The 121,896-nt window shown below is 37.9% G+C and overlaps 1 protein-coding gene and 1 long non-coding RNA gene across 3 annotated transcripts; one reads left to right on the top strand and one right to left on the bottom strand.

Annotated features, from left to right (window-relative positions):
• Positions 1-366: 366 nt before the first annotated feature.
• Positions 367-4,428, bottom strand: LOC137484135 (uncharacterized). The gene is made up of 2 exons (XR_011004756.1): positions 3,673-4,428; positions 367-1,084 (listed from the first exon to the last, which is right to left on the bottom strand). It is a non-coding gene; the product is annotated as an uncharacterized lncRNA (long non-coding RNA).
• Positions 4,429-5,539: 1,111 nt separating this feature from the next.
• On the top strand, positions 5,540-105,330 carry PLCL2 (phospholipase C like 2). 2 transcript variants are annotated; one of them, XM_068207519.1, is made up of 7 exons: positions 5,540-5,933; positions 6,623-7,169; positions 60,097-62,583; positions 65,903-66,106; positions 81,337-81,412; positions 95,320-95,429; positions 104,064-105,330. In XM_068207519.1, exons 2-7 carry the CDS (start codon positions 6,852-6,854, stop codon positions 104,241-104,243), a joined length of 3,375 nt encoding a protein of 1,124 aa, XP_068063620.1. In that variant the 5' UTR covers positions 5,540-5,933; positions 6,623-6,851; the 3' UTR covers positions 104,244-105,330. The 2 variants fall into 2 exon arrangements, with proteins under 2 accessions (XP_068063620.1, XP_068063627.1); XM_068207526.1 differs by lacking the exons at positions 5,540-5,933; positions 6,623-7,169 and adding an exon at positions 55,984-56,089.
• Positions 105,331-121,896: the final 16,566 nt, after the last annotated feature.

Below are 121,896 nucleotides of genomic sequence, written 5' to 3'. Positions count from 1 at the left end.
CAGACCTTTTTAAACCTGCTTCAATTAATTTGTGTTGTGTGATTTTTCTCACAGGATGAAAAGAAGTGCATTTATGTCTTGGAGTATAACAAGTTTAATCAGCTCCTCCCTCCAGCCCTGTTGTAGGCATATACTAAGAATAAAATGTGATTTCTTTTAATTCGGAAAAGTTAGTAGGCTAAAGTAAATTATGTGGAATTTGACTGCCATTCAATAAAAGCACTTAATTCCTCTTCCGTATATATATATTCCTCTTTCTGTGGTATTGTGTTGCAAGATTTCTAACAAGACAAGCTGACGCCAGCAGACAGCTAATTGTTTATCAGCAAAAGTGTGTATGTGTTAACTCTCCCATTAAACCCTCAAAGGTGAAGACATAACACACTGAAACTCCTACTTAGCACATGCAGACCCAGTGTTTGCACTCATGGACATGATAAAATGAAGATAAATTATAGAAGGAGCTCAGGCTGTCAAAAAAATCCAACTGATATTATTTACCTACTCACCTATAATGGAAAAGATGCAGTTGTTCTCAAAGGAGTGAAAGTGTTTAATATTCTGCTATGATGAGAATTCACAAAGCATATAATGCTGAAATTACAAATTAATCGTTTTATGTCTTTTTCTTTGAGCAAATTTAATGAAAGCATTTGATCACTACTAACATTTTTGTTAGTTTAAGAAAGTCTGGGGTTGAAGCTCATTGTGGGCTATTTTATTGGCATGCTCCTGAAAAACAGTCAGATGCTTCAAATGACAAAAATAGATGACTTATGAAATGTCTTATGTTTCACAAGACAAATGCTTCTGTATATACCCAGTATTTACAAACAAATGTAAGGAGGGAAAAAATGAAATCCAATCCTTTGCAGATCCTGGCTCTCCTCTGTTTTTTGTAACTGTAACTTCTCCTTGGAGGGCAGAGTACAACACCAGGAGATGGGAAAGACTGTATGTTCTTTTTAATGATGCATCAGAAATACTTCAAGAACAGGTCTGTTGTCCTGGTCTCTCTGATAAAACACATGTGCCTCTGCTGAAATGGGCATGATGCAAGTATTTTCCAGGGTGCCTGCCTTTCCTAGTAGAAGAAAATGCAAATTTTGCTCCACTGAAACTTTATCCAAAAATACCTCAAACAGTATTGCTACAAAATAAGTTTTCCAAATGGTGATATTAAAGACAAACAAAGATTTGATTTTCAGCCTTTTCAAGAATGGCAAAATAACAACATGCTATTAGAAAAAAATAAGCTGTAATTTCCTGTTAAAATAACTCCAGGATTCCCAAAAGAGTTACTCAGATTTAGTGCCTAGGTCAAGACTTTTTAAAAAGACTTAATTTCTAGTTTGCAAACTGAGGCCTTAAGGGAGGCCTCTCTGATATCCTGCAAGTCCTTCCTGTCTGCTCTTTAACTTTCCCTTAAAGACTTCTCTTTTAATGGTCAGGAAGGGAATACTCTCTTTCAGTTTTTAAAAACCTTGACCTTTATAAAAACATATATACAAAGAGTCTCATTTTCATAGCAATGTGATTTAAAGCTATGTTGCAAACAACTAACCACCACAGTGTGATAGTCTTAAAAACAGACAGTTTAGAGAAGAACTGTTGAATTATCTTGATTTAGAAAAGCATTCCTTAAGGATTCAAGAGTCTGTAGAGGAAGAGTAGATTTACTGTTAAGCTCTTGTTAATTCTGAACCATTACATTGAGTAGGCTGGTAGCCAAACTAAAAGGCATTATAGGTAGGCTAGAGAGCAAACATTCCTTAAGCTGTATTTATTCGGCTAAAATGGTTGAGCTACTTGATTAAAAAAAATCCTCATACTTAGAGTTATAGAATCCTCAAACTTAGTTATAAAATCATAGCAAAATCCAACTCTCAGCTGACTCCTATAGTCACTGTTAGTATAATGAACTTTCCAAAATAGCAAAAAAAAAAAAATTCATGTACACAATGTTAATAAATGCTCTGCAGTAGACAAATCTGTCAATTTATGTTTTTCTACCTCTTTTTGCCACCTTTAGTGCACATTGTACCATCTGCACATTTTATGGGCATATAACACACCTGCACTTTACAGATGTTGTATACAATAATGCATTATTTATAGATAAACTTTGCTTTGGATTAATTATGAATCAGATTCTGACTGTAATGGGACTGCTTAAACATGTATACTTAATTATAAACAAGTATAACAAACAAGCATGTGCTAGACTGTGACCTGAACAATCAAGTCAAGCAATTTAAATTATCACTGGAACTATAGAGATACTTACAATAATGAAAAAACATATTTCAAGCAGAGGTGTCAAAAAAGCAACATTTAAACAAGATAATTGCTAATTAAAGTTTTTCATGTTTGGAATAAAAAGTATTTAGTGCATTAGCAATAATCTAGTATTTGGCTTCTTTAAACACTAGTCATTTAGTCACTGGTTAGGGGTTTTAACATATCCTGTTTCTTGGCATGTTTCTACTGCCACACTATTTGAGTTAGAAAAGTTCAATGGGTAATGTTAGCTTAGCTGTGGAACTCTGATATTTAATAGGATTTTATGAAAATAGCTAATATGTGCACATGGCAGCAAGTTCTCAGAGTTAAATATTGTCATAGAAGGGTCTTTTGATTCCATTATAATCCTTATTTCATTTAACAATTAAACAAATAGAGCCTGCTGAGGCTACTATTGAATAATGATAATGAAAAAGTTTCTTCATTCTTCACCCCTTGATCTTCAAAAAGTTCTGGCAATGAAAGTATGTAGTTCACATTAGTATCACATGAACTACTTTGGAAACCTGAGCTCACAGGGACAAACAAGGTCTCTGTGGAGTAGCTCAGTCTTGGCGACTATTTCTGGGATTTGTTTTATCAGAAATGCCTCCTTCTGTATATGGAAACATCTTCCAACTTTAAGCATTTAAAATGCATCTGAATAAACACTGTGCTAATTTAAAGAAGTCCTGTAAAACAGAATGGCTAAATAAGAAAAATCAGTGAATGGTCATCAGAAGAAATCTTAGATTTGGAGAATTTGCTACCTCATTTGCAGAATTCTCAGTGAATTCTCGGAGAATTCTCAGAGAATTCTCACTGAAAAATCAGTGAATGGTCATCAGAAGAAATCTTAGATTTGGAGAATTGCTACCTCATTTCTCATTTGGAGAATTTGCATCTCCATCTCCACAACCTTTCTAGTTTAGTGTTTGATAAATGTTTTTATCAGTAATTAAATTTCAATATTTAGAATAAGCATAATAACGATACTATTGTATTGATTTGTGCGCATGTATACTTAAGAATAGATTCAGAAGTCAGTTACTATTTCCTTTGTATTGAATCATCACCTTCACAGTCAAAAGTCTAGCAAAGTCTGCAGGTCTTGATATCATTCATTACAGAACTGCCAAGACTAAAGTTAATTTTTTTTTTCAGCATTGTTATCTTATTTCTATACAGGTTGGACAGATAAGCAGAGTTGAAAAGGGTTTTTTAAAATCCTTTTTTCTCTGAGACAGGACTGATCTAATTTTGCTAAAGGCCTTAAAACTAGTATTCTACTATATGCATCTTAAGCAGCAATTTGACAGAAAGCACACATCTTACTCACCAGTTTACTGGCAACGCTCTGTGACAAATGATTCTAATAATATTTCCTACCTGTTGCGTATAAATTTCATCCTTCAGAAGAAACAGTGATGCTCCTAATGACAAAGTGTCTCCTGTAGGGATGGCTTGTGACGTCCATATCTGTAGATACAATACTGGATAATATTTAATATTCAAGGCTGACTTTGCCTAAGTTAAATGGTGAGGCAAGATCTTCAGGCAAGAGATGTTCACATAAGGGCAAATGGTAAAATCACTGTATTACCAGCTAATGAAAACCACAAACTTTGGCTATTTCAGATCTTAAGTGTAATATTAATGTCCCTAGTGTTTACAGTCTAAATCCTGCAAATGTGCACGTTTTCATTTAACCTTAAGCTTTGTTAATAGTTTGATTAAATTGGAACCATATATGAGTCATGTAGCAGTGTCAGGTTATGAACTTCCTTGACCCACTAGAAATGATACTGAATAAGTAATATTCTCCAAAGAGCTTCATACTTTCCTCCAGTCTGCATCACATCTTATGGTTCCTTTTCTGCTGCAGTGACAAGCACCATTGTCCAGATTGCAGACAGAATATTGAAGAAAACACTCTCACCAGCACCAGTCTGTAAGTTGGTGGCTGTTTAATGACTGTGGGGACACAGATGTGAGTATCTTCATGAAGAGGAGATTGAAATGAGGGCTCTTGTGCTCCAAGTGATCTAAACAGTAAAAACAGACAGAAGACATCATCCCTGTGGCTCTGTGTTTTGGAGGAGTGAGCTGTCCCTTGGTGTTCTGAAGGAAAAAGGAGGTGCCTTCCTTTTGGAGACAGCTCAGGGCAGGTGGCCACAAAGGTACAGTGGCACTGCTCTGCAGTCCACGGTAAAGCCCTGGAGCTGGGACAGCACTGAAAATTTACCCTCCAATCCAGTGTTTTCACCACCAGTATGCTGAAGGGCGATATTTATGCTGCCTTATTCAAGCTATGTAGGATAGGTATCTGATCTCTGTGCCAGCAGTTCCAGGCACAGTCAGTCATCTCCTGAGGGCAACTGAGGGAACCTAAATTAAAAGTGTAGTGGTTTCATTCGACTATAATCTGAGTCAAGCTCCTGCATTAAGCACTTCAGCCAAATGCTGAAGGTCAGATGGTGTGGGCCATCTTAGGTGTCTCTTTGCTCAATGTGACTCTTTGCACTGTTATTTCTGCGATTTCCAATTTTGCTCATGTTCTCAATGTATTGTCTCCCCAACTGACTCAGTTTCTGAATTTCATGCAAAGGGCTAAGTGCCTCAACTATGGCATTTCATTTCCCTTTATTCAACTTAATCGTGAAATATCAAGCTCTTGCAACATGCAGCCGTGTTAAGAGGTAAAAATAAGTACGTGGCTTTCTGAATTACCGCTCTTCCACCAAGTCCCTCCAGTTTGTCTCATAGCAAACCTAAAGGAGTGTGCATAGGGTACGTGAGGGCACTCCGGCCGAGCATGCTGCGCTGTGGACACGCCTGAAGGTAACCATCAAGTTGCAGTTTCCGTTAAGCTTTTAATATTCCAGCACTCCATCACATTCGTTCCTTTAATAATTAACGGCTCTATTCGGACTGATTGGGCTCTTATTGGGCTGTCAGCGCCCGGTAGGGCGCGGGAACAGCCGGTCCACTGCCGCCCCCCGCCCTTCCTGCCCACCCGAGCGGCCGCAGCCCCCGGGTGGGCAGGGCGGGTGAGGGGCCGGGGCCCCGACGGGAGGGGCGGGAGGAGCCGGAGGAGCCGCCGTCCGGGGCGGAGGGGAGCGGAGGATGCAGCCGGGCGCGGGGGGCCGGGGAGCGGGCTCTTTTGTGTCGGCCCGGAGCGGGAGCGTGCGGAGGAATCCTCCGGTGAGCGCGGGGCGCGGAAAGGGGCGGGCGCGGGTCCTGCCCTCGGGCGGAGCGCCCCCGAGCTGCCGGAGGGGGGTGCTGGCGGCGGGGCCGCCAATCCGCGCGGGGCCGGCCCTGTGACTGGCGGCGGCGGGAGGGGGGCGAGCCCGGATCGCTCGCTCAGCCTTCCCCGGAGAGTTTCCTCGCGGGGGCGGCCGGGGCTGCCTCTCCCCTCGGCGCTGCCGGCGTTTCCCCCACTCGGGACTGCTGCCGAGCATTGGGCCAGGGAAGGCGGCGGCGGCGGCAGCAGCAGCAGCAGCAGCGGAGAGCGAGGGAAGCAGCCACATGAATCAGTTTCTCTCTGTATCCGGCTCCGGGCAGAGGCGGCGACCATAGCGAGGAGGAGGGGAGAAGGGGGAAAGCGGCTCCTGCAGCAGCGGCAGCCGGGGGCTCCGCTCGCCGCCGAGGTGGGTAGCGGGGCCACAGCGCACGGGCGAGGGGCGGCTGCGGGCGAGGCTGCCGCGGGGGCCGGGGGTGCCGCTGCCCGGCCGAGCTATCTGGGCTCTAGAGCGGCTGGATGTCGGCAGGCAGCGGGAAGGGAGAAAAGTTGCCGAGGGCGCACGGCGGCCGCCCCGCGGGGCGGCGACGGCGACCCAGCTCGTGTTCCGGCGCTTCTCGCCGCCGCTCGTGGCCGGAGAGGGGCTGCGGCGGATCGTCCCCGCCGTGCATGGGACGGGCTTTCCCCCGGGCCGGCGCCGGAGGCTTTGGGGCGTGTTGTTCTGCAAGTTCTCTTTTCGCTCCCGCTTCGTTGCTTCAGCGATTGTGGGTGTCGCTGTGTCAGGGTGAGAAAATACCGCCATCAACGCCTCTCGTTTTTCCCGGCTGAGCAGCCCCAAAAGCGCAGTTCCTTCGGTCCCCTCCAGCCTCCGCCGCCCCGTGGCGGCCAGGGCGGCCCGGTCCCTGTCCCAGCGGCGGGGCTGCGCTCTGCCCGCTCCGTGCCCCCGGCGGGTCGCGCCTGTGCGGGCGGGGACCTCGGGCAGCCCCTCTCCTCCCACGCGTGTCCGTGTGTGCGCGTAGGGCAGCCTGCCGCGATGCGACGCTCCCCCGCCTCGTGTGAGGACCGGTTGTCACGTTTCGTCTCCTTTTCCCTCCCCAGGTGCTGCGGGACTGCTGCTCGCCGAGCCGCCTCCGACACGTTTCGTCCGTCCTCCCTCCCCTCTCGGAGCTACGCGGCCTCGGCTGCCAAATGCACGGGGGAGAGAGACTTAGGCTCAAAATCCTCCGATCGTAAATAGAGAGAAAGCGGAAGGAGAGCCACCGCCGAGCGGCCGCGGGAGGAGGGGAGGGGGGCAGCGGTGGTGCTTCTGCCGTAGCCAGGGAGGCTGATGGCGGAGTTTGGCGGCGGTGGCGGCACCGGCGGCGGCGGTGGGGGGCTGCCCTCCTCCCCGGGGCCGGTCCAAGGCAAGGTGGCGTTCAAGGCAGGAGATGGGGAAGGAGGAGGAGGAGGCGGCGGCGGGAGATCCCGCTTTGACAGCGCGGGCAGCCGGGTCTCCAACGGGGACTGTGCCCAGCCGGGAGCCGGTGAGGAGCCGGGATCAGCTCCTCCTGCAAGCCCGGAGAGCAGCAGCAAAGAAAGAGGATTTTCCACCAGTCAACAACGAGAAGGCAAAGCCGGCATCCCCCGGAGGAGCAGCATAATTAAGGTAAGAGCTCTTGCTCCTCTCCATCGGGGTCTTTTTCTCTGTGACAGAGGCAGGGAGATACGGGCAATACACTGGGTTCACAGAGCCTTGGCTCTAGATGAAAGGACAAGCAGCTTTTTTCTTTCTCTTTTTTTCCTCCCCCCTGTGGCCAGGGGACTTGATTTTTCCTTTGTCAGAAGTGGACAACAGTGAGAGGATGTCTTTGTATACATCCACGCCTGGGGGTAGTAGGGCGTCATGATTTGAGGTTTATTAAAGTAGAAGGCTCTAACTCCTGTTAGGGAAGGTGAGAGGAACTAGCTGGCTTGTGACAAGACAACATGGGCACCAGCCTGGCAGAGAAAGACATGAATTGCACAGTATGCTTGTTATTTGGGATGCACCTGTGCAGAGCAATTTAGTGGCTCCATTGGCTTGTGTGTGTGACAGGCACACAGCAGGTGATGAGAGATTCAGGATCTCATTGGGCTGGGGGTGGGAGAAGGTTTAATAGGGGACATTCTTCTTGTTAAAAATGACAGCTCGTTTAGCAGTAGGCTGAGTTGTATTTCACCTATAGAAACATCTTTATACGTAGCTGCATATTCTGAACGCTTATGTTTCAGCTTGAAAAGTAGGGGGAGTATCAGTGGTAGAATGTAGCTTGGGCAAAAAGGAATGGGATTTTTTTAAAAAAATACAGTTATTTCTACAAATATGCTCATTTTGGTTTCTTAAATCCACAATTCCTGAGATATATGTTGGGTTAGCTTTCCCAACTCCAATGAAAATGTTGAGAGAACATAGAGAAATTGCTCCAATGGTATAACAGCTGTGAAATGAGGCACAACTTCAAGTACTTAGGATCTGAGTTTAATCAAGATCAGCTAGATCTAAATTAAGCTAGATGTGTTGTCTTCTTAGATATTTATATGCTTCCAAAATCAGCTATGGTAGGCTGACCTTGGCTGGATTCCAGATACCCACCAAAGCCACTCTATCACTCCCCTCCTCAACTGGACAGGGAAGAGGAGATAGAATGAAAGGCTGAAAGGCTCATGGGTTGAGATAAGGATAGGGAGAGATCTCTCAGAGATTATTGTCAAGGACAAAATGTGACAGTAATTTGTTAATTACAGTTAATTTGGGGAAATTAATTTATTACTAATCAAATCAACATAGGATAATAAATAAAACCAAATCTTAAAAGCACCTTCCCTCCATTCTGCCCCTCTGCTCTGATGCAGGGGGATGTGGAAAAGGGGTTGTGGTCAGTTCATCACATACTTCTGCTGTTCCTTCCTCCTCAGAGGAGGACTCCTCACGTTTTTACCCTACTCCAGCATTGGGTCTCCTCCCATGGGAGGGACAATGAACTTCTATAGCCTGTCTTACATGGTGTAGTTCTTCATGAATTGCTCCAGTGTGGCTCCCACATGGGGTCACAAATCCTTCCAGGAGCCCTCTCCAGTGTGGGTTTCCCACAGTGTTGCAGCCCTCTTCAGGCATCCACCTCCTCTGCTGTGGAGTTCTCCATGGGCTGCTAGGGGACACAGCCTGTCTCACCATGGTCTTCTCTGAGGGCTGCAGGGACATCTCAGCTCCAGCACCTGGAGCACCTCCTCCCACCCTTCACTGATCTTGGTGTCTGAAATGTTGTTTCACTTGTGTACTGTCCCCCCCCTTCTCTGTCTGCAATTGCTTCTGATCAGTTTTTTTTTCCCCTACCCTGTTAAGTCTGTTATCCCAGGGGCACTGTCACAGTCACTGTGGGGCCGGCTTGGCCATCTGGGACCTGGTTGGCATTGGTTATGTCGGTCATAGGTGAAGCTACTTGCAGCTTCTCACAAGAAGCCACCCTTGTAGCCCCCACTGCTGCCAAAATCTTGTCATGCAAAACCAGGAGACATTCCACCCCTTATCACCACATCCATCATACAATCTTCACAAATTTCAGTCACATCAACAAAAAAGAATTCCCCATGCCAAAATCAAAAACAATGCCATCACAACATCAAACAAAACACACACAAGTCACCACAATTAGAACATAAATTTCACACAATCAGTCTGTGTTGTACCCATTATCTCTGTTGTTCTGTTGCTTGGATGATAGAAGACTAGTAGTATATTGAATGTTGTGTTACTGTCTCCTGGGCCTTGCTGTAAAAACCAAGGGGAGAGCAAGGGCAGTGAGCAGTGGAACACATTTGACAGGCTGTACCCACCCTTCCTGTTTGAGCAGTGATGCTGGGCGTGTGTGTGTGTGCTAAAGAAATCATAACAATGGACAGGGGGCAGCTGTGCTTGGTATTGGAATAGCTTCATATTTGCTGGATTTGCCAGTGATATTTTTTTTCAGGTCTGATACTTCTTAAAAATTTCTTGATTCTTCTGTTGTAGCCCAAGAAAGACAGTAGTGTTGTTTGCAGTGTGTACCATGCTGTTCCACTACTTTGTAGTGTATGATTTAATTATGCTGCAACCTTCTGCCTCTCTGGGGACCAAGCAAGGTCACAGTACCTAGGGATTTGTGATATATTAAGATCAAGAAGCATGAGATAAGGAAATAGGTTTTGAATTACATTTCATGGATGCCAAGGCAAGGTTCTTAGTTTCTGCAGCAATGATAGCACTTTGGAATACAAAATTATTCAACTTTCTGCTATTATTGCTGCTGAATACCATTTTGCAGATGTGAACAGCGATCTGTGCAGCAGCCAAGAGCTGATTACTAAAACTTTCTGTTATTATTTGAATAATTATCTCGAGTGGAAAAAAGTGACAACATTGCATTTAAAGTTATGTGGTCCATATTTATTTTAGATATGACTGTTTTAATACTTCTGGGAAAAATCACTTGTCTATATACATTCTGAATATAATTCTGCCTTCTTAGTTCAGCAGTTCAGGTGGTTTGAATCCAGGTGCGTTGGTGCCTGGTTTTCACTATGAAGCCTTTTGGAACATCTGGCATGGGTAGTAAACCTGAAGATGTTTCTTTCCTGCTCCTGCAGAGCAGAAGTCTGTAAAGAGTGGAGAAAGTAAGATGTAATATGCTTTTGGAAAGTGTTCCTGGAGTCATAATAGCTTATAACTGCTCTTAAAGAAGATACAAAGTAACCTTAAGGAGCAGGTCTATTCCATGCAGATGTAGATTTCATATGATCATGCAAAACATGACTTTGTATTTGATCTGTAAAATGCACCTTTATGGAATATCTGATACTTAAATGTTGTGTCTGCCAATTACTGTGTAGATGCTTCGGTCACAAATGGAAAATTGGCATTTGAATAATAGTTCTAGTTCAGACTAAATTCTTTAGAACCACATGTTTGTGCATGAAAATCAGGAGCACAGATCCATGTTTTATTTTGGTTTCAGTCTGTGCTTCCATTGGCTGTCTATTTTCATAACTCTGAGAAGAGCAGTTGCTGCCTTTTTCCCTTTCCTTTCTTACTTGCAGTCTCTGTTCCCTTTTTCCAGTAGCTCCATATTTTTTCTGTCTTATTTACTTTGTGCACCTGCTAATTTTGACGTTTTCTTTCTCGTTTGGTATAAGATGATGTACTCTTCGAGGCTGAGATGTCACCTAGGATGATGACAGGTGGTACAGCTGCTATTACTGGAAAAAGTAACAGTCTTCATACATAGTAGTTTACTTGGCATTTCATTCTCATGTATCAGCTGTGTTTAGGCTGAAAGGATTAAAGATTGTACTCTTCATTTGCAGCAATTTTTATGGAATCACCTGTTGTATTGATTGCCTTTGTTGGACCAAATTTGAGGGCCAGGGACTACATATGTGTGTTTATAGAGACTTTCGCTTTCTATTTCTTATTCTCTGTATTTATGAGATTCTGATTTTTCAAGAGGCAATAGTGATGATACAGTGTGCACTCATGGGATTAAGGCTCTTGGATGCCCGACTTGTGAACTAATTTATATACCACTTGTTTGTATATAGTGGGTTTTGGGGTGACTGTTTTGTTTTTCCATAATATTTTCCTTGGTGCAGCTAGCTGTGATTTCCTATTATGTAATTTCCTACAACATTTCCTATAATATTCTGTGAAATTAATTTACATCTTGCAGTTCAAAGTGGGTTTAAGCATCCTGTGAACTTTTCTTAGCTGCTCTGACAGTTGGCAGTGAGCTTGCTTTATTTTTGTGTGAGGTTCCTCCACGCCTTTCTTAAAGAGACTTTGAGGTGGTAGGCGTTTGAGAATCTTTAAGGCAGCAAGTGACTTGTGGTGTATGGGTATGTTTCCTCAGAGCTGCCTGCTTCCAGGGGTGTCCAATAAATGCTTACAGAACCTCATGGTTTCCCAAAGCTATAGACCTAGACAGAAAGAGATCCATGGGGATAAATATGTCTTTATTAGGAGACAGGTTGCAGTAATAAAATGAGAAGAGATACACTTAGGAGAGACTGCAGTTGTTTAGGAAGGCAGCAGTGAGAAACACGTGGAGGAAGGTGGCTTTAGCATTCTGTGAGCAGTGTTTTTATCAACATGTCTGTGGAAGCAAAGTCCAGGGTGGTTTTTTTGCATATACCAATACTGATCTCAGTGTCAATAAATTTATTATGTGATAACTTATACAAATTTGCATATTTCTTCTTTTTTTACGTGTCTAAACTCAAGCTTTCATTCTGTAAATTCATGTACTTGCTGAGCATTGTAAACTCCTAACTTTCAAAGCCTGTATGAAAAGAGGAACCAGATTTAGCAGGTAGATACTGTAGGGTATAATTTTCAGCAGAGCTTTGCTTTGAAATGAAACATATCCGTGTATTTCTGTGACAGGGGATTTAGACAGCATGTACATCAAGATCTTCTTTCTTGTTAGAATGGCAGTAGATGTTGCTAATTTGTTCAGTCTTCTGTGATCTCTAGTTCATACTGTAAACCCATTTGTATCAGGTGTAAAAAATATGGAAAATGTTGGAAAGTGTTTTCTACAACTATGATTGTTTCAAAGGCTTTAATATAAACCCTTCTGCATTCATGGTAAACTCCAATGTAGCATTTTCAGTTGCCTTAGGTTTTCTGCAGTCCTAAATTATCTTAGCCACAATGTTTGCAAATCTTCATGGAAGCCCAGGAATGGGTCATACATATTTGACTTCCATCTGAAAGAATATCAAGGAATTAGGTTGCTGGACTCATTTAAAGTATATGAAATTCCTTGATTTTCAGTTATTTTTCATATTGCAAAGAAACTTGTGTAATGATGCAAGTAAACTTGAATGAGCAGTCTTTGGCCCAGAGATGCTAAGGTTCCTTAAGTTCAAAGAAAACAGCCATGAAGAGGAAAGAAGGAAAAAACATATTTGGTTTACTCATGCCCTTTCCATTGGAAACAAAATGCGACACTATCAGCGGAATTTCTTCTGGTTACAGAAGATTTTTTGGAAGAAGGATGTGGATGTCCCAGCAGTAAAAGATATTTTGCCTAGAGCACATGTGCTAATTGACACCAAAAATGACAGCACAAAAAAGGCATTTATTTAGGAAAGAAGGCTGTGATAGTTGAGCTCCCCCTACATCTTACCCTGGACAGCCATTCAACTACACAGCCAAAGTGTAGGTTTTTCTGAGAGGCAGTTTCTGGATTTGTTTTTGTTTCTTTTCTTAGTCTTTTTGTTTCAATGCAGATCTGTCTTATCTTTCTGGTTTGTCAGTATGAGAGACCTGAATAGCTACTTGCAGCTCCATGAGTCGTGGAGCTGTCTTTTAGAGGATGCTGTCTCTGTGATTTGTTGGACTCTCAGGTAGATTATAGAAGGTTACCAGCACCTATCCATATTTGTATTCCTTCTCCATCCTCTACTACTGATTGTGTACTGGCTTCCTATTTTTTTAAAAATAGAATATTTTAAAAAGAGTATTTAACACCATAAAGAGTTATCCTGTGTGATATAAAACCTGCAACCTTAAGTGTTTACATAGAGTATCATATATATACATTAGACCTATGTATCGGGCAGTTTCCTACTTGTTAACTGTGACACTGTATGCCACAGCCACTGAGTGGGTATATTGTGCAATCTATTTTTTTTTTTTTGCATGAGTAGTTTCTGTAGACCACAGTAATCAAAATTTTATTTGCAGATATGCAACACAAAAAAAAGTTTGTAGAAATGTATACGTGAGGATACTGCCTTTATGTGATTTAGTTAGCTTATGTACTGTACCCCACAAAAAGAAGTACTTTTTCCAAAAGCTGACTTGGAGCGGGAGCTTAATTGGGATGAATTTAGCTTCTCTGACTTCTCTTCTGGAAGAGCTTGTCTGTCTATTTCTCTTGACTGAGTAAAGAGCTTGGCTAGTGTGAATAATAGCAATTCCTTCACCCCCTCTGCCCACAAAACCTTAGACTATCCACAAAACATGTTCAGTCTATTCAGTGGTGAAAAATTAATTAATGGAATTAAAAATCATTATGAATACCTGATGAGATTTTTACTTATGCCTATTATCAGGCTTGATCAGTGACACTACTAGTTTAGCCTATTTTTAAACTAGGAATTAGAGCAGTAGTGTCCTGCCCATGGCTCACAAATAATGCACTGTGCTCCCATGATTTGATTGCATTCATGGAAGATTAAAATAATTTAAACAAAGACTGACAGGACAAGTTAATAGTGTAGTTTCCCAGCCTTTGCTGGTCCATGGGTGATACTACCATCAATCCTTGTATTACTTGCACTGACTCTATTAGGAAAAACCCTTATGTAAAATTCACCAATTGTCAATCTCTAAGGGCCAAATTAATTTGAAACACATATTAGTACATGGATTCAAAATTATTTATCTTTTCACACAAATGTGGGATTGTGTTCAAAATTTATAAGTGTAAATATAAACAGACTAGCAGGTCGATTTTGGGGATGGGAAAGGTATATAATAATTTATGTGTAATATACACGGAGAAGAAGAAATGATAAAATTGTGATAAAAATCAGCAATGTGTATGTATTGAAGGAGGTTTAAAAATAGGGCTGGAAGAGACCTCAAGAGGTCAGTGTACTCTGCTCCACTGCTCTGCTACAGGATCAACTGTTAATAAATTTCAGTATGATGCTTTTGTCTTTTAATCACCTTTTCATTATGATCCATCTATGCCGGCTGCTGCCTGATTGTTCCTCTTTGTAATGGGCAAAAGCAATCATCTGCAAAAAGCTTGTACTTGTCCTACTAACTGCATTCTAATTATTTCAGATTATACCTTCAATTTGCCAGGTTCTTTCTGGTTTTAACTTACCTTCTAACATGCATGCAGCTCTTCCACCTTCAGGTAGACATCCTGTTTTAACTATGCTCTCATTTTATCATACATGGTATGTGATATTTTTTGCTTGTTTTTGTTTTTTGTTTTGTAGTTGTTGTTAAGTGATTGTACATTTTGGTACAAGATCAAATTATATATTCCATGGTTAAAATAAAAACTTGTTATATGTATTCTTTGCCACCTTTGAGTAGAGCAAGACGATGTTGCAGAATCTAGTTCAAAAATACAATTTATGAGAAAATATTGTTCATTCTAAATATATTAAAATAATCGTTGGTAAGTACAAATTGATATTATTAGTAGTAGTAGTACTGGATTGCAGCACTGGCACAAAAAGGGCCCTTTGGAAAGGCTGGTTTATTTGTCTTTAAGGAGAGTAAGTAGCAAGTGGCCTCTTTCCGTGTTGTGCAGCTGTGTTTATGAAGAGTATTGTTACTGTTTTACAGTCAATCTTCACATCTGGCATGCCTTTTAAACAAGGGGCAGTGCCACACTGCACTTACTTTTCCCTGTTGTAGAAGACTGTTCATGAAGCAGTCCTTTGAAAGGATTGTTGCCCATCCTCTTGACTGCAGTACATCTCTTAATATCTACTTAAATGGCTTCTTTTCCAGAGCTGTCTGTATAGACTCGGGTGTCCCTTGTTTCTGAAGAGGAACATCCCTGAGTTCACTCACCAGTTCCCCCCTTGACCACAAAACATGAATGTTCAAAACAGTGAAGCGTGCACTATAGCAAGTGACTGGAAATTGGCAATACTGAGGCTCACAGTGTTACCTGGTGCAGCCTTGGGAAAGTTAAATAGCTGTGATTCATTGCTACCTCTCTTGGGATTCCTTTTAATGTCATTTGGTCTTTTGGAGTAAGCAATAAAATATCCCTGAGTACTTCAGATTGTATACCATGCTCAGGGATCTTTTCAGATACCAAATATTCACATTCTGGAAATAAGTGCAGGCAGACAGGAAGTGTTTCTAAACAAACAAACCAACTCATTTTCAGAATAGCAGCTGACAGTTTTATAAAATGAGCAATAAAAAATAGCAAGATATTAAGCTGGATTTCAAAATTAACTATAAAAATCTTTAACAAAAGAAACTTATTTAGGTGTTTTGTTTTGGTATAAGAAATGGGCACCGTACAAGTATATAGCAGATAATTAATATTATGCCTATTATTGTAATGACTGTCCTAATGCCTTTGCTAGAATTGATTAAAATGGTTTGATATTTTCTTTAAATTATGAGATAATCAGTACTGCAGAAGAAAAAGAACTGCTGTTTTTTTTTTTTTGTAAAAAACAAATCCACAGAAGTTTCAAGATCTTTTTATGGCTGAGTTTCTGTGATTATAAGTTTCCCCCCTTATTTTCTTATATTTGTTTTTTTTTTTTTTCTTACCAGCATTATTATTTTGCTTACACTAAAAAAAGGCAGAGCATTATACAGCTCTGTGTGTGCTTTGATGTTTTAGCATCTGTGAACATATCCCCATCCCTTACTGTCCTTTTTAGTGTAGGATAGGAGAGGAAGAATGACTGTGAAATTCTGCAGCAGCAGAATGGTTTTTGTTTTGTCAAGTACCTCTTATGATGGAAAATCCAGGATGCTTTATATATTTAATTACCTAGTTCCTTGTGATAAAAGAGTTTGGTGTTGTGAACTGTTTGTTCTAGCTACATTCCATAAAATAAAATGTAAATGACTTCTTATTTAGAAAAATATAATTTCATTGCTTTGTATTACGAAAGTATAGTTTGGACTGAAAGGACAGGAATTCAGCTTGTATTGAAGTTTTTGTTAAGAATAATTTATTTCCTGTTGTTGGGGGTTTTAGGATAGGCAGTTATTTATTGATTTTAAGTAACTCCTGTGAGCAGTACAAGAACACCAAAAAGACTGACTTTGGATACTCTACCATGCTTCTTTGTTTAGTAAATTTAAAGCAGAATTAATCTCTTTCATGTACATATTGTAGCAAATGTTAGTTTCAGAGTTGCTGAAATGATACTTACATCATTGCAATAGTCACATTTGCAATGTAAATACATACATTTTTGCTACATAAGGCAGGAAAAACTCAATAATAGTTGGAAATAAATCACTTCAGGAAATAGCTTGAATCAACTGAAATGTATTTTGTTGTTTACAGAGAATGGTTCCTAAATAATTTTTTTGAGAGATTTAGATGCCAGTTTGTTACAAAAAGTCAGTGTTAATTCTAGAGTTCAAGACTAATATTTATGTGGAATGAGAATGTATTTAGTCATGGCACATTACTACCACATAGTGGAGAAAGCTAGATCAGACATGAGTAGTTTGAGTCCCTGTAGTAATAGGTTTCCTTGGTTTTGAAGACCTTCTCAAGAACTTTACATGGCTTATTGCATGTACTACATTTGTTAAACCCAAGTGTCCTCTAATTTCTCATTGTTCTTCCCAGTTGTATTAGTTGTAGAGATGTATTTCACAAGCATTGTTTGAGGTTAGCACTTTTCAGCTTAAATAATGTCTTCCATGTTCCTCATGTGTGGTCCTTCTTCAGGGAGGGGCCAGCCCGGTATGGAATCTGCTCTGAGAGTGGTGTGTAGTGTGAAGGCACCAAATGCTTTCAGTTGGTATAAGAATTATCTCGTGGTATTTTGTAGATTTAGCAAGATGCTGTGGAATTGATAGTGTTGGTCTTTCACTACCCTGCTTGGCCTGGATCCAGTTCGTGTCTGTCACCTCATCTGTTGTGTCACCCTGCCTGCTTGTCCCTCCTTTTCTTGGCTCTCTCTGCATCCTTCATACAGCTTGGCCTTCCTGCTTCAGCAGTAACAGCCTGGCCACACTCCGCTTTTTGTCTGGAACAGCTGGTGGAGAACCTTTTATTCCCAGCAAAGGGCTGGAGCAGAGCAGAACTCTGTGTGCTCTGTGCAGTACTTGGCGTCTGCTTGTGAATCCCCCGGAGTGATGAAAAGAGAATGCAGATTCCAGTGCAGGGTGCTCAACCTTCTCAGTGGGTTGGAGTCCCACGGGCTTTGGGGCTTGAACCTGTCTGTGATGAAGGCTGACTGCACAGCTTGGGGTAAAGGCATCTGTTTCCCCCAGCCTTCAAAAGCTCCGAGCTCATGTGAATTTTAAGGATAGCTGCTGGGATCAGGCTGAAAGCCCATTTGGCTGATGGTGTTGCCTCCAACTGGAAGAATGGAAAAAGCCTCCTTTCCTGACATCTGCTTCCAGCCTTAAGTGATCTGGTGCTAAGGCACATTTAATCCTTACAGGTGGTTTCCCCCCCCCCATTGACTGTCAAAGGCCTGTTTGACTTTTGGAAGCTTTTAACATCCTATGGCAGTTTCTTAACTAAGTGTTGTGTGAAGAAATCCTCTTTTTCCCTCTTTTTTTTTTTTTTTTTTTCTTTGCATGGTTTTACTAGGCAGCCATGTACTTGTTAACCTGGTATCCCCTGGTTCTTATGTTAGAACAACACTTTCTCTTTTCCACAAAGGAGCTGAGAGGTGTTCCTCACATTTGCTTTATGTATTTTTTTTTTGAGCTACAAAATCTTGATGTTGTAGTTATTCCACCTATTGAAGCTTTTCTCCATTTTTAAAATTTATTCTGGTGCTCTTTTATATATATTTTTCCTTCCATTTTATTATTTTTTTGTAGTGCAGAACTAAAATGGTATTCCAAATGTCTGCCAGTCAAATGTGTAAATCCACTATAACATAATAAAGGTTTAGCAATATTGTGATACTAAATTGGACTTGAATTTATTTATTTTTAGTGTTGTTATCATCAAATATTTAAATGGTATCACTGCTGCTAATTGGCAGTGGGAGAGTGCTGTTAAATCCTTTTGCTAAATATTTAAAACCTTTTTAAAGCTCTGTGTAAGAAGGACAATGCTGCTGATGGTACTTGTGTTGGAAATGGCTGCCATTAACTTCTTTGCAGGAGACAGTTGTTCTGTTAGAAGTCTTATAATGTGTTACAAAGTCTTTTCATGGTGCTGGTGACACCATTGCTGTTTAGCACATCCAGCGTCGCTGTGGTTGACTTTCAAGGTTCTTGTCCAGCACTCATGTTAATGGAATTTTTTTTATTCAAGCTTTTATTTCTTTTGCTTTATAACATCTGAGGCTCTTCAGAATGCCTGTGTCAGAGTCCAGAAGAGTCAAGAAGGCATTTTTATTCTTTAGAAAACTCACACAAAGTATAACAATGAGATCTGATAGCTTCCTGGAAATAGAATATCTAAAGTTTCACTTCAGAGAATTATTCAACCAAAGATTAAAAAGATTATTAAACACAGTAAGCAACAAAGGACAAAGATAACTAGAAGTTTCTATGTCGCACAAGACTGATACAACAACATTATCTTGGAAGGAAATCCCAACACTGCTGCTTGTCTGTCTTTCTCCTTTGAGGAAGGAAACTGGTTTTTCTTTCCCTTCTTCTTTACTTTCTTACGACTGAGAAGGAAAGTAATCCCTGTTAGCCTGTTCCTTCTCAGTTGGGCTGCTGTTGACACTTACCTTGGTTATTGCTGAATTCCTGAGGATTTTTGAATTCTCATGCTTTTGTGTGACCATTTTGTGACAAGAGTCCAATGTCTGACTCATAATTTCTAAGCATCCCTGTCAGCAGCATTATCTTTATGCAATTAAGTCTCAAAGCTTCAGTTTATTCTCCTGCTTGCTCTAAAATGTCTAATTATGTGCTATTTTTCTTCTGAGTGTAAGTGACATACACTCAGTTGGCGTAGCAAGAATAGAATGTGACATGGATTTTCATTTTTTCACATGTGGAAATTAATATTTCTGTCCATTAATATTGAACTTAACCTCCAAAAATAGTAGTTTAGGAGCTCTTGCGTTGCTGGGAGAAAACTCACCATTTTTTGTCCTGATAATTGCTGATGAATTTTTATATTAGTTGGAAATCATAGCTCAAGTTTCAGTGGGTTCAGCTCAAGTTTCAGTGGGTTCAGCTGCAGAAAATATATTTTTTTCTTCTACATCTAATCCCAAATTCAACTCAGTCCTTATTGAATATATAAAATTCACTATAATCATTTGAATGCCTTGTGATTAAAGCTTTGGCCAATAATAATGATTTACAAGATTAACCACTTGCCATATATGTAAGAATCTTGAAGTAACTTAAAATTTTTTTTCCAATTTATAATAACAGTCTTGCAAGCCATTTCTTCATGTATTGGAAATATTCTGAAGTGAATTTATTGAATTACTGAATTAATTTCAGGTCTTTCTCTCTTTTTCTGGTGAATTTAGTAAAATTACATTAAGGGATGCCATCAACTAAATGCATCTTTTGCTGGGAAAAACCTGTCACCTGGTGATTGAACCTAGTGCCTGATTATCCACCATCACAGAGGCTTTATGTAAATCTGCTCAGCGTACTTTATCAAATGGTGCCTTTGGCTGAGGTGATGGAGAAAGAAGATTTTCCTGATCCTTTCTGATAAAATACAGCTTAGATGATAAATGTTTAAAACATTTCCGTGTGAAATAAATACAAATACATTTTTCTAGTATATAAGACAAATGCAGAGTACTATTATGTTTTTTTTCTGTTTGGTTCAGAGCCTTACTCCTAGCTGCCATGTCACTGCATTTTGCAGGAGTCAAAATGAATCATGGTAAAAGCTACTCCCTACTTTTTTTTCCCTTATAATTTAAAATATTTAGAACACAGTTCTGTATTCTAGAAATGTACACCTTATAATCCTTTCTTATTTTAAATGTCTCATCTGCACTGCTTACAGTAGTTAATGGGAATAAGTCATGGACTTCTGCTGAAAACTTCTCTTGGCTGCTTTTGTCATAAGCCAGGTGGGCTTTTGCGTTTGCTTCTTTATTCCAGGATTTTTTGAAAATACAATACAGACTGAACTCTAGGTCCAAGAAATCTTATGTAATTGTTAACAATGTAGTTGCATAAACCTTCCTCTTTTTACTTCTTAGGAGACTTTGGTAACAAACTTCTGAGAGTCCTTGCAGGACAATGTAAACTGTATTGGTCTTGCTCTGATCAGGTGCTGCTTACACAGTTAAAGATTCTTAAAACGCTGTTGTTGACAGATAAAACTTCAGTAAAAAAGAGCAAGGCCTCAATTCAAAGCTTTCAATTTATTATACTAGAAAGGATGAAAAAAAGTTCTGCATTATTTCAGGCTAACAACTTGGCAGGAATTTAAATCTGAGTCCAAGGTTCCTGAAATCAGAGGCATGAGAATGCAAGCAGGTTGCAGGGGAAATACAATGATTTCACAGACAGCTGAGCTATCAATCATAGTCGCAATGTTTAAAGGAGTTACTTGGAAAATGTAATATTCCATATGATAACAAACAGAAAGAGGTGTGTTAGGTGTGAAATATGTTCCTTGTTGCTAAGTAGGGCAGTTTTTGAAAGCTGGTGGAAAAAAGAATGGATTTTTGGTTGTAGGTTAGGATGAGTTTTATGCAAAGAATAACATGACTGAAGGAGGCAAAATATTTGTGAATCTTTTTCCTACAGCTTTGGTAGCTCACTTTTCACAGATTTCAGCATTGTACAGCATTGTGGAAAGCTTGCATTTACTAGTATTTTGCAGTGGTGTTCTTTTTCTTACTTTTATTTTTTTCTTTTTCTTTGTGGAATATCAGTTAATTTCTTGCTGGTAAATGTCTTGGGAGATCTTATTGTGAAAGGTACTGTTGAGCAGCAGCAAAATCCCTCTGTGGCTTGTCAAATCATCTTGCAACACTACATTGTATGAAACGAATGTGACATTTCTTAACCATCTTTCTCGAAATATGGTTCTTTTAATGATGGTTCTTAGTTTATAAGATTTCTTTTTTAATATAGACAGAATAAAATTTGTGTCTAATATTTTTGTTTTGTTACTACCCTGTTTTTAATAGACATTACGGTCATCTCAGGGAGCAGGCTTCTTCCAGTGGGAAAACAAAACAAGACTGCCATTCTTGCACCTGCTGTGTTGAGGAAAGGGAGAAAGGCAACATTTTAGAGAAAATAAAATAAGTTTGAACTTGTGTCTTGCATTATACTACTGCTAAGAAATGTTCTCATCCAGCTGTGTTCAGGTGATACAGGAGAACTCTCTTCACTATGTCTGTGGTCATTCTGTGCCTTACATTAGCTGCAGTTCTGTGAGGCAGAAACTGTGCTGCTTAAAACTTCATTTCCATCTCTGTTGTCTTTGTAGCTTGCCAAACTCATTACTTGTTTTAAATAAGCAATGAAAAGCCATTTCTTCTTGCCTTCAGGAAGTCTTTGTTTTAATGTAATTTGTTACTGTAAAACATGATAAGAAATGTACTAAAACTCTAGGAGACTTTGAACCAAACTGTTACTGAAAAATTTACTTATTTCACATGCCTTTTCTTTCAGTATTCACAATAGATGACTAGGAGAAGGTGACACCTGCTAGAATTTTATAGCACTGTTTTGCTTACATGTAAAAATTTAGAACCAGCCCCTCCCTCCTCCCCAAAACATAAATCCCACATTTTAAGCTATAACTTGAAAAATTTCAGAGGTTACGGGTACCTTTTCTCCAGTTCATTGTCCAAATTATTTTGGAATTCTTTACTGAAGATACTTGTTATACTTAGCTGTCATAACCTGTTTTCCTTCAGTTACTGCAGAGATTCTCAGGTCTGAGAAATTTGTTTTTCACTTGTATATGGTAGAGAAACAATCTCAAAAATCTATGTAAGAGGCAGAAGCGTCATTAAGAAAATCTTTCCCAAGAAATGCTTCAGAAAGAAATGTGGCAGTTTTCCAAATAGAGGAAATAAGCAAATGCTGCAGAAAACTGACTTTTAAGGTGGCATAATGTAAATCCTTCACTTTTAATTCTGTCCATGTTACCCTTCTGGTTTTTTGTGATCTTGGGGTTTTATGTTTTTGGGTTTTTTTGTGTGTATGAGACTGGGAGGTCTCTTGTTTGGCCCGAGTGTTATGTGAGTTCTAGCAGTTGACCTGTGTTGGTAGCGAAGAACAACAAAAAGAATAGAGTAATTTTATTTATCTCTACTATAACATTATTTTATTATATGTGGTTCTTGATTTTGTAGCATGTATATTCACTGTGTATCACCCCATGTTTTTGAAACATTTTCTTGAAAGGTAGTTGCATAAGGTGGTGTTATTTTCTTGGGTCAAACTTGTAAGCTTATTCTATTTAGTGTGATGTGCAGGATTAATTGAATAGACTAGTTTTAGTTTGGTGGATATATATTTATATATATATAAAGGGGAAGACGAATTTACTTGGAAGACAAAATGCTCAGTTTAGTATGAGTAAATCAGAATTGTAGTTTTCATTATATTTTTTCCTGATTCATAGGAATGTTCCTGCTTTGTAGGGCTCATTGGAAGAGCCAGATGTGGGAATAAAACAGAATTCGACTTGCATTTTAATTTGTCAATATAAGCTTAAAAGCAGAGATATTTAAACTATTCCTTATTTAATTTGATACTAATTAAAAATGGTTACTTTTGGGGTTTATTTCATGGCTTGGAGGTCATTAAATACACAGGAAGAGAATATTGAATTGCTGTGGTGTTCCTAATGGGCATCAGGTCCATTGTGGTCATTGTGGTACCAGTTTGCTGTTCCAATAAGTTTGTATTGTTAAAAAACCATGCAACAAAGCAGGTCACAGCCCTAAGGGAAAGTGTTTTTTAAAGGAAAGACAGAAAATTACAGAATACTGAAATTTCGCATCTTTTATGCTCAAGTTCTTTAACATTTCATTTTCCTTTACACTTTCAAACAGACAAGGATAAAGAAAATGGAAAATATCTCAAAGCTACCCTTGAGCTACAAGGTGGAATGGTTTTAAATGCAAAGAGAAGAGATGTAGACTAGATGCTGGGAAGAAATTCTTTATTCTGAGGGTGGTGAGGCACTGGAACGGGTTGCCCAGAGAAGTTGTGGATGCCCCGTTCCCAGAAGTGTTGAAGGCCAGTCTGGATGGGTCTTTGTGCAACCTGATCTAGTGAGTGGCATCCCTACCCATAATGGGGAAAGGGAGAATTGGAACTAGGTGGTCTTTAAGGCCCCTTCCATTGTCCCTCATTCTGTGATTATGTATTCTCTTGGGGCCATCCACAAAGGTGGTAGTAGGATTGTTACCGTGATTTGCTGCAAAGGCTCTCTATGCAAGTTCCTCAGTGAAATGCTTTTATCTAGCTTGTGTTACTGTTGGAAAACAAAAGGTGGATTTTGGAAGCTCCTAAACTGGTAGTCATGAGCTGCTGTTCATTGGTGTGCTGTAAAGCAGGCATGGTGGTGCAACAATCTCCATAGTCTGAAATGGATCAGAGACTTAAAAACTGGAATATAAATTAACGTCAAACACACAAATAAACAAATTCCTAAATACACATAATTTCATAAGCTGTGCGAAGTCTTCTGTTAAGAATGGCCTTTTTACATCTAGCCCATCATCCTATCTCCAGTGGGCCTGCAGAGGAGTGCGTGAATGCGGGCTCTGAGAAGCATGCAAAGAAGGCAAAGCTAAAGGTTGTTTAGGCAGAGGATAAGCAAGAAGACAGAATAAACTGATGTGTGTGCCCACTAAATAGATACTAGATGGGGAGACTCTGCTCAGAAGAGTACAGGGAATGCAGTTGCATGGTTTGGTAAAGGCTGAACTCTCAAGAACTGAGGTAATTCAGTGCTGAATGCCCAGGCTTCACTGTCCCCAGTCCACCAGCACTGGCTGGATTCTAGCCCTGGGAAGGACAAGGTAACAAAGTATCACATTTAAGCCGATATAGCAGCCCAGATGCTTCCCAGTGGGGTCACCCTGAGGATACGGTCAGGCTGGAGCCAGTGCAGCCATCCCTCACTGCTGCCTTTGCCTCCTGGAGCTGGTGGCTGCAGCCAAGGCTGCCAGCACAGGGATGCTGGGTGAGAGCTGCACCAGGCAGTCAAGCATCCAGCTGTGCAGCCTCATCCCCTGTGTGGAGAGTGAGAGGCCTCAGGGAGGTGCCCAGGTGCTGTAACAGCCTCTCAGGCTCAGCCATGTGTGGAAGCAAGGACAGCAGCCCCTGTTTCCTCGGAACCCTCAGTATGCACAAAGGAGGAGACAGGCAGTGAAGTGCTTTTACTTTTCATTACTAAAGTTTATTGCTTCCCCCTGCTCTGCTTTTTGCAGGGAGAAGTGCAAGCATGAACTAACCTGTATCATTATCCCTCAGTATTGACCTAGTAGTTTTCAGTGACTTACTGCTCAAGGGTTCTCGGAGTCAGCAGTGGTATTCTCATATTTAGTATCTACGTTTAAAGGATTGGTTTTACTCCCATTTTTTATCCCAGTTTCTTTTTCAACCCTGTACACTTTGGCATCTGTAGCACAACCTGTGGCTCAGAGTTTTGTGTCTTGGATGTGCTGGTGAGGAAAAGGTACCCACTCTTCTTTATTTTGAATCTGCCACCTGCTAATTTCATTTGATGTGTCTTTATTCTCTTTATAGGGCAAGATGGTGAGAAATCATTCCTTATTGTTCTTTGTTTTGCTTTGTATTCTGATGTCATGTTTGCTCTCCTATAAAGTAGTCAGGTATGATGTATAGTTTAAAAGATTTCTTAAGACTTTGGCATCTTATTTGAAACATAACAGCTGCCCTGTCTACTTAGAAAGCATTTAAATATTTTTATAAATAATGTCGTGCCTCCCTCAGCCTCTTTTTCCTCAATATGTGAAAGTAGATTGGTCACACTTGAAATTTCAATGCGTAGGGATCTTGTGATATGTTTTGATAGAGTTAGTTTATCTGATTTAACTATAAGGCACCTTTCATGGATAGCAGAACCCTCTACACTAACTTATTTTGACTTGAACTTTTGTGCTGGCAATAATTTCCTAGTGATAGTCTTTATTACCTGGAGTTTCTGAAACATCTGTCACATCAACATGCTCTTTTAAGGTTTGGCATTCCTGTTTCTCCATCTTGTTTGTCTGCATTATTTAAATGTCTCTGTTCTGTTTTGTCCTCTGTCTCTATTGAAGTGTAGTCACTTTCTATCCTCTCTCTTATTTGAGTATGTAGTGTTAGTGTGGTTAGTAAAGGATTCATAAACTGTGAGCTATTGAATCCTTCACAGCTTTTCTCAGATATTACATTTTAAAAGGTCACGGGAAAGTATTGAATTAATTCACTGTCACTGTTATTTTTTGGTTTAGAGGAATCCTTCTTTTAGCATGTGCTCACTCTGTTTTTTCCAATTTCAGCAAGTCTAACTTGGAATTATTCTTCCTGGAATTGGCCTCTCTCGGGAGATGGTATATTACTTATTTTCCTCCCTTTCCATTCACCTCTTTCACCCATATAAGAAAAAAGCCCTTAGCTCTGAAAATGATTGGAACAATTTGATGTCCTCTGCGGGTGGGAGAGATGAAAGTTATTTTCTTCATTCTTGTTGCCTTTTTCTCTTTTTGAGGAGTTCAAGCTGGCCTTTTGTTAGCAGAAATTGCTTGCTGCTTGAATCCATTAGCAAAGTTCTTGCACTGAACTTAAGATACCTGTGGCAATCTCATGGTGGGTACTGAAATTATTCCTTCACACTCAGCAGAAGTGGGAAATGTGTGTACAAGAGAGGAAAATGACCACAAAATCTTTGGTGGTTGTCCATAGTGTTTAGTAATATACTGATGGGAATTGATAAAATCCAGTTGATCTGAAGGGTCCTTAGCAGGTCAGTCTGAATTATTTGGATCTGAAGAATATTCTGCAGAGGTGACAGTTCTCAGTGTTCATCCCTAAAAACTGAGGCTGCAAGAGAAGTTTTCTTCCACAACTCTTGATAAGGATTCAGGCTTTAATGCTGCTGTGTATTTATTATTGATTGAACAAAAGAAGATATAATAACTATTTATAGTACTTTTGTGCTATTTTAAAACCAGTATTTTTATTTTTAATTGTAAATCTAAGTTAAAACACAGAATTAAACACAAATCTCAGAATTGTAAGGAAGATGACCTTGTAAATCTGGTTGCTTATAATGACAGTTTCTGCCTGCAGGATTCTTAGGAGTTAGAGTTTTGTTTTCAAGTGAGAATTTTTTTGTTACTTTTGAACCTAGTTGGATGCTTTGAACTCCAGTCTATGTCAAGAACTTTGGGAGAACTCTCCTTTCCTCCCAAGGGAAATACAGAGAATGGGTCGTTCGTCAGAAGATTGTTGGACATGTTTTCTGTCTAGAGTACTAGAAACCAGAGATAATTTGGAAGCAGGATCTAGAAAAAGCAATCTGGACTGTGACTGGTTAGATTAAACAAATGGTAGTTTCTGTGGTACTGAGAAAAAAAATGCAAATGCTTTGGCAACACAGCTTTGAACGACGTGGTAAAATGCCTCCTTCTAACTTAAGGATCTAAAATTATTTCCCTGACTTATAGAAATATATAAAGGTTTAGTATCAAAGTAATGAGAAGAAATTGAAGAAATTGAGCTGGTAAGTTTTCTTATTCAGATACTTACCTATTTTGTTATTTCTCTGCAGCATTTTTCTTGGCTGTTATTTCTCCATGTTTTTTTTTTTTCCTCTATATATTGGTATTTTAAATCCAAGAGGAGAGTGTTATTAATCCCAAAAAGATGCCACTGATGATCCTTTTAGCAGGAGACAGGGTTGGAAAGGATCTTAAACTTACCATGTGTGGTGGGTTGGTTGACCTTGGAGGGCAGCCAAACACCCACACAGTTGCTCACTTGCCTGCCTGTCCCATGGCTACAAAAGCAAAAAACCTTCTGGTTTAAGATAAAGACAGTGTAACAAGTGAAAAAAAGAGGAATGAAAAACAAGTGATGTAAAGGAAATTTCTACCTCCCACAAGCATCTTGGTGGCTCTCAGCAGTCAGACCCTTCCTTTCTGCTACCTGAGTTTTGTGGCTGAGCGTGAGGTTATATGGTGTGTAATATCCCTTTGACCGGCTGAGGTCATTTCTTCTGGCTCTTTTCCCTCCCAGTTTCTTGTCCACCCCTAGCCCATTTGCTGGAATGAGGCCAGAGTGAGGGGGGTGAAAAAGGAGCCCTAACACTGTGTAAGCACTATCCAGCAGCAGCCAAAGCATTGCTCTTATCCACACCCTTTTAAACACAGGTTTAAAACACAGCTCCGTACAGGCTGTGGAGAAAATCAACACTGTCAGCCAGACCATGAGTTTCCCATGTGCCAGGGTGGAATTATCAGAGTAAAACAAGTCCTTAAAATAAATACATGATTGTATGGTCTGGAGTTTTTCTCTGCATATTTCAATTTGGTACACTGATGTCTTTTAAATAAATCTCTTCTGGTGGTTTGATGTTGGTGAATGTAAGGAGTGTGATAGATCTGTGATCAGAAACCTTTGTATAGCTACTGTGGCTTTGAAAAATGATGGCATTTAAATGCTCAACAGCTCCTCAGAATACTTAATTTTTTAAGTATTACATTCATCAATTAAAAATTTTGACTCAATCTGTCATAGAGATTGAAAGCTGGTGCAGTGTGCAGGCCATCAAGCCTGGCTTTATAACTGCTCTGTCTTCAAACTTCCCTGGCTGCTGCCAATATCATTTTCTGTCTCTTCTACAGTCATAGATGCATCTTCCTGTCATTTTGCCAGTTCACAAGAGTGGCATTCATAAAAAAAATCTTGAGTCTATTGTATATTTCCAGCCTTAACAAGAAAAAAAAGACAGATGTTGGTCATTTGGAAAGGGGTAATTTCATTCTTTTCAGTGCCAGAGAACTAAAATCTTCATAGATTTTCAAAGTACTAATTTTATTAATAGTAGCAAGGGAAGACGCTGATCAGTTCTACATTTCATTTCACAATCTATCTAGTTCATCAAACTTCCTTATAACTTCAGAAATCGTATATCAGTTTTTAGGAATGTAGGACAATATGTATGATAAGATAATATTTTAATAACATTGTAAACAATTGCTTCTGAACTATAAAAATTTGTCGTGAATTCTAAGAGGAAGTGCTATGCTTTGTAATCTAAAGTACTTATATTTGGGAAAAGTAAGCTTAACTTTTACATAAAAACTGTTACACAGAAACTGTAGAGAAATGTTCATAGTTGTTCCGTTGTTCACGCTGATTTATATCCTCTGTTATTATTATACAACTTAGCAGGAGTTACAGAAATAGGTCCTGGATTCTGTATCTCCCATTTTTCTTTTTCTGTGTGTAGATATTTACAACAGAACCTTAAGTTGTCTGGTACTGAATGCCCTTGTGTATTTTAGTTTGCATAAAAGTTTGGTTTAGATGGCCAACTTAATATAACTCATAGTTAAAACTGAAAGTTACTATCTTTGTGTAAAAACAACTAATGATTTTTGATTCTCTTAGTTATTCTTCGGCCTATATGGGTTTTTATAAAAGTATTATACACTTAGAGAAAATGCAAAGCTTGACTTGAAGTCTTTTCCTGTAAGTTAACAACATCGGCACGAATAGGCGCAATTTTATACATGAATGGCTTTGAATTAAATGAGAGATACACCAAGTGCTAAATTAGCATTAATTGAATTGGCATACATCTATTGCTACTTTCTGTAGCCATCAGAATATTGCCAGCTAAAGTGCTCTTTGGTTGACATGTGAATGCATATTGTACACTCTCTGCCTAATGTTCCTTTGAATATTTTACAAAACAAGGCAGTGCTAATTTTACCTCTGTTTTGTTACAGAGCTCAGTGTGTGAGTGCCCTTAGCATCTCAGGCTCTTCTTGTGCTTTTGTGCAACACAAATGGAGGAATAGGAAAGCCCTTTTGCCTGATCTTGCACTTTGGTTTGCTGTGCAGTGCTCTGGCTTTGCTGAAGGGGCAAGCAGGCAGCTCATCGGGAGGCTTGAGAAGCAGACGGCTGGGAAGGCAGCTGGACACTGAGCTGTTACCGATGGAAATGTACATTCCTGAGCCTGGCACAGGCAAAAATATCGGTGAATGCTCTGTCTGAAACATTAGGGAGGAAAGGTTAAAAAGAAGCACAGTAGTAATACCAGAAGCAGGAGAAAGCAGTGCCAAGACAGTGTTGGATTTATCCTCTGGTCAGTTTTCTTTCTCTCTGCAGTAGTGGTAGAAGGATGGAGTGTGAGATGCAGACTGTGTTTCATTCACACCAAGCAAGCTGCAGAGACTGGAGTGCTGAGCTATCAAACAAGTTTTGATCAGCTGTTGATAAAATGACAGATAGTTGAGTTTTCTGTTTGTGCATTGTTAGGAAAAGTTCTTTACTCCTACTAAGGCATGTTGATTCTATTAAACTTGGTATCTTGAAAATGGAAAAGAGAAACTGCTCTTGTTTTAAGATTTGGGAACAGAGCAGTATTGTTAATGCTGGAACCAAGGACATTACACTTTAAAAAACAATACTTTGAAGTTGGTATTTTTATCATGTATTTCCTTGGTGTTCATAGACTCACTGCTTAGTTGCTGTAATTTAACATATAAAACTTGCCAAAGTTAAAGACTGGGAACAGCATGGTTCTTCATTAGCATCCATTAAGAAGTTAGGGAACAGCAGTGGGGGGAAAAAATCACTTTGCAGAAGCTAATATTTCTTCTGGATTCTAATACTTTTATGTGTTACTGTGTTCTTAGTCTTTGAAGTATAAGATAGTGTGGGGTTTTTTTTAGATGCCTGGAAGCTTACAAATAGAAAAAGATTACATTTAATAGATGAAGGTAGAAAGCATTTATGATATTTTGTTGCATGTTACACAGCCAGCTGCGGGGTTTTTTTTTTTGGTGGAGTGCTGTAATGAAGACAAACCTTACTTATATTGCACTTGGCACTCCCTAAAGCAAAAGTAAGTGGCTGTTATATGGCTCAGTGTTAAACATATTAGTGCAAAGGTCATACCAGTAAAAGCAAAAAAATAACTTTTGGTGCGGTGTACGAGAACTTTCGCTCCTGCTGTTCTGAAAACAAGATCTGACCTGAAAGGTAGTGTTTGCTAATTTTAAACAATGAGCTAATCATCACACCTTCTGCATTGACTCCAAAAGGTGTGACTGTGAGTAGCTGGCTCCCCACTACTTCATTAAGCTTACCCGTGGAAGGAACCTTTTCTCTAGATTCTGAGGTCAGCTGAACAGCACTGCTTTTTTGACTTGTAGTCAGAAACATTAAAAAAAATGCAGATAAGCTTCAGTACTTTGTTTAAAAAAAATTGCATGAGCAAAACCATTTCTCTGAGTTGCAGGAGTATGTAGTTTGAAGATACCTGAAATTAAAAAGATAACTTTTCCATTTCTTTTCAACTTCTGTCAGACTGCTTGTAGTACTTAGACACGGAGCAGTATGTAAAACACAGCAAAATAATAGCAAAATCATGCAAGCTTAAAAATAGTTGCTTCCTAGGTTGCTTGGATAGAATTAATAAAGACAAGATTGCAGAAATACACAAATGAAATGACCACTTTCAGAATCTTTTTGCATAAAGATTCGTACTCCTGTGGAGGCAGTAGCAGGCCACAGCAGCCTGATTTGGTCTGACTAATATTATCTGATCTTGGTCACAGTATAAATACACCTTTTGAAAGGAGTAAGAAAGGAATCTTTAGTTGGAGACTTACTCAGTTAAGATGCAGATGTTTAAAACTACTGATTATTAATGATAATGGTTTTTAATGCTATTAATAATAGTTAATATCCTTATTCCAAGGAGTAAGAATGAAAATAATTCTGTATTGTCATGTCTAAATGTGCCTGCACAGCACCGTTCTGAGGCTAGTGCATTTACCTTGCAAGGGACTTGTGTGCTGGGGAAGGAGTATTATCTCTGTCCTGAGGACATAGTTTCTTGGGATTGAGTTTCTTCCCACTAATGCAATGTTTTTCAGTGAAAAGTGGCCCAAAGGTGGTAGGTTAGTTACCACGTGAAATGTTGCTCACAAGTCACCACTTCCTTTCTTCCTTACCCTCTTTTCCTTGTGAGGCTTCTTCAGGCTGCCTTTGCCTTTTCCTTGAGTTCCATGATCTTGCAGGTCAAGCAGAACTTTCCAATCTTCATCAACTGGCACAAAATCCAGTCTAAATTTCTTAAAATCAATCAAACAAAAACCATACAGAAGTAATGTGACTTTTGCCTTCTTCACCAGTGCTGATTGTTTTCCTCTGGTTGCCCTCATTACGCTACTTTCTATAGCGATACAATACCTTGTTTTTTCCCCTTGCTTCTCTGTGCATCATTTTCCTTTTATTTGTCCTTTCCTTAGGTTCTACCTGGTTTTATCCTAGTTCCCGAGGTTTTATCCCAGTGGGGCACTCTCAAGGACTCTTACCTTGCTAATTGCAAATGCTGTTTTATTCCCTCTGTGCTGTTCATTCTGTGTGGCCTGTCAGCAGCGAAAGGCAGTATATCTGTGCATGATTTAATACTGTGGGATCTGGTAGCTCACTGTATGAAAAAAATCCCGATATTTTAATGACTCTTTCAGCCTTGTTGTTTAGCAGTTTATGGACTGCAGAGCAAAACCTATGGACTTTTGATTTATTTCTGTAAACTCTGAAACTGGCAGTGTCTAATAACTATATTCAGGTGCCTTTCCTAGCTGCGCCTCTGGGCATTATCACAACATACTGTAGTAATTTAACTGACATGGTTTTGCATCCACTTCTGTTCAAACTTTGGAGGTCATTGTAGAGGTTATGTCTCTTCCTACTGCTGGCCTTCAGGAGCTAGTGAAATGTGTGCAAACATTTGTAATCTCTCATCCAAGAGCAGAATAAATTTCCTGGGATAAGTCTGTAGTTAGTATGCTTGCAGTAGGTGTTAGTGTTTGCTTAGATTTTATTGCATGGCAGCTAGAAATGTGAGTATGTAACTAACAGAAATTAGTTAATTACAAAGCAGCAGCTTCTACCAGTTGTAAACAATGATAGGTGTAGAGTGCAGCACTGACATTAGCAGCCTGTTTTTGTGACATGTACACATAAGTACACCATCCAGATTTTATAATTTAGTAAAACTTAAAAATATTTATATTGGCCCTACTGACATCACTGTTTCCTGGTATTTATTTCAGTGTATATGTGGTTTAAACAGAAGTTCAAGTGAGATAATGGATAAGACAGTGTTTTGAAAGCTACTCCTGCTATTCATACAGAATGTCCTCTTTCACTGAGGACTTTGTGGGTAGAGAATACTAGCATTATAGATCACAGGGTAATTGTAATAAGAGCTTGAATTTGGCAAGGTTATACACAGTGTGATGACAGAAAAATGGGTAAGATATTGACTTTCAAGTTTCCAGGTACAATGGACAAATGCAAATAAATGTTGTCCTTTGTTATTAAGGACTGTGATAGTAAACTTCCAAATCAATACAGATATTTAAATAGATTAATTAGAAATCAGAACTTGAAAATTATTTTGTGACTGGTGTTGACATTTTAAGGTATACTGGGGTACACCTAACTATTTATATCATGTTGTGACATATACTTAGGAAATGCAGAGTTCAGGCACATTCCTCACTGCTTTATTGAGAAGCAGGAAGATTTTTTTTAGTGTGTTTGATTGTCAGTGGTCACAGGAAGTAACCCTCTCAACCAAAGCAATTCCACATTTGGCGTTGAAAGTTGCCTGAATTGCCCCAGTATCTGAAAGACTTGTTTGATACAGAATAATTTTTTGTTTATCAGATCATTATGATCTATATCATTAGAAGAACCATGTAATTGTTTTCATGCATTGATTGTGTCACTGTAAATAGGAGATGTAACACTGAAAGTGAAGTGTATGAAGTGCTGATTGCTTAATAAACATTATTACTTCAATTACTTATATTTATCTGGGTACTTGACTGTGCTGCTGATGCAGTCAGAACTTTCATAATATCTAAATCTGTTGACATTCTGTATAGACAAATATGTGTTGGGAGAAGAGGTCTCTGAGAAACATGATATAAATTAATTGCTAATGTAGATGTTATTAAAATTGCTATAAAATGCATGGAAGTTAAAGGTACAGTATTAGGATTCGCTGGGTTCTAAAGTCTTTCAGAAATATTCTGAAGTATTTCACATGATTGTCCTGGAAGGGATTGGATTCTGCTGCAACATTCAAAACTTGTTGGATTGGGTTGCCTGAGGAAATATTTTTGCAAATGTAAACATATACCTAAAGATGAGTCTGCAGTTTTTTTACATTTCAAGTAGTAAGGTTCCTGGCCAACAAGAAATCTTGATGCTGATGTGCTTCTGAATTGGTGAACTTTTGTAAACTCATGTAAGAGTACATGAAAATGAAGTTTCATTTTGACCATACAGCCAAGGAAAACCCAGAACTTGCAACTTGTTGCAAGAAGAGGTAAAACAGCTGTTGACTTTGCTAATTCAGGAAGTAATTGAAAATAACCATGTCCTCATTGGCAAATAATACTTAAAGGGAAGAAGTAAAATTACTTTTTGATTTTTGGAAAGTAAAGTTGAAAGAGCATTTCTAAGTGGTGTGATATAAGTTTTGGTTCAGGTTCTGTTTTTTAGAAGCACTGGATATGTATAAGATTTCTATACATTTACGTGTGCATGGGAAATGATAGAAATTAATAGAAAACATGTAAAAGCTGTAGTCAGTGTAATGACTTATGTTTGGAGTCAGCTTATACCCACCCCCTACTCCCCTGACTGAGATTAAAGTCAGGATTCTTTAAGGGACTCATGCTGAATTGTTCTTGAAGCTGTCTTGTTTTTAATATATCTCATTACCTACCAACAATGATCAAACCTCAGATGTAATGTTTTCTGCTTTGAATAAGTAGCACTAGCTTTGAAAAGCATAGAGCTAATTTATTCTGCAAACCAAATCAGGTCATCTGTTTTCATTATTTTTATTCTTAGCTGACTGCAATTCTGTAAAACTCAAAATGTGCCCATAATAGCAGTAGTAAGATGCTTTAAAAACTGCATTAGTAAATTGAAAAATTCTAGTTTAAAATTGCAACTGCATAAGCTACAGATGAATCAGACATTTTTCTATGTCTAATAGAATATGATGTAGAAATATGTCATACTCTATCAGACATAGAATATATATTAACTTTGTCATAAAAATACTTCACTCCAAAAATATAAGTTTTGTCAGCATTGTATCTTTCTGAGCATTCTGTAATCCAAAGAAACTTCCGATGATCTATAATCAGTTGTACAGCCCAGGAGAAAGGGGTTATATTATAGGATGATATACCATGCGGATATTCTGGGGCTGACGAGAGATTTCTGATTACCATCTGCTGCAGCTACTCAAGTTTCAGACTGGATTAACTGTGTATACCAAGACCTTAAGATCTTAAATCCAGCTGTAGGCTGTTTATCAGTAGTGGTAGACTATGTAAAATCTCCTTGAGTAGAGTGTCTGAGCTCTTGTCTACAGCAAAAGAAGCTTGGCTGTTGGAAGTCAGTGTTAATGAAGCAGTTTTTCAGTCAAAACTCAGATTTTTATTTCTTGAATGCCACTTATCCATTTTGGAGAGGATGAAACTGGAAATGTAATCACTTGGGTCTAAAGGTGAAACACTGGCCAGAATGACATTGTAGGAGTTTGCCAAATCAGCAGCTACAGTTCAGCTGTCTAAAGATGCTCAAGATGAGTATAGGATATGCCTTTGTTTGAAATTCTGAGTCTAAGACATCTGATTCAGTGCAGATCGTGAGATTCTTGAACACTTGTGCATCTTTCTGTTTGGGAACACAAGGTGTTTTACAGTTAATTGAAGAAATGAGGCTTTACAAAAATAATGGTTAAGTTTGATAGATATCTTCAGGAAATGGAGAACTTTGTGAACATAATGGCGAAGTTCTCATGTTAAGCCCCATTCTTGAAGAGGCAGCTGTATAGGTAGCTATAGATTGGCCATTTGGGTGATGGCTTTTCATGGGCATCTTAATTTTGCCCTCTTTTTATCCCTCTTTCTCACACCAACTTTTATGAAAACGACTGCAATAAAATAATGTTAGGATATCTTTTTCCTTATCCAGATTTCTTTAACATAGGCTAATACATTTAAAAGCTCTAGGTAGGGAGCTACAAGAGGAGGAGACAGACAGCTAGGTGAACATTTAAGGTATTTACTGATGATCTGTGTGTTCTTAGAGAAAGTCAGTTTAAAATATAGACTTACCTGTGTCTGAAGGAAGACACTTAATTGGACAAAAACTCCTTTCTTTGGAAGAATGCCAAGACCTTATGTGACTTTTCTTGTGCTTCAGTTGTCAGTCTGTCATAAACTTCCTGCCTGACATTCTTCTGTAGGAATTGGCTTTCTTTTTAGGGGAGCTTTTTGCTATTGTTATGTGATTGTAATATAACTCTGGTATTACTCATGGTATATAACTTTTTAATGTACTGTAGTTTGTAACTGTAGCCTGGCTGAAGAAGCTTCCTAGTTGAATACATTTTGCATTCCTTCCATCTGCTGCATCCTTTCTAACTCCTGATGCCAGGTTACTCTGTCATTTGAACCCTACAGCCTGGAAGAGGGGGGCAGGGGAGCTTCTTAATTATTCTTAAAACAGCTGCAGCAGCAAAGAGAATAAACTGTACTTAAACTCTTTTTGTGTACTTAAACTCTTTTTGGCCCAGTGCTTTACCAAGCTAATCTTAGTAAACATGTTTTGTAAAGCCTATAAAATTAAAATGCATGTTGCAAGAGGTTTTTTATTTTTGTTTGGCTTTTTTTTGTGTGTGTGTGGGTTGATTTTTTTTTCTTTTATTTTTTTATTGCAGTGGTTGATTAATTAATGTTTGTGGTACAGTCAGTGGCCTTATGAGCGGTAGTTAGAGGATCTTGTGGTTGGGGACTTGGCAAATAATTCTAAATGAAAAACACTTGCTAGTTTTTGAAAAATGAGTGGTAATCTTTCTGGCAATCTAAAGTAGCATTATCAGATGAAAAAACACATTTTTGCTGTTAACTAAAGAATTTGCTTTCTAACTTTATGTTTTCCCTGGATTAATACAAAATTGGTTTCACCCTTTCTTGTCTTTTTATCTGCCAAGGAACAATTGGTTTACAATACTGAAAAGTACAGAATTGAGGCATTTCACAAAACATACAGTACCATGTTTAGGAAATTATAAGTAATTTTGACTTTCTCTATCATGGTTATTGTTGTTGGAATGCATGCTATGAACATTTTTGTAGTGTCTGCAAGGGAAAAAAACCCACACATGAACTAAAACTTGTATATAGTAGAATAAATTTCCTACAAAGTCATGTAAGGAAGTCCATGGAGTCTGTGAACAATAGGATCACCAGTTATGTTCTAAAAATGTCTAGAACAAGCTAGTTCTAGTGTAATTTTAAGGCTGTTCAGTCAAATTCTGCTTAGTTGTACTGCATTGCAAAACCAAAGTACTTGGTTTTAACATTTGGTTTAAAAGCAGGTCGATAAGGGGAAATCTAGTTGCTATTCTGCAGGTAGTAGTTAGAGAGTTCTTGAGCTGAGAATGCTTCTCTTGGGGAAATTCGAGACAGTCATCAATTTTGGAAAAGAAAATTCATATTAAAATAGTATTACAATTTTTTTTCTCGTTTTCTAATTTCTATTTAATTTTTTTCAGTTTTTGCCTGAATTTTGTTATAACATTGTTTCCTGTGCTTTTCATTGACTCTTAGAAGACCTCAGGCATGTTTTAATTTTGCTAATTGGTAGCTCTTACTTATGAAATTCAGTTGAAGGCAAATAGTGATAGTATATTTGATTAGAAGTGCAACTTTGATTTTTTTGCTGTATAAGAGGTAATTTTTTTCACATATAGTCATAAATTGAAGTTTTTCTTACTCCACTGTGTTTTCTGCTAATTTGTGAATGTTGACTTCAGAGGTTTAGAATCAGTTGCAAGGATGGATTGCGGAGCAGACATGATCTTCATTCCCTGGCATTGTCTGCTTTGTCTGAACTGGATAAACTTATTTTTAGTCATCTCTAAGTTTCAAATTTTGCCTGTTTTTACACACAAAGTTTATTCAGGTTAAACTTACGGAGTCATGTAGACATGACTCCAAGCAGACATAAAGAATCCAAAAATTACCTGTATCACAGAAGTTTCAGATCAGTCCCTTATGTATGTGTTTGTGTATATGCTACGGCTTTCTAAATGCAGATGTGTCTAGAGGAGATTAGAAAACAATTGTGATTCAGAAGTACATGGATCAAAATATTATTCCCTCTTTCCAGTCAGAATATGTAACTAATGCCCTTCAAAAAGTTTGTTCTGAAAGTACAGGACATTCCTTTGGGAGTAATTCACTACTCACTTGATAGTAATTGAATTTGTCTTAAAATATTTGCATTGAAATGTAAAGGGCTAACACTCTCTGGGAGGAATATCAAGACTTAGAGAATGTTGAGAATGTCACTTTTTGCAACAGCAAAGGAGCTTCTGCTTCATTCTGCTATAGGGATGATCACTTGACTGTGTATTTAGAAGTAAGGAAATGCCTGGAAAAGTTTTCTGACTCTTATTCCTGAGAACAATATTACACATTTTCATTGTTATAAAATGTGGAGAATGTACTGTACAGATGTAAAGACATAGAGAGCATGTTTGGGTAATAGTTGGAGACCAATCTAAATAAACATTTATAATTCTGTTTTCATTTTCATTCCTTTTTGGTACATTTCACTGAGCTTTCAGAATGAATACCAGCTATTGTTTTCTCATTCCCACTTACATAGTACGTGCAATATTTTATGCATCATTTGGGCCTCAGATGTTGTGGGTGAACCTTGTAATTCAAATAACATTTTTCATTGGAAGGAAAGTACATTGTTTCTAGAAAATCTTGTAAACAGTTTTTTCCAATGCTTATCTATATAATTTATTGAATGCACTCCCCCATAATTTATAGATCTGGATAATTCTTACTAATTGTAAAGCACTGAAAAATCAGGTTGAAATGTGTTGTTTGATTAAGTTTTGAAAGCTTGTTGCTCTGAAATTGGGGCACTTCTGCATATGACAAATGGTATAGAAACATTCTGATTCAATTAAAGCACACAGGACAGAATGTATGTAATACAGGTAGCAACATTCGATGGAATGCAGGATGCAGGGCCTTGTGCTTCTTTTCAAAGTAGTAATTATATGAGACTGGAAGATGGCCATTTCCCCGTTCTGTTTGACTTTTAGTGTTTATATGTATTTATATCTACACACCCAGTATCCCCTACATTTCTCTCCCCTCCCAGGCAGAATCATTGCTTTTTCAGTACACTTGTACATTAATTTATTAGAGCACGTGATGAGCAATGCTTGGGAATCATGGCTTGGTTCCACTGAAAAAACAGGTCCTTTTTCAGTAATTCGAAACTTTACTGTGAAGTGTTTTTAACTCTAGAAAATAAGATACATATAAGACATTATTTTAATATTGAAAATAAAGTGTAGAAGAAAGCCAAAGTACAAGAAAGTCGTTTGTCCTCTTTTTTTTTTTTTTTTTGACTTCTAAAAAGCATATTACTTTTTCTTTTTGGAATGAAAGAAAAAATTCTGAGAACTTTCAAAATTTTTATATTTTTTTTAATATTTTTTTTACTTCTTAATTGTGGAGTGTTTTTGGTTTTTTGGGTTTTTTTGTGGGTTTTTTTGTTTTTGTTTTTTTTTTTAGCATCAGGTTTGGAGAGTGTGATGATCAGTTTTTCATCTGTTACCACTGTGCTGAAGAGGAATAGGGACAGCTATTTTCAAAGTGGTTCAGAGCTGTGCTTTATTCTGTCTGTCTGGAGTCCTGAGCTTGGAGGATGATGCCAAAACTCTTACTGATCATGTGAATGTATTTTGTGGAAAGAATCTATAGATATGGAAATCCACTGGCTTTTTTACTGACTGATGGCATCTTCTACAAATGAGCTTTTTTTTTTTAATACTACAGGCTGGCTTGTCTAGTCTCCTCCTAAAAACAGGACATAATAAAGAGTGGATACTCTTCTTTATTGCTGATTAAAAATTGTAGCAAAAGATTTATAAACTGAACTAAATAGAAAGCTGTCATTCTTTCAGAGAATAGTGCAAATTAATTTCAAATGTAAGAGTGGCTATAGTAAGTAAACGAGTTAGAAGGTTCTGTGTGGCAGCATGACTTACTGTATGTGAATGGAAAAGTTTTTGATAAATGAGAATACACCCAGGTTTTACTGTGTTTTCTCCAGGTCCGTAGTCTTTTCTCTTCTGTAAAAGATGTCTGGTTTTTATAAAGCCAGCAGGAGACAGATCTTTTGTATGTGCTTTCTGTCTGAAGTGCTCAGACAATATGTTTGCCATATAATGTGTTTTCCTTTTAATGATCCAGAGATTCAGACAGATCTCCTTACTTAGCTGGGGAGGGTGGGGGTGCGGGCGGAAAAAGCCAAAAGAGGCAATATTTTATTTTTCATGGCAGTAACTTGGGGAAAGTGCAGTCATTATCTGTTCTTTCAGCATTGATGTACTGAGCTAGTTCTGCATTGCCAGGCCTTCCAGCCCAGGTGTTGTTCCAAATGAGCTGCAACAGTCTCTTGGCTGTCCTGCAAACCATGCAAGCAAAGGAAAGCATCAGGATTTGCATGAGCTAGGTTAGGAGCATTGCTGGAGTTGGGAGGGGACCATACAAGATGGGAAGAGGTTAGTGGAGAGGAGTGAGCATGCTTGGGAAAATCAGGAATGTGGTCAAACTCGAGGCTTAGTGTGACGGGAGACCGTTGTGGAATCTGGCGATGTGAGAAGACATGGCTCAGGCAGTGGTCAGGTGTGTTGAGGCTGAGAATTACTGTTTTCCTCCCCATGTTTGCCTCTGTCACTTTTGTTGACAGGAATTCTCCCTGAAGCACCCTTTTGGACTTGGGCTGTCTGGTAGGGCTGCAGCAGCTGCATGGGTTCGATGCAGTGCAGTGGGTTGCAGTCATGCGTGGTATATGCAATTTTAACATAAATTGGAGTCTCTTGAAACTTCTGTAATTTACAGTAGCTTGTGTGACCTCAGCGGTTGCTCTGGTAACTGGTGTCCCAGGAGCCTCTGGAAATACACTTGAAAAATGTCTCAAAGTCTACATGCCAATGTAATATCTAAAAATATTGAGTAATTATGTTTATTTTTAAAACCGGCTATCAAGGTGTCTTTGGTAGCAGACGTCCCCAAATACAAAATAAGAAAGATTGCATGCACTTGGAAGTTATGTGGCTTAAAAAAATTCCTTAAAAGGCATCATGAGCACTCTTCTAAGTGATGAACCATTATTTGACGATGCCTTCTACTTTAATAACATAACTAAAAAATTGAATTCATGTAGTATTCATTAGAAGAATGAATTCTTCTGCCTTCATATGACATAAAAGGGAGTAATACTGTTGGTCTCTAAAAAAAGGAAGCCAAGAGGATACAATTTTTTAACTGGGAGACAAAAATAATTCTGCCTTAAGGGCTTGTTTTAGAAAAGCTTCAATAGAAAACAGTTATGCAATGGTGGAATGTTCAACCTCTCTTCATCTTACGGAATAATTCTCATAATTTTAAGCATTTCTTCCCTTTCTTTACCTCCCACTCTCTTAGTTGCAGACCTGGAGCATAAACTGACTTAGCCGTGTTGGCAGCTTGCATTTGTTTATGCAGTTCAGAGGAAGACTGAGCTGTGTTAGTACCAGCTTTTAGTTGGAAGGTGCACAGTGTTGCCGAAGTCATAGAATACCTGCTCTCTCATAGTAACCTTGCCTTCTAAAATACTTTTTCTTTTTTTCTTTTTTTTTTTTTTTTTGTGGTTTTTCATGACGAGCTATAAATAAAAATGGTTGAAAGAAGTCTAGTTTGTTCCATGTAAGAAAAAGTGGGACTTCTGAATCCTTACTTAAATCTTGACATGTGGTGAGGATTTAAATTTAGTTGCTGTACAGCTTGGTTTCAAAACATACCTCAATGGAATTTCCTTAGTAAAACAAGAATTTAGACTAGTTCTACTGTAATCTCAATAAAATAAGAAAACCAGAAAAGTATACACCGCTGACAATTATTGGATGGTGAATAAAAGAATTGAACAACAATGTTAAAATATCAAAGGGTGTAACAGTGTATGCAGCCGATATATTTTTGCATTTTGTAGTGAAGTGAGAGTGGTCCATTCCTGAAGGAAGTGCTGATTTATTTTTCAAAGGGAAATCAAAGTGATATTCCTTAAACAAGTTTGTGGTTACAGAAGTAATTTGTACTAAACACTGTCTTTAAATAAACAAAAAACTTACCAGGTGAATGTTATGACTGTATCAAACAGTCATCAATGTTACTCATTCTATAAATGCCGGCCTGCTGGGATAACATGGAAATAAACCAAAGAAAAACATATACAAAAGTACTATTCATCTCTGTTGCAGTATTTTAGGGAGATCACTGTGAGGTAAAGAATATATGATCAAACTCCTTGTCTTTCATGTTCCTGAATCTTTGTCTTATCTCTATATTTTTCATCATCTTCGTCATTCTTCATCTGATGACAGCAAGTCACCCTGTCCATTTTCCTCAGACTTTGACTACATTTGTAGCATTTAACGTTAGTTAAAACAAGTGAATCTTACACAGTGAGGCAGAGTTGCAGTCTGAATTTGGAACATTTTCCTGAAACTGGTTAAAGTCTTAGGATGAGAAGCATCCAAAAGATTTGCTGTTGTTTAGCCTTCGGGTTCAGCTGTTCAGTTTGTTTCTGGAAGCAGCCAGCGGATGTGTGTGCAGTCTCACCAGCAGCACTTGGTGCCTTCCAGTCACACATTTTTGAGTTTTCCACACACTGCCGGATCCAGAGCTGTGACGAGTCTGCCAGTTTTTCTTGAGGAGTCTTGCATTGCTAATGTGTATGTTGTTCAGTTATGTCCACGACAAAATGATATGTATGGCAGCCTTGCTATTCATAAAGTTATGTTTATACCTGGAGTGTGGTTTTGGATACAGTAATTTACTTCTAATCTCAGGCAGAATTGCAGCCCTATTACCATACAACATAGAATTTTAGGAAGGTTGCCTGTGTAAGCATTTCTTGTTAGTCACTAGTGTCTTATAAATCAGTGGATAATATACTTGCATACATCCATAAAATGTATCTATTTTCTCTGCATAACATTTTTTCAATCTAGCATATGGGAACAAAATTAAAATTATAATTCTGTAGCTGTGATACATTCACACAAAGTGCAGTGAATAGCTAAATGGAGGAGAAAATTTTTGGATATGTTTTCATGCATATTGAAATATAATACTGTTGGTATGATGTTACTTCACCAGCTATTACTTAGTTAGGAACTGTAAAAGGATTACAGTCCTGTAAGATTTGCTTGAAGTCAAACATGCATTAATGAGGAACTGATGATGATGTTGGACTGTTCACTTTGGGGTTCCTTAAAAGAGTGACTGATTATTGCCAGGGGTCAGGAAAATGGATCATTCAAAAAGCTTTGCTGGAAGAGCTGAAAGTTGAACTCCAAAAATAAATAGCTGTTCCAGAAAGTTAGGGTCTATGTAATAACAATAACATTTTGGAACTTTCTCATGGGTTTTTAAGTGTATTTTAGTCTTGTCTAGTTTATAGTCATCCTGAGTTACCTAGTAGAGTTATACTAAGGAAAGTTTCTAACGTCGTGCTTACTTTGTGTTTTCTGTATTGCTTAGAAATTAACCAGAAACTCTGGGAGAAGCATAGACTGTAAGTCATAAATCTTGAAGAGCATAGAAGATATTCTCTTGAAGTTTTCAGAATGTTTATAATCATCATTAACAAGCTAATCAGTAAACTGTGGTATGTATAATATAGCTTTTAAGGATTTTTCAACACTGTGTCTTTTGGTGTTTTCTCATTAACCAGCAGGAAGGCTGTGTGCTCAAATGGTATATTTTCTCTCTAATATACAGAATATGGACAAATATGTGAGTTAACTGGTCATTGGACAGGTCTGAAGGGTGGTAATGAATGGAATTATATCTGTCTGGTGGCTGGTCTCAAGTGGCATTGCCCAGGGCTGAGTATTGGGGCAGCTCTGTTTAATAACTTTATCCATGATCTAGATGGGGGATGGAGTGCACCCTCAGTAAATTTGCAGGTGATGCCAAGTTGAACAGGAGTGTTGATCTTCTGGAAGGTGGGGAGGCCCTGCAGAGGGATCTGGACAGGCTGGATCAATGGATTGAGGCCATTCATGAGAGGTTCAACAAGGCCAAGTGGCGGGTCCTGCACTTGGGTCACATCATCCCCAGGCAGTGCTACAGGCTGGGGCAGAGTGGCTGGAAAGCTGCCCAGCAGAAAAGGACCTGGGAGTGCTGGTCAACAGCAGCTGAACATGAGCCAGGAGCAATCCCAGGTAGCCAAATAGGCCAATGGCAGCCTGGCCTGTATCAGCAGCTGTGTGGCCCTCAGGACCAGGGCAATTATTGTCCCCCTGCACTGGTGAGGCTAATAATGATTAGTGAAACAAGTTATTAAATAATAAGCAAAGAGGTTCCTAACTGGATAAAGAAGCTGTGGCCAGCATTGGCACTTTGTTGAGAACACAAGCAACTGCTAAATTATACTGAAATTATAATAGGTTGCAGCCAATAAGAACCCTCTGCATAATGGATTTTCATTCATTTTATGTCACTGAGCACACTATCTTTAGGACCTAACCTCCTAAAATGGACTGTGTTTAAAACAAACAAATTACACAGAAATGGTTCTAAGTTGTGATAAAAATGATCAATAGTACATATATCACTAGCGTGTTAACTTTTCTTTTCTATATTGACAGTCCTTTAGCTATTTTTAAGACCTATCAATGAAAATTGTTCATACTTTGCTGAAGAGGACCTTAGGGCCCTGGTGGATGAGAATCTGACACTTGGTCAGCAATTCACCCTTGCAGCAAAGAGGGTCAGTAGGTATCCTGTATGTGTTGGGTAGAGTGCTCTCAGCAGGTCAAGGGAGATGTCAGCTTAATTTATTGATTACTAAGTGTTCTTGGTATATTTGAGGCAAAAATTATGCAGGACTATCTATCCACATGTAAAAAGCTCTCCAGTTACTGTTATCCTTTGAACAGATACGTACTGAATTGGCTAAACAATCAGTCATCAGTAGATGTGATTCTGAGTATCCTGAGGTTACTCACCTGTGTGTGGGAGGCTGAAAGCCCACTGCCCCAGAGGAGCAATGTCTGCAGAAGACCTCACCAGTCACCCTCGTAGGGAGCTCTGATCTCCCTGAAGAAAATAAGTCATTTGAGATAAGGGTAATCTGAGGAGAAGTAATTTCTGAAATCTTGCAGTTTAATTCAGGTGTTCCAACACAGATGAAAGTGTTTTCATACAAGGAGGTTTCATGACTTTCTTGTGTGTATCTGTCACCTGTCAGTATCTGCTAAGGGCACTGGGATGGTTGGTTTTGGTCAGATGCAGTTTGCAGCTATCTTGGTAGAAAAAGAAGGTGAAGAGTACAGTGTTGGTTGTAAGCACTTCAGGCAGTACATGAATTTCCTACATTGAAAAAAACGCTGTTTACTACAGTGGGGATTTTGACACAGGTTAAGATCTCTTCTGAAACCTTTCCTGTTTTCTTTCAAAATTGCTGAGAATTTCTGTGGGAAGACAGGAGGTCAGGCTCTGATGAGATAAGCTTCTCTGGTGTCTTGCCTAGAAGAGATAAGGAATCGTAGTCTGTGTAGTAGCAGAGAAGGTTGTCTTTAAAGAGGCAGGTACTCTACACCTGCACTTCTTGGAGCAGGGTTTGATTGATAATGTTAAACAGCAAGCTTTTGTTTTTCTTATCCAGCCCTCGGGAGTTCTGGGCTGTGCCGTAATGTCTGCTGAGGAAATCTCAGTGAGAGGCAATACAGACTTCAGATGTTTAGATCTCGACATCATATATCTGTTCCATTTAAGTGAAGCCGGAATGAAAAAAAATGAAGGGAAAAAACTTTTCTTTGGGCTAAAATTTTACATCGTGGAAAGTATCAGGTGACACCAGCTCCAGTGGGATTGTGTCTCGTGGGTTGACTTGGGGATTGAAAGAGGCATAAACTTTCGATCTATGCTTTTTTTAATAATCTGAATTTTACTGATTCATTTTTTATTCCCAACTGCCTGGTTTTGGCAAGTCTATGGATCATCTTTAGATCTCCTCTTTTATCAGATTTTTTAAAAATAAAGAAATATGTTTTAAAGTTAGGAGAATGTGTGTCTCTTATGCATTCTTAGATGATGTGATCCCTAGGATTATTTTCCTAGGAAACCATCTAAAACATAATATATGGTTCATTGGTAGCCCTGGAAACAGCCTGCTTCTGTCTCAATCACTTTCATCATCATGAAGCTTACTCTGCTACGATTTCCTTCCTTTTCATAAATCTTTTAAGAAATAGTTTTTATTGTAACTAAATGCCATTGTGAGAAGTGTGCAAGTACTGTGGTAGGGAAATGATTCTGTATAAACTGGGACATTTCTGCTGTATTTGAGAGCAGATCATTTAACGGAGATACCTGAAGGTTCAGTTCCTTACCATTCTGGAAATAATATTGTGCTGGATGAGACTGGCAGAAGATGATGGGTATTTAAAAGAAGGGTATTTATAATAAATTACTGAGGCAAAAATTTATTCTATATTTTGTGATGTGCGCAACTAGAGCTGTTCTTAAAAAATGTTAAAGTAAATAATCTAGTGCAACAAGCTGGGACCAAATTGTTGTTGATTTTCCAAATTTGTAAAATTTGTGTCGTATTTCTGCAGTTTTATATAGCTAATTTACACTTGGTTGAAAGATTGAGATAGAGTTGCAGCATAAAACAAGGTGCTGAAATAAGCATTCAACATATACTGAATGAGGAGTTATCAAATGTCAGTGTGAAAGAGTTATACCACTTATTGTTTGTTCTTTTCTACTGCACTGTACTGGCAGTTAAAATCTAGTGATAAGGAAAAATTGGCCAGCAACAAGTTGCTGCAAACATGAATAGACAGTACTGTTGATATTGCCAGAATATTTTTGCTGTGTTCAGTTCACTTAGTGTCTCGGAGAATTGGTTGATTTATAGCATTTTCAATGATAATGTGACTATTTTTAGTTCAGGATTCAAAGTGAGAAAAAGATACTGAGTTATATATTCACGTGTGTATATGTATACAGAATGCAGTATTCAAATAATTAATATTTTGGTTAACTTTTCAATTAGCTATTGCATCAAGTTAGTTCAGTAAATGATTTTCCTTTGGATGTATTTTTTCTGTTCTTAGTACAGAAATCTAAATCTTCCAAAGCAGCATTCCTTTAATGGCACATCTGCTTCCTCTCACTTCTTATGCTTCCCTTTTGCCCCTCTGTGATTTTAAACTTCAGTTCTGTTGAATCCAACGGGGCAAGTCATGTTGCAGTATGAATTTACAGAAACATGTGGAAATCTGGGTAAAGCTGGTTGAAGATGTGCTTCTAAAGTGTTTTACATATAATCTATTTCTAAAGAAAAAAGTTAAACCCCAAAAGTTTTAAATTTTAATGTCAGTGCTTTTTGTTGCATTTTTTAAAATTTAATAATCTCTCTGTTTTTGTTAGAAGTTAAGGATTTACTATTTTAGTCTTTGTATCAGTTAAACTATTCTGCGGGTTCTTAAGTATATAAAATCTTGTTCCTTCAGATTTCATTATGGCATTTGAATGTTTGCCTTTATTTTCAGGGTTCAAGAGTAAGTATTAATACCAAAGGCTTGTCTGCTTTTGACTAGATTTATTGGTGTAGGTGACACGAGGGCTGGCTCCATTTTTAGGGACCACACAAATTCTAACAGCAGGCTTTTTTTCTTGGCATAATTCAGCTACTGGGAGGAGTAAGGCAGGTAACCAAAAGACACATTTGCAGATATAGCTGTGTCCATTCTAGTACTTTTCCTGGTACACTGGTGACATTTACAGCTGGGATTTTCTTTACAGCTGGGATTTTCTTTACATTACTGTCCACTGTACAGACAAACTTTCAAGTACAATCTAAATATACTCTCCACCACATCTGCATTAAACTATCAGCGTGCTTTAGGTACACAAGTGGCTCCTGTGACATATTTTCAGTTCTGACTAACAGTTTTAGGAAACTAAAGCATTTTTTTCACAAAGGTTTCCATGTTGAAGATGAATGTTTAAAACAAGAAAATATGAACTATTAAAATAATATGTTTGGAAGGTGTTGTATAACCAGTAGTTATAACAAAAGAGAAGTTGGAAGTAGGAAACTGGGAGAGTGAGGGTGTTGACTGTAAGAGAACAGTTCTAGTTTCTGGCTCTCGGTTGCATCAAACCGGAATAAAACTTCTCTCCATGTAATCATTTAATCACTGTGAGTTTTCATGGTGGACGGCTATAATGTTGAGATAAGGAAGATTAATATAGTTTCTAAGGATTATCTAAACTTTCCTTCTTCAACCTTTTCTTGCCCACCCCACGCATGCACATTTTTTCCTGTTGATTTAGGCAGGGGAACCTTCATGGTGGGACCCTGAGCTGATTTCAGAGGACAGGGATAGCTGTGAACAGAATCAGTGGAGACCTTTGGTTTCAGAGTGAGCAGAAAGTAATTCAGTTTGAAGAAAACAGATGAGAACATTGTTTTGCTTCTGTGGTTGGTTTTAGTTTTGGATATCATGGGAATTATTTTTTATGCTCTACACTGTGACTTTTTGAGTATTTGTTATGTGTAAGAAATTTAGAAAGCTGCATACAGGGTACTGAGATGTGGTATGTGAACACAGTAATGAAAGATTAATGATATTTCCCTTGTATGACTTAGGGGCTTAAAAAAAGGAATCTTGTTTTCCTAGTAATTTTTTTTCCTCCACAGAAGACAATTATGGTATTAACATATTTTCATTATTGCCTGTACCAAGTATTAAATACAGTGAGTTCTGAAAACTAAAAATTGGAATTTTTTTGCCTGCCATATTATACTGAAGTTTGAGTGCACACTGTATCCTTAGCCTTCCTCCACAACTGGAAGGGTTATAAACCGTATTTGATAATATTTTTAAGTTTTCTTACTTTTTTACCACCTCAAGTGCTGTAATTCTAATTTATATTGAGAATTTCTCAGCAGCTACCTGCTAAAATGCTGCTATTGTAGATGAGAATTTAAAAATTGTCTTCAGTGTATTTGCTCTTGACTCTTGCATCCTTTAATATCTTGGAACTGTAATGTCCTGTAGTGATACTTCTTCAGCATTCTTCACAAGGAAACTTGTAGCAAACAATCAAAATAGATCCCTTTAAAATACTAAAAGTCTGAAGAAAACTGGTATACCTGCTGGTTTTTATTTGTTTAGTTGTAATTATTTGGTAAAAGAACATGCTGATGAATTATTAGGTTTGATTTGTCAAAGCTATGAACATTTATATAAATATAAAGATCGCCTGCCTTGCTTTTTATTTTGCTTAGGATAAACAAATACATTATTTGATTTTCGTAGTCTCTCTCATGTCTTTCTGTTACAGGCATCTTGTATTAAATATTTATAGTTCACTGTTCTTTCCTAAGTGCCTGTAACTGTTATGAATAATTAAAGTTCTCCCCCCCGACTTAAGGGGGTGAGAAGGGCATTGATGTAGCATTCAGCATGAGAATTTCCTGTAATTTTTTGACAACTCTAAATTCCATACACCTGAAAATCAACAAGGAAAACAAGTCAGAAACAGCCTTATGTGGTTAGGAAAGGTACTTGAGTACTCATGTCTTTTCTGCCCGTGCGATAACCTAGTAAGTATTTTGTGTCTATATCATAAAAATTGTCCTTAAAAATCAACAACTATTTATCACTGTTTAATTATCATTTCCACCTAAGTAATAAGACTGAAGTAGCAACTCAACAATTTGCAAGACAATATTTGTTTAGCAAGCTGTAAGTTTATAAAAGTTCCTACTTTTGTATTTAATTTAATACTGAATTATTTGCATGAACTCTTCGTAGCATTGAAGAGTTAATATTGGTAATAGTCACTCTCCTAATTGACAAAAAGGAACTTATCTCAAACCACACAAGGAGAACAAGTCAGTCTGTGAAGTTCCATTTCTTTCTTTAATGTTATTGTGTGATATTTGCTAGTCCAATTAAAATTAGTCCAGAAGCAAATCTGAAGACACCATTCATCAGTCATTAGAGTGAAGAAAATCAGATGATGAATTGAAAGCTGCAGGGCAGTGGTAATGATAGTTTTTAGAATGAAAAAAAATTTACATTTTATTACTCTGTAGCCTGAATGTCTGACTTGGAATAAATAACCTATATAGGATAGTTTTACTTCATGTTGTTCCCTGGAAAACACTCAGCAACAGGAAAGGGCACAAAAACACGAGGAGCTTTCCAAGAGAACAGATGACATTTGGATTGAAATTTGGACAAAATATACAAATTGACAGCACAGGTGGAAGTGAACATTTTGCCACATCAGGGAAAGTAAAAATGCATGATTTAGTCATAATATTGACCTGTAAGGATGAGTGAAAAAGCCATTCCTGTAAATCAGATAGCACATTTGTGGTCAATCTGCTGTATATTTTTTGTCAGCAAGAGATGCTGACAGTTAAGGGAATATCATGTAGACTTCCCCTTACAGTAAAGGAGAGAGACAAGGTACTTTTCTGCTTTCTGACTAAATTTGTCAATCATAACAAACACAATTATTTTCATTTGTTGACTGTATATGCAGTATTGAAAATAAGAATCTTGTCTGCATGGAGTAAGGCATTGTTTGCCATATTATTGGATTTTTTTTAGTATTTAAATTTATGTAATTTCATGAAGTACATACCTGTAGTGGCATCCTAAAGTGCACACTCTAGAAGCTTGTTTTTGTCAGGTGGTTTGTCCTGGTTTGTTTTGAATCAGGTAGGATAGAGTCTCGGCCTGCTGTGCAGGAAAGTTGGTAAAAAAACAAGTAAACCAAAGCCAACACTTTATTTCTGTGGGAAGATCTGGAAAAGCTGCTGAGAAGGCTTTCCCAAGAGTGGAAAAGGGTTGGGAGTCTTGAGCCAGTGCTCAGTCTCACCTCTTGCTGGTGATGCTGTTGGCTTCTCTTCCTCTAGAACTCTGAAGGGCAGCAGCAGAGGGAGAGGTAAAGCAGCTTTCCACAGAGCCTGCATCTGAAATTACAGAAATCTTAAACAAAGTTACTCTGTTATATTTCAGTGTCACCCACATGCTGAACTTTTGCTTTAAAGGCTGACAGCTGTGCTATGTATTTTGCCAATTCGGTCAAATTGCTGTTTATTACTGAAACAAGAAATGGAAAAATGCCATGCTTTCTACCAGTGGAACTAACATGCAGCTAGGAATTCTTGAAGGGAATCTGATACTCAACTTCAGAGTGCTGCATATTAAATCTTGTAGATATGTCTTGATGTGAATGCCCCTGAATGTATCTTAGCTATAATGTTTGGGTACATAAAACATTATTGAAGACCTGAAAATGAAAATGCTTAGTGTTTAAATAGGTGTGCATGTGTGCAGAAAGAGCATTTTGCTGGTGTTAAGGATAACTGGGAAAACTCAGAGCCTTCTTCCCTCCTGAGCTCTGCTGAAACCTGTTGAACCTTTAGTACCTTTGCATGCAGCATCAGCTTTGACATCTTCAGTTATTACTCAAGCTAAAAGCATCTGTACCTTCTATTACTTCTTCTGATAATTGATGGCAGAAAAAATAAATGGTTATAATAAATGTTTCTCTGTAGTAGTTAAAATGACCTGTTTGTCATAGTTTAGATATTATTTCTTAGTATGTGAGAAATTAGAAATCTAAAAAACTCTCTACTTACTTATCTAGGGTTAAAACTCTTCATGCCATCAAGCAGTTTTTAACAGTTTTCTGTCTGTGCAGTTTCCTCAGTTTAAGACTAAGGACTTAGTAACGGCAGTTTTTCATAAATAATTATTGCAATTTATATGGATTTTGTTAAGATGTTGGTTATTTGGATCTGAAAAATGCATGTTTTGCTTTTATCGAGTTTGTGAAGATGGGATGCCTCTTTTGCTCCCCAGAAATGCTCCCCAGAAGGCTGAACTGTAACCGACTCAGTAACTGAGGCACTCATGCCAAGCATAACTCAGGCCTTGGCTCTCTCAGTGCTCACAGCAGTCTGGGCAGTTTCCTTAAATGCTTCTTATTTATTTTCTTTTCAGATCAGACTTTTTTCCCCCCTTTCCCCTGCTAATCTGTATTGGAAATTAACCTCGGAAACCAAATTACCCTTCATTTTAATTTCATAAATATGCAGACGAACTCATACAAGAAAGAATGTCTCAATAGTGTTAAAATTTTGTTTTCTGTGTTTTAATGTTCAGTTATAGTATTGTGTATACAGTATATTAATGTATTATAGAATTATGCCATATGTAGTATAATATAATTAAATTATAAAATTATGTTATAAAATGACAGAATCGTAGAATGGTATATCCTAGTAATTGCTGCTAGAATGCAAACATAAATGGCATAATGGAACTGCAGAATGTGGAAGTCTTAGTTGCCACAGACTTTTTAAAATTTAGGTCAAAGTCAAACATAGTAAAAGTAGATCCAAGTCCTTTATTTTCAGCAGAGTAGGCAATATCAGATTGTTTACTTTCTCTTCAAAAGAATATGGAGTGGATTTATGTTAGAGCCGAGTGAGAAGGGAGCAACAGCATCATGCCCATGGATGTCTTTGGCATATTTGTGGAAGAAGTGTCTGTCTTGGTCTTGATGATCCTTGTGGGTCCCTTCCAACTCAGAATATTCTGTGAATCTGTATCTGTGCTGTGGAGCACAGGGAAAGCTCCCCTGTGACATCCTGTGAGAGCACTTGAATAATGAAAAACCTGAGGATACTTGACATAGCAACATAGAAAACGTATTAAAAGATGGTTTCTTTACTCTTGGTAAGCTGATCAAATGACTAAATAAGCTCTTCTGTAGGAAGTTTTTCAAAGAAAGCCTTTAGTCTAGACTGTATTTGCAAAACCATATCCTGTTATGTCCTTGCTCATCGCAGTCTTTTGAGTTAAATTGCTGCTATAGCAGCAACACGGCCAACACGGGCTACTGTTTTTCTCTGCTCTTTCTAATAGTGGTGTGAAAGTGATCTCTCTCATGTCATTGAATCATAAACTTTCTGGTGTCCTATTTTCTTGAAATGAGGCAGAACAAAATGAGCCCAAGAGCCTGAGAACCTCAATTCTGTCATTTTATGATGTTGGCAGGTCTTTCTTATAGCTTGCCTTTATGTTTTATGTATTTGAAATTGTTGGTGTACTCTGTGAGGTGGACCAAGATGAGAGATTTTGTTTCCCCTAATAGAATTATGTTGGAAAAGACCTTCAAGATTATTGAGTCTGCCACAGAACCTAATAACAATAAAACTCTACTGTCAGTTTACACAGGATTGGATTTCAACAGAAGAGTTTCAAGTACATTGATTTTAATTGAATTAATTTCTTGATAAAAGTGAGTGATTCTGTTCTTTCCTCCCATTTTTAATTGGTTCCTTGCTTCTAGTGGTTAATTTGAACCAGCTCTGATACTTAGCTGGTCACATGGAAAATTGTTTCAGCTCACTAAAATTGCAGAAAACTAATTTGGAAGAAAATAGATTTTTTGTTTCCTGAGGTAGTGAAGTAAATTAACTTACTGTGTGTTAGACAGCTGCTAATGAGGGCCTGAGGAGCTGAACTGGGGAGAAGGGAGATGCAACTGGGGCAGGAGGAGGAAGAGACAGGACAGAAAATTAATATTATGAAGAGGGGCTGAAGAGAGAGTTGGTTTAACTGAATTATGAACCATACAGTTTGCTCATCTGAAATATTATAGATAATTTTTGTTTGAATATTGAGTACCTGTGTCCATATTCCTTTAATCACATAATTCCTTCACTAAAAAAACCACAAACAGAAACCAAAACAAAACAAAAAACCAAAAAAAAAAAACCAACCCAACCAAACAATACAACAACAACAAAATCAACCTGATATTGGTACTTATTCAACTAATCATAGTTTTGTTCCTCCTCGTTGTTATTTATAACATGGTGTAACTGCGTCTGGCTGGGGTCAACCCGCCACCCATTAGAAAAATATGTTCTTCTTCAAAGATTTCTGCAAACAACAGATATGTCATGAGTACCAGTTTTTGGGGAAATACTGAAATGCTGAGCACAAATATAGTGATTCACAACAAGTGGGAGGACTTGTGTTTTCCAAATAGCTGATGTTTTGTCCATCCTCAGATAGCTGTTGTTTCAGTGGAGGACTCTGCTTTGTTTTACACGCAACTGCTCGGAGCTGTGTGCAGTTTAACAGTGGCTGCTCAGTCTGTTGGACACAGTCTGATTTAACACGTGCTATTTCTGAAGTGTTTGGGATCCTGTCAGCTGAGCTGCTGATTACTTGGAGAGTTTTGTCGTGTTCTGGTTTCCGCACGCTCTGGAAGCTTTGGGCAGCTGTGGCACAGCATTAAAAAGGACGTGCCTTTTCCTGAATGCAGGTCACTGGGTTAGTAAGAATCTCCTGGTAATGGCAAATGGAAAGGTGCTGACTAGGAAGAGAGGGTGCTTGGCTGGAGGAGAGGGGCTGAGTGGTGGCTGTCAGCAGATTCTTCTGCTGAGTTGTTGATTCCAGGAGAATTAGGCTGAGAGAGGGTGCATCGAGGACAAGGATGTAGAGCTCCATGAGGACAAGGATGTAGAGCTCCACGCTCCTGCCTTCGAGGACGTGGCTCCTGATGGTGAAGTGCCTTTTCTGCACTACCACCTCTCTCCTTCCTCCTCCCAGCTCTTTTCTCCCTTTTTCCCTGCACTCTTCCAAGGAAGATTCTCACTCTGCCTTTAACTGCATGTCACTTCTGAAATCAGTGCTAAATTTAGTTACCGGATATTTTCCTTCCTTTTTTTCCTACTGCCTCTTTTACACAAAAACTTGCTTAGCTTCTTCTATAATGCTGCATTCTATGATGTAGAATGAGTTGGCAGCTGTGCATCGGTAAACTATACATAATACGATTTTTTTTTGGTACATGTTGGTAAAAACAAGTGGTCCTGTTCATCATTGCTGTTTCAGTTACAGGTGTTTTTTCAAAGAAAACCCTAAATATTTTTGTGCTAAAAATATTTATAAAGATGATATGAAATTGACATTGATTTTGTAGCTCATTTGCTCATGTACACCAGCATTTATGTCTCTAAAATCACAGGTGGAACCTTGGAAAAGAATAAGTTACTGATATTATAATACTTTTAACAAAATGCATTAACAAAATTAACATTTTAAAGTACTAACTTAAAGATGTGCTTTTTTCCCTTTGAGTATTGATTATGTATAGATATGTATAGATTATGTATAGATATGCTTCCTTATGTATCAGGAAAATCTATAAATTTCAAGGTTTTTGTTTTGAGGAAAAATGCTAAAGAATCTTAATTAAATAAACAAAGCATCAATTGTATAATTTTTAACTTACCACTTCCTGAAAAAGACTTGTTATGCATCATGTCTTCAAGCTAGGTGATTTTGCAATTACTGCTGAATTGCATTTGATGGAAACAGGCAGGTCTTGTACTCAAATTGGCTACATGAGTATCACATCTACTATTAAAAAAAATCATCAATGAGTTGCATAGTGTCAGAAGAGTAGTGCACTCTCTGTTCATTATGTAGATCATCAGGCTGCCTGTTCTCATCATAAAGTATTGAATTTTACTGAAACTGTTTACTACAGATGTACATTAAATTGCATCTAAAAAGCTTTCACGTGGTATTTATATGAAATAATGGTGTAATTTGATAAAAATTAAAATTACCAGACTTAGGTCTGGCCTTTCTCCTTACCTGCTCACCTGTAATTGCTCAGAGTATTGGCACACCACTGACCTTCAGCTTCACAAGTATGCCACTCAATTCAGAATTTATATGTAAAAATAAAAAATTCAAAACTCTTGAGATGCTGTACATGATTGCAGTCTTATTGTTACATCTCTGTGCAGACCTTTCTAGGCTGAATGGTTCACATTTATCTTGTTTCTAAGCCTGTTTGGTATGAACTAAGTAGGCATTCTTGAGACTGTAGCTCCTACAGACTGTGTACCATCACTGCCTCAAGGTGTGTGAGTTTTATCAGAGGTTGTTTGAGCTCAGCCCTTGGCAATCAAAAATCCTGCAGTGAGGCACTGCACTTCAGGGGGTGTGTTTTGTGTTCTTGTTTCTTGTGTAATCACTTGGCTGGCAAAACACTCAGCTACTCGTGGAGTGGCTGGGCTCTGTCCCCTCTGCCTGGGCATCTTGGAGTGCTCAGCCACATGCTCTCAAGATGAGCATGGGCTTTCCATGCTTTGGTGAACTTCTGGTATATAAAAATGCGTGGAAATTCTTTATGGTTAGAGAATAACCAAGTAGCAGCAGGACCTGTCACCTGGGGAGGTGTGTATTGAGAGGAAAAAATTCAGTGTTCAGGACCTTGCTACGTGGACTAAATTTTGCATTCAGGGTCACCAAGTGAAATGTTTATGTCTTGTGACATCAGGGACTTTCACTTCCCAGACAAGTGCTCTAAAATCTTTCATTGTGTCACTTCCTCTTGTTACCATTGTCTTTTCTGTTTGAAGTCTTCTGTTCTGAAAAGAGCAGGTGTCTTTAGTCATGGGGAGAAGCAGGATCACAGGCACCCATCCCCAAAGTTTGCATGGGCCATTGTGAGGAGCATTCTGTATTGGCAGGTGGAAGGAGTGTCCTGCACTGTGCTCCGGCTGCAGCCCCACACTTGCCACTTTGAGGGGGTTGGCATGCCCCTGCCTTGCGTTGGGCTCTGAATTTCACTGGACCAAGTGGTACCTAAACATCTTGGCAACTTGGTGTTTAAATATTTTTTTATGTACTGCTTCTGGGGCATGATTTATTTGGACATTTACAGATCATAAAGTTCTTTCTCTGCTTCCTTTCCTCTGGGAGATATTTACAAACCATACTCATAATTTCCTCTATCATCCTGATCTGTTACATTATCAAATCTCTGAACCCTGCCCCCATCAATATCAGTGCTTATTGCCTTTTAGTAATTTTATCATAAAGTTGCATAAATTAAAAGCATTGCACTTCAGGAATGATGTGCATCTCTCTCAATGTCTGCTTCAAGATTCTCTGCTGTCTCCAGTATTCTATTTTGTAGGAAGTACTGTCTTAGTCACACAGCTATTTCTTTGTTGGTACCTTGAGAGGAATAAAAAAATGTTATCATGGAAATATTCTTCCCTCCTTGTGCTTTTGATCCATTTTCTCCAGCTGTCTCTGTCTCTTAAGTGCCACAGGTGACAGCTGGGATTATTTCTGTTTTTTAAATTGCTAGATGCTTTACTTTCTGTCGCTAGGAACTCCTGGGTAAACTAAACTCTTTGTGTAGTTGCTTCTAGTGGTTATGAGCAATGTTTCAAAACAGTTTATCTGTGGTCTTGTCTATTCCTCAAAACGTCTTGCAGGTGACCTTGTCTGGGGCACGAATAGTATCAGGAAATGTGTTGGTGAAGTGGTTCTGGTTTCAGTGATTAAGTCTTATGAAGCACAGACAAGTCTTAGGGGGAAATCCTGTAATGATGACAGGGCATGCTATAAACTGTAGATAGACATGGTTCTTCATTGTGTGAGAGATGCTAGAATGACTGAAAGTTGTTTCAGCACAAAAGGTGTAGCTGCTGCCTTGGACTGAATTATGCATCTGCACTGTAGATTCAGTGTCACTTTGAGCATGTTGAACAGCAAGTAAGTCTTATGAATGCCAAGAAATCACTCCTGGGTTTGTTCAGATACATGCAGTTTTCTGATGTGCCATTCTTTTTGATTGGAGGCAGACCTAAGGCCATGAGAGACTTGACCCAGTTCATGAATGCCACCTCACTTTTGGGGTGAAATTCTCCACATCTTAGAGCAGAATAAATCTGTCTCCTCCATGCCAGACTAAGTTGCCAAGGCTCACAAATGCTTTTCAGGCAGTTTGTGCATGCTCTATGCAATTGCATTCTCAGCTTGTGGAGTGAGAGTTTCTTTTCTGTTTTTTTAGACAGGTGGGTAATTCAGACAGGTGACTTCTTCTCAACAGTATCTTTGATAAAATATCCTTGAAGTTACTCTGATCACACAGAGATTGATCATGACTTCCATGTCTCAGTCAGGGTGGGGACTTGCACAGGCAATCTGGTAGTTCAGGATTATTCATCTCTGGAGAATCAAAAACTTCAAAAAGGGTGTTCAGAATGTTTTCACAGTAATTCACACTGTGGTGCTGGCTTTATATAAATAATCTGAGTGGCTAGACTCCTTTACCCTGCAAAAATGAAGAGTACTGCTGAACTGGCTGTGAATTCGTCTGGCAGGCAGACAAAATAATTTTGCAAGTGATATATTGAATTCCTCCTCTGATCCACATGCATGAACTCCAAATCAAGCTTTCAGTAACCAGAGCTGGCAATGGAACTGCCTTGAGATGGGCTTGTTTACATCAGATGGCATCAAGAAAAAGAAGATATTTCTTTTCCTTCATGGTTCAGTGACTTGGATTGGATATGGTCCTGATCACAGAGAAAGGTATAGACCTTTCTTCTGATCATGGTCAGGTAAAGTAATACTTGCCAGGCCTTGATGGTTCTGGTGTCAGGAGGTTGTCTATCAGCGATCTCTCCATCAACAGTATTCCTCCCCCAGGTTGGTAACTGAGAAATCTGGAGCATTAAGGAGTTTCAAAATGCTTAATTCCAAGCCCTGAATTATCAAGCAGGAATGTCATTGCTCATTTATGTGGGACTGTCCTTTGCCCCTTTTTCAGGTTAGGAGATATAAATAGGTAAACAAAAAAGCTAGGCTTAAAATAGAACAAAAACTTCTGTAAACAAAAATCACATTTGATTTTTTTTTAAGTTTAGGAAATTTGCTGTTGTTTGAAAACAATCCTTATGCCTAAACTACATGTAATGAGATTCTGAGAGTCAACCCTGTGCAGTATACATTGCAGGTGTTTGATCTGCAGTTGGAAATAAAACAGTCCTTTGCAGGGTTATTCACTTTTACTGGTCTCCTGAGAACTTGAACAAAGCAAATTCTGCTGTCATTAAAGGTGCAAGAATAGTATGGTTGATTAATTTTCTCAAACACAGAACATCAAATATTAAGGCTGCTCACTTTATTAATCATTGTTTTCAGTGAAAGACTTTTCAGATGCTTATGAATTAAATTACAAAACCAGGACTCTGCATTTTTAATTTAATAAAATTAAACATACAGCACGTGTTTACTGAGCTGGAAATGCGTTTTGTAATGGATGGTTTTTATTTGAACATCTGTTCAGCATAGCAATGGTTAAAAGTTTTCTTTCACTTTCCTTTCTGCCATTTAAGCAATGCTGATTTGCACTGGAACATACTTCAAATGAAAAACTGTTTCAGAGAATATAAATTTTTTTTAATAAAGCTGGAAAACTAATTTTTTGTGCTGTGCTGGTTTATAAGAAGAACACTTCTAATTAAGATATCTAATATAAAAATATTTTAATGCAGGTATTATTTCAGACAAAAAGTTAGCTCCTCGAGACACATTGATTTCAGAAGAAAAATCCTAGCATTTTTCAGTCTCAGAAAATGCAGATAATGAAAGCACACAAGTTACTTAAATTCAATTCTTAGGAAATTGATTGTACTTAAGTCATGTGTTGCTGATTTATTTGCATTTGTTTTAATTACTTTAAATAGGTACAATAAAGGTAGCTGAATTACCTTTCCCCCCTTTTTAATGCTTATATATCCTTATATACCCAAGCTTTCTCTAGGAAAGTTAGACCTGTGGGTTATCTCATTGCTTTAAGAGCAATGGTGAATCACTTTTGCTTCCCTTCCTGACCAGGTCTTCTATTCAAGTTGTTTCTAATGACATGAAGGTTCTTCGGAAACACTTAAACTGTCTCAGAAGTTCCCTTCTGAGTCACTGCTGGATTTTCTGAAGCTCAGAACATGCAGAGCTACATCTACTCCAGTCTAGTTCCTTGTGTTTCAGTGCAGCTTCTTTAGATTGTCATGGGTATTTTCTTGCTCAGGGGAAGGATGTGTGAGTACTGTGGGCAGTCTGCATGCTTAGATTAGGGTTATGTCCTATGGATTTTATGTAGTTAATTGTGTATTAATGTTTCTCTGGTGTTCACAAGGGCCCTGTCAGCATGGTATTAAAGCATTGTATTCTGTACTGACAAGTTTGGCAAGTGTCTGTAGGACTATATAAGGACTTGAAGAATTTCTTGCTTGACTTTAGAAACTGTTTTCTCTCTAAGTAGAGTACAACACATAAAATGCACATACATGTATGCAATAATACAACATTATTATTTTTCTTAGCATTCAAAACTCATTTTTTTAAATTTTGTGTACATCAAATGTACTAAAAATAAACTCTGGAAGATTACTTATGGAAGCAAGAGCAAATATTAAGTCATTATTAGTATTTTCACTGTGATGATGCCAGTAAGAATATCCATCTTACTGGTCATCACACAGACTTTATTGAACTGCTTGAAGAACTTTCAGCTTTAAGTTGAAACCTATTTCAATGTTGAGCAAAATCAGACTGATACATTATTTCCCCCCCTCCCCCTTGTTTACCAGGATGGTACGAAACAGAAACGAGAAAGGAAGAAGACTGTGTCGTTCAGCAGCATGCCCACAGAGAAGAAGATAAGCAGTGCAAGCGACTGTATCAACGCCATGGTGGAAGGCTCTGAGCTCAAAAAGGTGCGATCCAACTCCAGGGTGTATCACCGATACTTCCTTTTGGATGCTGATATGCAGTCTCTACGTTGGGAGCCTTCGAAAAAGGATTCTGAGAAAGCAAAGATTGATATCAAGTCAATCAAAGAAGTAAGAACAGGAAAAAATACGGATATCTTCCGCAGCAATGGAATATATGACCAGATATCAGAAGATTGTGCTTTTTCAATTATATATGGAGAAAATTATGAGTCACTAGATCTTGTTGCTAACTCAGCAGACGTTGCAAATATTTGGGTTACTGGCTTGAGATACCTGATTTCTTATGGCAAACATACTCTAGATATGTTAGGAACTACTCAAGATAACATGCGGACTTCGTGGCTTTCGCAAATGTTCAGTGAATCAGATGTAGATAATTTGGGACATATACCCCTGTGTAATGCTGTACAATTTATAAAAGACTTAAACCCTGGTTTAAAAACTAATAAAATTGAATTAAAATTCAAGGAGTTACATAGATCCAGGGAAAAAGCTGGTACTGAAGTAACAAAAGAAGAATTTATTGAAGTTTTTCATGAGCTTTGTACCAGGCCTGAAATCTATTTCCTGTTGGTTCAGTTTTCAAGCAATAAAGAATTTCTAGATACCAAGGACCTCATGATGTTTTTGGAAGCAGAGCAGGGTATGGCACAGGTCACAGAAGAAATAAGCCTTGATATTATTCAGAAATACGAGCCAGCCAAAGAGGGCCTGGAAAAGGGTTGTCTTTCTATAGACGGGTTTACAAATTACCTTACTTCACCAGACTGCCACATATTTGATCCAGAGCATAAAAAAGTTTGTCAAGATATGAAACAGCCTTTATCTCATTATTTTATAAATTCATCTCATAATACATACTTGATAGAGGATCAGTTTCGAGGGCCTTCTGACATCACGGGTTACATTCGTGCTCTGAAAATGGGTTGTCGAAGTGTTGAGCTGGATGTATGGGATGGTCCAGATAATGAGCCCGTGATTTACACAGGGCATACAATGACATCACAAATTGTCTTCCGTAGTGTGATTGACATTATTAACAAGTATGCCTTTTTTGCTTCAGAATACCCTCTTATTTTGTGTTTAGAAAATCATTGTTCTATTAAGCAGCAGAAGGTGATGGTACAGCACATGAAGAAAATTTTAGGGGACAAACTGCATACGCAGTCTCCAAACATTGAAGAGTCTTATCTACCATCACCGGAATCACTTAAAGGGAAGATACTAATTAAAGCAAAGAAGCTTTCTGCCAATTGTTCTGGACTAGAGGGAGACGTTACAGATGAAGACGAAGGAGCAGAAATGTCACAGAGAGTGACGAAAGAGGGGGTAGAACAGCAAAACTCAATGACAGGGAAACGATTCCAGCTCTGCAAAGATCTCTCTGAGCTGGTAAGCATATGTAAATCAGTTCAGTTCAAAGAGTTTCAAGTTTCATTTCAGCTCCAGAAGTACTGGGAAGTGTGCTCTTTTAACGAAGTGCTTGCTAGCAAATATGCCAACGAAAACCCAGGAGACTTTGTAAATTATAACAAACGTTTTCTCGCGAGAGTTTTTCCCAGTCCTATGAGGATTGACTCTAGTAATATGAATCCCCAGGACTTCTGGAAATGTGGTTGTCAGATAGTAGCAATGAACTTTCAAACACCTGGCTTAATGATGGACCTTAACATTGGTTGGTTTCGACAAAATGGAAACTGTGGCTACGTCCTTCGTCCTGCTATCATGAGAGAAGAAGTTTCCTTCTTTAGCGCGAATACAAAAGACACCGTGCCTGGAGTTTCACCTCAGCTGCTTCATATTAAAATCATTAGTGGTCAAAACTTCCCTAAACCCAAAGGATCAGGTGCCAAAGGTGATGTTGTGGATCCTTATGTCTATGTTGAAATACATGGAATCCCTGCTGACTGTGCTGAGCAAAGGACAAAAACTATGCATCAGAACGGGGATAATCCAATTTTTGATGAAAGCTTTGAATTTCAAATAAATTTACCAGAGCTAGCTATGGTGCGTTTTGTAGTACTGGATGATGATTACATTGGGGACGAGTTTATTGGGCAGTACACTATTCCCTTTGAGTGTCTCCAGACTGGTTATCGGCACGTTCCTCTGCAGTCGTTGACTGGTGAAAGTTTAGCTCACGCTTCCTTGTTTGTGCATGTGGCCATTACTAATCGAAGGGGTGGTGGGAAACCTCATAAGAGGGGCCTCTCTGTGAGGAAGGGCAAGAAATCAAGGGAATATGCTTCTATGAGAACATTATGGATTAAAACAATAGATGAAGTATTCAAGAATGCCCTCCAACCTATTCGGGATGCTACGGATTTGAGAGAAAATATGCAGGTACAGTTTTATAATCAATTTATTGGTTCATATGTGTACCTTTGTATTATGATGCATATGGAATACCTGCTTTTTAAAGTGTCTTGTGTGTTGAACTATTTGAGTCTAATTCTGAACAGCTTTAAGAATGGATCATGTCAGAGCAGCCTTTTAGGTGAGCTGTCTACTGATGCAACCTTGAATGCACACGTGTATTTTGTTGAATGTGAAGTGGAAATATGACTCCAGTGTTAGAACTCAACCCTCATCCTATATGTTGAAGGAATATTAGAAATACACTAAAAGAAAGTATGGCAATATTTTAGTTTTAAAAAATTAAATAGAAACGTGGGAAGAATATACAACAGATAGAAAAGGGAGGCTTTAATGCTTGTCAGAGACCTTATTTGTATGTCGAAGAATGTTTAGCATAGTTTCACCAAAGTTACGTTTTTTCTTTAGTCCCAAATAGAAGGCAGTATTTTCAAGAAAGATCCATTTGCTTTCCATGATTCTTCCTAGTTATTTTGGAAATCCATGGCATCAGTACTAAGGTGTTAGAAGGTATCTTCCAGAAGAAGTTGTCCTACTTTAGATGTCATGTTAGTAAACACATTGAATTTAAGGAAAAAGTGCAGTCTGAGGTGCTTTGTTTTGTGGACAGCAAGAGATCTCCATTCAAAAAATGTCTTACTTGGAGAGTAAAATAGTTACTTTTAACTATTTATGAACTTCTGATGGAATACTAGCAGTGACCAACAAAATTAACAATCATCATTTCAAATGGACTGACTTATCAAATCCTCTTGGTGTTATACAGTGTTAAAGGAAAAGAGATTATAAGAAACGTCTGACACCTGATTCTGGATTTTAAAGGCACATCAGTGTATACAAATTTCCTTCATGAATAATCTTATATTAAAAAGATTCTAATAGTAATACAATTTTAAGGCTAATTTTATATGAAAGAAGAAATTAGTACATCATTATGCAGCTCTCCCATTCCACTTGGTATATAAATTTGCTCTTTTAAAAGACAATTTAAAAGATACAGAGTTGATAATTTTGACTCATAAATGTTTCAAATTAGAGGCTGCATGTAAAATGAACTTTACCCATAGTTAACCTACTGAAGGCTAGAATTCTGTCACATGAATACTGTATTTTAAGATATTTTCAAGGAAGAACTGAGTTAAGGAAGCAGTGAAAACATAGAATTTTGTGTAGCTACATTAAACTCTTGAATGTGCATGCTGCAGTATGCACAGTATAATGATATAATTGAAAACAGACTCTACAGTGGGGTTTCTTTGAACATGAAATATTAAAAGGTATTTTATGTATTTTATTCTGTCAGTTTGAAAGATGTGCTATCAACTAAATTTATCATTATCTCAAAAAGCTATCAAGAAGATATTTTAGGTACATGAGGGAAGATTAGTTTTTCTTAACTTTGCTAGCAGATTATATAATGTGCACCATTTAAACTCCATGTAACTAATTTTTTACAACTAATAAAAGCAAATAAACTACTCAAAATAAGTATTGATTTATGCCAGGGAATTTGAAATTTACTTAATTTCTCTATTACTGAAATATTGTGTTATAAATTGTTATGGTTTTTGTGACTATTATATCCTCAGAAGGCAGATTATAAAGGGCAAAGTTGGTTAGTTTGATTTTTTTTTTAAATATAAGATGGAATAAGAGGAAAAAAGAAAGTGTGCAGTAGCGAGTTCAATAGTTTCTCTAAATCTGTATAAGAATAGCCTTTTTTGTTTCTTTTCTTCCTATATTACCATGACAAAAGCTGATGTCATAACTTTTTACATATTAATCACTGATAAAAGTATAATATGGGTGATTTAACTGGATGTGATGTTATATGTTTAAGTTTAACAGTATGAGGAATAGTCTCTGGATATAGAACTGAAAGTCACAAGGCAGGAGTTACAGCAGTAGTACGTATTAGTCCTGTCCTGCCTGTCATTAATGAATATATACAATCCCTGGGTCCTCGTTAGCCTCTCTGTAAAATGGTTGTTCATAATGGCTTATCCATGGTATTTATCTCAAGGAAAATCTGTTTGAATGGATTTCCCAATGTCTGTGTCTTGAGCTGTGTAATTATTGTGTCATTGAAATGTACATTGGTTGATAAAAGAAGTTTCTGTTTCCTGGACATTTACTAAAAGTACACTCTAAGTGACTGGGTAGGTGCAATTTAGTGTTCATGTAATTTTGCATGAATATGCTGTACATAGATATTTGGAAGTCTGCTTTGGTGTTTTGTCTGATAAAGGGACAACAAAATATTTCATATTTGATTCCTGTTTGAGTTAAGGTTGGCATTATGTCTTCCTAGGAGACATGTCCACAAATGAGTCTTACCATGCCAGAACGATGGAAAGTAATTTGGATTAAAATGAAAATTTGTGCCAGATCCTCTGCCTGAGTGCAACATGAGAGAAAGGAATACTGAGCACATTTGTACCTTAAATATACCATATTTTTGTTTTTATTTCCTACAGGAACACAAACTCCAGTTCTGCCATAGATCGCCAGTTCCCAGTTGGTACAAAAATCCTAAATTCTGTACAGTGCTGACAATATTCCCATCATGAAATGTCAGTGGCTACTTGGAGTCACACTGTATTTCCAATGCTGTAAACTTTCTTCAAGTTTAAACTTATGGCTTTATTTTCTACCATACTGGATATAAAATAAGACTAAAAAAATCTTAGGGCAAGGTGCAGAATCAGTTTTTAAGTTCAAGTACCTTAAAAAATTCACTTAAGTGTGACTCTATGATAGGAATACTTCAACAATGGTGTGCTGGGTTTGTGAATCACACCAAATGAGAGCCCACCCATCTACAGCACGTCTGGACTGTGGTTCAGGTATATTTAAAGCTACAAATGTGCTGAATTCCTCCTTCTGCTTCACTTTGCTTAATTGGGACATTCAACATCAATTTTTTTTTCTCTTGGTGGCATTTAAAAAATTTCTCAAAAATTTTCAAAATGTATAACCACTATGTTTTAGAATCTGTTTATTCCCATAGTTCATGTTAGCCATGATAGAGAGGAGATATACTTGTTCTAAATAATTGGTTTTTTTCTGTGGCATGTACTGCATTCCTTGAATTTTTAACATTTTTGTAAAATGTATGTATAATATTGGTTGGTTTCGAAAACGCCAGTTCTTCAAGGAAAAGCTGTGGTAATTGTAGCTCAACTATTGTAGCTCAAGTAAAACAGTAAAGCATTTTATCCTGAAATGACAAGACTTTAAATTTCATATTTAACTGTAAAGGAAACTCTTTCTTTCCTTTTTGCAGAATGCAGTAGTTTCATTCAAAGAATTATGTGGCCTCTCTCCTGTAGCAAATCTTATGCAGTGCATTTTGGCAGTGTCTATGCACTTAGTTGGGCCTGATAATACACCCTTGGTAGTAGTGAATCTCAGTGATCAGTATCCAACTATGGAGCTCCAAGGAATTGTTCCAGAGGTCTTGAAAAAGATTGTAACAGCATATGAAATGGTGAGTAATTTTTTTCTGGTTGTCTTATATTGTCTGTTTGGAAGACTTTTAAAATATGTATGTAATACACTGTATCATGCCTGTTTTAAAAGTAATTTTAACCTGTGACTTCCTATTTCGTGCTTCCTTTACTTGTGCTTGAGTTATGCCCACGAATGTACAGCAATGGTAGTTTTCATACAGAGTAAAACATAGAGATTATTAATACACTGCATGCAAACATGTGCTTGTACACTTTAGAAGGTAAAGTGGTTATAATCAAGAGGATTTAACATGAGGAAGAGGATGTATTGATTTACCTGTTTTTCAGTAGTTTGAAACTTACTTTATATCTATAAACCTCTTACTACTTTACATCTTCCACTTTGAGGACCTTGGTTTATTTTGGCTTCGACTCAACACCAAACACAAAACTGTCAGGCACTGCTTCTAGGCATTGTAGTTTTATAAGCACCTTGGCACGTAAAATTCTACACATGCTCTTTTATTTTCCTTTTCTCTATCTTTCCTACAGATGTCATTTGATTAGCCATTTTTACATATGTAAGCAGCTGTAACATTAACTTCAGACATTAAGTTTCAGTAAATAGATAAATTGTGTCTTTAGAGACTGGAAATTAAACATGTTGCAAGAAAAAAGGAAGGAAGAACTAATACACCAATAAATACTGATTTACATCTGCTTTGCATTAATTTGAAATGTGGAAAAAAGACCAAGAAGAGTGTGATTTGAAATGTCCTCATTACTTCCACTGAAGTAATGTGGCAGAGTGTAATTGATTATTTATTCATTTATTTAATGCTTGCTTTCACGTGATGATAATTTTGCAGCAATTTTGTGTGCTAAAATGAGAAACCTCACCTGGCAGCATCAAGTCACTTGCCAGAAAAAAAAAAGAGAAAAATTAACTCGTATCCCAGTTTCCTATGTATCTTGTAAACTGCTTTCTAACAAAAAAAGTAGCTTTAGAATTATGCTATACCAAAGTCAAAAAAACACTCATTGATAATTAGCAATTTAGGAAGAGTTTGTGTAGTTCAGTGGTGCCGTAAATACGACAAAATCTGGTTGGAATGATAGCACAGCTACAAGAAGATAGTGTATATCCTCTTAGTGGTGGCTTACATGATATCACTATAATTAAGATGCAAACAAGCTTGACTTACTGGGATTACAGCTGCAACACTTAAAGAAGTTCTATTTTCTTGCTGGAGATGTCTCTACCTGCAGTTTGTTCCGATGTGGTGGTGCTGCTTGTTAGTTATTAAGCTATTCTAAGTACTTAAAATCTTAGTTCTAAATCTGGAGTACATTTTTTGTTTAAATATCACTTAGACAAAGGTGACTTGTGACTCCAGAAATCTTTACAATCTAAGTTTGGCTTTCACATATGTTTTTTTCCCCACACACATCTTATACTCAATACATGATTTGAATATTTCTATACTTGAGAAATCTGTACTTCACTTGTACATGTAAAAGTAATTGAATATTTTTTTACTGGGGAAACAAGCGCATTTTTTATCTTCTTGTCCCTAAAATATAAATACTCAGTTTCAAACAAAGAGTATGATAATGCTTCTAGCTCTAAATGATACTGAAGATAAGTAAATTTAAGGTTATTTTAATCAAATAAAGTTATAAGTTAAAATAATGAGATGCATGTAAATTTGTGACATTTGGCTTTTGCCATTACTCTGTTCAGTTTGACAAAAGATTTTAGGCAATTAAAATCTGTGGGGCATGCTGGAAAATGAAGTCAGACATGGGAGACATATTCCTGTGCTCTTATTTCTGCAAACACATTGTGAAATAGTGTCAAATCCTTTCCTCAAAGTTATAAGAAATGTGAAAGTGTTTAGTTCATATATTGATATTGATATTTGCTATAGTGGCAGATGTTTAGACCCTGATAGTTCTGATAGACTGTGTTGGGGTTGTATGATTTTGGTGTGTATTTATATAATGAGCCCTCAAAAGGACAAACCTTACCTCATTAGTTTTGACCTGGGGATATTTTTGCCATGATTAATTAATACGTGGGTGTAAAATTCTGCCTAATAATGAGAGTTCTTTATGCCAAATTGTGAAAAGGTAGATGTACTCTCAAGGTAATGATTACCTACTTGTCTTTCTTTCTGCTGGCTTAGGCCTCAGTACAGGTCAGAATGATGTAACTGTGCCAAGTACTGTATGAAGTCATGTGGATAACAGAGATAGAAAGAAACAGAGTTCAATGAAAGTTCAAAGAAAGATAAAGTTCAATGTTTTTGAAACTAACCTGGACTGGTATATCATAAATGCATGCATAGGCCTTGTGTGTGTCCTTTCAATGTGGCACATGTAATGGCATTCTCAAAGTGTGATTGTTTCAGGTTTATGATATTTTTAGCTAATGAAAGGATTCGTATATGTCAGAAATACTCTGTTTTCTATAAAACTATAATAAACATCGAAAGTAATAATTAATATTTTAATTGTTCAGAATTTGTTTACATTGGGAGTTTTTGACGGACTCATTGTTACTCTCTGTCAAGTGAGAAAGGATGCAAGACCTTAACAGCAGGACAGTCAGTCGACCTTGAAATAATTGCAAATAAGTGCAATACTGCAGGGGCACATGGAAAGGAAACACATCTTCAGTGTAACATAGGTTTTTTCAAAGAAACAATGAGGTAAATGATAATAAAATAGTGTATCAGTCGATATTTGGGGTTTTTATCTTTAAACAAATAGCATATAGTGCTTTCTTAAATTATCTGCATTCACTTAATGGAGAAGCTGTTAAGTGATCAAGGCTAGTAGTAGTCATGGGTTGAAAAACCCTTCTATCCATATTACAGGAACTGGAGTATCATTTCTGGATAATAAAAAATCAAATATAGCTAGGAATTTTTGAGAAAGGCAAAAGTTTCAGGGGTGTAATTTTCTTTAGCTTCTCCATGCTCCTGAGTATTTTTCACCCTATCATCTTTTCACTGTTTAACAATGTTTTATTTTTTCCTCTTGTTCATGAACTTCAGCTTCCTTTATGTGATACTTCAGCATGCACTCTGTTGGTGTCATCACACCCATCACTGATCAGTGCTGCAGACTGAAGCTTGGAGTTAAGGCAAGTGCCTCTTCCACACCATTGCATGTTTTTTAAAATGTCTTATAACCTTTAAGATAAACAGTAAGTAAACCTTAAATTTATGCTATGGCAAGAGAAAAAAATTATCTCACCCTCAGTCTGCAGCATTATTCAGTGATGAGTATAAAAGCACTTCAAAGATATGCGAGAGTACCATACAAATAAAGCCAGATACTGTTGAGAACTTGACTGTTTCTGTTTGCCCTTAGTGGAGGATGAAGTGTCCCATCTGCTGAGGATAAGATTTTGTGAACTTTGCAAGCATGCATTTACTTCTAAGAGAAAAACTAACACAGAATAGGCAGGTAACTGTACTTGTGTGAAAAAGCAGTAGTGCTGCTACAGTAATTAGGATTAGATGTTATTAAATCCTAATTAGATAATGCTGCTAGTTCCAATTTTCAGTTTCTGGGGGTGGTTTTAATTTTTTTTTTTTTTAATTTTGAGATGATTTTGTAATTCAAAATGTCTGCAGAATGCAGTAGTGGTCTGTATTTGATTTAAATGAAATCAAACAAGATTAATAGATTTTGTATATACGCCCTAGGGAAGGACTTGAAAGCAGGTTGTGTTTATTGGTGGTGGGGGTTGTGAGATAATGGAAATGAGAGATATTAAAAGAGGGTGACACTATTAAATTGGAAAACACCATATCATTGGGGATGAGCAGTGCTGTAGTAAGCTTAAATCTGCTTACCTTATTTTTGGTTCGTTCCAGCTACTGACTGCAGAAGTTAACTTCATGTTACAGAGCTGGAAATTTCAGCAATGACATAAACTAAGTAAGATAGGCTATATTTTGAACTTGAACTGGAAAGCAGGTAATTTGACACTATACCTGATAGTTACAGACTGGACTGATACTAATAGGGCTTATTAAAAGCCTATCTGAAAAGGACTGATTGTCATGGTTTTGGTAAAATGTTAGTAGGCCTCTCAAACTTCAGCTTCTGCTCAAAATTTTAAATGTTCTTCACTTTTAAAACTCATATTGATATTAATATAGATTAATTGAGCGGAGCACTTCTTTATTGGGCATGTTGGATTGAACTCCATAATTCTGAAGGCAGCAAAGCATATATCCATTGCCTCTTTCACTGGGCCTAAGAAAGAGTGATTAACAGATCTGTTTTGATTTACATTTAGCTCGTAAAATCTGTATTAGTTTCCTGTTGTTGATGTAGGTCCTTGGTTATGGTTACTGTGCAAATAAGGTAAGGAGGTTTACAGTCATGCTGTGATTATAGATTTGAGAAGCAAGTAGAGCAAGACTTTTCTATTTCAACTCAGCCTACTAATGTGTCAGTTATTCACCTGAAAAGCCTTTGTTCCCCGAATTTCCCTTTGAGGTTGCAAACTTCTGGGGCAACCAAAAAATGCTGGATCCAGTACCAGTAATTCTCTCCTAAAACTGAGTGAATATGTTGCTTCAACTTGTGCACAGGACAAAATATTCAATTTCTGGTTGTGTCAAGGGAGGCTGAGTTCAGTGTTACCAATCTCCTGTAGTAGAACCCAATCTTTGGATATCACATGATTTTAAATCGCATGATAACATCTGCTCACCCCTTGCGTTGTTCACTTGAAGAAAATTTGGATTTGTCCATATAGTACCTTTTCTGAGGAATATGTGACTGGAATAGACCATGATAGCTGTGTTCTGTGCCCAGTTGGTTCAGAATGTTGTCCTTGAGCCCATGACTTTGAAGTCAATCTCCATGAGTGCTCCATGTTACAGTTTACCTCTTAGCATTATCTGGCTTATGAAGAAGAGAATTTAATGCTTTGCACAGAAGATTGAAAAGCTATTATTCCTTGCTTTTATACTTGAGAGCATAACTACATAAAACAAAACAAAAAGATAAAAGAAATAGTCAAAAGAACAGACATAACAGACACTAAAGATACTGCCTGGGGAGTTTGAAGTAAATATGTACCACTTATCAAGAAACACTTAGGGAGAACAAAATGGAGGAGGTCCTCATGAAAAGAAGGCATCTTCCACATAGCTGAAGTCATGTGCAAATGGATCCATTTTTAATCCTGCCATGGTTAAATAAGAAATAAAAGAAAACTGAGAGTGAAGAATTCCAAAAATGATCTGCAGAGACTTAAAAATAACAGTAACCTCTTTTCTGAAAAAGCAGAAACAGCAAAGATTATGTAGTAACCTCTTTTCTGAAAAAGCAGAAACAGCAGTCAAAGATTATGTAAGTTCACTAGCTGATCAATATTTAAAAGAAAGCCCCAGCTAAAGAGGCAAAGCCACAACACTTAATTAGTTTTTGCGTCCGTATACCTGTAGAGATCAAGGTTTCACAGGAAACGCTTCTTTATGAAAGACTAATTGCAGGATACATCTATAAATGAAATGCTGACAGGAGATATTGCATAGGAACAGCAAAAGACTGGGGAAATAATACACCAGAAAGAGGAGATACTCATTTAAGAGTTCTGAAAGATCTCAAGAGTTGATGTATCAAAACTGCTAATTGTTGTGTGTATTCTCTCACTTGAAGCTGACTATCAAAGTTGTTAGTGTGGTACCAGTGTTTTAAGAGATTTCCAGGGAAGATGATGAAATTACAGATCAGACAGGCTGACATCTGTACTGTGAAAATGGGTAGAAACTGTTTTGAAGAAGAAAATTAGAGGAAACATGGAGAAATGTGTCATGTTGGGGAAGAGTCAATACAGCTTTTATAAAATGAAGGGCTCATTAATCCCTTGGAGTTGTTTGATGTCAAAAAGCATGCAGACAAAGCAGATCAGTCTGGTTAGATTTTCCAAAGCATTTGACAAAGTTTCCTTTCAAATGCTCATATTAAAATAAAGTTACCATTAAATTTTTAGACTTTTAAAGTTATTAGAGCTTTTCTGACATCTGAAGTGAATACTGGACTCAACCTGGTGCTCCATCAGGAAAAGAACTGTTAAAGACAGTTGCTCGTGTTGATTTTTGCATTAAGGGTGTGTTTTTCCAGTAAGTGGATTAGAGAGTAGGTATGGCTCCTGCAACTTTGATCTAGCTCAAGTAGCTAGGCACTCTGGAAGCTGTATGAATTAATGCTGCCCCCAGATTTTCAAAGATCATCGAGGTGTGAGGTATGTAGCTGCTTAGACTTTCAACAACTTTCTCAATCTTAGTGGTAGATTGTTATAACGTGTGTTAAAACAGTGAATTTCAGAGTTGGCAACACAAATGCAGTATGTAAATTGTGATATCACACAGTGTCTCACTGTTTCCATTATTGCCTCTGGCTTTCTACAGTATTTCTTACTTTCATTATCAGTCTCTGCAGAATAGAACTGTCTTTATTTAAGTAATAAATGGATATAGTTTGGTGGTGAAGAGATCTAAGGGAAAACATACATCATTCATGGCAATTTAATATTGCAAATAGCCCAGGTAATGTTTTTTGCCATGTTTAATAAATTATAGTAATTATACATCCTGGTTTTTGAGGTGAATTGAATTGTGTAGCTGTTAGTCTGTCACAAAAACTGAAAACAAAGCATTCACTGAAAATATAGTGAATAGCTTGGACAGCTTCTTCAAAAAGAGTTGTGTTTCTTATTATCAGTTTTTATTTTCCTGTTTTATAACAGCATGAAGGTTGTAATTATGCTTCCAAAAACAGAGCACCAGATGATAACCTTAGCTTATGCTGGGCTTTTTCAGTCCACAAAGCAAATGTCTAATTTTGGGTACTCAAGACTCCAATGCCAAATGTTGTAAAGGATGAGCTGTTTTGCATTGATTGAAAAGCTCTGATAATGACAATTTAATGCTTCTGTGAAGTCAAGATTTCTGCATTTCTTGTTGAGAGCATGAACAGTGAAGCTTTTTGTGTCCTCTCACTAATCCCATTATGTCTAATGGCTGACTCACAGTATTCATAAGAGCATAAAATAATATGGCTACTTAGAAGAGTAGTGAGTGTAGCTTTCTGTCCTGTTTTAATGTAGTCCAATGAAATGTTTATGAAAGAGCATAAAAATAGGTCAGATGCATAGCAACTTCTCATATGTATTACATATTTCTAATAGGAGTTCTCTTTCTCAATAAATTTTAAATTTGGTTTTTTGTCTTTCTGATTCCATCTGTGTGAAGAAAAAATTGTGGCTGTAGAGCTGCTACTGATAGTTCTCATTTCAGAAATAACCTATTAACTACCTATTAATGTTTTCACACAGATTATAGATTTTTATTTCTTATACAGTTAGAAGATATTTTCGTTTCATATACATGTTCTTACTTATTGTTCACTTTTCACATGGTTTTTAATTATATCAGCTTTAGTTTTAAAATTATGAAAATAATTTTGCTACAAAAAACAGATTATCGGGAAAGTGAAAAGCAGTGACTGTTGGATTTAAAGAGTTTATTGTCCTTGGGTGCATTGTTTGGAAAAGAGCTTCTGATTATTATATTTACTCTGTCTTCAACCTAGTCTTTCTCATGTACTTGACTCATGAGGAATCAAGAACAAATAGAAGACTCTTTAATGGAGAACTTGTGGACTGTTTGTTCCTTTGGTAGATTTTCTTAAACTGGGGGAAATTAATTCATTTTGGGATACTGCAGAATTAAGAACAGATTATGTCCTATTTTTTTCTAAGGCCTGCAAGAATTAGTTTTGGTAAGTGGATCCTGCCAAGTATTATGTCATAATCTTGTCTTGCTTCTTCCTGAAGAAAAAAACCAATTTTCCATGTATGTGTTTTCTAGACTACAAAACATTTCAAAAAGAGGTGAGAGAGAAAGGTAGTCTGGAAAAGTTAAACCATGAGTCTGTTCCTATGTTTTTCCCACTTAAATGGATAAACTGCCACTGTCAGGTACATTATTACATTTTTATCATAATATGCCAGTGAATTCAGTAAGCATAATGGAAATTTCATCTGCTTTTTTTTTTTTTTTTTTTTTTTTTTTTTTTTTTGGAAGAGGGCAGCAGTTTAAAGTCTAAAGAGAAACATAATACTTGATTATATCATAACATAAGTTATGCTGGAGAGGAGATGATCCTTCTCCTCTATTCAGTACTGCTGAGGCCACACCTGCAGTGCTGTGTCCTGTCCTGGGTTCCCCAGCACCAGGGAGGCAAGGATGTGCTGAAGAGTCAAACAGGGGGCCACTAAGGTGATGGAGCATCTCCTACACAGAAAGGCTGGGAGGGCTGGGACTGTTTAGTCTGGAGAAAAGAATGCTGAGGGGGATGTTATCAATGTGTATAAATGCCTGAGGAGAGGGTGCAAAGAGGCCAGAGAGAGGCTATTTCCATTGGTACCAGTGGCAGGAGAAAAGGCATGAAATGAAAAACAGGAGGCTCTGTCAGAACATCAGGTAACACTTTTTGACTGTAAGAGTGACTGAACATTGGAACAGGTTGCCCAGGGAGATTGTGGAGTCTCCAGCTTTGGAAATACTCAGAAGCCACCTGGACATGGCCCTGGGCACCCAGCCATGGTAAGTGGCCCTGCATGAGCAAGGGGATTTGGACCAGATGACCTCCTGAGGTCTCTTCTAACTTCAATAACTCTGTGCTAAACTTATTTTATTGTACAGTTGAAGAAATATTTTCTAACTTAGACAATGCATTTGCTAAAAATCTTAGTGCTTTGAAGGAAATTTGGTTTGATGGGATGAGTCCTCTGTGTGTAGAGAACTAGCAGTTAGCAGCTTGATTTTCTTACCTTGGTACTTTGAACTGTATTTGCATAGGAGAAGGATCACCTTTTGTTTATAGAGCTTTGAACTTTCTGTGCAACACCACACCTGATTTTTATCTGTAATGAGGTTATTATTGATTGTTGTCTTGAGCCAGAAAGCTCAGTTCTTTTGACTGGATGTCAACTTTACTATAATTCTTTTTTACATAGTCATTTAGGTTGGAAGGCACCTCTTGAGATATCTAACCCCAACCACCCCTTGCTCAAAGCAGGATCAGACAGAGCAGGTTGCCCAGGACTCTGTCTAGTTGAATAGGCTGTTGAATATCACCAAGGGTGGGGACTCCACAGTCAATCTGGGAAATCACTTACAGTGTTTGACCACCCAAGATTTCCCCTGAGCCTTCCCTGCTCCAGGCTGGCCAGTCCCAGCCCTCTCAGACTCTCCTCATATAAAAGATGTTCCAGTTCCTTAAATCTGTGACTTTGTGCTGGACTGTAGTCCATATATTTCTTGTACTGAAAAACCCCAAACTGGGATGGATGGTCCAGCTGTGGCCTCACAAGAAAGAGACGGGAAAAACTCAGCATGGCTTTACAAAAGGGAAATCAGGCTTAGCCAATGTGTAGCCTTCTACAATGTGGTGACAGTCTTGGCAGAGCAGAGGAAGGCTGTGAATGTTTTTTTTCTTGGTAGAAGTCAACTTCTGTTGTTTATGGTGGTCCTGTTAGAAGTTGGATGTTTCAGAATTCTTTCAGTGTGTTGTCCACACTGTTAGAACAATTCATTTGAGCTGTGAGGTTTGCAGTCTGATTTTACAGTAATTTCCTTTCTTATTTGCTAGAACACCATTCTTCTACAGCAGAAAATAAAGGCAGGACATACAGTTTAAAACAACTCCTTATGCAGCTGCAGAGAGCTGACCATGGCAGTTGTCAGTGAAAGGACTAGGAGCAGTTCTTCTGCTTGTTCCAGTACCACAACTGAGATGCCTTCTGGTGCATTGACATTGAATACTAGACTGCTAGGGTACAATTTATACAGACATCCTGTTAGAGCTGACCATGTTTTGTTTGAAGTCCTGGTACCTATAATGGTTCTTGAGGGCATAGAGTTTATAAGGAGTCCCTGCCAGAGTTCCTTTCCTTGCTGTTACTGCTTGGGGCAATGGTAGCAGCTTCTGATCCTCACTGTGTAACATGTCTTTTGAAGTGGGGCAGATGCTATTAGCAGTTTGGGATGCCCTGTGTTTGGTTTCCTATTTTTGTGAAGCACTGTTTGATATTGGTGCTATTTGTACCATCCTGGGCTTAATAAAATGTCTGGAAAATGCAAATTACATGTTTATTACTGCTGTTAAGAGCTCCAGTTTGGCTTCTGAATACTAAAGATACATACATTTATTAGAAATGGTGTAGTTTGTGATTTCAGAAATATATCCAATATGCAGAGGTTTGGATGAAAGTAGAATGTGAGTGCCATTTTAATGAAGATTTGATTTATACCTAGTGTAAGTATGGTTTCAGTTTTGCTGTTGTAGTGTAGATCTAGCTGTATTGCCAACACATTTACAGATGTTGAAATTTAAATGTGTGGTGTGCTTTTCTTGCTAAAAATAACGTTCGTCCTTGGTGTTGCAGTTGTGTCAGTAAAGGTGTTTTCACTCACTGATTTCCATCAGCCCGACACAGTTTATAATTGGTTGATTTTTCCATTATAAAATACAACTGATGTCTCCTTGTGTGCTACCAAGCAGTTCCACATGCAGAAGATTGGATAAATCCTGGGGTTTTTGAAAGATTTCTTTCCCAAGGCATATATTAAATGTGATATTTAAAATATTTACAGTTGAGTTCAGTTACATGTTTTCCACAAGTTGAAGGCATAAACAGAATGTTTTATCTTCTACCAGAAGACCTGTCTTTGTGAGCCGAGTAGAAATGGATCTTGTTCAAATTCAGCTGAAATTAAATAAATGGTTTCAAATACATTCATGTGTACATACATGTGAGCACTTGCATTGATCTACATGGTGTTAGTTCATAGCACTTAACTCTTTAATAAAACAGCAAATCAGACAATAAACTTTGAAACATAAAAAACTATCCTAAAGGGTAGTCTAGACATTTATATATGTAATTTTAAGTAACTGTTTTAAAGAGATAGTTCTGTTTTGCAGAGAAGGAGGATGGATTTTTTCAGTATATGAGTTTTTCATTTGGTTTGTGAGGACAGCATCATGTAAGTGATGAACTGTTAACAATGCAGTTCCATCTGTTTGAAGCAACAACCATGTGATTTCTAACCATCATCATTGGCTTTTTAAGGCAGGAACAATATATATAATAATACAGGTCTCCAGTCCTCATTGAGAATTCTGGACTAATCATTTACTGTTTATTTCTGAACCCCCTTAATATTAATAATAATTTAATTTTAAAAATATATTTCTTAACATTTATCCATTTGTTAGAACAACCTAAGTAAAATGCATGAATTAACCAATAGAGTTTATAGACTATAACAAACAGATCAAACTATTAACCTGGCCTCTGCAAAAATGTGATGACTTCAAGGCACATAAAGCATACCATTCTGCATTTCCCATTTTCCAATGACCAGCAACAAAAGTAGGATAGTCCAGTCTGTAATGATTACCTGAGAAGTTCTCTAGTCGTGCTGAGGTTGGGGTGTGATGGTGGGTTGGAATTGAAAGGAGATTTGAAGCAATTTCAGCACTATGTCTCGTAAGTTCTATATTTAAAATACATTTTTGGATATTTTGAATCTTTACTTCCAGAAAAAAGGCAACATAGGTTAGAAATGTGAATCAGTATTGTAAAAGGCTTGCTAGAAAATATAGCTTACTAAACTTCATGTAGCATGTGTTCTTTTCTTAAATATGCATGGATAATTTGCAATACATTTTTAATGATCAGGTGGTAAGTGCTTGTTCCCTATTACATTTGCTTCCATATCTCTTTCCAGATTTGTCACTGATAATATTCTAGAAGTTAGATGTGGTTAGATGATCCTGCTTATTGATTGGCTTGTTCAATATAGACTAGTTTAGTGAAAAGCAGATTCTGCCTGCTCTCCTCAATTTCCATGACTAATTTGCCTTGAGATTTCCATGTCTTACTCTGCTGCAGACATAGTGTTTTTCACACTGAAGCTCTTGCATACTCATCATTTTCTATTTCACTTTTGTATCAATCACATATACATACCAGCATCATTTGGATTAGGCTAATTTTCTGTTTAAATATAGCCATTTATACATAGTTCCATATGCTGTGTCTGCCAAAAGTCTTTCAGTCTCTGTGAATGTCTACATTATTGTTTTCATGAAGTTATAACTTTGGCTTGAACACTAGAAAGAATTCATATGTTCACACACCCCATAAGAGTAATTTAACAAATAGCTGAATCCATACTAAAAGATGACTGTGTGGTGAAGAGCAATGTAAGAATAAAATTATAATGAACTAATACTTTATTAATCAAGCACAGCTAGAAGGTGACACCTACTCATGCACACAGCATACTGCTTCATTATTTTCTTAGGGAAGGACATTTGAAAATTGGGGTGTTCCATAATAGTGATTGAATGTTAGTTGCAATCAACCCCTGAATTATTGCTAGCTCAGCCAGTTTTGCTCTGCAGTGCTGTTAATCTTAAATACAGCTTTGTGTGTATTTTAGAGACCAAAGATAATGAAAGTAACTGTTACTGGTCTTGATAATATAAAAGTGGATATTAGAATAATTTCTGCCACATGAAATGCAATGCCATTTTTCTTCAGAAGTTGCAAAGAGGGCATTCCTTTTGATCTGTGGGTATTTAGCAGCTTTCCATTCTGGAACTGTGAAATATTAAATTGGGATGTTATTATAAATTCTTCAGTGTTAGCCTGACCATGATGAAAGAACACTGATACAGCGATTAATTTCTTTTCCTTTCATCTGCAGAACTTGTAAAACTTTTGTTTTGTTTTGTCAATACGAAAGTAAACAAAAAAGCAGTAATGTAACCATTTTTATTCATCTTAGAATTCTCTTATTTCTGAAAATCAATGCAGTGTCTCAGAGTAAGTTTTCTAATCAGCTGAGAATGGTTCTCTTCTGCTTCTAAATTATCTGATGTTCATGTAGGGCATATGAAGGAAGCAGAGCAGATAGATACGTTCTGTGTCTGGAATAGGACCTACCTGAGATGACTTAGAAATTATGTTATTAAACACATAGGGTCAGGAAAACAGAGTAGGGCAGTTGTAATATTTCTTACAATTCCTTCAAAACAAATACCTTGAACAGGCAACCCAGTTGTTCTCTTTTTTTTTTTTATGAACTCCACTCAAAGGAGTGTTTAGGTGAAAGCACTCATATTGATAGGGAGTCCCTCTCTAGTCCTTATTATTGTGTGTTAGCATCCTAGAAAAGCCCAAGAGTCATATGTGCGCGGCATTTCATTTTTTCAAGGTGATTTTCAGTTCAGAAAAACCTGCTTTACAGTTTCCTTTCAGCTAGTTAGCAAAATAACGTCAGCTATTGGAAGTATACAGCTGACATTGGCTGTGTTTTGGTTCTCCCCATTTAAGTTCATTGCAGAAACAAATGTGTTATGTGACATACATATTGAAACAGGTAAATCCTTGCCTGTCAAGCAAATTTGCAGTGATCTTATTTCAATTTGTGAATTCTGTTTTAGAGACTGAATAGTAATGAAACACAGTGAAATGGGGCTTTCTCCTTGACTGATTAGGAATAGTCAGTTTGCAGTGTTCCCTGTGTGGGTGAAATACAGTATTCTCTTAAATTGTCTTCAATTTGTTACACTTAAATAGTAATCAGCATAATTCTATTTATAAGTAGTTTTTGCTTGAGTGAAAATTGATATTTATATTCAAAGAACAATCCAGTTAAAAATGTGGTAAGCTAAAGGTTTTCATTTGCAGCTTAGCAACCTGATCAAGTTATTTTTACTTCATATATTATAAATTGCATTTATTTAAAGCAACCCCGACTACTGACATAATATAAATCAGGCTAAATCGATATTTTAAATAGAGATTAATTGGGATGTGAGGATTAAATTAAATTATCCAGTATGATGACCTCCATGTACTCTAAAGTTGCTTTTTCACATGCTGTTTGTGTGTAGCATGAAGTAAAAATTCAGGGTTTGCATAATTTTCTTTATTGGTTCAAACCGAAATAATAGAAATGGAACTAAAATTATTTTTAAATGCTTTGTCATTTGTTTAAACCAGATTTTTGTGCAGCTGACAGTTAACAGAAGCCTGTAGCTTAGTTTGTCTGTGCAGGTGTTTTTCCTCCTCACTTGCTTGCACACTTGTCATGATCAAAAATCTGAGACTTGCTTGCCTGTTTCTCAAAATTGATTTATGCCTTATTTGGAGCAATGTTCAGAAAAACAGCCTCAATGTCATTCAGCTGGAGAAGGCTCCTTCTAGTATGTGTGAGGAAGTCATGCCTCTTACAGTAATTTTCCTCTGAGGAAGAGTGTTAGAGATGTCTGGGCTTTTTTTTCCCTGTAACATTCCTTTTTCCCTGTAAAATGCTTTTATGAGGAGGAATGTTCCTCCTCAGAAAAGCAAATTGTGGTCTCCTAAGGAAAAGCAAGTTCCACATGAACACCCACATAAGTAACATGTCAAAAATTTAGTCATTGTTTTAGTGGAGAGAAAATTGTCTGCTTGAGTGGAAACCAGAGACGTCAGTGGGTAAGGTGTGAAGCAAAGTTGTTACTTCTCAGTACGTACCCTAGGCTGGAAATTCTGCACGGTTCCATCTTAGTAACTGTGCATTCAGCTGGGATTCCCTAAAAGGCTTTTTGTTTAGAAAGATCAGCTAAAGGAATAATTTATTTTTCCTATCCTCCGCTACCAGCCTTAAGTGATTTGCTTTCTTCCATAAAGCATTATCTCATACATATGTGCAGGTCTAGCCACAAAAGGGAAGATGTAGAGGAAAAAGTCTGGAAAAGCAGTGGAATGATGCCTAGGAAAAAGGACGCACTGGGTCATGAGTGATCATCATCCTGAATGTTGTAGTGAATGAGGAAGAGGAAAACTGCATCCAGGTTATCTCACCCAAGCTACCAAAAGTGAATTGCCTGGTTGTATCATTTCCAGTTGCTTTGATAGGCAGTGAGCTGTGGAGTAGACATTTTGCTCTGGTATTCACAGATCCCAGCCCAAGATTGTTGTATTTTTTTATGCCTTTATGCTACATTTAGGGCACTTCTCTGCCTCGTTAAGACCAGGAAAAGGAGTGTATTCATTATGATAAAAATAAATATTAGTTTATTGCTTTCAGTTCAACTATAAGCATCATTTACAAATTAAAAAATTTAATTTTACTGATATTCTGTATATTTTAATTTATTTTCTCTACAGATGATTCACACCATCAAGACTGTGGTTGAAAATACAGATAGCTTGTATGAGAAGATAGTGCAATGTCAGAAAGCAGGTAAGTACAAGCTGCTTTTAAAAAATATTATACAGAACTTGCTGCAATTTTTTTATTTTCCAAAATTTATAATCAATATTCAACTATAGCAAAAAAACCCCCCAAACAGCCAAAACCCAACAACCAAACAACAAAAAACCTCATACAAAAAAAAAGGGGTTACTGTAATTTAGGCACATCCAGTAAGAGTGAAAAGACATTTCAAATCATAGAAAGCAAAGGCTCATATTATTATGTCTTGAATGTGGAAGTTGCAAGTATTTTATACATGGACAGTAGCTTGTCAGTATAGTCATTTCCATAAATGAAAACACAAGGCTACAGGAAGCAAAGAGAATGATCTTTCTTCACACTGAAATTTTTGAACCATTTGCTCCTCTTTCTCTGTGTGAGAACTTTTCTTCTTTCGTTGTGGTAGCCCAATGTCTTTCAGGAGCCTTGGTGAAGCTTGACTTGTCAGAAGAACATTGCCATCTGATAACTATGTGACAGTAGTTCAGATGTTTGGTTCCTGTATTTCTTTAGATCTGTTGGGTGGATGCCCTCTGGTCCTGTGTTGTTCCCACAAATTCTCTTAAATGTTTCCTGGGTCTGATATATATTTCAAAAGATGTATAAGTACTTCTTGACCCCTTCACAAACTGACCCTTTTTTAAGCATGATATTTTGTAACAGTTTTGTCATTTGGACACAGCTGAGTTTTGAACATTTCCTGCTTGTTTCGGATAGCATGTCTGACCTTGTTGTTTAAACATGCTTGTTTTCTTTTGAACTTTTAACTGTTTTATAAATAATGTTACAAATTTGCTCAAAGTGATGCCTCACAATTTGCATCAGAAACAGGAATGCTGCCAAGACTCAGCCAAAGCATTTACAGCCATGTCTTGCATGACTCACTTGGAACAAAAGCTTTTTATATACAAACACATTTTTATCTACGTGATATTTAGCATCCTGTAGCTCCCGTTATCTGCCATAATTTTGTCCCATTCTTTGATTTGCTGCTCTGCTCTCCTACAAATTCCAATCCTTTTGTTTTGTCCTTTCCCCCAAAAATAAAAAAAATAATGCTCTTACACTCTGTCTTCCTTTACAAACTCTCTCCTATTAACAGTGTCTTTTAGATCAGCAGCAAGGAAGGCTTACCCACTCAGAATTTCTAGATCTCCCCTTGATTCACAGCATGTACTCCTCACACACTGTGAACTTTAGTCAAACCACAGGACTGTCAAAATACCTGAAAATTTTAAGTTGCCCTATTTGCTTGAAGTTGTCAAACATAAATACCATGAGTGATAAAATATTACTTCACATATCTTATTGATAGTTGCAGAGATTTATCTACAATACTGTGGTGTTTTGGCTGGAATAGTTATTTTTCTTCCTAGTAGCAGGTATGGGACTGTGTTATGGAGTGCTTCAAAATGGGGCTGATAATGAAGAGATGTTTTTTGTTTCTGCTGAGCAGTGCTTGCACAGGATGATGTTTTGCTTTGCTTGTGTGCACAGCTTTTGCTTTACCCATTAAAGTGTCTTTATCTCAACTCATGAGCTTTCTCACTTTTACTCTTCTGATTCTCTCCCCTATCCCACCCAGCAGGAGTAAGCAAATGTGCAGCACTTGGTTGCTGGCTGGGGTTAAACCACAGCAGTACCAAACACAAAATGTATTGTGCTGTTGTAAGGACATTGCCTGGTAGACGTCTGTGCTTGCTTCTTAAATCACCTCCCAGTTATGTGGTGAGAGTGTACCTTTATTTTTTAGTGTCACCAGTGTCTTAAGCAGTTTATAGGTCCTTGGTTAGAGGTAAGGCAAAAGCTAGTTGCCCAAATTTTTTTACTTTAGAATTGTTGCTCTTTAGAAAAGATTGCTTTCTACTAGCGTATATGGATTCCTGTAAACTTCCATATATCTGACTTTCTTGAGACTTACCACCTTATTTTACATGGGAGACAGTTGGGTCCAGGAATCCTTTGCTTAAGAATGCTAAAGACTTAAAGCCTGTGCTAAATAGTGGAGAATTTGATCTCCTTTAAATGAGAACCCTCCAGCATGGTGACATTAGCCTAAGTATGGATTATGTAATAGATCCTGCTATTTAGGGCAGCTTTAGCCCTGCAGGGTCAAGGCATTTTTTAAGATGAATGAGCTGAACTGAATTACCTTTTAGTATCAATGGGTTTTGACGATTATTTTATGACTAATTGATCTCATTATCTCAGTAGATGCTACTCTAATTATGAGTAAAAGATTATACATTTTCCTATGTAGTTTTTTGATAAGGAAAAAGCAAAATCGTGCCTTTGTCTGGGCTTATTTCTTCTGTGGCTCAAAGAGTGAAAAAACTGCTAAGATAAGATGTACACAAGCTGCCAATAAGCAGTAAATTTTTGTTGTCATAACCAGGCTTATAAGAGAATTTTGTTAAATAGGCAGAGTGGGTTCACTCTATTGAACTGTTTTCTATCTTAAGTTTAATAATAAGACTTTTGACCTATTGAATTCAGACCTAATTTGGAAATAAATGCAGTATTATTTCCTTGGTTGATAGCCTTTTGGATAAGCAAAGATACAATTACTGAGATGGCTATTTTCAGAATTCAGTTTTTTTGCTATTAATATTCTCTGAGTGCATTTAGCTATAAACATCTCTCCTCATTTTGGTTCTTTAAAATTAAGCCATATTAAAAACCTCTCTGTTTTCTTCATATCAGCATATTAATTTCAGCTCAACACATTCAGTTCTTAGTTAAATAGTTATTGAAAGTATTTTAGATACATGAATAATGAAAAGATATGGGAACATGATACTGCTTTGCTTCCCAGTGAACTTTTCTTCTTTTCAGAATTAAAAAAAAAATCCAGATAACTTCAAGATGACTGCAGTGCCATTTATTTTGTTGCTATTAAGCCAGTTAAAGATGCTGCAAGAAAACAGAATCTAGGTGCTAAAGCGAATTTGAAGATAATCTGGTCCATTCCCCGAATCTCTTAGAGTCCTAAAATGCTCCTGTATCTTTGCTAGAGTAAAGAATCTGAATGTTCAGGTCACCTTACCCCATTTATAGCCTCCTTTGTACTCAAATCACATAATTCCTGAACTCCTCTTACTGTCTGAGCTCATCCCTGGTTAAAAATCAGAACCATGACTTAGGAATTCATTTTGTGTTCAGCAGTGGAAGCTCAGAAGAATATTCCAAATATTCATTAAATTATGGGGAGTGATAATTACTAAACACAGCTTGCTACTGAACTTAATCAAATGTAGATATGACTGGAGTATTTTTGAGTAACCTGGTGTGGTGGAAGGTGTTCCTTCACCTGGCAGGGGGTTTGGATCTAGATGATCTTTATGGTCCCTTCAAACCTCAAGTCATTCTATGATTCTATAATCTTGGGAAATATAAAATCAGTAATGGCAAACTTATGTGTGTCGGGGAAAAGATAGCCTTGACAGTACCTGCAAAGAATGGTCTCTGAGATTTCTGTTTTATGCCAGAAAATGAAGTTATTGTATAGAGTTCTAGCAGTGTCAGTTTAGTGTTAATATGATGCCTAAATGTGTATTACAGCAGTTTGCTCAAACTAAGGATAAATTCATTTCAAATAATTCAGATTCATAAAAAACATACATATTTCTTTCCATATGGTTTTTTTATAGGCCTTGCATTCCAGAGGCATCTGTGCAGCCGGAATTCTTTCTCATATTCTTATTTTCTGGAATCTCAGCTCCACTATCCTTTCTCTGCATTTGACCATCCTAGTTTTGCCTTAAGCACGTCATTTTCCTGGCTGTTGTTTTGATGATGTCTATCCCTGGATGGGTTTTTACACTTTTTTCCTCATTGTGCGTCAGGACTGAGCTGCTTTCACTTTTCTTGTGTTTGCTCATTTGGTAGCAAGAGTTTCCAGTGCCTGCTGGGTTTTCAGACCTTGTCATGTTGTCCCACAGGCTCTCTGTAAACATCTACCAGGCTACTTCCTTTGAATTTGTTTTTAAAATTATCCCACAAATATAGCTAGATTGACACATGTCCTCCTACCACCTTAACCAGAATAGTTTTCATTGTACTCCCCACTCTTCCGGTATCCATCTGTTCTCTTTCTTCCTCATACTTTGATTCTGAGTTGTTGGAGCAGAGTCTATCTTATTTATCCCATCCGTACAGTGACTGACTTTTTTTAATAATGCAAGTAATGAACGACATAGAAGGAGTATATATTCTAACGTGTACTTCAAAGCAGCCCTTCAGCAGTGTCAGTAACAGGATATGGTTTCAAGAAAGGAAGTATCCAGCCATTTTGGATGCCATTAAAGATAAACACAGTACACAGTATCTGTTGGAAAAAGGTTAATCTGAGTTGCGTGCAGAAAAATACTAGGATGATGGCAATACAAACACTTCAAATGCTTCTGGTAGTTGAAAATTAAAGGAATAAAATCAATTTTTTTTAATAGCTGGAACTCTTACTTCCCCACTGTTACTACTTAAGCTTTCCAGCAAAATGACACTTCTACTCAGCTGTTGAGCTTTTTTTTTCATACTGTTGGTTCAGGTTATTTGTATTCTAAGTAGGTTTTTGACTCAGGATCACCAAAATAAAACATGTGAGGAAAAGAAATATTCTGGCAGATCAGATAATCCACTAACAGAGCAAAAGAAATGTATATATTTAACTGTTGAGGAGCACTTTTGTCTTGGTATATAGGTAGGCAGTTGAGTTTTTATTTAAACTGTGAAAGGCAATGACTGTGTTCTCAATATTTCTGCAGTTATCCCTGACTTGAAAGAGAATTTATGGTTTTTATGGTTTGGGTACTGTGGAGTTCAGCAGAACATGTTAATCCATGTCTTCTGAAATACTTCCTATCATCAGCAGGTATTGACTCTTGGTTAGAAGCCATTGCATTTCAACCACTGTTTAGTAACTAGGGAGTGAAGGAATGCCTCTCTATCTCTTATCGTTGGACTTTGCGCCTGAGAATATTTAGTTTTTTAAACTGCCATCAGTAGGACATGCAGATCTTCAAGTTACATCTTAGAATTGGATCCATTACTGCATTTTTCATGAGGTTCACTGTCAAAAGAAAGCAATCTATAGTATTTATCACCATCACATAAACTCCAACGTCACCTGCTATGGCTAAAACAGTACTTGGAGACCCCTTTCAGCCAGTCTGCATGCTTTTGAAATACCTGCTCTTCCTTGTTTTCTCTATGTTCCTATTTTTTAATAAGCCAGTTTTCAAATTGTTTTAGCTCCTTTCTCCACACTTGTCACAACATCATTTTCAGTGTTTATTAGCACAATAGGCTTTTGCTGGCAGTTAAGAAAAAAAGGGTGTATTCAAGTTATTCCCTTTATTTATGTTTCTAAACTCTCTGTATTCTGTCCATCATTTTCGCCTGTTTTTTTTTTTTTTTTCTTGTTTGCTTTTTGTCCTGTCTACTCCTTTTTTTTCTGTATTTTTTCTTCCTGTTTGTCCTTCCTCCTCAAATAACTCCACTAAGCCTCTCTCTCCAGGTACAGCTCCACAGCAGCTCAGATTATACTGTCGTTGCCTGTACTCCCTGGCTCTGTAAACCTGTTCTTCTCCTGTGCCTTGAATATTCTTGAAACCACATTCTACTGGGGAGGAGGGGAAGTGAAGAATTGCACTTAGATCAACTTAAATAGTATTAGTGAGTAGGTGATGAGTCATTTTTCTTTATGCTCATGTTTGTCACCATAGTTATTCACACCAGTCATACACCACATTTTTCCTGTATTACTTCTCATACATAGCTCCCTGTAATACCTTGGATGGCATTAGTTTTGTTGTGAATCTGATATATTTTGAAAATGGGTGGATGATTCCTAGGAGGCATCTCACTTATTTCTTAATGATCTCACTCATTGGTACAAGGGCAAATGCTTGACCAGCACAGACTTTTGCATTACTCTCTTGAGTTTGCCCCTTCACATGAAGCCTTTTTTCCCCCTTCTGTTAATGTAATGCTAGAAGAGAAAGAAGTTACATTTCTGTGGAAGTGTAAGAGATTCATTACTATTGCCAGTAAAACAATGTGGGCTCCGCCAGATCTGAACACTGGGAAAAATTACAGTGTGCCATAAATCAGTATCTTTTTAAAGTCTGCATTCTAACATTCAATAAAATCAGAAACATTTCAATAAAATCTCATTGGTCTCTCTTGAGTATCAAGACTGATAAAAGATGGAAACAGCACTCTGTGGAAAAAAATCCTTTCCTTTGTACCTCTCATGTGTTTATGCCCTTTATTGTCAGTCTTAATTCTTCCTCATATATGGAGTGGCTGAACTTGACCCCAATTCAGAAATCTTGTCTGTCTTCACAGAGGAGTATATTTGTGGAATAAAGTTTTCTGTGCATTGGGGGTGGAATACCATGAGTCAATTTTCCAGAGCAACTGGTTTATTATGTGAAGGTCTGCTTCTCTGTGAATTTTGTAGAAGTGTTGTTTGGAGGAACAGAAAAAGTTGGTGTGGGTTTCATGAGTTTTGTCAGTTGATATTGTTTTTGTTGACTTTGATATGTAGAAGGGTAATTTTACATAGGATTGTTCTTGAAAGTGTTTGGAAGGGTGGTTTCTTAACTCTTGGAAGTAACGAAGGTGTAGCATAGATGTTACACCTTTCCTCTTTTCATCTTCATTTGGTACTGCTGCTACTTTGAATCTATTCTGATGGTGTTTCTTAAAGAATTTAGTGAGCATCTCAAGTCCGCAGTGGCTCCCCAGCATTAAAGAAAGTCTCTTATATGGAGAGCAGAATTATTGTGATTGCACATGGGACTGCATGAGTCTGGACTGGAAGACTAAATACTAATTTAAAGGAAAGGATGGTGCTCGGCAGGCTGGGATGCCGTTGTTGTTTGGGATGTTGGAATAAGAAAGTTCTCTTAAGTATGCAGTTTGTCTTTCAAAATAATAGGGAACTGGGCGCCAAAACAGTTTTTAACCACCTAAGTAGAGGCAGTACCTACCTGTCTGTGTCTGAGGAACATTTCCACTTACTACAGAGATAATGCACAGTGCCAAAGAAGTCAAAGTAATTAAAAAATACTGAACAATTAATTAAGGTACTGTATTCTTTTGTCAAATAATTATCTGAATATATTGAATGCAAATAATTCATGCCTTGAGCATCTTAAATCTGCAGCAAAATATTCTTTGAATCTGCCAAGAGATTTTGATTCTTTAGTTATGGCCTGGCATTTTTTCAGTGTCCTCAGTGGAAACAAGGTGTTTGGAAGTACTTCAGCATCTAATCTTTGTTCCTGCTAAGACTCCATTTTTGCAGTTAGTAATGATCTTAAAAATACAGAGGTATGCTAAGCGTTAGTTTATGAAGGTTCATTTTAAATCTTTGTGTGAAGAGTGTTTTGTAAGCAAAATATGTGAGAATTTACAAGTATAGTGACTTCTACTGCTTCTGTAACATGATGGATTTTATTTATTGTTGATATGGTCTGGTAGCCAGACTCTTTTTCCAATCTTGTTTTCTGATAAAATTAATTTTAAGAGGAAATTGTTTGTGAGGCTGAAATAGCTGACTGTTTAAGGAATATAATCTAAAATAAAAATATTAAGAAACATATTTAATGCTGTAAAAAATTAAAGCTGTGGCTTTTGAACATGTAGCCAAGAGTAGCAGCTGTATAAGCAAATTAAATATTTATATGTGGAAATGAATACTTGCAGCCTAAATCCTTTCCTAGAATTTTTCGTTTCCTTTATTACCATTTAACCTACACAGTGGAAGAAGAAATATTTGAATATATAAACTGATTTCTTGGATTTTTTTTCTTGTAAAGAAGAAATCTGTATATGCAAATTATTCACAGTATCTTTGTAAGTGTTTGAGTTGAGTCCCATAGTAGTAGACCTGCAAGGTTTGGTAATCTAATTAAAAGCTGTGAGGTATTTTCCTTACATTTAAAAATTCCTAATGTTTATTTAGTTTTATTTTGTATGTATAACTCTTTTGAAAAGTATTTATTTTGATTTTAAATCAAAGAGCTCTACCAGAAATGAAATAAACTATATTTGGCTTGACTGAGTTTAAGTGCTTCATACCTGGAATATTACCAGTGTTTATTTCATATAGACATAGTCAAATTTTGTTTGTTACTCATTTCATGTTAGGTGTACTCAGTATATGCATTTATTGCCAGAGTTTCATCACTGTGCTATTTCACTGATAAAGTTCTTTGTTAAGAGAAAAAACATAGCAGGAGGAGCCCACCTGCTGTGTAGTCATGTCTCAGCTAGGTTGTAAATCATCTCTTGGCAAGAAAGGTTTCATCAAAGAAAACAAATGAGCATGTCAGGGAAAGATTTGGCTTTAGAAATACAGCTAAGCAAGTGTTGTGCTGGCTGCTTTGCTAAAGATTCCTTGAAAAATTAGTATATTGGTTCTCAGTTAAAGAAAACGTGTGAATTTTTTTGCTATAAACTGAGATTGTATGCCAGAGCTTTGTGATATGCCAGGGCTTTGTGATAGGAGCTCTTACAAAAGCAAACAAATGTCAGCGTTCCAAACATTCTTGAACTTGTACTGTACAGGTATGTACTCCGCTTTTCCATGTTTCAGTTTCTTTTCACATCTTGATTTTAATAAATGTGTAATTATCATCAGACAGTTCAAACAAAGATGCATGTATTGTATGTAAAACCAAAATTGCATGCAGCTCAGTGGCCTAAGGCCACTTTCCTTTTTAATATATGCTTCTTAACTAGTTTAAAAATAGCAGAATCACTTATGCTGCTTTATATAGCACATTTTAATTAACATCTTAAATATGGTACTTTGGAAATATAGTGAGAACCCAGTAGTGGGAGGAATTGCTAACCAGCTTCCAACAGGTGTCGTTTCTAGTTAGTAATTAGGGATAATGAATTTCATATGAAGTAGCTTCATTTTTAAAAAAGGAAGAAACTATTTTTTCAAGCTAAATACAGTTGAAGATGAGTGTCTTTTATTAGTATCAAAATGTTGCTTTTAAGGTATATCACCAAATAATATTTTTTGGACGAAAATACAATGTTGGGATTACAGCAATATGCAGGGCATCTTTGTTCTAGCATTTCAAGCATCAGTAGAACAATAACACATATTTTCAGCTCATATGAACGTTGTAAGTTCTGAATGGTTTTGTATCTACTGAACATATTTGTGAAAAATTAAACACTAAGAATCCAGGACATAAAGCAAAGCCGAAGTTCCAGTCTGGAAGCTATTCTTACAGGGGATGACTCAAAATTATCATCCTGTCAAGACAATTATATTGCCTTGTATGTTTTATTTAGGAAAACTTCTTGTTTTTAAAGTATGTCATAGCAATAAGACACCTTGCTCTCTGTACTGTCATTTAGTCCTTGTTGAGACTATAAACATAAATGTTCCATCAGAATATGGCAAGCATAAATTAATACAGGTTTGACATCCTATGCATGTAACACTGTGGGTCATCCTGCAGCTGTTTGAGGAAACACAGGACTGTAGGTCCTTAAGTCTGCTTCCCAGTACACCTCTTGAAAATTGATCCTGTCGAGCTGTATTTTAAAATTAATGTGAGTTTTTGATGTAATTTTCTCATTTTAAAACTGATCACAGACCCACATGTACAATGGTAATAAATTTTACATAAATTCTGATTTTTCTGGTGAACATCCATCCTAATATTGTCCTTTAGCTGCAATGATCCTTTGAGGTCCGAGGTCTTACCTGACTGGTCTAGAGTATCTAGAGAGCAATTGCTCCTCTTTTGGTTTTCTTTTTGCAAGACTAACCAAGCAAATTTTTGTTAGTCTCCTCAATGATTCATGGTTCCTACTGCATTAGGTAACCTTCTAGCGTTTTTCTTCATGCCATTTGAGGTTATTGAAAATGGGAGAAGAGAATTGTGCGTAAAATTTCAGAGTGGCATCTTGAATGTAGGGTAAGGGGGAATGAAGAAGTATTAAAGCCATCTAATGCATTCCTGGGCTGTGGGAACAGGTCTGAGAGAGTTGGAAAAGCTGGGACAATTCAAACTAACTAGCATTCACTGGGGAACCAGAAAGAGATTCAGCACTGATGGGAAAAATATTATTTGGAAATACGGAAGGATTGCTTATGAGACTGCTTTAGAATAAGCAAGTGTTCTGCAGAGGAGAAGAATATGCTGTGAAATCTCTGGTTATGATTAGGAAAATTTGTCAGCAGTGTTTTGTTCACTGTACAGACCTGCCGTTGAATCACACTATTGCTGTTTTGTTACATGTATTACAGTGTATTTACATGCCTTTCAATAGTTGGGGTGAATGTTTCACTGGAAAGCTGCTCTTTTTAATGTGGAAGACTTGAATCAGTTTTCATTTTGCAAATGCTTAAGAAATTGTCTGGCTTCTGTCAGCTCACCCTTACTTATGCAGTGATGACCAGACTTTTTAGTGCAGGTTATGCAAACTAAGTGCCCATAGTACCCCCAACAGAAACTCAGAAGGGGACCAAATAATGATGTTTGAAACCTCATCACACTGTCATAAGCAGTAGAGTGAGCACAGACAAACAAGTTAAAGAAAGCTAGAAAATAGGACTAAGCCAATCACTTCAATGCCAGAAAAGGTGGGATATCCACCCTCGGTGGTATTGAACAGCCACCTCAACAGAGTCCTGGGCCACCTGTTCTCTCTGATCCTGCTTTTGAGCAATGGGCTTGGTCCAGAGCTGCCTTTCAACATCAGTGATTCTGTGCAAATAAGGATTTTAGTAAAGAGTTTCCAGTCAAAAGTGCGTTTTAGATCTGAGCTTTCCAGCTCAAGGCAATAATCAATAATAATTTCATTGTAGATAAATACATTTATCCAGTGCGCAAAAATTAAAACACAGAAAATACCATCCAAATAGAAGAGCACACATCCTATGTATTCTCTGGGTCACTCAGAAAGTTGTGAATTATATCTCCCTTAATATCTGCCACAATAAATGGAAAATATGACTAACTTTTGCTTTCTATGATTGAGGTGGTATATGCAAAAATATAATGGGTGATACATCAGGTTAATAGTATGCCTGTTATCATTCAAGAGCTCTCAGGCAGTTCAAAATTACTAATTGACTAATAAATCTAGAAGTAATTAAGCCTCATAAAAGTGACTTGTTTACTATATCTTAATGAGAGTGAGAGCTGAATTTTTATTTGCAAGGAGACGGAGAATTATGTATATAAAAAAGTAATTTAACATTGAGTTTTCTTTGTAAGCATATCCTAAAGGCATGTTTACATGGGTTTATATGGACATGTAATTTATTTTATTAATTTAGCTGTAAATGAGAGTGTCTTTCCTCTTTTTTCATTTTTCTGTTATCTTGTAACAAGTTTAATTTTGGAATTAAACACTTGTGTTATTCCTCTGTCACAGTTAATGCATGAAATAATTCCAAGGCAAAGTGCAAGAAAACCAAGTGACAACATACAAGAATGCCAAGAGAGACATAGTCAACAGTTAAATGTTGTGCTGCATTCATACTCTAAAATTTAATTGTCCATATATTGTGTAGCAAATATAATTCATTCCTTTCAGCAGATGGAAACACTGAGACAAGAGATGAAGTAATTAATTTCAATTAATCAGGCAAGAGCTAGTAATTGAAGCAGAAATAAAATTAAAATGTGCTTGTCCCTGCTTGTATGTTTATGTTTAGTGTAGCATGATGATGAGGAGTTGGCCAGTCTGTGAGAGATGCTGAGGATGCCCCTGTCAGTATCAGTGATCAGTGCTGTTTAAGCAGAAGGCACCTGTTAGCTGAGGGTTTACATGTGTGGGCCCTGCTAGGATGATCTGACTGTTTCATTTTCTGAAGAGGGGTGATGAGATGTTCCTGCCAACTTCCAAGTGCACTTAGCTGTGGTGGAATGGCTTTGGCAGGACAGAAATGTATCATAGCATGAGTGCAGACTGGGAAGAGCATCACCACAGAAGGTTGTCGGTGAATGTCAACCGACGTTCTGGAAGGTCTGCTCCAGAAAAGGAGCTTTTCTGGTTGGCAGAATACACGGTCACCATTGTGTCCACATCTGTGATATCAGGAACTTCATATACATCAAAATAATCTGAAATCTACAGACCACCAATTTCACATTTAACATGCAGGCACTCAGCATTATTCTTAATATCTTTCTGAGTGGCTTTAGTTCAAGCTATTATCAATTTCTGGTGTCCACTGACTTACAAAGCAATAGTTAAGATGGAAATGAGGTGCAGAACTTCAGAAGTTTGCCAGTGCATCTCAGAATTCATTGTACAGATCAGAAAATCTGTACTGTTGTGATGGCTCTAGAAGTGTAATATTGTAAATAGACATCTGTGTCTAATCTTTCCATAATCATATTGGGAGTTTATTATTTTGGTTGATATGAACAGGAAATGGATACTTACAACAATGATAGGTTTATGAACTTTAATTTCTCACCTGTTTAGAAATCTATTTTGGGGAAATACAACATGAATATTATATTTGAGACTGGAGAGGCAGAGCTGTAGAGGAGTGATTGAAATAAAAATGATACAGTATGTTAATTCAGGGAAAATATTTGCCATTTATTTTTCTTGTAGCAAAATTTAAAATAGTAAGAAAAGGTAGAAAGAACAATTTTGCCTTTCAAATGAATCTATGAATACTTTTTAAAACGTGTGTGTATATGTGGGAGTAAGGTAAGGCAGTGTACAATGAAAACATTCAGTCATCTCTCTTTATTTTAATGAGACATGAGTGTAGGATAGAGAGATTATGAAGAAGAGATAATGTCCTTAAAAGCCAGTCTTCTCTCAGATTGACAGCCAACCCAAGTTTATATGCTTATTCATGGTAATAAAGTACATGTAAATTTAGAAGTACATACACTTACTGGGCAAATAGAAGATCACAACCAACATAGTTAAGATTATAATTTGTGCTTTAACTATTACGTTCATGGGTGTATGTCACAACCACTTGGCAACTTTTGACCTCAAAATACCCTGTACATTATTAGAGATGGAGATCCTGGGAGCTATGATTTTCATAATCCATGAAATCCATGTTAGGTAATCTATGTTAGGTTGCTCTGTGTACCCATGGAAGGACATTTGACTTCTCCTGTGTGAAGGAAGCTCTTTGAAGTTTTTTTTTTATGGCTTGTAACAGCAACATGGAAAACAAATTATGTTTCTGCTATCTGTGCAGTGTAAAAACAAACTTTGGTTGGTCTGCACAGTGCTTAGATCAAGCGAATCTGAATTTTACCAATAATTTTTGATTTGGAGTTTGTCAGATACAGGTTTTGTGGACTCAGTAGTTTACATGGTGTGGTAAAATGTTGTTGGCATTCCTTGGCAAGTTCACTTGGCATTCCTCCTTCACAGTTACTCCTTTATTCTGTGGGATAAGGTTAAGTGTTTATTTTCTGGGCAGACTCTGCCATATAAACTGTAAGCTGGACAACTGTGATTTAAATGCATAAAAGAGCAAGGCACAAAATAAATTTATTGGGCTAGAGTAGTTAATGAAATTGCTGTTTCCATCCTATAGCAACTACAAAAAGGTTTTTACATGTGGTACAACACATTCAGTTGTGCTTAGAGATTGTATTTCTATAGGAAATAATTGCTGGGCTCCATCTTTGTATAGCAGTGACCTAACAGGTGCTTCGGTGGATTTTGATTTAGAGAGATTTGTATATATTGACATGTTCTATAACATTGCATCTTACTACATCAGATAGATTTGTGCTTGAAGAATAAAATTTCTGAAGCTTTTTCACTGTCTTTTTGCCTTATTAGTTTCAATTTGCTATCTCTATGATCACAAAAATGCACTAAAACAGATACTATATTTGTCCCTCTTTTATTCTCTACAGCAATGGAGTTTCATGAAAACCTGCACAATATAGGAGCAAGAGAAGGCCTAAAAGAAAGAAAACTGCAAAAATCAGTAGAAAGTTTTACGTGGAACATTACAATTTTAAAGGTAATGTGTCTTCCTTTAGTTTGTTACTGTATTTTTCTGTTCAGAACTGTCATTCTAATATTGTTACTGGTCATCACTGTGTCACAGTTCAACTGGATTTATTCACTTCTATAATCATAGTCAGTTTGGTTTATATAACCTGAAACACAGCAGAGTCTCAATGTGACTTGTTATTCTTGTGTAGTGTTATGGAAGCTTATTTAATTTGGTTTGTCTGACATTTTCTTCTTGCAATCTTTTAACATTGGCAGGATCCCTGGTAATCTTTAATACCTGGCTGAAACAATGAGTCTTGACTTTTGCAAAGTGGCTCAGACTGGAAGGCAGCTATGCCATTGTTTAAACCCTGTTTTGTGCTTTGTAGGGGAATAAGTGTTAAGGTTAATGCAGTTACTGAAAAACAAAAGGGAAGCTGTTACTGCTGCAGTCAGTGATTAATGGTAGAAGCAAACTATGTTCATAATCCAGGCTGGAATAAATAGCCTGTATAAGCTGGAGACTCTCTTGACATTTTGTCGAGCACATTTGCTTACATTTTGACAAAAGAGTAAATGGTGAAGTATAAGAAAAGCTTTCAGCCAGAGACCTTCAGGAAACTAGAACATGGAAAATTCAGGTTTCTTATTGGTGATCTTTGATCTCAGCAGAGTATATCAAAATCTGTAGAGAGAGCAAAACTGCCTCTCTTAATGTATTCCCTCGACTCTAGCTCAAATTATTCAAGTTTGGTGTTTGCATCCACTAATGAGTTCTTCTCTCCCACTCAATCAAATTCTTCTTCACTACATTAAACTATAAAGTCTGTTTTAATTATAAAGAAAATTATTTTCTCCCACCTAGTTTTTATTTTTAGCTCTTCTTGAAAATACAGTTCCATACCGCCTCTTCTTACAGTGAACTATGACAGAAAAGCAGTAATGCACATGTATTTCTCTAGCTTTCCATGTTGGTTTGAACTGTTAAGCTTCTCATGAGGTCGCTTGGTGCTCCAATCCCTCTTGTGTTATACTGCACAAATCCAATGCGGGGGAGAGTCAAAAAGTGATGAAATTTGCTACAGCATGTACATTAATATATTCTAAAAATATGCATGCAGGTTCTGCTTATAGGTAAAGGACCAGAATATCACATTTCCTGTATCAGAAGAGTTTCCTGAAGGCAGTGTATGGGATGTGTCATGTATCAGTCCTGTGCTTCCAAGAGGATAGAGAAGAGTTAGTTCAGTGGCTTTGGGGAAATGTCAAAGAAGTAAATTCTTATCCCTTTTTTTCTGTCAAAGGTGTCAGATACCAGCTTGGATAGGCAAATCTATTTTAATGCTTCCTGAAACAGCAGTACCTTTGCTTTACATCTCTGCTTTATATTCTGAACATAAGGGTTGGTGGGGGGGGAGGTTTGCAGTTGGTGAGTGACTGAAATGTGAAGTCGTGATTCCTGCGTTCGCCAGGAATCGGGAGAAGCCACATGGTAGGTCTGGCTCTGAGGAGCACTGAAGGGCTTGTATACATGTCCTTAGGATTAGCATAATTATGAAGTTATAAGGCCTTCATTCTGAAGAGATTATTGAGACATCTCATTCATTGGGTGGTATTTTTCTACTCAGAGATTAAGGTCCTTTCTTTTGGAAGGTACAATTTGTCCCATAATTAATACTTCTGTTAAAAAAATTGGCGAGATTTTAAGCATCCTGTTGTTGAAACTTTAACAGGAGGCATTACAGAACATCTTTAAAGTTATTTACAAGTACTGCAGTTCAGATAGCGTATCTGCTAAGTGCTGTTCCTCATGTTTAGATGTACAGAAAGTTAAAGGCTGAAACTTATTTGAAGTGACACACTGAGGTTTTCCACTCCAAACTCTTTAACTGTGGGCTATAACCATACTTTCGTGTCATATAGTTAAACAGAAGTTAAACCGTTTCTAAGATACTACACTTCCTGTCTGGAGAAAAAGATCTGCAGTCATAATTTCGATCTCACTGTCTTTCCATTGCCAGTTCTCAAAAAACTATGAGAGAACATAGTTCTCTCTATGAGAAAAACTATGAGAGAACATGAGAGGGATGAAAAGTGAACATCCACATTTGAGTAGAAATTGAGCAGAAGAGCAACAATCTGAACCACTTTAATGATTTATTTTATGTGTTAAATTCCCTGCCTTCTTCAAATTAACTTCCTTTTCAAATAGTACCAAAATGAACGTGGTAATACACAATAAATATGTGGACTCTTAGCTACGATATAGAAATTACTGTGGGGCTCACCTTACTAAATAATCCTACATGAGTGCCATCCTCAGCTCCTGCACAGAGGATTCATAGCATGCTCACATGGTGTGGCTAATGTATTTTCCAAACTGATCAAGCAGCATTTTACCCTCGAGATACATATTGATTGTTCTCTTTCAGTTGAGACATTTTGACTGCAGTTGATGCAATGGAAAGTTTGATAAAATAGCAAAATTGACAGCTTAATTCTAGGGAAACTTTGTTTAGAACATCTAATGCAGTTATTAAGTATCTCTATGTGTTTTGCATGCACATGCATTACAGTTACTGCTTTAAAGGATTTAATATTTCTTAATTTGAAGCCACATGACCAAATTTGTTAGTAGTATAGTATGTTTGAATTCAGCTGAAATACTTCCATCCAATTTGTGTATGTGTATATGCACACATGCTCATTCTTATTCACCCCATATATGTACACAGAGATATTTAACTTCACAACATCACTTGGAGTAAATTTGGTCTGTTGCCTATTTCAGAGATTGTAAAATGCTAGAATATTCATCTCTTTCAATTAGACAGTTATTTGCTAGTAATTTATTTATTGTTACTACTCAGGCTGATAGAATTCATATTTTCTAAACATAGATAATCACATTTTCTGCCAAAAGTACACTATTGTAGAATGAAAATCACTCTTAAGTGCTGTTGTAGGAGATTCCTACAACCTATTGTAAAAATTTATGGACTTATCTGGCATTGAAAAACTTTGAGAAAAACCCTCTATAAGGCTCAGAATTTGAGATGTCCATAGGAAGAAGATAACAGCAACTGTAAATTAGTCTTGGCAATGAAGAGCTGTTCTAAACACAAAGGGAGAGGTCAATAGAAATATTTGGAATGAAGGTGGGACTCCTAACTTCAGCATTTGTTAGATGTTTTTTGTTGGCTATGAGCTTTTAGGCATGTCACATTATATGAAGTGCATTACTTTCTCTTGCCAGGCATGCAGTCCATGGCATCTGTTATCTCTGTAATAGCATTAGTTCTGCACCTACAATATTTTAAAAAAATGTATTTATAAATGGAACATTCAACGCACTTACAGGACTGCAGCTTCTTACTTTTTTTAAAATAATCAGAACATTTTCAATCAAATCTCCAAGTGAATTCCAGCAGCCACGGAGCATTCATAAAGCCTATGAGAGTTGCTGGCTGGTCCTGTAGGTCCTCAGAAGACATCCCAGTTCAGTTTAAATATCTGAAGCTACTAGTCTCTTGATGTTGCTGGTCCGATGGGATTTTTGTCTCCTAATTAACCCCTTCTTTAGAAGTTAGGAAGCTAAGGCCTTTTGTTCTGATTCCAAAATGCACCCGGAGCACGTCAGCTGGGCATGGAACATTGTAGCATGTCACAGAATAATAGAATGGCTGGGGTTGGAAAGAACCTTAAAGGTCATCAGTTTCAACCCCGCTGCCATTGGCAGGGACACCTCCCACTCGACCAGTTTGCTCAAAGCAATGTTCTGTTGTACCCTGAGGAGCACTTTGAGAAAGGAATAGTGGCTTCTTAAATTTCCTGATAGGAGCTTTGGGTTACAGATCCTGAAGAAAAGACCAATCATTAATTATAGAGTTTCTTGGGATTTTAGGGGGGAAAGGGTGCTCATGCAGTTATTTTAAATGCCATCTGTGCAATTTTACTTTCAGTGTGAACTTTCAGGTTCACACACCTAGTGAAGAAACAGTTAATCAAAAATCATAAGTGAATACATAACAGCTTATGAAGGTAGCTGTGCTGAGACATTCTAGTTGATTCTATATCTGACTGACTCTGAAATGGTACCTCATTTTGGATGTACAAGAACTGATAGGAGCCATTTTAGATTTGTTTTCAGTTACTGTTATGGAGCTATGATATAAAAACACTGCCTCTTAGCCAAAAGTTTCAAAACAAACAGAATGTTTTTAACACTGATTTAAGAAAAAATAAACCAGACTAGATGACACGGACAAATTGGGCCAGAGAGATTTAAAGGGTGCTGAGTTGGGCTTCCAAATTAATCAATATTCATTATTGCTGCTGTGTACTAAAAGTTTTTGAATGAATATCAGTTTTGTTCTTTGACTTCTTTAAGGTCTTTTTCCATGTCTGCCTAGAAAACAACTTTTTCTGCAGTCTGTAAACAGAAAATATTCAAGTTACATAGTGCTCAGTTCTGTAAGTGAATTTTAACCATGGTGAAGGAAAGGGAGCCGTGGTTGCTGTGTGCTGCTGTGAGGTGAGCGCTCTCCCAGTGCTCTGCAAGGCCTAGATCCATCCTGCTCCCAATTGGGAATTACCACAAGCTGCCTGCTAACCACAGTGCTGGAAGTCAATTGAAGTTTTTTGGTGTGCTTGCCAGACGACACTAAGGACTAAATTAATTTACATTTTGACTTGATCTGAGATGAAAGTCTGGTGAAGAGAGCCCTTCCACACAGCAAGAAACACACCGGTTTGCTTCTACAACTGCTTCAGATCCCAGCATTGAATTCTCTGCGCAAACCAGCTTTGTTTCTTGGAATGTGTATTTTTTGGGACTCCCTTAAGATAAATCTGCTTGCCTAAAATTTGAGCTCTTTGAAGGTCTCTTGTATTGACTTTACAATATGCATTTTAGCAAAGCAAGTTACTACAGTCATTTGGGTCTGCTGTGAAGGTGAAAGACCCCTGAGTAGTCCACAGATCTGACAGATTCCCATGTTCCAGCTTGCAGTCAGCTGACTTTCCTATTAAGTCAACTGTGAAAATTAGGATGCATAAAATAAAAAGAATTGAAACCGAATCTTGAGAGCCCTTGGAGAAGAGATACTTGATACCTAACTAGAAAGTCTTTGCGATTGTTTGAGTGTGTGATGGCAGTTTTTTTTCAGATCTGGATGACTTTTTAAATTTTCTGCCTTTCTGATGCATTGTATTACTTTTCAGTGGTGTTCACTGGGACTACAGCTTGAATCTTTGAGGTGCATGCTGTTTCATTTCCCCAGGATATGTCTTCATGATGGTATATCAACAGAACTGGGCATTTCATGTGAATTGTGCAGAGCTCTCTCACTTGAGCTCATGGTATTTTGGTTCTTGTTTTATCTTGAGATCAAGATATATCAGCAGATAATGGCAACACAGGTGGTTTTACAAACATTTTTCTGAGTTCAACAGCATTCAGAAATAAATTCTGAGCACTGGAGAAGAGAGTAATGAGCACTGATACATTTTTCTATTTCACCCTGGTCTAAACGTGATACCACTTGGTCAACAGTGTTTAGTTTGAACACTTTGTCTGCAATAATCCAGGCTTTATCCTAGATCCTCTTTTGTCTTCGAAGATCATCTTCCCTGATTGGAATTGCCCAGACACTCTCAGTTCCCTGCTGAAAACCAGCCATTCCTGCTAACCCCTGATTCCTTCTTCCCCACTTTCCTACATCCACTATTCTGTTTCCACTTGGTGCCTAATATTTTCTTCTTCCTCCTTGCTACCTCTTGAGATCCTTCCCAATGAGTGTTAATTTTCATTTTCTCATCACCTTACCAAATTTATTGCATTCAGCAGCCTTCTTCCTGCTCATTGTTTTTGTTTTTCTTTCTCACCAACTTTTATTCTCATTACCAACCTCTCACTCTTTTTGAGTTGTTAGTCCTTCTACTTGTATATAATTTTCAGGCTACTTTCAATGTGGTGAATTTTATTGATCTATTTTCTTTCTGTATTCCAATCCCAAATGTTGCCTCAGTCTTTCCCTTTCTCTACTCACCTGTCAGATCCAAATTTAGTGTTGTCACACTGTGTGTTTCACAATCTCCTCTTGCAGTAAGATCTAGCATCTGCCTTGTATAATGCAGTCCAGCTTCCCTTTCAGCAGCCCTAGGCCTCTTGCCAGGTCAGTCCCAGAGATTGCTCTTGCACCCTCCTTTTCCTCCATCCACCTCTTCTCCAGAGTCTGTCTCAGGCTCTTTTTTCCTCCCCTCTAGTCTGGCTTTTGCACTGCTGGCATTAGCAACCCAATGTAGGTGGCTTGGAGAAGCCATGCAGGAAAAAAACCCATCTTTTTTCCTAATGCACATTCATTATTCTGTGGAAATGGAATACTGTCTTGCCACATTGCTGGAGCTGTCAAGAGATGAAGGATGATCGAGAGTGGAATGCTCAGTGATTGTACTAACCACATTCAAAATCTGATTTTTGTTTATTAAAGGCTCATAACTTAGATCTACTGCTGTGTAGTCAATTACAAGTCCCTACCCCAAGTGAAAGTAGGGAAGTATAGAAGATTGTTAACAAACTTTTGATGGCAATTCCCCATCTTTATTCTCAGAACTAAATGAACCATATGGATGAGGTTAAAGAATAATATTAAACAGAAATAATAATAAAATATGCCAAATCTGCCAATGGCAAGGATCCTACATAGAAAGTATCAGCTTCAGTAGTTAAAGTTTGGCAAGCATATAAGTAACTGAAAGCAGGGTGTTTTTTTAACTGAGAAGTTTTGGGCAACCTTATTAATAGACTGTTTGCTAGCAGCTTTGCCTGTAATAAACAACTTGATTAAAATTCCAGAACTATATTCTACTAATCCATGTAAACCAGAACTTGGGCTAGAAACAGATGCACTCCAGATATGACTCATTTAGTGTGCTGGAGTGTTTTAAATTAGCTTTTAGTTGTTTGTTAGTTTGGAAAAAAGTAAGTGAATTTTTAAAAAAGAAGCCCTGGTTTTCTTTAGAAGAAAATATTACTGAAGCTTGTGCTATGATTGATGACATTCTAGATTTTTTTCCTCTCTGGTGATCAAAAAAAAAAAGACTTTGGCTATTACGGTCTTGGGTGAGGGGAGGGGGGATATTATTTCTTTGAAGAAAGCAAAATTTGTTTTCAATTTGTGTGTCTCAAATACATAATTCTGCTCACTTCATTGGATAGTATTTATGTTCCAAGTTGCTAAATATGCATCAGAAGTACTACACCATGAATGCATACATGTTTTTGTCTGTCTGCTATTCTATCTCTACTCCTGTATTTTTAAAATCAAGAGGTAAAGGTACATTTCAACCTTATTTGGCAGAGGAGAGGCAACGTATTATCTTTGGGAGAGATACTAGCATGTCTTCAAGAGAAATGTCTGTCAGGAGACAGAATTTACCTAGGATGGACAGATATGACAGGAGAAGGTGCAGTCAGTGTTCATACCTTATTGGACACTGGTACTGGCAGTCCCAAGGAACTACAGTACCTGGACTTTTTGTGTGTGTGTGTGTGTGTGTATATTTCCCCCCTTCAGGTATGCATTTCTCTTCTTCAGGTATTTTCCTGTGAGCTGTAGAGTAGTTCTCCCTCAGGAGCATGGGCACAGCACAATCACTTTGGCCCTTGCACACTTGCTGCTTTTGTTTTTGAACTTCTCTGTGCCCACCAGTAAGACAGACATGCTCACCATGTGCTACAGCCTCGCTCGTTTGCTGCAAGTGGGCAGGGTAGGCAGATATCAGCTGCAGGGAAGGCTGTCCACAGTCTCCCAGTGAGAGCTGTTGCTATTAGAGGGCTTTGATCAATATGAAGAGATGGAGGACTGTAGAACAAGAGCCAAATGACCTAAGCCTGGGACAATTTCTCTTACAGCTTTGCTTATAACTTAATTGCTATGAAGAGGAAGATTGATGTGGCTCTTAAGGACATGGTTTAGTGGTGGACTTGGCAGTGTTAGGTTAATGGTTGGACCTGATGGTCTTAAAGGGATTTTTCAACCTAAATGATTCTATAATTCTGAAGAGGGATAGCGATAGTGCTGAACTGCAGACAGCCCTGTGAAGTCTTTGTCATCACTGTCCTTTTTATGTGTTGCTCGCCAGTCTGTGTTTTCATATTTCATGCATTGACAAGCATTGGTCCCTTACCATCCTGCAATTGAATCACATCGCTAAGAAAAAAAAATCCCTAGGAACCAAAAAAACAGGAAAGCTTTAAATGGCTCCCTGAGGTAATAGAGTCAATCGTCACAGTTTTCGTTATGCAGAAGCATTTATAGTCCCCATGGATTAAAAATACAGCATAGATTACCTTCTTGAAAACTGTTGGACAGAAATTACCCCTACCCCTTTGCTGATGCCACTGATTGGCTTCAGAGAAAACAAAGAGCTTGATTCTTTCTAACACTAAATTATCTGTATTTGAGTTTTGTTTTGGTTTTTGAGGAGTTTTTTGTTTGTTTCATTGGTTGGTTTGGTTTTTGGTCTTACTTTTGTCTTTTTGGATTTTGTTTTAGTAGGACAACTATACTTTTAATCTGAAACAAGCAGAAGGGTAAAAGAGAAGAGAATGCTGTTATCAAATGTGTATTCTAACTGCATTTTTTTTTCCTTACAGGGACAAGCTGATCTTCTCAAATATGCTAAAAATGAAGCACTGGAGAATCTGAAGCAAATCCATTATGCCACTCTTTCATGTGGACTTAATAAGCCAGGCACTGAAAATGCAGAAATCTCAAAGCCTCGTCGAAGTCTGGAGGTCATACCTGAAAAAGCAGGTGATGAAAATGGAGAATGAGAGAAGGCTCTTCTCGTAATTTTGGAGTTTATAACTCTGTGACCAATTGTAGCTGCATAGGACATTTGCTTTGCACTTACTGTTGGAAAATATTCGGAATTTTTAAAGCACAACTGGAGAAGCTAATTACAATCTATTGAAACTGTGAATGTATGTAGCAACTCTGCTTGTGAAGGCAATGATTTTGTGTAACATGGAAATTACATTATTGGCCTAAATATAGCATATATATGTAAAAGATACTGTAATTCAGTATTTGCGTGCTGAAAAGTTCATTGTAGTGCCATCAGGAAATGAACATTTTTTTAAATGAGATGCAACTAGTAGGAAACCAGTTGACAGAATATGGCAAAATGCCTTGATTTTCAAAGCAATTTGATGAAAAAGGTTGTTTCTTTCTTTGCACAGTTTGTTAATTGTGCTAGTGAGATATATAATTAATTTGAAAATCAGGTCTAAAAAAGTGGAATCCACATGTTTCACACTATATGTAATTCAGCCGCTTGGATATTTGGGTTTGAAGTGGTATTGATTTTATTGTTGAGCCATAAATTAAAATGAGAATGTAATTAGACAGTGATCACTGACTTCAGTGCACTATAGGAGAGCCATTATGTAAAAGGAAAATGTGCAATCAATCTGATAGCCTATGTCAGAAGAAGATACATACCTATTTTGCCTAAGATCTTCTGCAAATGTGTGTAGATAATGTGACCAAACTGCAAGCAAAATGATGTAAATAGTTTTTCATTTTGTGAAGTGAAGTGCTCATGTTAAAAAAGAGTTTTATGAGATTGCTCCCAAACAAGTAAAGCTTTTAACTAAATTTTAACTTTTTTATTTTTTGAGTATTTTCTTCCTTACAGAATAGGTGATATCTCAATAAGCAGGTTTGTCAAAAAATAAATCAATTGCTGTTCTGATATTTTTTGGTTTTCTGACAACATTAGGTAAAGGTATTGTAGCTGATATGCTCATTGTAAAATGACTATACCAACCTAGAGTGTTCTCTTACTGTTTCTGATTTAACAATAAAATGGACTATATAATTACAGAAGCTAATAAATTTGAAGAAAAACAAGTGAAATCCTCCAGAGATCAAAATGTGCTTTTTGTTCAATTGGGGGGAAAAAGAGAAGATGGTGATGGTTGTTGAAAAGCATTCTTTTAAATAGAAGTCTTCAAGACATGCATTCTATATGGATTTTTGTTTTAACCAGTTCAAGATGCACTTTCTGCACTGAGTGTGTGATGAAATCTGCATACGTGTAGCATCCCATAAAAGTCAATAGAGCTCTGAACAAGAACGCCGTTACACTTGCACTTCATTGAATTATTAGGGACTTAATTTATTTTCCAGTCATTATAAAATTAAAGTGGGGATGGGGCAGGATGAAAACAGTTTGCATAGTAAATGTCACATCTTGAGCCTGTACTTTTAAATGTCAAACTGTATGGGTTAGGAGCAGTTTTAGAAGGTGCTAAGCTCTTTCAGTGTCTAGTTACAGACTGTGTGCCCTAATGTTAGGATCTTGCTAGGAGCGAGTTCTATTCTGTGTGGTACAAAATGAAGCATTTAACCTGTGGTAAACACCTATGAGTGTTGCTTTTTAGGCAGTCCTTTTCTGTGTTGGCAGCTGTAAGTCTTCTGATGGAACCTGAAGTTGATGGGAAGCAACTTGAAATTCACATTCTTAACTGTATTCTAAGCCACTGTGAAATTAGTCTTCCAGGGCCAAATCTATCACATCTAAATCTGATTTAGAGTTAGATTAAAATTTATCTACAGCAAAACAACTGCGTTGGATCAAGATCCATCTGCACCATAAATATGCAAGGTCAGTTTCACTTTATCAGAAATTCCAAAACCTAGGCTGCTGGAATTTTATTTCTGACCTTTAGTCCTAACTGAAAGATTGTAGGCTGTGGGAAAATGTCATCACTGTTCTCATTGTGCCTCAGAGAGACCTAAAAACCAGTGAGGCTCCTTTTGCAGTCCTGCCCCAGCACTCTTTTCATAGCATTTACAGAATGGCATCATTTATATCACAAATGAAGCACTTCTGTAGAGTCTCTTCCTCCAACCAGGTTATCAGAACTGATGTCTTGGGCATTCTTAGCATTTACATATTTCTGTTTAGCACATTACAACCTGAACAGAGGTGAGGGAACATTGAAAGGGTTCAACACAGTTTGATGGTTTTTCCTTTGCTGTAAGTCAAAAAGTAGTAAGTGAAAATTGATTATCACATAGACAAGGCCTGAGAGATTTTGCATGTTCCACTCTTACAATTTATGCAATTGTTGATTACAAAACTGATCCTGTTCTACATTGTTAAAAAGGAAGATAATATTTTTTGAGTACTATAGATACATAATATATATTTTTAAAAAGTAAAAATACATGCATTTAGCTAACTGACTCTTTAAATATGTTAGCATCTGATTTTAGTGCTGATTCCTTAAAATGGAAGTCACTTTTGTGCATTATTCATGCTCGATCCAGAACTGTATGTACCATAAAGTCTTAAAATGAGCTGAGTCATCATCTGTCACTCTGAAAGATGATGTGTAGCTAAAAGTGTTTCAGGAAGTTTACATGTTGCATGTTAAAAGAGTTGAGGATAACCACTTGCAAGCAAAGTATCTGGCTCTATTGTTAGCCCAGTGATGATGATTTCACCACCAAATGTATTAGTCTGGTTTTTTCAATTGTATTATCTTAAAGCATTCTGTGCATCCATATTATTAGTCCATTTTTTTACAATGTTTATTTTAGGTTATATAGAAAGATGCAGCCAAGCCCCAGCAAAGTATTCAAAATAAAATTAATAAAGGTTGACTTTGCACTTTTTGGGGGCCTTTATTTTCTTAAAAGTGCTGTAATGCAGTTGAACTGGTTACGTAGTCTCTAGCTGTGGAAGATTGATCCAAAATATGAGTGACTGTTTATCTGACTGCCTTTTTAGCTTTTTGTTTGGCTTCAATAATCATTGAGTGACTACAGGTATATGTCAATATATTGCTCAATTTAAAATTAAAGGGCAATTGGGAAAGGAAAATTTCACATACAGATTAACCATATAGACACTAACAGCTAATTCTTTTTTTGAACACAAGAAGAAGTTTAAACAGTGCCTGTTTGAAAAAGGAGCACCTCCAAACCTCATCTGCATTCTTCCTCCCTCCTCATTGGTTTTGCTTGGTGTGGTACATAGCAGCCATTGGATATTTAACCACAGAGCCAGGACCATGCCTTCCATCCTCTGTACACACAGCCAGCTACAGCAGACAACTGTTCTCCAGGAAGTCCCCCAGCAGCACTTACCAACAGGCACTCCTGAGCCCAGTGTGCCACCAAAACTGCAACAGCCTTCAAAGCAGAGCTGAGGGCAAAGCTGTATTATTGAAGCTGTGGCCTTGCACAATTTCACAAGCTGGCCCATGCAACTTGTGAAGATGCTGTATGAGTCAACCATTTTTTCAGCTACTTTGTACAGCACAAGAATAATTTTATAGGACTCCATGGCCGGTTACTGTATTCACTTTTTCCTATTTTGAAGTTGAAACAGCAGAGAGAGATGATTCAGAGTTGCCAGCATGAAAAATGGAAGTGAGTTCCAAAAATTTTAACACTGTTCTGCTAATCAAATAAACTAATCTGAAAGGACCCAATCCTTTGCTCTTTCAGTGCTTGAGTATCCCTTCCATTTATATGATTTCCTGATACAGTTTTCTCTGGCATGGATTTTAAAAGCAATGCTGATTTCTTCTTGCTATATTCATTTGCTGCACAGAACAGGGAAGCTCCTGAGCATGGTGTAATAATCTTTGAATAAGCTTTAGCCTACCTAGGTTGCATTTGTGTTAATTGAAGGTTAAAAACTAATACTAAGAAGGGTAATCATACAGCCATAATCATGGCACAGTGTGCCCTTGCAAAGGCATGTTCTTCACTGTGGAATAATTTTATGCTTATATAGCTAAGAGTTGGAGTGCTGCTGCTGAAGGATGATGAGACCATGGGGTTTTAATACCATGAGCAGAATTCTGAAACTGGTGATGTCCCCAGCTAGCTTCTTTTGACTGTAATGTGTGTAGGACTTTACCACATTTTTTTCTCTGTTCACACCTACTCATTCTGACCAATTAAACTTTCTAAATGGAGTATCTAACAACTTGGTTTAAGGATTAATAGATCTGCATGTATCCTATAAGGAACTTCAGTCTTTTGAGCTCCTGTAAATACTTCAATGAAACCCTCCACCATTCTCAACACTCCCTGATTCCTGTTGCTCTCAGTATTATGAAAGCAGCTGTGGGACAGATCAGTTTGATAGTTTTCAAAACTAATCTGTGTGATATTCTTCAGTCATTATAACTTGTTTGTTCTCAATAAGAAAAAGGCAGTAAACTGCCTAAATAAAACTCCTGAGGTTTTCTTGTTATTTCTGTTTTAGGACCCTATTAAACTTCCCTTTCTGACTCATCACCTTTTCTTTGGGTGGCTGAGGAAACACAGGGTAGCAAAAAGGAGCACAACAGAAAGATTAGAAATAGGACTTAGTATACAAGAGAACAAGTCCTCGCAGGCTTGGGGGAACATCCATTATATTCAACCAAGCTGAACAGCACTTAAGAATTGAAAGATAGCATTGAGGAAGAGAAAGACAAGCAGAATTGGATGTTAAAAAAAAAAAAAAAAAATCCAGAATTGTGGGTAGCCAGAGGATGGCGCGGTCCCAGTGCCATCCTGACGGATCCCTAATGTTTCCCATTGGTTAGTGGTACTTTGACACAAAAGATAGTGTTTCTTCCTTTTACAATATCATCTAGTGTGGTAAAGAGAGCAGTGATGCTGGGAGAGTGGTCAAGTACAAAGACCAAACTGTTAATTTCACATTTTGGGCTTAGATGCATGCACTGCTTTGAGGTTCATACTTTTGCCACTTGAGCTCATGGGACTTCTCACTGAGTGCCACTTTAGCACAGCAGAGTTGAGAGGAAGAAGGATATGTGTGTCTGTGATCAGGAGGAGAGTGTTCAAGAGTTGGTGTAGGAGGGTGGTTCGAAAGGAGGCAGCTTGAGCTGGAGTGGGAGTAGCACGACCAAACAGTGATTCAGCTGTCGTGAACCTCTCCTGTTTGTCAAGAGCAATCCGGCCTCATTAAGCTATCTGCAGTCTGTGGAAGAGCTTTCTGATTAAGCTTGGGTGTTTAATTAGTTACCTCTCTTCCATGGAGATAAATGTTGGGGAGCAGAGGCTCTTCTTGGCTGCCTGCAGTGTTGGCTTGTGTGTTGGGGACTGTCTGGGAGGGGGAAGCAGCACGGCCAGGAAACAGTGAGGGAACTCAAAGACCTGCGCTTTGTTCTCCGGCCCTCAGCTTCCTCCATTGATAAATTGGAGGAAATGACATCTACCACTTTTTAAAGTAGCAGGAGGAACATACTGTAATGGCAGAAAAAAACCAACCCCCTCAGGAGGAGGCTGGGAGCGAAATAAACTGACATAGAAATAAGTGCTTTGCGGGAAGGCAGCACTCTGTGTTTGAGTGTTGTGTACATCAGGTTTCGCTAGATCCTGTTTACAGAGTGCACTAATGCCTATGTAGCTGTTCCGTGGCATGTACTTAGCAGGCACTCTTAAACCTGCTGCTGATTGGTGAACAGGGTTTTGAAATACAAATCCTATCAGCTGATTACAAACTAAGCATGTCTGTGTGGGGTCCCAGGTCCTGGAGAGTTCCAATATTTTTCCCGTCTAGTAAGAGAGTAAAAAAGAATTTGTTACACTCTTATAATACAAACATTAGGCTGTGGCTCATGACATGAGCACTTTTGTTCTCAGATGTGGTGTTATATTTTAGTTAAATGGCATGCTCTGTCTCACCCCTTGAAAATGTATGGTTTATTCCAAGCCTGTGCTCCTCCCCTGCAGTATCATGTGTCTGTAACCCCATTGGCCCAGTCTGTTCCGCGCCCACTTTGAATCTCCCTGTTAAATGTGCCAGGGGGACAGTTCGCTCTCTCTCTTGGCCGGCTCTCCTGGCTGGTGCTCTCTGTGCTCTCTCAGCCCCTCTCTTCCCCTCTCCTTTCCCCCTCACTCCCCTTTCCCCCCTCTCCCTCAGAAACCATGCTGCCTCCCGGGGGTAGGACCCCCAATAACCCCTCATCTAATGAGCACCCTCGGAAGCCGTGTGCAGTCTCCTTGCCTACCTGCTGCTACCAGTGAACTCACAGCCTAGGGGCCCCCCCGGGGGGTTCCCCCCTGAAACGCACCGCGACACTCAGATGTGTTATTCTCTGGATATAAAAAACAAAACCTCACAAAAATCTTGGAAAAAGCCTTAGGATTCAGCTGTCTCTGTTATGAATTCCAGAACTGCTGTGATTTGGGTATGTTCTTAGCCAAATAATTATTAAAATTTTCAACTATTAATATTTAACAAAATATTCAAATATTTTTTATATTACTGATGCTGTCACTTGTGCCAGGATTACTGAAAAAAAGCAATTTTGTTGGGTGGAGAAATAAAGATCCCATTTTAGACCAGGAATCTGTAATTGTGGAGGTGAGTAGTGAATTTCCCAGGAGAGTGATGGCTGCTGCTTCTGCAGTTCAGAGCCCCATGGCTCTGTCAGGGAGCAGTCAACAGGCAGGACTGGAAACAGCATTTTACAAACATCATTCTCTAGAGTACAATATTTTGTGCTTAAATTTATTGGCACACAGTTGTACAGAAGCATACACCTCATTTTTTTTTTTTGAGCCTGTATTCATAACCAGTATTCAAATTTTATTTGTTTGGAGAATTTTTGATTTATTTGCTAACTGAACATTTTTACACCACTATTTCCAACATGATTTTAACAGCTAATAGCTGACAAATAGGAAGAGCCAGAGTGCATGAAGAACAATGGTGATGTCAACACTGTGACAACACATAGTTCTGGACTGAAAATCTGGTCACTATAATGTGAGCACAGCCTAATGCTCAGGGAGGCTGCACTGGAGATAGTATTAACTGAGGAGACCTGTTAGCCCATGAAGGGGAGGTGGCAGCTGTTATGAGATTAAGGAGAGAAGTGGGTATGAGAGATATGTTCAGTCCTGCAAAAGGAATCGGCTACTAAATTCAGCTCCTTCCACTACCCCATGTCACAGCCAAGACTTCTCAGACACGACAGTTCAAGATAAAAACTCAATTTTGTATTGGAGATAATTCTCTGTAAGTGATGATCTGTCACATGTGATGGAGCACTCTGACAGCATCTCCCCAGAAGAATTCTAGCAAGAGAAAAATGGCATTTTCTACCTACATAAAAGATCTGCTACAGCTCAAAACCCAGAGGAAAACTACAAGAACAATGATTAAATATGAACAGTGTTTCAAGCTAATCAGTGATGTACTTTGCTTACCATAGCTACATTTCCAAAAGTAGAATGAGCCAAGAGTAGGATCCTGAAAAGACAACTTGCACCTATAATGGTGGAGATGCACATGATGGGTGGGAGCACTATATGCTCTGAAATCCATCACCTCCACAGTTTCCATAATCCACACAGGAAAAGCCAACTTCAACCCAATTTCCAGCAGTGCTATATTTGCCATGTACTTACTTCCTTGTATAGACACAAACTAGAAAATAGTTAATAAATAACACTATAATAAGAAAGCTGGAATTGCAGCTTTTGTAAATTGCCTAAGTGTATAACATGCAAATGACATTGGTGCAATTCCCCCAAGTGCTGAATCTCTGAAAATTAGACCCTCGCATTTAAGATTCTGTTCACAACTATTCATTAGGGAGACAGATTAAAATTATCTTATGATCCGTGCTGCAAGTAATAGTATCTGTAATGCTGTAAGAATTGCTGTATTTGATACTCAATATTGCTGTTTCATAGGTTCTGAGCTGTCTCAGATACAGATAAAGTAAGTAAATGGTGAAACACATTAATGAAATAAAAGGCTGCAAAATACTGAAATCCATAAAGGATTTCTCCATAGTAGCTAGTAGTCACAAGCCACAGGATTTCATTGAGGCTTAGCAAGCTCAACAAGGATACCACACCATTTATACAGAATAACAGAGTTATAGTGTGTTGTACTAAATAAAGAATATCATGCACTAGGGCCTTAAATAATCTCTATTTCGTCATATTTGAGAGAACTTTAGGCTATCTACTGAAACAACTGGTACAAGTCAAGGGTCATGCCAGTCAGATCTCCTGCTGCAGGAGATCTTCTGTTTTCTGTATAGATATTTCTGTGTCACATTTAGCACATAACTTGCAATTAGAGATATTGTACCATAAACATGAAAACAAGGCTCCCTCCTCCAGCATTAGTGACAGTAGGTGGGACTTCCCACAGATTTCAGGTCCTTTCAGAAGCACATGATCACACTGAGTCGCGTGAGTCCTGCCTGTACACTGGAAATCAGAGACCAGGTTGTCTATCTAAATGAGTTTCCCAGTGGTATAGCAAAGCATCCATGAAACACTGGCATCAAGAGACGTCTTTAGCTTAGCAGGCCTGCTGATGACTGCTGTGTGCTTTACAGACTCTTCTCAGGGAGCTCAGAAATACAATTCGGTCACATTCTTTTTTTCCCCAGTGCCAGCAGCTTCCAAAACTGCCGTTTCCATTGTGGTGACTGTTCTTTCCTCCAGCAACTACCACTGACCTGGTGTGGGCTGCAGCAGGGCTCAAAACACCCTTCAGAACAATTTTGAGGCAGAGTAGAGCAGTTTTTGAGTTGTAGAGATGAACTATGGTTTTCATGAGCTGCTGCTGAACTGCAGGATCCAGCAACTGCAGCTTTATCCAAAGGCTCTGGAGGCAAGAGAAAACATCTGGAGAAAGGAAGACTTTTCCTTGGTTGAGGAGGATTGCATTAGAGATTATTTAGGCAAACTTGATCTCACAAATCCACGGGGCCCTGATGGCATGCACACATGAGTGCTAAGGGAGCTAGATGTTATTGTTAAACACTCTCTGTCACCTTTGAGGGCTCATGGAGAACTGAAGAAATGCCTGAGGGCTGGAGGAAAAAGAGTGTCGTGTCAGCCCAGTCTTCAAGAAGAGTAAGAAGGACCCAGAAAACTACAGGCCAGTTGCCTCACCTCAATCCCTGGAAAGGTGATGGAACCGCTCATCCTGGATGTCATCTCTTTTCAATGGTTCCTGTGATAGAGCATGGCACAAGGGGCACAAACTGGAACACAGGAAGTTCCCTCTGAACATAAGGAGGGATTTCTTTCCTGTGAAGGTGATGGTGCACTGGGACAGATTGCCCATAGAGGCTGTGGAATCTCCTTCTCTGGAAATATTCAAAAGCCATCTCAATATGATCCTGTCCAAGCTGCTCAAGGTGAACCTGCTTTAGCAGGAGTGTTGGGCTAGATGACCTCCAGAGGTCCCATTCAACCCAACCATTCTGTGATACTGTGATCAGCCGCAGGATGGACTGTTCTGCAAGATCTGAGAAAGAAAGGGGCTGTGGACTGACAGTACTGAGACAGGAGTGAGGGAACCCTGCATTATTAGGGAGCAGAGGGTCACAGAGAAAGGCATGTGAAATCTAGTGTTCTTCAGATGCCCTTCCGAACCTTTCTTCTTAGTGTCAGTATGTATTGAGAGGCTTCTAATATCTTTGTTTAGTCTGGAGGGAAGAGTAATAATTTTTGAATCATCAGTCCAGAAGAAAAAAAAGTGATATTTGGCAATGCAAAGAACAAGATAAAAAATACTTTTATATATAATCATATTTATATTTATGTTGTTCCTATAGGGATATAATAAAAAAACCAGAAAGGGATGAGAGCGATCCTGATCATACATTTGCAGTGTGATGTGGCACGTTCACAGCTTGGACTTAACTATGGTTTAGGGAAAGAAAGACCCTAAACAGAAATTTATCACATTCCGTCTTTCCAGGCAAAATCAACACCTAGATACAGATAACCATTTTTTGTCAAAATCAGGCAACAACTTTGGCCTGGGTAATTTCTAGCTGTTTAAGACTGAGCATGGAGAAAATAACAAATCCTTTTGCAGTAATTTGTTCTGCTACTCTACTTATCCCCACTTTTCTGAACTGTCAAGCCTCATTTGTTCTGTTATGTAGATTGACAGTCCTCTCCATAGTAATTCTCATTATGGTTTGAAGGACACCATGGCCTACTTTTCTGGGGTAAGCACTGACCAAGCGAAATGTAGCCTGCCACTGTAACCATTGTCCATGATGTTCTGTAATGCTGGTAGTGATATTTGGTTCCTTCTCATATGCTGGCAATTTGCTAGACAGGACAATTCACAAAGTTGTAATTCATCAGCCAAAAGCTTGGGTGTAATAGACTGTGGCAAGGTGACAAATGTCCCACTGCAGATGATTCAAGCTGAAAAAAACAGGGGGATTTCAAAGGTGCAGCTGCTGTTTTAATGTATTTTGATGCAGCCACTTTGAATAATAATTCACTCAGGATTACAAAGGAAGAGGATGGGTTGCTGAAGAGAGAGGAGGAACTTCCACTAAACGATGCGGTGGAAAGCAGGGTTTTCTCTGTGCTTGTCAGTCTCCTCTGAAATAATATCCTTCATAGAGTTCTATGAATTCATTACCAATTCGATATGAAAAAGGATATGTTTCCAGCAAGCCTTTTATTCCTTAATTCGATTTTTCTGTTATTGATGCTTGCATAATAAAGGTTATATTTGAATGGAATTTATACACTTACATGACATTTAAAACTTCATAGAAACAGTGTGTGAAGTCATTGCATGCAAAAGTGCTATTAACTGCATGTCAGCATCCAATAAACTCTCTTTTAATCCTCTTTTAAAATCTTGAAGTTTATCTGATCTAGTGATATTTTATGGCATTTATAAATGTCTCATCAGCAGGACTTTGCTCTTCTCCTCATGCACACAGCTCTTCTAGGACTGAAAGAGCAAAAGACATTGCAGACGAAGCAGGGAAGATGACAAAATAGGATGGATTGCCAAATGTTTCTCAAGTAAATTGTTGTAGTCAGCTGAACTGCAAACATAGGCTGAAAGCTCAGGCTTCTCCAGAGGTTTGAAGCATGCTGAGGTGATCTGGAATTGGAAGGATGCTTACACTGAAAACAAAGTTAAATTTACATTCAGCTGGAAGGCCTAAAGGGCAGAAATATAAAACACTAGTCTTGATACCATAAAGCCATATTACCACGTACGGTATGATCCATTGTGAAACTGTTCTCAAAAGTTTCAAACTGCCAACTGGTTTCAGACACAATATGAAATGAAACCTGACACATGTGAAAATAGTTTAAATGACTGAGAAATGGAGTGAACTGATTTTATTAACTGTTTTCCCTGCAGTGCCTCAAACTCCAATGTCACAGCATTGGGCAGGTGAGCAAGGAGCCCAAACCCCAGCCCCAGCACAACAGCTGCCTCTGCATCCAACATACGCACGGAGCGAGTGGAGAGCAGGGCAGGAGAGTGGTCAGGTCTTTCCCCTTTGGTAACACAGGGAATGGGATTGGGCATTTTACAAGTCACTGTTCTCTCACTGACTCCACACATTGGTTGTGAACACACTTCCCACCAACACCACAGTTTTTGGCTTGGTGCTGTCAGAAGCTCACATGTGTGGCCTGTCTTCCACCAGGCCTTGTGCGCTCTCAGGTAGGGAGGACTGTGACCAGCCACCTCACCCATCCTGTGCCACACCTCGACCTCACAGCCATACCGAGAGGACTCAGTGAAGGAGGAGCTGTTAATAGAAAGTGCAATGAATTCAAAAGAGTCACAGAGTCACAGCAATGGTTATCTTTGTTACTTGGGTGCTTTCCTTGGGTTTGCTCTGCCAAGCTGGATGCTGGCGTGCAGCACTGATGAAGGAGGGGATGGTGAGGATAGTTGGACCATTAGAGAGGCCTGCCCCTAATTAAAGGAGCCTCTAATATATAAATCTGTGCAAATATATAGGAACATGAGATGGGTATGAGCAGACCTTTTGCATGGGTCTTGCACATATCATGTGCATCAGAGATATTTTGAGGTGAAATCCACTATGGGCTCTTCCTAGTTTCCGTGTCTGCCGGCTCATTGCAGAGCTGTCTGTCTCTAGAGACCTTCAAATGCTTGCACTGGTTTATTGCTTGTCCTGTTACTGAGCCAAGAAAACTCTGAAATCAAATGGCTTTGTCTCATAAAGAGTGGCCAACACCCTTCTAAGAAACAGAATTTCATCTTTTTCCAAGTAGTGTAAATTTTGTGCTTGCTGAGCTCAGGCTCCAAATTGCTTCCCTGAGGAAGCCAATAGCACGTAGAGAAAGAGTTGTTTAGTGCCTGTAATTGAGAGGAAAAATGAGATCTCAGGGGTGTTTGGCAACTGAGCTGAGGCTGGTCTGTCCTGGAATATTTTGAGAAAGAAATATACTTTTGTAAACTTCAAACCATACCGTGTTGTTGAGCCCAGCTGAACACATGGCTGTCTGTGGGATGGAATATAGGTGTGCTGGCGTCCTGGGATGTGGCAGGAAGGCTCTGTATGATTTATGTGTAACATGTTACTTGGGGTACACCACAATCTATTTATGGCTACCCTGTGGCAGAGCTGTGGATTGTCTCCCTGAGAATACTTAACAAAACTAAACAACTTCCTCTCTCACTGAGAGATCTCATGTGCTATTTAGAAGGAACTCTAGGTGACCAAAAGCTGGGCCAGATGGATGTCATCACTGCTGTTGGAAATGGCTATACACAGACCAAAAATTCTCAAAATGGAGAACATCACTGAAAATCAGGTTTTGTGGGGCTACACTTCTGGGACCCCATCTTTGAAATTGTCAAGTCATGATGCAAATAGCCATCAGATGTCTTCCCTGGGGTGCTTTACTCATGTAAAACATCCTAACTTTAGCCACTGACAGCTATTTATATTCCAATTTTACCACACATTTTGTGTAAAAATTAGCCTGTGGTCCAGACTGAGGCTGTTTCTAACTTTATCTCAGTTGGTTTGCCTGCCCTTATTTATAACACTCTTGCCTCCTTTCCTGAAAGTTGCCACACAGCTAAATTTATGATCTGACCAGCCACTGTTTACTCTGCACCTCTGCAGAAAAGGTAAGAAAACATCACAGTTCCATCTCCTCAGCATGAGGGATGCCACTGTGCAGGCTTAAGTTAGTCTCAGACCCACTTTACTGAAAATTTCTGGCAAATACCCTTTCAACACATGAGAAAAAGAGGTATTCAGAAATTTAGGTTGAAACTCTTCAGGTAATTTAGTCTGCCAAACACCACATATAAATGCCAGTTCACCTAGTTCTCCTGCCTAGATTCTTCACCTGCAGCAGTTTTTTGAATCTACATCCCTTCCTTCCTCAGAACTCTGAAACGATGAAAATTAAAAACAAAATAATTTTTGTAGGTTATGTTTTTCAAAGGCTAGTTTTTCTCATGGTAGAATTTGCACTTTGAGATTGTCTGCCTTGAGCTTTCCCTCATCCACTAAGATCACAGTTCCCTCTACAATCCGAAATCTTTCCTGTAGTCTAACCATGATGGAACATGTATTGTGTATCGGATTGAAGTATCTAACTGAAGTGCATTGTCAATGCCTCAAGTCACTCTTTTGCTTTCATTATTAATCCTTTTTGATCTCTCAGCATAAATTTTGGTGTTGACATTATGAAAATGTTTTCAGGAATGACAGAGACATGATCCCTGCTACTGATATATCACATGAGCTTCCATTACTAGTCACAAGGTTTTTCCTTTTGTAGATGTGTTTAATGATGTGATGTACTCAAGTGATGTAAATCCATCTGTACACATGATTTCACCTCACTTTCATTTACACTTATTTACACAGTTATATGTGTTCTCTGTAAACTGGATATTTGATGACGTTGTTTTTCAGATCAGTATAAAGAAACTGAAAACAACCATCAGGCACTACATGGCACTCATCCAGAAACATTCCACGGTGGTGTCTACCCATTTGAAATTAACTACGTATCAGTATCATGAAACTAATTTCAGATTGATTAAAATTGAAGATATTAGGCATAGCATGGAGCATAGTAAAAAATTACCAGGTTAAAATTGTATCAAAGAAGAAGGTAAGGTTACTTGACATTTTGCTTGGTAAAATAACTTTAATTGAAATCGAGTAAATTGCCACTCTTTGACTGCCCTCTCTCCCTCTACCCAGCTTCCCAGCGTAAATAAGACATTATGTTTTTTTCCATGATGGCCCAGATAATGAAAATTTCTATGTTTACTCCTTTGGAATACCACAGGTCTTTTGGCTTTTCTGTCCTGGGAACTTCATCAGCTTACTACACTTAGTCAGAAACAAAGTCAAATGTTCAGAAAATTTCTGAACAATTCTTTTAATACTTCTACATGAAGAAAGAGATCCAAATCCATCCTTCTTACTTAAAGGGTACCACTCCTTTAGTAATAAACATTTGGTTGAAGTAATGTTGTATGGAAACATTGATTGACACAGTAAAAAACAGATGGCATCTTCAGCGTGAAACAGGAGTTTATGCTCAATAAACAAAGCACAGACCAGGACTTGGGTTTTGCTGCTGAACATCATGTGAGTGTTGATGCTCCTCAGCAGGAAATATGAAACATAACATTGACTCACTTTGGTGTGTACTGCAAACCCACAAAACATTATTCTTTGAATCTCACACGTCTCAGGCTTGGCAAAGACCACCAATTTATGCACTTCTTTCATTTTTTGAAGATTGTTTTTTCTGAAGAAATCAGTAAACCTCTGCTGGCACAGGACTATGATGCTGAGAAACCTGTTAGAGCCACCTCATTGCCTCATGCTACTTCCCTTTGCAGCACCCCTCTGTTTGTTTAAGGTTGGAGTCATTGCTCTGAAACACTACCCTTTGGAAGGACAGCAACAAGCAATCCTAAGTTGTATTCGCTGCAAGTATCCATCAAAAAGGGAGAAGTTCTTAAAGCTTATTTTTCTGATTTCAGAATAGACATGAAAACAAATTTTCAATGATCAAACCACAGCAGTTACCAGTTAGTATTTAATGAGTGACAGGTTTCATTCAGACTAATGTATGCACTTTTTTTTGGCCTTTTTTTCCCCCGCCTTCCTTTCTGGCACTGAAATACAGAGCCAGACTCTTTATGATAACTCTATTTTGCTAATTAATCTAATTAAGTGCTGAATGTAATTTTCCAGGGTAGAGCAAGCTATTCAAGATTGTCATCATTAGGTTAAAGAGCTGACAATTGATGGAGATAATTTTTTCTTAACAGGCTGTAACCTTTCTGCAGGCAACCCCCTCCCCCAGGGGAGTTCTTCAATTAAATCAATAATGCTTCTGGGGAGAAAGAAGAACTTTGCTTTTTAAGAATCATGTAAACAGATCTTCAGCAGCTTCTCATTGCTTTTCTTGAGAAGAAAAGCAGCAGCTGTTTATTAATACCCTGCTGTGCTTTGACAAGTTTGCCTTGAAGAACAGCAACTACTATCTAGGTATGGTGCAAGCTGAGAAGTAAAGGTTTTCAGTGTGTTGTATGGGGTCTGGAGAAACCTTGGCAAAATAAAACAGTTTCTGGATCGGGTAAATGTCAGGACTTGGAGTGGTTTATAGGCAGGCTGGGGAAATGAGCTTTAAACTGCTGGCATGTTTGTTATTGTTTGGATACAAGAAGGCCTGACGAGAAGATAAATGTCACTGGAGGAAGAGGTGGGAAAAGCTCATCATGATGATTTTTTCCAGCCTTAAGGCTTTAATAAGCAGGATGTGGTTGAGGCTTTTTTTTTTTTTTAAACACAATTCCCAAATGGCATTGTTTTGCCTGCAGAATACCCAGTGGGCTCAGAAGTCCTGGAGGACTGAGTGTTCCTCTGTCCCTACAGGAAGGAGTCCCTCAGTCCTCAGTGGTGACAAAATGCTGATGTTCCTGGTCTAAGCAAGCTCTAGGCAAGTTCAGCGGTGACTTCAAGCAGCCAGGACAGAGCTGTGCCCATGGAGTGACCAAACCTACATGTCCTTCTGATGGCTCTGGGGGGCCTCTGTAAATGGAGGCATCTGTAGCAGCCAGAGGGAGATTTTCTTGTGTTAAGATGCCTGGTTATCTTCTCTGAGAAAAGGGTGTGTAACAGCTTGCTGTGGCTGGGTTTCACCTCTTTTCCTTGGCTCAACTCCTTTCCTCTGTTGGCTCAGGGTGTCCTGAGGATGTGGCCACAGAGATGGCTCTGTCTCCCTCTCTGCACAGCCTGACCTCACTGGTAAAAAGCTTATCTTTGATAACTCCTTCTTTTGTGTGAAATATCCCCTTGCTTGTAGCAAGGATGGCTACTTTATCTCTTTTACTTCCCAGCCTGATCCTTTAACCACAGCAGTTCTCAGGCTGTCAGGCATTGGAGCTGTGTCTGCTGCAGAGCCCATTCTCCTCGGTGGAAGGGTGCCAGCTCTGTTGCACAAGGATTTCACCAGTTTCGAGAAGTACACAGGGGAAAAAAACTCATGTGAGGTAATAGGTAACAACAAAAATCGGGCTACAACAAGAAGCAAGCCTGAAATATCACAGTAGCTTTCGGTTTTGGTGCATTTTGTACCATGTTACAGATCACCCTTAGCTTATGTGAGGCAGGTATCTGTCATCTCCACTTAATGCTGTTCATTAAAAACTCCATCAATATGATGTGGGGTACACCATGCTCTATAAAAGGTCTCTGAGCGTGGGTTCCTAATACTGAAAAAGGAAAGTTAAATGAAAGTCCAGATCAGTGCTAAACTGGTGTTCAGGGATCCCATTGAGCAGGGAATATTTGGACCAAATTAATTTGGAGAATTTTCACTATGAATTCAGAGACTGCTTTCATTTGAATCCTTGTACCTTATCTAGTGAACTAATTTCTAGCAGGTGCCTCGACTCAAAAGATTGGGCTTTATTTTTTTGCTATGTCTGCAACCCTGAACACTACAATAGGCAATATACCAAAGCATACCACTATTTCTTGTTCATTTGTTAAATGGGATTTTGATACTGTTAAGGACATTAAAAGTATTCCATTCCCTGTATCTTACAATTAAAGTGGTTTTTATTTAATTTGGTTTCTGTCCTTGGCTGTTAGAGCTAGAAAGTTGCTTCATGTAATAAGGAAAGAGAATTACAGCTTTTATTAAAATGAGAAACCAACTTTATAGGGGTTTTGAAGGTTTTATTCAATTCCTTACTTTCATCACCTTCACAGTATTCAACTAAATTTCTCCTACAGATGCACACAGCAGATTGCTCATATAGGTGGTGTCCCAGCAAAGCTGACTGTATCACCAAGAGAGGCAATGTGACTTCTATGTGACTTCTATGCTATGGCCCCAGCTGAAAGCTTTCTGTTTGCATCCAAAAGAAAGTCTGGTCATAAAAAGCAGGGAAAACCCCCCCAGCCTCTTACTTTTCTGTTGCTGTTGTGTGTTCAGTGTGGTTTTAGGGACACAAAGACTATTGACAAAACTCAGAACTGATGTCACAAGATGTTCTTCATGTAGGAAATGTGGTACCATTAGCCAAAAGAATGATACTGAAGCTTAAAGTTTTTGGGACTGAAAAATGACACTGCAAGTTGTGCACTGGACACTACTCCTATGGGACAT

Source organism: Anomalospiza imberbis, chromosome 1 (genome assembly GCF_031753505.1).
Source record: "Anomalospiza imberbis isolate Cuckoo-Finch-1a 21T00152 chromosome 1, ASM3175350v1, whole genome shotgun sequence".
NCBI lineage: Eukaryota > Metazoa > Chordata > Aves > Passeriformes > Viduidae > Anomalospiza > Anomalospiza imberbis.
The sequence above is the reverse complement of the archived record's forward strand: the minus strand, read 5'-3'. Positions and strand labels throughout refer to the sequence as shown.

Bases quoted from the DNA above. Each gene is read 5' to 3' on its own strand.
- PLCL2 (XM_068207519.1), top strand. From the start codon at position 6,852: ATGGCGGAGTTTGGCGGCGGTGGCGGCACCGGCGGCGGCGGTGGGGGG. The intron at 7,170-60,096 runs GTAAGAGCTCTT...CTTGTTTACCAG, and splicing joins GGAGGAGCAGCATAATTAAG to GATGGTACGAAACAGAAACG. The intron at 81,413-95,319 runs GTAAGTACAAGC...TATTCTCTACAG, and splicing joins AGTGCAATGTCAGAAAGCAG to CAATGGAGTTTCATGAAAAC.